At 41.8% G+C, this 104,696-nt stretch overlaps 16 protein-coding genes, 1 long non-coding RNA gene and 8 other non-coding genes across 36 annotated transcripts; 17 read left to right on the top strand and 8 right to left on the bottom strand.

Moving 5' to 3' along the window:
- The first annotated feature begins 3,045 nt into the window (after positions 1-3,045).
- LOC119552895 (proteoglycan 4) lies at positions 3,046-14,195 on the top strand. Of its 3 annotated transcripts, XR_005219741.1 has the most exons (10): positions 3,047-3,183; positions 3,642-3,782; positions 9,350-9,422; positions 9,585-9,769; positions 9,834-9,928; positions 10,596-10,710; positions 10,994-11,127; positions 11,328-12,633; positions 13,238-13,446; positions 13,507-14,195. XR_005219741.1 is itself a non-coding variant. In XM_037862814.1 (9 exons), exons 3-8 carry the CDS (start codon positions 9,383-9,385, stop codon positions 13,423-13,425), a joined length of 2,667 nt encoding a protein of 888 aa, XP_037718742.1. In that variant the 5' UTR covers positions 3,046-3,183; positions 3,642-3,779; positions 9,348-9,382; the 3' UTR covers positions 13,426-13,446; positions 13,507-14,195. The 3 variants fall into 3 exon arrangements, 2 of the variants coding, with proteins under 2 accessions (XP_037718742.1, XP_037718741.1); XM_037862814.1 differs by having other exon boundaries at positions 3,046-3,183; positions 3,642-3,779; positions 9,348-9,422; positions 11,328-13,446; XM_037862813.1 differs by having other exon boundaries at positions 3,046-3,183; positions 11,328-13,446.
- LOC119552898 lies at positions 6,738-8,617 on the bottom strand. The gene is made up of 3 exons (XR_005219742.1): positions 7,682-8,617; positions 7,165-7,305; positions 6,738-6,862 (listed from the first exon to the last, which is right to left on the bottom strand). It is a non-coding gene; the product is annotated as an uncharacterized LOC119552898 (long non-coding RNA).
- LOC119552894 (helicase POLQ-like) lies at positions 13,987-19,317 on the bottom strand. The gene is made up of 7 exons (XM_037862812.1): positions 18,331-19,317; positions 17,815-18,267; positions 17,554-17,759; positions 16,879-17,481; positions 14,570-15,448; positions 14,370-14,504; positions 13,987-14,311 (listed from the first exon to the last, which is right to left on the bottom strand). The coding sequence occupies exons 1-7, from the start codon at positions 19,127-19,129 to the stop codon at positions 14,228-14,230; spliced, it is 3,159 nt and encodes a 1,052-aa protein (XP_037718740.1). The 5' UTR covers positions 19,130-19,317; the 3' UTR covers positions 13,987-14,227.
- Positions 16,467-26,379, top strand: LOC119552893. Of its 3 annotated transcripts, XM_037862811.1 has the most exons (9): positions 16,467-16,656; positions 19,729-19,810; positions 20,403-20,613; positions 20,669-21,776; positions 21,895-23,680; positions 23,744-23,877; positions 24,251-24,352; positions 24,422-26,043; positions 26,105-26,379. In XM_037862811.1, the coding sequence occupies exons 3-9, from the start codon at positions 20,431-20,433 to the stop codon at positions 26,240-26,242; spliced, it is 5,073 nt and encodes a 1,690-aa protein (XP_037718739.1). In that variant the 5' UTR covers positions 16,467-16,656; positions 19,729-19,810; positions 20,403-20,430; the 3' UTR covers positions 26,243-26,379. The 3 variants fall into 3 exon arrangements, with proteins under 3 accessions (XP_037718739.1, XP_037718736.1, XP_037718737.1); XM_037862808.1 differs by lacking the exons at positions 16,467-16,656; positions 19,729-19,810 and adding an exon at positions 20,104-20,201; XM_037862809.1 differs by lacking the exons at positions 16,467-16,656; positions 19,729-19,810 and adding an exon at positions 20,135-20,201 and having other exon boundaries at positions 20,384-20,613.
- LOC119552897 (phosphatidate cytidylyltransferase, photoreceptor-specific) lies at positions 26,369-30,338 on the bottom strand. Its single transcript, XM_037862817.1, has 7 exons — positions 30,027-30,338; positions 29,175-29,299; positions 28,559-28,655; positions 28,317-28,493; positions 27,769-28,257; positions 27,500-27,631; positions 26,369-27,434 (listed from the first exon to the last, which is right to left on the bottom strand). Exons 1-7 carry the CDS (start codon positions 30,138-30,140, stop codon positions 27,222-27,224), a joined length of 1,347 nt encoding a protein of 448 aa, XP_037718745.1. The 5' UTR covers positions 30,141-30,338; the 3' UTR covers positions 26,369-27,221.
- Positions 30,339-30,621: 283 nt separating this feature from the next.
- On the top strand, positions 30,622-33,222 carry LOC119552896 (SUMO-activating enzyme subunit 2). The gene is made up of 4 exons (XM_037862816.1): positions 30,622-30,869; positions 30,945-31,099; positions 31,167-31,454; positions 31,587-33,222. Exons 1-4 carry the CDS (start codon positions 30,726-30,728, stop codon positions 33,115-33,117), a joined length of 2,118 nt encoding a protein of 705 aa, XP_037718744.1. The 5' UTR covers positions 30,622-30,725; the 3' UTR covers positions 33,118-33,222.
- Positions 33,223-33,376: 154 nt separating this feature from the next.
- On the top strand, positions 33,377-33,956 carry LOC119553709 (39S ribosomal protein L36, mitochondrial). Its single transcript, XM_037864289.1, has 2 exons — positions 33,377-33,438; positions 33,494-33,956. The coding sequence occupies exon 2, from the start codon at positions 33,494-33,496 to the stop codon at positions 33,878-33,880; it is 387 nt and encodes a 128-aa protein (XP_037720217.1). The 5' UTR covers positions 33,377-33,438; the 3' UTR covers positions 33,881-33,956.
- A 43-nt stretch (positions 33,957-33,999) lies between these two features.
- LOC119554853 (2-aminoethanethiol dioxygenase) lies at positions 34,000-34,918 on the top strand. Its single transcript, XM_037865933.1, has one exon. The coding sequence runs from the start codon at positions 34,081-34,083 to the stop codon at positions 34,801-34,803; it is 723 nt and encodes a 240-aa protein (XP_037721861.1). The 5' UTR covers positions 34,000-34,080; the 3' UTR covers positions 34,804-34,918.
- Positions 34,919-34,939: 21 nt separating this feature from the next.
- On the bottom strand, positions 34,940-36,683 carry LOC119554852 (lariat debranching enzyme). Its single transcript, XM_037865932.1, has 2 exons — positions 36,414-36,683; positions 34,940-36,357 (listed from the first exon to the last, which is right to left on the bottom strand). The coding sequence occupies exons 1-2, from the start codon at positions 36,608-36,610 to the stop codon at positions 34,950-34,952; spliced, it is 1,605 nt and encodes a 534-aa protein (XP_037721860.1). The 5' UTR covers positions 36,611-36,683; the 3' UTR covers positions 34,940-34,949.
- A 311-nt stretch (positions 36,684-36,994) lies between these two features.
- On the bottom strand, positions 36,995-42,575 carry LOC119553397 (importin-7). Its single transcript, XM_037863761.1, has 10 exons — positions 42,220-42,575; positions 41,214-41,449; positions 40,661-41,158; positions 40,422-40,598; positions 39,858-40,003; positions 39,004-39,801; positions 38,719-38,942; positions 38,344-38,654; positions 37,815-38,287; positions 36,995-37,746 (listed from the first exon to the last, which is right to left on the bottom strand). The coding sequence occupies exons 1-10, from the start codon at positions 42,307-42,309 to the stop codon at positions 37,550-37,552; spliced, it is 3,150 nt and encodes a 1,049-aa protein (XP_037719689.1). The 5' UTR covers positions 42,310-42,575; the 3' UTR covers positions 36,995-37,549.
- Positions 42,576-43,178: 603 nt separating this feature from the next.
- LOC119553092 (actin-related protein 3) lies at positions 43,179-45,706 on the top strand. Its single transcript, XM_037863247.1, has 6 exons — positions 43,179-43,397; positions 43,499-43,679; positions 43,742-44,056; positions 44,492-45,028; positions 45,091-45,174; positions 45,240-45,706. The coding sequence occupies exons 1-6, from the start codon at positions 43,354-43,356 to the stop codon at positions 45,333-45,335; spliced, it is 1,257 nt and encodes a 418-aa protein (XP_037719175.1). The 5' UTR covers positions 43,179-43,353; the 3' UTR covers positions 45,336-45,706.
- Positions 45,707-45,882: 176 nt separating this feature from the next.
- LOC119553090 (transcription factor 25) lies at positions 45,883-49,003 on the bottom strand. Of its 2 annotated transcripts, none has more exons than XM_037863245.1 (6): positions 48,620-48,775; positions 48,175-48,551; positions 47,252-48,118; positions 46,863-47,189; positions 46,524-46,762; positions 45,883-46,285 (listed from the first exon to the last, which is right to left on the bottom strand). In XM_037863245.1, exons 1-6 carry the CDS (start codon positions 48,773-48,775, stop codon positions 46,125-46,127), a joined length of 2,127 nt encoding a protein of 708 aa, XP_037719173.1. In that variant the 3' UTR covers positions 45,883-46,124. The 2 variants fall into 2 exon arrangements, with proteins under 2 accessions (XP_037719173.1, XP_037719174.1); XM_037863246.1 differs by lacking the exon at positions 45,883-46,285 and adding an exon at positions 46,313-46,455 and having other exon boundaries at positions 48,620-49,003.
- Positions 49,004-49,504: 501 nt separating this feature from the next.
- LOC119553093 (vesicle-associated membrane protein-associated protein B) lies at positions 49,505-50,397 on the bottom strand. The gene has a single exon (XM_037863248.1). The coding sequence runs from the start codon at positions 50,296-50,298 to the stop codon at positions 49,597-49,599; it is 702 nt and encodes a 233-aa protein (XP_037719176.1). The 5' UTR covers positions 50,299-50,397; the 3' UTR covers positions 49,505-49,596.
- A 582-nt stretch (positions 50,398-50,979) lies between these two features.
- Positions 50,980-86,710, bottom strand: LOC119553302 (NAD(+) hydrolase sarm1). 7 transcript variants are annotated; one of them, XM_037863623.1, is made up of 10 exons: positions 86,351-86,710; positions 67,380-67,661; positions 61,643-62,022; positions 60,732-61,122; positions 55,051-56,976; positions 54,810-54,989; positions 54,575-54,744; positions 54,215-54,426; positions 52,907-53,846; positions 50,980-51,167 (listed from the first exon to the last, which is right to left on the bottom strand). In XM_037863623.1, exons 1-10 carry the CDS (start codon positions 86,693-86,695, stop codon positions 51,083-51,085), a joined length of 4,911 nt encoding a protein of 1,636 aa, XP_037719551.1. In that variant the 5' UTR covers positions 86,696-86,710; the 3' UTR covers positions 50,980-51,082. The 7 variants fall into 7 exon arrangements, with proteins under 7 accessions (XP_037719551.1, XP_037719552.1, XP_037719553.1 ...); XM_037863624.1 differs by lacking the exon at positions 86,351-86,710 and adding an exon at positions 81,520-81,660; XM_037863625.1 differs by lacking the exons at positions 67,380-67,661; positions 86,351-86,710 and adding an exon at positions 63,215-63,869.
- LOC119553304 (dyslexia-associated protein KIAA0319-like protein) lies at positions 69,079-73,241 on the top strand. The gene is made up of 8 exons (XM_037863629.1): positions 69,079-69,832; positions 69,913-71,196; positions 71,252-71,383; positions 71,444-71,552; positions 71,619-71,809; positions 71,870-72,386; positions 72,446-72,613; positions 72,678-73,241. The coding sequence occupies exons 1-8, from the start codon at positions 69,230-69,232 to the stop codon at positions 72,878-72,880; spliced, it is 3,207 nt and encodes a 1,068-aa protein (XP_037719557.1). The 5' UTR covers positions 69,079-69,229; the 3' UTR covers positions 72,881-73,241.
- Positions 86,711-91,903: 5,193 nt separating the features above from the next.
- On the top strand, positions 91,904-92,626 carry LOC119553306. Its single transcript, XM_037863631.1, has 2 exons — positions 91,904-92,443; positions 92,508-92,626. Exon 1 carries the CDS (start codon positions 91,965-91,967, stop codon positions 92,391-92,393), a length of 429 nt encoding a protein of 142 aa, XP_037719559.1. The 5' UTR covers positions 91,904-91,964; the 3' UTR covers positions 92,394-92,443; positions 92,508-92,626.
- Positions 92,546-93,506, top strand: LOC119553305. The gene has a single exon (XM_037863630.1). It carries the CDS (start codon positions 92,620-92,622, stop codon positions 93,466-93,468), a length of 849 nt encoding a protein of 282 aa, XP_037719558.1. The 5' UTR covers positions 92,546-92,619; the 3' UTR covers positions 93,469-93,506.
- A 114-nt stretch (positions 93,507-93,620) lies between these two features.
- On the top strand, positions 93,621-93,703 carry Trnal-cag. Its single transcript has one exon. It is a non-coding gene; the product is annotated as a tRNA-Leu (tRNA).
- Positions 93,704-93,955: 252 nt separating this feature from the next.
- Trnal-cag lies at positions 93,956-94,038 on the top strand. The gene has a single exon. It is a non-coding gene; the product is annotated as a tRNA-Leu (tRNA).
- Positions 94,039-94,318: 280 nt separating this feature from the next.
- On the top strand, positions 94,319-94,401 carry Trnal-cag. The gene has a single exon. It is a non-coding gene; the product is annotated as a tRNA-Leu (tRNA).
- Positions 94,402-96,662: 2,261 nt separating this feature from the next.
- On the top strand, positions 96,663-96,745 carry Trnal-cag. Its single transcript has one exon. It is a non-coding gene; the product is annotated as a tRNA-Leu (tRNA).
- Positions 96,746-97,006: 261 nt separating this feature from the next.
- Positions 97,007-97,089, top strand: Trnal-cag. Its single transcript has one exon. It is a non-coding gene; the product is annotated as a tRNA-Leu (tRNA).
- A 5,702-nt stretch (positions 97,090-102,791) lies between these two features.
- Trnal-cag lies at positions 102,792-102,874 on the top strand. Its single transcript has one exon. It is a non-coding gene; the product is annotated as a tRNA-Leu (tRNA).
- Positions 102,875-103,160: 286 nt separating this feature from the next.
- Trnal-cag lies at positions 103,161-103,243 on the top strand. The gene has a single exon. It is a non-coding gene; the product is annotated as a tRNA-Leu (tRNA).
- A 270-nt stretch (positions 103,244-103,513) lies between these two features.
- Positions 103,514-103,596, top strand: Trnal-cag. The gene has a single exon. It is a non-coding gene; the product is annotated as a tRNA-Leu (tRNA).
- The last annotated feature ends 1,100 nt before the right edge of the window (positions 103,597-104,696 follow it).

Raw genomic sequence — 104,696 nt, 5'->3', positions numbered from 1 at the left:
TGAGTTGCTCCTTGAAACTAAATAACAATGAAGAGGTTTTTTTCCGCAATGGTATTCATTTTTATAAATGGTTCTTAATACAGGATACCATTCCACTCAGAATTTCAATATGTGGATTTTTATTGTTTGCTTAATTGTAATTTGCAAGCCACACAAGTTACTGGTAATGTTAAAGTTCAATAACATATTTATAAAAATTTTAAGACTTGAAATTGTTCGCTAATACATGGCATTACAATATCATTAAAATATTTACGCACACATTTTTCAAATATACTCGTATTATTTCGTTACTTATTTCCAATACTTATCCCGGACCACCCCTTTTGAACAAGTGTAATTTTACAAAATTCACTTTTTATCAGAGCTATCTAAAATACCTGGCAATAGTCGACTATGGATCTATTGATCGGTGGATGGTTGCTGCTGGTTTGTCGACCAGTTAAGTAGTAGTTACAACACGTTGTGCCAACTGTTGATATTGTTTTTGTTGTTGGCGGTGAGTGCTACCTGCAACAAATGTGGAATACCGGTTCAACAAACCGTTCGACCCACACAGCCAAATACATATAAAGAGCCGGGCGACACGGTGCTCCCATTCTCACACAGATATAGGGACATGGACACAGATACAAAGTTTTGAACGTAACTAGATGTGAGATGTGAGCCACAAGGCACACGCCGCTGGCGATAAAGCACTCGACAATTCCGCATGCTACAGATACAGATACTCTAAGCTCGGCTCTACTCCGATTTGAATACCCTGGCCAGGCAGCCCAAGTTGGGTTCAGCTCGCCTGAGTTGGGTTTAGTTTTTAAATTCAACTTTCACATACGGAACGAGCGCAGATGCAGTGCAGCATTATTGCTATTAGTGCGGCTGCTACTGCCACTGCACTCAGCAAAATTTCAGCTTTCTTCTTTGAGTTTACAATGTTTTATAACGGTTTATAGGGGGGTGTAGCTTAATAATTGTTAAAACACCTTAAAAACTGACTATATACACATTTTTAATTTACATCTGCATACATAACTGGGTCTGACCTAATTTATCACAATATTGTGGTGACAATATAGGTAAATTTAATGAAATATAATATTTAAATAATCTTACGAAAGGTTAGTATTATACTAAGTAACCTTTAAGTAAGGTGAGTAAGTCTAAGCAACATTAACTTAACTAAATGGTACTTATATTATAATTAAAATATCATCTTAAAATTTTTTCCTCTGTGTAAGTAAACACTTTATTAAATGTACAATGTAAGTTTAAAGAACAGCCACTTCTACAAACATTTTAAATACCTAAGTAAGTAAGAGATAATTTTTTCAGTGCACTCTAAGCCAAAGCTGCAGTACTTAGTGACGTAATATAGGTGGACAGGGGCGGGTGATGAGGGGATATGTGAAGCCTGCTGGATTTATACCATAAGCCGCAGTGAACGGGGCTTGATTGATTCCATTATGAAGAGAGCCGCGAAATGTTTTGCATTATTTTGCATTCGAAACCAATTTCGATCAGTGGTTTTCGGTCAATGAAAATCCAGCCCGAAGTGCAGTCTTGACCAACTACCGCGGCCAGCATTTAATTGCCAAACGAAGCGAGGCACTCAAACGATCGGACCACGCGGCGTATGCGCAATAATTCATGAGGCGTTTAAATAATTTCTGTTTACTTACCACTGTGAGTCCGAGGGCCTCTGCGATTGTGACTAATGCGTTGGCAGATGGCTTATGGGCCAGCGCGGTTCATTAATTGAACTGTAACCGTAATTTGGCCGTGTTATTGTTACCATTATGTCATCGCGGTCACCAGGTAGTTGAGCCAAAGAAAGAAGGAAAGAAAAGCATTTAGGCACTATATATAAACAATGCACACGGGCATATTAGTTGGCAAATCGATAATGGATCACGATCAATTTATTAAGTAATCTATTGTAGGGTAAAGAGAGGCGTAATTATCTGTGCGATATAAAAAGTAACGATTTATAATCGGAAGTGTAGCATTGTAAAAGGAAATGTAGCTTTGTTATGATAGATGGTAATCAGTTTATTGCAAAACTTACTGGTTTAAAGACAGCATTAACATTGGACATTTAAAAATATCGTATAAGTTGTTACGGTTTTTATTCGAATATACAATTTTTATAACCAAATGGAATAAATAATGCTACTAAATTTTATCACTTATATAAAATATATTAAGTATATCTGAAATTTATTTATTTATTTATGTATTTATTCTCAGGTTAAGAGGCAATTGAGAAATTACCTATAACCTATGCTCTTTCATGCAGCTATAGCTACTGTGGTCTTAAGCTACGTTTGTTATATTACAATTTACATTTTTACATTTAGACTATCTGAAATAAATTGTTCAAAATATTTCGTTTCTGATAAGGAGTTTAATAAGTTATTTGGCTAAAATAGATCTTTAAACCAAATATTTGATTTTTGGCTTTTAAAAGTCTAACTACAAACTAAGGAATACGATAAGGTTTGCAAATTACATTAAAAAACCTGTAACGCTTTTGCAATTTAAATATAGCCCGCCTTCTCCGCCAACTGCTCCAATAAACCCATAATAATTTCTGGTACATTTTTTCAATATTTTGCAAGAAATCGAGAAAAAAAAGGTCTGAAAAAATCTTAATCAATAAACCTGTTAAGCACGATTATCAGCCCGTCGCCAAGTGAGCAGCACGCTCAAAAAGCAGAGCAAAGTCAGCCAGGCAAAAGCAAAAGCAAAGGCAAAGCAAAGTCGCCAGGGAAATACAATTTCAAAGGCACTCCGATTGCAGAATGTTGACAGAGGAAAATGGGCAAAGTCAGAGGCGAGAAAAGCTCGGCTTAGAGAGAGCCAGCTGTACGGCTCTCCGAATCTTCAGCCCTCCGAATCTCCAGCTCTACGAATCTCCAGCTCTCCGGATTTCTTCGGGCTCTCCAACATTCGGTGACAACGTGCTGCGCATGCGCAAAGTCGGCATCGAAGCGGCAATAAACCCGTTTTCTGAGGCGCAGACGGACCAAAATTAGCGAGCGATGGAGCTTTCGACGGAAAAGCAAAGGCAAAGCCAGCCGAATTCCCATTTTTATGCCAACTCCGAGTTGGCCAATACGATCTGCAATTTCAGTCTGCAAGCGGTCAGCCAGGTGAACGGCAGCCAGCACAGCTGGTCTCTAAGTAAGTGGGCGTGACCGATCGGGTGCATATATATATATAAATTTCTTCGTATATATACGTATGAACGGGTGTCTCTGTGCGTGAGAGAGCTGGAAAAATTATATAAAAAAGTGTTTAAAACAAATGGAAAATTTTGATATATACCCAGCTAAGAAAATAGCTAAAAAGTGTTCAGATATAGTGCGAATTCCCTCTTAAATCCTTTATTCAAATCTCTTGAAAATAATTGAAATTAATCAAAGATAACCGCAAAAGCAGTTACAAAATCAGCAAAACAACAATAAAAATTTCCACAAGTGCACTAACACAAACACAGGCCCACAAAGAAAACTGCAGCATTAACACAAGTGCAAAAAAAGAAAAACATTAATGATTTTTGCCTTTGTGTGATTTTGCGTGCCTTTGTGTTTGTGTGAGTGCCAACTTTTATGGTGCTAAATTTTTATTGTTCATTTAAGAAACGTATTAAAGTAAAACAAAATCAGCTGAAAACATTTGGAAAAATCAAAACAACTTTAGCAGATAAAACCAAGGCAACAAACAATTAATAAAACTTTTCGTGGATTATACAAAACAAATATCGATAGACCGAAAAAAAGGTAAGTTTGAAAATTTGCATTTGCTTGTTAGAGGGCTCTGCAGAGCTTATCTACAATTCGAACACCTCAAGTGGACTCAACACCTATTTATGCACCCTTCCTAGTACACAGAAAAAAGTATTGTTTTAGCTTAAAATGATATTATGAATTTTCTTAGCTTTACCAATCCCAAAACTTTTACAATCTATCGTTTTTGGAAAAAGTTAAATAATAGTGATATTAGAAATGACGTTGATAAATTGTTGTAATTACTAATATTTGTATATTTTTAATGGCCTTAAAAAGATATGAAAATATAGTTCTTTGGAAGTAATATATTTAGTGGATATACAATTTCGATGATCTAAAATACTACTCATTGCTAATTTACCTGCAAAAGAGGTTGTTTATACAATTTTTTTGAAATTCTAAGCTTGGGCATTGTGTAAAAAACCGATTTTAAGATTGGGGGCTTGGGTGTTTCAGTTTCTTAAATGTGTGTTAAGTCTTTATATATATTGAACATTTTTTTTAGATTTAAAAAAATTCGGAACAGGTTGTTTATGTATAGTTTTCAAAGTTCTTCACATGAGCTATGTTTTAATGAAACCAGGTTTAGAGACAGTTTGTTTTTTAACTTTCCTAAACCCTTTTTAAATGTTTTTTTTAACACTATGCAAATTTTTTGACCGCACTGATCTTATTTTTTCGGTGCGCTAAAGTCCACAAACTCTCATGGCCAAAAAGGCGTTTTGCCAACACAAAAGTACCGAAATGATCTCAGGCGTTGCTAATTATTTCGCTGCGCCTTGTACATTGTTAGGCATCCCCCGCCCCCGCCGCCCCTTTTGGCCACAAAGCATCCCCTTTTTCGCCCCCCTGACTTTTGCAGTTACAGTTTTTATTGGTGTTTGTGTGAAGAGTTGTTCAAATGGCTTGCGCATCTTCAGCGCACAACACCAACACCATGGAAACAACGAATATGGCCAACAAAACTGAGCCAAGATTTACTTTCATCATCAACAGCAAAAGCACAGCAGCCACAAATAAAATTTTGAAATTTTACTTTCATCCATTTATTAGGCGCTTTTCACTCTCCATTTCTACGTTATTTTTTCTACCGCTTGCCTGCAGTTTTCCACAATTAAAAAACTTAACAATACTATTTGCTTAATTGTCCCAGAGCAGAGTAGAAGTTAAGTAATAATTTTTTTTTTGTGCGTCTGGGAACTGAACTCTTTGGGAGTTCAGGTCAGAGTCAAAATGTTGGCCAACCGGAATGGGCGATAAAACATATTTGCTAAAGAGCTTTAGTAAATGTAAAAAAAATGACGAAGCTAAGAAATAAAACAAACACAAATTGATTTCGATTTGTATGTGGCGAAAAAGGAAACCGTGTTTTCACCAGCTGCCAACGACTGCTTGAAGATGCTGTGTAATGCAAAAAGCCAAAGAAAAGCCGAGAAAAGCTCCTAATGGGGTCCATGTTCATCGCAGATTTAGGTTAGAGATATGCGATTTATACATCTGAAGTTTCTTTAAAAACAATGGTAAATATTAAAAAAATAGCTGGAAATATTAATGCAAATAAGTAACTTTAATACCCAGAAACTTACAAATACAAATAAATCACAATTAAATTTAGATTAGGTTTCTTTAAGACCCATGTGACATTTTTTAGAATTTCTAGACCCATTGAAAATATACTAAGTGTATATCCTAACAAATTTAGTGAGCAAATTTGTTCAGTTTAATAAATACAAATGTATTAACAAGATATAGATACTTTCTTAAAATGGAGCGTCAAATCATATAATATGGTAAATAAATTCTTAAAAAGATATATACAATATCTTTCTTAGAAGTCTATGAAATATTTATCAAGGCTTCTTAGGAAAACAACAAACATTTTAACAAACGCTTGTTGTTTCCGTTAGTCACAGTTGAAACCAATTATAATTAACACAAGTTATGCTCCGTTGAATCCTATTATCTCTTAAAGAACTGGCTTCCCCTTCCTGCGAACTAGTAACCTACGCCACTCCATTAATAATTCATAAAAACTAAACGGCGATTAAAGACAAATAGCAACTATAAAACCCAGTGGGCCGTAAAATGCCTCACACATTTTCGAAATTTCCAAAAATGATTTGGTGCCATTGGGTACCATGAGAAACGGCCTTCTTTTGAAGTCTGCACTGCACCAATAAACCACGAAAAAAAGGCGACCTTGAAAGTGCCCAAAGCCGAGCTCTCATAACATCCTATAAAGATGCTAATTTCTTATGACAACGAGCAACTTGTACTGGCCAGCTGGCGACTGGTTGAGAGAGATGATGGCAGACTGAAAAAAGCGACCATAAGAAACTTGTCACCGACTTCTGTTTCTATCGGGCAACCGGATTGGGACAACCTGGGGTTATAAATTTCGATCCGAAAAACCCGTTGCTGACGTCGAAGAAATTTATATGCAAAATATACATGAATAAAGATGTAAACGAAAACGAGAGTTTGTCCCCAGACGATCTTGCCTTTCAGCCATGATGCATCTAACAACAAGGCAATAAAATTAAATACAAAACAAACAAACTTATAAAACTTTAATTAAATTGCTCATTGTATCTGTGTGGGAGGCGAAACCTTCGGGGCTTTGATTCTAGGCGCCTTTTATTGTTTAAAAAAAAAACCCATTCAAAGTCAGAGAATCTCTGAGCAGATGGAAAAATTAGCAAAGTTTCAAGGAAAAGCCAACGACGATTTTTGCCATTATAATGAATATTTCATGCAAATGTTCTATTAAAAATCAAATAAATTTGTATGCCTTTGGACAAATTAAAAACGAATTTCCTAAACCAGATCCAGATTTTTTTTATTGTTTCCGTTTCATCTTGTTTTGGTTATTTGCTGCAGTCGAACGTGTCTAAAGATTCATCAATTAGGTAAAAAACACAGGCAGGGGCAAATATAACAACTCGCCGGTATTTGTCATCGTGCTTAGCCTTGAATTTGAACTTGGCCAAGACAATAAGACCTGCTAGGCATCGACTTTTTGAGACATCATTTATTGTCTCTTGACACTCCGATTTTGATTTCTCCGTGGGCTGTAAAAGATTAGACGGCCGAAATTAATAAGTTAATATTTCATTTGCGAACAATGTGCTGCACTAAATTCGAAATTATGTAGGCACTAAAAAGAAGAGCCATAAATTAACTTTGTTTAGCACAGGGCAATTTATCACCCATATTTGAAGACACCCGATGGCCGAGCTGGCCTTAACTTTTAGCCAAGACATGGAAATGGGCAAAATGTACACGAATGGGAAAAACTGAAGAGAAGTTGATGAATGGAAGGTCTCAGTAATACTTAGTGTGTGGGCCTCTAGGTAAACATGAGAATACTTACATTATTTTGGCCAGCTAAAGATTTTTGCAGACGTTTGATTTAGGCACAGGTTCTTAGGAATGGCCTCCAACAAAAACTAACTTAAAAAGTACGGTGTTGTCTCTGTTCTCGATCCCTTTACGTTTTAAAACTGAAACGCTACTAAAAATAAAAGTATAAAAGACATTTTAATAAATGTTAAAGTATTGGCTTTCTGTTCTCTACACTTTAAAACTTGTAAACAAATTTATTTATTTATTTAGCATAGGCTTGAAACGATTTAACGATTTATGTTATGCTCGGAAAATAAATATGTAAAACTAAGGAAAGGTTAAGATTGTTAATACATTTTTCATATGAATTGAACATAATTGAACTTCAAGGCAAGAATCTGCAAACAATGATCTAAACGCCCACAATAAAATCTGAAAGCAACCAAAATGTTTTCAATTGTTTTTTGCCATTTTCAAGAACCCTTTGGCATTTCGACCGAGGCATTCGTTTCCATAACTGTTGTTATCTCTGTCAAAACAGAAACCATTATCATATTTAGTGAGATATTTATCTCCGCACTCGGCCCACACAGACGGGCAAAATGTCAAAAAGTGCAAACCAGCCGAGAGACACAAACAGACTGGCAAACAGTCAATAAGCCAGGCCGAAAGACATCAAATCCAATCAAATCTCCACTTAAAATGCACGACACACTTTTCGTATTGGTTAGACAACAGATCACCAAAACAGGGTGTGATCGGCAAAATCTTTGAACTCAGGGCACTGAAATTGAGCAGAAAAATTGTGCCGTGCATAAACAGAAAGGCGGAGGAGGAGCTTCCTCGCCAATCCGCAATGCCCATCAAGTATACGCCCCGTGTGCGAGGAGACCAAGGAGACTTGGCCCAACAATGCGCAATAAAAATACTATTTTTGGAGGAAACAAATTGCATTTAACTTTGGCTATCGACTGCCAAATTACAATGCTCCAATGATCTTTTCCGAGCCAAAGCGGTTTGCATTTAGTTTCTCGGCGAAAAAACGCATTGGAAATGAAAGTCTTTTTTTTTCGCTTGCTTTTCAATTTGTTATAGTTATGCATTGTGTTTATTATGTGGTCGAAGCAGTTATTTATTTGTATATTTACTTGTCAGTGCGGTGGCCACCACCCTTTCAATTTCGCCCAGCCGTTCGCTCTTATTCGCACTTACGTAAGTCGAACCCACCGAAGTGACATTGAAGGCTGCAAAACCTAATTATGCAATTACCCGACACCCGAGACGGAAATCGGAAAGTGAAGCTAGCTGATCGAACTGAGCACAATAATGTTTACGCGAAATTTGCAATGATTGCATTAGTTAATTGGCCCATTTGTGAAGAACAAGAGGAACGTTTAGATGGTAAATCAAGTGGTATTCAAAATATATTCATTTAAAAAATGATTTTGCTATAAGTAGGTATAATATTAATAAAGGTTTTGACAATGATACAACAAATCCTAATCAAAAAATGTTGTTATTTGGATAATTTAAGTCGAACTCAAAACTATTTATTTTTTAACACAACTTCTTGTCTAAAAGATCAACAATATTATCACTATTTTATTGTAGTACATGCTTTAGTTTACATTCTTAAGATTTATTGTTGGAATTCAGCTTGAACTCCTAACCATTTTATTGTTTTATAATGTTTGTAAAAATAAATGTAATAAATTGTATTATAGAAATAATATATATCTTTTAGGAAACCGCTTTCAGAACACACATTCCATCCATTAATTTTTAAAAGTCGCCTTTCCCAGAGAAATTTCAATACTTTTCATTAACCATAAGTCTAGGAAAACAAAATCGAAAAGCTAACCAAATACAAAAGTTCAGCCAAGAACACTTTCTACAACCAATTTTGGATAGAATGCATTTCTGCATGAAGAAGTTTCCCTCTAATGAGCCCCCTTCCTTTCGACTCTTCCCGACTTGAATGACAAGCACAGAAAGTAACGTTAATCATGGGACGTGATAGGAATATTAAGATAATATAAAATCCAGAACTCTTCCAAACCTTCAGAGTAAGAATGTCGGAGAGGTTTCTTTTATTTATTTTCATTTGTGAAGCGTTCAACGACTTCAATAGAACATAAATCTTCGGCAAAGGTGTAGGAGGTGTGTCCGAAACTGATAAATTTACATAATATTTTGTATATTGTTCATTTCAGTTAGCAAACAACCAGAGAACTGAAGGCTTCAAGATGAGAAAAGCCAAAGGCTGGCTGATAATGACAGCAACAGGTAAGATTTCATTGAAGGACACTGGTCAACTAAACCCAAAAAAGCACTTAAATTCGATTATCGAACCGGACCATGACATAAGACCAATCCTTGCCGTATTATGTAATTTCTGGCAGCTGTGAAATTTTAATTAATTTAAACTTCGCTTCCCTTGTGATTTAGTGCTGCTGCTGAGCCTGTTGGCCTCCACAGATGCCGCCCTGCCCTTCAAGAAGGTGTCCATTGCCAAGACTCCCGCCTCCACGAGCAGCACCACCAGCACCACGACGGAATCGGCGGCCGTCGAGGAGGAGGAAGTGGAGGAGGAGCAGCCAGTGCCCAGCGGCGATGGTGGCGACAGTAGCAAGGTGAGGTGATGAGATTAATGGGGGTTTCCTAGTAATGCAAGCTCTTATGTAAACTCATTTTCAGTCGGACAACGTCACGCTGTCAAAGAACTCCAAGCTGACGGGTATCCCACAAATCGATTATATTTGGGATCCCAATCTGCCCAGGGAACTGAGAGGGTAAGATAAGTTATTTTAATACTTAAAGGGAAAAAAACGTAGGAAGCACCATCAGCAATCCCTAGAAGTTGAGATCCAAAGAGAATTTGATCAAGAGGAGTTATCTATGTACAATGTACATATATAAATTTTAGTCAATTAATTGTAATAAAGTCAACTCACCTCTAACAATAAGCATATATTCCAAACAATGAAGTTCTCAGAATTTTAAAAAGTGGTTGAAAAGAATTGGCAAATAAAAGTATTACGCACTAAAAACGAGTAGAACAAGATTGATTCTCAGAAGCAAAATAATTACATATATTTGTTTTAATGGTTATTTTAAGGCCCTTCAATGTGTACAGGTAAAGAAAGATAGAAAGAAAGGGTGGTAAGTGTTTTATGGTTTTACCTAACCATATGTACGTTTTCCTAGCCACCAAGTTAATGACACCTTTTTGAGCCTCAATAATAATAAACGGATTGTTGGCCTACCTAAACATGTTACACAAACATCTTAAGTGTCTTAAGATGGTTAAATCAGTAATTTAATATTTTTTGAAAGTGTGGATATATGTATAACCCTTAAGAAATGTTGAAAGCTTTCAGATTTCAGTCATTCTATCACTGTAAAAAAACTGGTCCTATCCTAAACTTATTTTAATATAATTTTGATCATTCCGCACAGCTACAACCTGTCGACCTACCCCTTCCTGTCCACCGTGCCGCCCATGGATGAGATCCACTTCAAGTGCGAGGGGCTGCACGACGGCTTCTATGCCTCCATCGAGTACAAGTGTCAGGTGAGCAAGCCGGCGTGACCTTGTCTGGCCAAAAGCGACGTAACATAATTGGACATCAAACCTGGTCAAACCAAACACAGCCCAACCCAACCCAGTCCCTTTGTACCTTACCTGTCCAGCAATTTCTCTTTTTTGTTTAACTGGCGACGTGACGCCAAAAACTAAAACTTGTTTGCGCCTCGATCTTGACCCCAAAACCGGGCAAAAAGAAGCGCTAAAAGAGGGCTAACAGAGAGGATTAGTTATGGCCAAATGTGATTAACCAGCGTTGGTCTCGTTGCAGATCTACCACCACTGTGTCTATGGCATAAGACACGACTTTCTGTGCGCCAACTTCACGGCCTTCGACCAGCGCACCTTCATCTGCCACTTTGCATCCGATGTGGACTGCGAGGGATCCCAGAAGTACTGGAACAGGTGAGGTCCCCTAAAAAATATGTTGAATATATGTATAAGTTAAGATATCTTAATTACTTGATATAATATCAGTACCTTAATTTAGTATAACATTAATGTATGGATCTGAATACAAAAAGCTAATCTCTTAAACTTATCTAAACACTCCTTAAAAATTTAAAAAAATATATATTGTATTAAATTACCATCTCTTTCGCTAGGAACGATGAGCTCTATATGGCCACCACAACCACGTCCACGAGTACCACAACAACGCCGGCCCCTCCCACTCAACCCTCTGCCCCCCGTCGTCGTCCTCAAAGACCACAACGTCCGCTGAGGCGTCCCTACAACCGCAGACCCATCGACGACTACTACTACGAGGATCAGGATCAGTACGAGGACGATTACTATGAGGAGCGTCCCGTGCGAAGGCCCAAGCCCAGACCACGTCAGAGGAAGCCACAAGTGGAGCTGGACTACGATGATGAGTACGAGGAGAAGCGAGCGGAGGCCAAGAAACCCATCAGGCGGAATAGGAATCGTTACCGCGATGAGGAGGAGACTCAAGATGAGGACTACGACGAGAGGCCGAGTAAGAGGTCAAGAGGTAAACCCACAGCAGGACCGGTGGGTCGAAAGGTATCTCCCAGGAAGCCAGGGCGCGTGGAGGAACGTCGCAGCTTTAACGAAGACCGTCCACTGGGAAGGAGACGGGTGGAAAAGGACAGAACAACACCATCATCCGCTTTGGACGATTTGGATGAGTATGAAAAACCTTATGGTGGTGCAGATCAGGAAGAGGCCGCCGAGGAGCAAACACCTCAGAAAGTGAAGACAACGCCAAAGCCACTCACGGAATTCATCACACCCAAGGCGGCAGCCGCTTCCGTTTATGCTCGTCCTCGGGCTCCTCCGAGGATAGCTCGACCCGTTCCCATCAATGAGAAGAAAAAGTTCTCCTATCCGGTGCAAAAGATCACGGCCACAACGCAGGCACCATCCAACAGTGCCCAGGAGGAGGAGGACTACCCCGAGGAGCAGGTGGAGGAGGACTACGAACAGCCTCCGCCCAGGAACACTCCTCGGAGACGTACACCAGCACCCCGCGTGGAGCAGAAGCCAACGAGAACCACGTTGAGGAAACCGGTGACGGACAAGAAGCCTGCCGATGAGGAGTACTACGAGCCGGCGGAGCAGGAACCTTTAAGAAAACGCAAGCGTCCCCTGGCACCCAGATCCCGTGCACCGGCAGCCGATGTGGACTTCGAGGACGAGGACTACGAGGAGAGTCCGGCGCCCGTTTCCACAACAGCTCCATTGAGAAACCAGAGACTGAGGTCCAAGACAACCACCACCCGGAAGCCAACAGTGCCACCACGTCCGCGCAAACCAATCGTGGAGGAGGAAGAGGAGCTGGAGCATCCAGTGGAGCCGGTCGAGGAGGAGGCGCCAGCCCCCAGGACGAGAGCCAATTTATTGAGCGGGCGAAACTCAGGCGCTGGCATCTCGCAGCGTCCTTCATCGGTACGTGTGGTCAAGCGACCTTTCCTGCCCTCTAGGGGCGGCAGTCCATATCTGCCCCGAGGCCTTCAGCCAGTGGGCGTGGCCTTGAAACCACTGCCCACCACCGATAGCACCCCCATCGACATGGGATCGACCATTTCGGGAGTGCGTCTGCTCGAGCATGGAGCTCCACTGTTAAGAGGAAGTCCTGATAGCGAGGAAGATGACGAGGAGGAGGCTCCTCCATCGCCCACTCCACCCAGGACGACGCTTCCGCCTCGCAGTGCCCTGCCCACCACGCCAAAGCGTGTGGAACCGCAGCGTCCCAAGCTTAATCTCGACGAGCTCTACGAGAACGACTACGATGTGACCCTGAACGACGCTCTCGATCCCACGCTAAAACCGCTCTCGCCCCAGCACATTCCACATTCGCATCAGCTTCCATATCAGCAGCAGCAACAGCAGCCGCAATTGCAGCGGCAATATGCCAGCTCCTATAATCCATTTGCCTATCAGCCAGCGTATCAATCACCAACATCCGCTTCAGCATCCGCCCCTGCATCAGCATCCGCATCGCAGTCGCAACCAGCGAACTATCATAGTGATTCCTATTTCTCGTCGACAGATATACGCCGGCGGGCTGTTGTCCCGGCGCAAGCCGCGCGTCCACATCGACTCGAATACGCTGCTGCCGGAAGAGCAGCCGGCGGATCGTCCAGCGGAGGAGCCGTCGCCGGGTCGGGAGTGAGCCGGAGCTACCAGCAGGCGGGCGGACGGGTTGCCCAGCATTTCTACGACGACTTTGCCTACTGAAAAACGTTCGCTTGTAATAAGGTGAGTCTTAGTTTTGATTACATATGTAGTTCAAGATCTTAAATAACATTGGTTTTGCAGTTTCTTCAGCTGTAAATAAGTTTCCCCCAACACGAGGAGAGTTCCCATTTTGGTGCACGGCTCCAACTTCTTAAACAAATCTGTCTCTACCTTAGACGTTTAGCCGCAAAAACCTACTTGTAATTCAAAAAGGTTTGGGACATATTAAGCAATAGCCACTAAAAAACAACATAAGCGATATTAACTTTTTAAACTTATGTTTTAGTTGAATACCTTAGAGTTGCAGTAATATTTTAAGCCCAATATCTGAGCGCTCTTTAGCTTAAATTTTATCAATTAACGTTCAATCGCTTATGCTATTTTTGCTCTATGAGCTCTATATGTCCTGAACTCCCTACTTATATATACGTTGTATAATACTCAAATGTCGTGATAGTAGCAGCTTGCGAATTTGTCTGCTAGCTCGTATCTAGTAGTTTATAAAACTTACTTCCTCCTACTCGTTTATCTCCGCCAAATCAGAAATCAAAACATAAAACATCCAGCCGAACAGCAGAATCGATGTCCTTAATGTACATTTAGAGCGAGCGAATACTTAATGTGTTAATTTAAAATTGCAATTTGCATACAAATTGTCTGTAATATTTAAGCTTGTCGGAGATCGTGTTCGTTGTGGACAGCCAAGATCCCAGACTTAAGTCGGAGTGCATAACAATCAAAACAAAAAGTGAAATAAATATAAAACCTAATTAAGCTACTTTTTTACTTGAAAAGGCGCACACTAATCTTTTTCAGATGTTTTTAGACAATTCTTGAGGTTCTCCGTTTCCTCCTCCAGATGGTCAAGTTTTTTCATTAAAATTATCTAAAATGGGTTTGATATTAGCAAGGCAAAGAATAATTTTTTTAAACACAGTTTTTACCTTGGCTGCCGAGACTATTTCCGTGGCCACTCGGAGGGGCATGTGCTCTAAGGATTGGACTAAAAGCTGGGGTCTTACTTTGGCTATATCCTCGATGGTTTTAAATCCCGCTGCGTACAGTTGCTTGGCACGATTCTAGATGAGAAACTCAATTTTAATTAATTATATTCCAGTCCTTAAATAACCAACTGATGACTCACAATCTTAACGGCTGGCAGTTCCATCAGCGGCTCCAGCTCAAAGGTGCCGCAGCGGTCCATTTTGTGTAGGATACGCTCAAACAATGGCTTATAACACCAGAACTCTTCCAGCTCCTCGCACAGGCGGACAATGGCACTGGAAGCGGCAATGGATTGACTAATGAGGTGCTGCAAAGTGCCCCGCTCCACATTGTACTTGGTGGCCACAGAGGGAAGCGGCATGAGATTCAGTATGTCCGCCAGGATGAGCACCTTGTAGAGGCGATTCAGCTGCAGAGACAAGGGACCCTGGACGGACTGCGTCTTGAATAGCCTAGCTGCATGGGCTTCTGTGAAGCCAAGTTGCTTGAATAAGGCCTGCGAGTCCGGTGGCAGCGAGGTGTAGACTCCAAAGAGAACGCTGGCGTCGGCCGGAAACAGTTCATCACCCCTTTCATTCGAATTGAAGCACACGACCAGGTACAGCAAGTGCAAGTAGTTGGTCAGGATAAGCTGCTGCTGGGCCTGCTTCAGATCCTTGTGGATGGCATTTGCCCGCTTGTAGTCGATGCCCGCCTTGAAGGCAGCTCTTCCAATGTTGGTCAACTTGAACGGGGTGGACTGGCCAATGAGCAGACGTCGCTCGCCAGCCGGTCGATTGGTTTGATTCACGTCCTGCGTGGTTATAATCTCCGATGAATTTATCTTTGACTTGGCCGGCGGTTCGGTCAGCTGCAGCACTTTATTTTTAAACATCTCACGTAGAATCCGCAGCACTATCTCCTCCACGGCCACCTCCAGGGAGCTGGCCTGCACGGCGAGAAGGGTGCTGTTCACCAGCCGGTACAAATCTCGACGACATTCTGCTAGGTTCAATCCAACCACGCTGAGGATGAGTGACTGAAATAAGAATCGAATTACATTTTTTATTTGCATCGATATCTTTTCGCTGCCCTTTCGCAGTTCAACTTTATAACTTAAGTGTCGGCCATACAAATTTTGCTTATTTAGCACACTATGCTTAAAAAGAACCAGGCGATTATATTTACCATTTTTTCGCAGCGAAATGCATATAAGCTGAGAAAAAATTATCGGTCTTTCACAACCAGCCAAATTAAATTATAATAAAGAATCGGAATCACAACAATTCAATTCAATTGACAGCAAAAAAACTTTAATTTTATAAGAAATTATACCGTTTTTGTCCTCAAGAAATTTGAAATATCTGATGACGATGCCAATTATCTACTTTGCAACCAAAATAGGAATAAAAATATTTCCACCTAATTAGCGTCCAAAACGAGATTATTTTACTCCTTCCTCAGCAGTTTCAGAATAAATAAAAAAAATAAAATACTGGGGTGTCCCAATTCATTGCTGCTAACGAAAAATGAAGAATCAGCAGACATCTGATCCAAATCCCGAAAAATATTATTCAGCAGTACTGCAAACAAATTGATGTACCACCCTCCAATAAAAAAAAATTATTTTATTGTTATTATTTTTTAGCAGACTCAGCTTAAAACCAGGCGTTCAGGCGTTGCAGTTGCTTTTCATATAACAAATGCCCAATTCGCAAGAAAGCACACCAATGACAATCGATTTCAGAAATTTTATTAAAGTAATGTGAACAGATTTGATTTGAAATATAAAGTCATGTCCTGTTACAACACATATTTTGTTAAGGTGGCAAATTGCTAGTAGCAATCCTCTACTGGTTAATTTAAATATAATTTATATACATATGTATATATGTGGATGATTTTGTTTTAGAATTTGGCCACCATACAGTATAATTTAAAAACAGAAACAAAAAATGAGTTTTTAAACGTTTTTGAACAATTTTCAAAGTAGGAGGTATAACTTGGCAGTTACTATTCGGTCACTTTGGTCTACTACCTATATAAGGCCTACGTTTATCGGGTTCCGTCTCAGTCGGTAGACACAGTTGACCAGACAAGTCAAATCGTTACGGATAACAATAATTTGTCTAAGCAGAAAAAAAACCAATAACGGGATAAAAAACCATTTGCACTTGTTTAAAAAAACAACGATCTTAATTATAAACTCAAAAAAATTGCAACATCAGAAGAAATCAGACCCTATAGGTAAGTAGATTCGGTTTTGTGTTAATAGAATAAACTCCCTTAAAAAACCTCGGGAACAATAAAAGCGTATAGTCGTTAAATAGAACATCTCAGAATCTCTCGCGCTTTACGTCAGTCTGTCGGTTAGTCGGTCAGTTCGTTCGTGATGTCTACGTAGCGCACAAGTCGGGAAATTTTGTAACGCGTTTTCCTCATTAAAAAAATATCCTTGCTAAAACTTACTTGCAATCCAACGGCCTCCTGCTGATCCATTGAACTCAGAGCCTTATCCATGGGTGAGAAAAGCATTTGGCCCACCTGCAAATTGTCTTTGCTCTGTGCTATCAGAATACTCTCGCCAGCTTCACCTAATCCGGCGCGACCAGCTCGTCCCACCATTTGCTTGTACTTGCACAAAGTCATAAATTCCTGACCCACGTAGGGAGCTCGGATTATTACACGCTTGGCTGGAAGATTCACGCCCGCAGCCAAAGTGGAGGTACAACAGATAACTGTGATTACTCCAAAGCGGTAGGCAGTCTCAATGTACTTCCTCTCATCCGTAGTCAGTCCCGAATGATGATAGGCTATGCCATAGGGTAGAGTTTTCGCTAAGACCGGGCTGAGTATGCCGCACATCTTGTCCAGGGCATCCATCAGATCCACCTTCTCGCTACGTCGGTGCTCGAAGAACTTTTGCTTGGGGACAATACGACTGAGAAGTAGAGCCACGTTCTCACAGTTTTTGCGACTGGGACAAAAAACCAGGCAGCAGTGCTCCGGAGCACATTCGCTGATCAAACCGGCCAAGTGGTCAGGATCTGCACGTTTGACAGCTTCGCTGTACTGCAAAATTTAAAGCAAAATATATTATTGAACTTTTAGTTCAAATAGTGAGTGAAAATGAGTACTCCTTACATTGTAGTCAACACTTCTACTAGGGACAAAGATCTCGTCCAGCGTTTGACCAGCCGAATTGATTTGCAGCAAATCCCGGCCACATTTAATGTACTCCTTGAGTTCCACGGGTCGAAAGCCTCTTGTGTAGACATCTGCATTAAGAAATGAGGATATTTCGCTAAGATTTCCTATCGTGGCACTCATGCCCACAATTTGAATATTGGCTGAAACCACAAATCTTATTGTTTATTCAAAAATGTACCACAAAACAATATTTACCATTCAAAAACATCACCTTGGTGAGGAATGCCTCCAAGGTGGCTCCTCGGCCCTTTTCGCCAATTAAATGCAGTTCATCCACCACCACGAGACCAATCTCATGGGGTCGCTGCACATCAATTAAGCTGTCCATCAGAACAGCTCCCTTTTCAATGGAGGCAATGAACAGACTGCGCCTCTTGCGACACGGCTGAGGCGGGCACTTGCCCTTGCCGGCCGTATACTCCTCCACAAGGAAGTCCAGATCGATTGCAAATGGAGACATGGCGCTGACCTTCTCCTGAACAATCGACACATATGGCAGGATGAACAACACGTTGCGTTCGCGACAAAGTAGTTCGCGCAGCATAAGAATTTCGGCCACAAGGGTTTTACCGCCGCTCGTGGGGAGGGCATAGATAAGATTTTTTCGCTTCCTAATGGCAGGTAGATTCAGGCACTCGTCCTGCCATTCTAGAAGATATTAGAAAACTAGGTAAAATATGTGAGGTGTTGGTTTTGGGTTAATAACCATACCGTAAAGACTTTTTATGCCCTTGTGCTCGAGTATCATCTTCTTGACCTTATCCGGCAGGCCGTAAAATTCACCCTTGCTGGGAAAGTCTTCCTTAACTTGATTGTCCTTCTCGAAGTCCGCAAAAGCCTGCGTCTCCCAATTTTCGGGATCAAGAATGGATTGGTTCCTTAGCTCTTCGCAAGTCACATATTGTGTGCCCTGCACTATGCCCTCTATCACAGACTTGGAAATAAACGACATGGACTCGTCTTTACCGGATGGCAGTATCTTCTCCGGTGTCCTGGGCACCTTAAAGGTCACCGCGTCCAAGAAGAGCTGTGTGTTTTGAAGCATGGGTTCACTGAAGTCATCTGCGCCACAGAATATGTCTTCCATTTCCCCAATGCTTAGGTCGTTCAGGTTGATTTTCTTGAACACCTCGTCGGCGCTGTCCTCATCAGCTAAATCAATTTTATGGCCACCAGTTGGAGCACTGGTTTCGCTGGGTTTGTAGGATCTCTCTAGGGAGGCCTTCTGGGTGTCTGAGAAGGATGTGTCGACAAACAGTCCCAGTCCCTCATCCGATCCACTTTTCCGCAACTTGTTGCTGCCTGTCTCCGCCGCCTGCGTCCCGAAGAGCTCCTCCTTGCGTCCATCCAGCAGATCCTCCAGATTCGCGTTGGAGAAGAAGCTGTCGTTGTCGTCGCCCTCCGGCCAAAAGAGGTTCTCGCTGCACTGGCGCTTGGCATGGCTTCCGCCGGGTGCTTCGTCGGTCAAATCCAGACTTCTCTTGTTGCACGAAATTTGCTTACTCGCCATTTGGCGCTCGATTGTGTGACCGGTGTGTAAAAATTAGTTCATCAGCAGCTCATCAGGAAAAAACAAATAGTACATATTTTCTAGTTCCAGCAAATAAAGTTCCTTCCCAATTTGATCTTCAATCGTTTTTAAACTTTACAAAATTTTACAAAAACAAACAAAACAAAACAGGAAAACAGAAGAGGCAAGATCGGAGCGACGTAAGAAAACGTAAGTGTCAGTAAAAAAGGGAGATGCAAGATGCGAACGTAACGTAAGTGTCGGCAAAACGTAAGCCACCGTAAGTGTCAGTAAAAAAGGGAGATAGCCTCAGCGTAAGTGTCGGTAAAAGAGGGAGATGCAAGATGGAAGATGGGCTCTCCCTGCTCTCCCGATTGACCGAAAACGGCCTAAAAAACACAGACCAGGGATGCAAGACATTAGTAAGGTTCCGAACCAGGATGGAGTGTTGGTGAAGTTTTTAAACTCTGTTTATACGGTATACAATTATTCTGTTTAGATGTTGGCATTAATGATTTTCTATATTTGCGGCTGTTTCCTGGTTTCAAATAATTCAAATTGTAAATCTACATATAACAACATTTGTTTCTAAATTGCAGCTCTGTAAACCATTGTGGATAATTTATAAATCGTTCTGCATCAGAAGGAAGGACAGAAAATCGGGCGAGCTTGTTAAGTAAGGTAATGAAGGGACAATACAAAAAAAAATGTTTATACTTTTAAATTCAAAAATTAGTTCATTTCGTCTATCGGAATATTTTAATTTTAAAATTAATTGATTTAATTTAAACTTTTGATTAATCTAATTTTTAGTTTAAACTTACAACAAAAATGTATACAAATTATAACTTTTAAACTTGTTACTTAAATTTAACAGATATAGATATAGACACAACCTCCTTAATAGGGCTAACCATTACCGTTAACAGCTTAACCGTTTCGACCTGTCGGTGCACCGCACTGCACTGCCACCACTTTATAACACTGTCATTTACTCATTTACCGTTTTTGGCGAAATCGTAAACAGATCGTCTTGCTACGCAGTTTTCAAACAATTTTTACGTTTTAAAAAGTAAACAGAATGTATTCAAATATGAAGAGTAATAATAGTCAAGGTTTTAAATAGCACTCACATGTTCCAAACTCAATGCATTGTTTCCCAACCACCTGCAAGAGTTATTGTTGTTTTAGGCGCAAGAAGCGTCGGTCACATTTACAGCGTCCTCTGCAATAATTTTTATTTAATGTAAACAGTTTTCTTCATTTTCTTTAGTTGAGCGAGCAAAGAAGAGTTTTGCAGGATGAGCAGCTCGTGGTATCTGCAACATGTGACCACTGGCCAGCGACACATCCTGCACAACGGGCCCAACTTGGTGGGTCGCCACTCGCGGTGCAAGATAGTCCTGTCTGGAACATATGAATTTGTGTCCCGGGAGCACGCCAACATCATCGTCAGTGATAATGAAGTGGTGGTGCAGTCAATGGTAAGATGTCGTATGGCTCCCGAATATTAAATATTCCTAATTCTCTGAACCACAGAATGCCTTGAATGGTATCTTTATCAATGACGGTAAACTAAGCGAAAAGATCAAGCGCTTGGCCGTGGCAGAGGGCTCCACCATCAGCCTGGGCGTCACGGGAATGCCACTCGAGAAAGTCAAGAGCATTCATGCCATTTTCCTGCTGAAGAAAATGCAGCCCACGGCCCATGAAATCATCCTCTCCTCCGACGATGACGATACAACGCCACTGCCTGCTGTGCGATTCCCCATTGCCGGTCAACCCACAGAATTTAATCTCAAGGAGCAAATACCAAGCATTGCCCTTAAGGACACCAGTGTGAAGGAGGAGGAAGAGGAGGAGCAGCCCCCCAGTCCTGGCTTGCACTTGCCTAAAATAACAGAGGTAAAGCAAGAGATCGTAAAGCAAACCACCGCGGAGATAGAAAACATCTTCGGGGAGCCGAACGATGCCATTCTCGACTCTGTTCTGGAATTGAATCCATATTTGTACAACCAGCTAAACAAAAAATCGGCGAGCAGTGCCGCCACCCAAACAAAAATTCTCGATGGGGACTGTATTGAACTGGAAACGAATGCGGATAAGAAGAGAACGTCGGAGGCACAGCCAAATTCCAAGGCGTTTGAGCCCGATAAGCATGCAGATGGGGAACGCGTTTCAGCACCGCAGGAAGTGGTCGACGAGGATGAGTACGACGAGCGTTATGCCTTGTCTCAGGCAGTACTCAAGGAAATAAAGGCCGAAATGGCCTTTAGCGATGGCGAAGAGGATTTCCTAGAATCGAATGGCGTGGGGAACGTAGTTCAAGGTTCTCCATCGTCTAATACCTACGATGACATCGTCTATATTAGCGACTCGGATGATGATGAACTGAATGACAAGGTGGCCGACTGGTCCAAGTTGCTTAGCCAAAAGGTTGTTCCAGATGTCATCGAAATGTCGCAGACATACCCGGTGTTGGAGGAGGATTCGGATTCAGATCTTGGCATTGGAGCAAAACATCCAACGAGGGCTTTACGTATACAGTCCTCCAGCGAGGACGAAACTTCCGATGAGTTGATTGCACCGCAGATGGAACGAGGTCGCTCCAAAAACAAGTCCCTTAACGATCGTGTTGTGCGCCAGGGTAATTACTTCAGTCTGTCTTTAAAAAACTTTCTGCCTTTTCATGTTGTATGCTTTTGCTGGTGCTAACTATCATTATAACGACTTTCACGTTCTCACTTTTTTCTGCTTCATCTCAGCTGATAGCACGACTCCCGATCCTTCTCCGATTCGAAAATGTTCGGTACGCTTGAAAAAAGAAAAAACAACCGACAATGTCAGCTCCACTGCAGATGATGAACACTCGCTTGAGGCAGAGGACAAAATCAGCCCTAAACTAAAATCTTGTTTAAAAACTCCGAGCAAGACATTGGCAGATGACAAGAACAAAAAAGCGGAGACCAAGAAGTCCTCAGTTCGGCAGCGACGCCAAACAATCGCATCCCGAGATGAATTAGCACATATAAGCCCACGACAGGATGAGACTAATAAGACACAACTTCACATCACTTCTCGGGATGACTTAGCTAAATCCAGCAAGGCAAATGAGGAAACCAAAGAAGCTCCAAAAGATATAGTTCAGACACCCAAAAAAGTACTGCGCAGTCGTTCAAAATCCTGCTACATGGATCGTCCAGAAGAATTAGGGGAACCTCTAAGCAAAAAAGAAAAGAATCCTAAGAAGAACAATGAAAATTCGATTAACAGCCTTACAGAATTGGTGGTAACTCTAGAGGCTCCGGAAAAGTTGAAGACGTCTACCAAATCAAAAAACAAAAAAGTTGAAGGAAAAAAAACCACGTCTCGCGGCAGACCCAAAAAATTAAAGAGTATAGAAGAATTCGAGTCGTTAACGACTGAAGTTAAGGAAACTGAACCGATGGCCAAATCAAAAGTTTCTCCTTCTAAACAGGGCAATGATAAAGTTCCTATTCCAGCCGAAAGCCTCCTTAAAAAGAGCCCGCGCCTACTCAACCGATCGAAATCGTGCTATACAGATCGTCCTGGGATTACGGAAGCCTATTATCCTGACAAGCTATCTCCAGCCAAATGCGATGCATCTGGGAGACTTGAGAACTCTAATGAGAAGAGGATGACACACGAGGCTCCATCCTTTGCCAAGAATCGTGGCAAGTTGCAAGGGGTGCTGGCAGCCAAAGCCAAAGATATGGTATTAGAGCGCCAGCGTCTTATCGACTACCAAGCCGACTTGAACGCCAAGTGGAAACAAAAGCCCAAGGACAAGAAAAAAGAAGACGAAAAAATAAAGCAAAATCGCCGCGAAGCTCTTAAGAAGCTGTCTGACAAACCCAAGGAAAAGGACAATAGCTCGAGAACTAGTAAGAGAAAGCATTCCACAACTGTTCCTACCGTTCTCAATACCAACCGAGGCGAATTCCTAACCAAAGAAGTGGGTGGCCCACCAACAAAAGTGGCAAAGACGGATAAAGCTAAGCCAGTGCCCAAGAAACTCACTCCTCCCCGCCACCCAACTGCTGAGACATTCTCCCAGCAGCTCAAGGCAGCTGATGAAACCTTACTTTATCCGCAGCCACATTCTTATCGCCCAGCGGAACGTAAAGGAGCAGAGCAGGCGAGGAACCAGCGCACCTGCAACAAGGTTACCTTTGCCGAGATGGAACTCTACAATAAAAAAAAAGAGGAGTTAAATAACATTCAGAGGAAGCTCAGAAAAGTGCATTTCAATGATGATGTCGTGATACACTACATCGAAAAGGTCCAGGGCGCCCGAGCCCAACTGCATGGACGCAAGGAGTGCATAAAGCTCTTCCTAAGCACGTACCACGAACGCCGCGAATGGACTCGCAAGGGTAAAAAACCGGTGAACGACATCCGTCAACACACACGAAGTATCCTGCGGTGGGCTAACCAGTGGCTAAAGCTTGGTAGTGTAGACGCAGTCGCCGACCAAGATACTATACTACCGATTTCAAATGAATTTGATTCTTTCAAGCACTATATAGAGTGAGTTTGATAATAATTATGAAGAAATAGCGCTATGTTTACCTTTTAATTCGCTTCTTAAAGGACGTTTGTACCGTTGATGAAGCTGGAGCTGCTGTCCTCCATCGAAAGGGACTACAGGATGAACACAGAGACTTTTGTTGTCAGCTTAAAAAACGTGTACATCCAGGATAATTGCTACCGTTTGGTTACCAGAGGTTTGCATTTTTATAAATTCGTAGTTATTTAGTTCGTAGAGTACAGTTGGGCGTAGTTTAGTTAATATCACTCATAATAAAAATATAAAAATACTGAGCGAAAATAAATAAATAATACAAAAAACTATCATTGCTCAGTCAAATGTGTAAAAATAGCTCACTAAGATATTTATCATTTGTGTGGGAAACAAAATAATGAAAAAAATTGAGGTAAATAAGTACCTCTCACGAATGATGAAATGATCATTGACTACTAAAATATAATTATAAAAGGATCCCTTTAAGATGGGCCGATATATCTTTGTTTGATTGCCCACAAAAATAACAAAAACCGAAATATTTTACATTTAACACTTATTTATGTTACTTCTAGTCAATAACAGGCCTATTGCAAAATTTGTACTGTATACCCTTTCGGGAGGCAGCCAAGTAACCGAGACGTTTGCCAATCTGCTAGATATTAAGTGTGTCGGAGGTAAGTCTTTACCATATGCTTATATAATCCTCGACCTCCCATACATTAAGTTGTTTTTGGTTCATTCAGGCAACGCGTTTGAGTTTCTGTTTGAGATCCTGATGCAGAATATAACCGAGGACCAGATCAACAGCGTTAAGCAGTGGACCGCCCGTCCAGTCGTCGACAGTATAAGGGTGGAGTTGGGGGCCTTGAGTGCCGTCCATCAGCTCCCCAGCTCGCCGCTCTGTCGTCGCATCCTGAAGCCCACGCAGACTATAAGTGAGATCTCACTACCAAAGCAGGCGTTCACCTTCAAGGGTTGCACGAAGATGAACGAGCATCAGGAGAATATTTGCCTACGCACCTATCAGCGAGTCATCGATGATTTGAAGCCGAGTATCACACTGATCCAGGGCCCACCCGGGACGGGCAAGTCGAAGGTTATTTCCGAACTATGTCTTCAGACTCTGTACGGAAATGCTGCCAAGACGCTGGACCGTAAGATCTTGATTTGTACTCATTCCAACACGGCCGTAGACCACATTGTTGGTCTCCTGGGTGGGGTTGTGCGCGTGATGAGCCACGACCGCTTCAACCTACTGCGTTTCGGGTTGCACGAAAAGATGAGCAATTACTCTCGACCCTTCTCGCTGGAGGCGCATTTCGATAAAGCCAAGAAGCTGAAGTTGAAGCGCCTAACTCCGGAGAACGTTGAAGTTTTAAAGAAGCAGCACATGGATCTTAAGGCTGAGATCCTTCAGCTGAAGCAAAAGGCGAATCTCACGGGCACATATCTGCAGCAGCAGTTGAAACAGAAAGAACGGCAGCTCCACTTAATCAGCGAGCAACTGAATCCACCGCTAACATCGCGTGAGGAGCTTGAAATTTCTCATACGTGTGTGGCCAAGGCCAATATCATCTGCACCACTCTCTCCTCGTGTGTGAAACTGGCCAACTATGTGGACTTCTTCGACATCTGCATCATCGACGAGGCCACCCAATGCACAGAGCCCTGGACATTGCTGCCCATGAGATTTGGTCTAACGCATCTCGTTCTGGTGGGCGACACCCAGCAACTTCCGGCAGTGGTGCTATCCAAAAAGGCCATAGACTTTGGACTGTCTAATTCCATGTTCGATCGCATTCAGCGCAGTCTACAACAGCAGCTGGATAAGCCAGGAGGCAATCAGTTTGTGCACACGAAACTATTTAAGCTGAGCATGCAGTACCGCATGCATCCAGAGATTTGTCGTTGGCCCAATAAGTATTTCTACGAGGATCAGTTGGTAAATGCCGACTCCACCGCCCGTTTTGCCTCGGCTGTCATTCCATACTGTGTGATCAATTTGAGATACACCCAGGACATCAGTGGCGCTCAAAACAAAAGTATTAGCAACGACGAGGAGGCTCGCTTTGTGGCCAAACTTCTGACTGAGATGGACAAACACTTGCCCACCAAACGCTACAGCTACGGCATAATCTCGCCGTACCAAAGCCAATGTTTTGCCTTGAGCCAAGTGATTCCCAGTCACATGAACCTCACTCCTTTGACTGTGGACGCGTATCAAGGTTTGGAGAAGGATGTGATCATAATTTCCAATGCCAGGACACGCGGTTGGGGCTTCCTCACCAACTATCAGCGCCTCAACGTGGCTCTGACCAGACCGAAGCGTTGTTTGGTCATTTGTGGGAATTTTGATGATCTGAAGGCGAGTGTCCAGAATGAATTATTTGATTTATTTTTGAACTTTTATTTTCCATCTTTTTCAGTCTGTGGACATGTGGCGTAACTTACTCGACGACGCTCGCAACCGGAAAGTTTACTTCGATTTGGAGCGCAAGCATGTCGACGACCTACAGAACTCCTTAATCAAAAAGATGCTGGTTAAACCTATAGACCTTCTTTAAGGGAAACAGCTAAAAAAAAAACCCTCCAAAAACAAATGAAGCGACTATGACACATGTTTAGCTTTAGAAATGCCTTAAGTGCCATGGAAGATAATCGCTTCCCGTTAAGTTTATGAAATAAAATTGTTTTTTTTATATTTCTTCACTTTTTTATATATTTAACATAGAGACTGTAAGATTTTAAGTTGAAATCTTTGTACACTTAGTTCATTAATACGTCGTCGTCTTGCATTTCTTTTGTAAATGCCATACAGATACTCGTATAACAGGATTTATAAGTAACCGATTATATATCATCTATTTACTTTTTGAGAAAGTGTCGCGGGTTGAGGATGATGCTGATACATTGTATAAAATAAATATTGAATTTTTAAATCAATCGTTTACGGTCTACATATTGCACTATATAGAGTTACAGCATTACAGACGCTTTTCTGGTAGTTCTGTCTCCTCGTCCCTCAGTTAATTAACTAAAATGCGCTTTAATTATGCTAATCTCCAGATTCCGGCGCTGCCTTCTTGATCATCGCTAAGTTATAGTAATAGTAAGTAAATTCACTAACAACACGCACACACACATAGTCGATATTAAATTCATAGTTATTCTGTTTGCTTTGCCTTGCGTTGGATGTAACGCCTGTCAGTTGGGCATTGGGCATTAAAATTAATGGAATCGCTTAAAAATTCGATTGCACTATGTAGAGTTCTGCCAACACAATCGGTATAACTTAATGCAAGTAAATGAAAGTACTAACTTAGGAAAGTATTTAAAATGTAGCAACAAAATCTAACTAAGGACTAAAAACATAACAAAAATTATGCCCATAATTAACTTATTTTATGTGGCTGCTCGAAAGTGCTTGCCCGTTTGCTTACAAATATACATGTATCAATGTATATATAGAAATTTCGGCATTGTATATAGATCGTACGACTAAAGCAAACATCTTGTCCGAATCTAACTGATAACCGATTAAGTTTAGGTTAGCATATCGCCCAGGTTGTCCTTGAGCGACTGATAAATTTGGTATTGTTGATCAGGTTTAAGGTTGTAAATCTGGGTCAGTAACTTCGCAGGCGACGGAGTTCTGATGAAGCTAGATATATAAACGTTGACGAAGGTGGCCATGAGGAACTGGCAGTCGAAACGATCCATGATGCCGCCATGTCCGGGAATCATGTCACCAAAGTCCTGTTTAAAGTGGAAAGTTGTGTGTTAGGAAAGAAAGCATTGTTTTGTGATTTAAAAAAACTCACCTTAATTTTGAAAGCTCTCTTAAATCCGGAGGCGAAGAAACCGCCGAAGGGTCCAATTATGGAGCTAAACAGACTTAGGGAGATCGAGTGCCAGATGTAGGGGTAGAGGCTTATAGTTTTGCCAATGCCAAACTGGAAAGGATTACAAATATATTTAGTTTATTAAAGATGATTATTAAAGAATGATTCAATACTTGTCATCTATAAACACAAAATCCACCCACCCTATAAGCTCCCTCCAGCTGTAAAAAATAACATGAATTACTTACCAACTTAAGACTGTATTCCTGCGGTGTGAACAGATAGCTGGGCACACAGGACATGGTCATGCGACCCAGTTCCTCCGAGTACTGGATGGGGCAGATGAAGTACTGGTAGTTGCACAGCACGTAGGAGAACAGAATGCCAAAGAGAACGGTGGCGAAGCCACCCCCAATGAAGCCCTCCCAGGTCTTCTTGGGGCTGAGCTTAATGAGGGGCGTGCGTCCAAAGAAGAAGCCGAATACGTACGCCATGACATCATTGCACACAATCATCGAGACAGGTACGATGAACCAAATAAGTCCTTCGAATATATTCTGGATGATGAGGTAGCTCTGGGTGACGACAATCAACAGGGAGACGTGAGTCCAGGCGAACAGGCTGAACTGCTTGATGTAGTACTTCTTCACCAGCGAGAGGACAAACCAAACGAATCCGATGATGTACAAGGCGAAGGAAAGGAAGCGATGATAGGTCACCAGGAACTTGAGGTATTCCTGTATAACACATTCCAGATAAATAGTTGTATAGTTTATTTTGCATATTATGTACTGACCACACGATTAATGACAACGCCAAAGTAGTCAACCAAATTCTCCCCGTAGAAGAAGTAGTTGGAGGTGAGGAGGAAGTACCAGGAGAGACTTCGGAACCAGGGCAAGCCGTGAATCCGATACACCTGGTACCCAATTGAGATGATCTCCTGGAAGCACTTCACCTGCACCAGCAAAGTCTGCAGAGAGAAAGTAAGAAATTAAATAATTGAAGAGTAATTTACGCGAATTCCATTTAACTCACCGTGATCATCAAGGCCAGCGGTCCGCCATAGATGATCAGTGCGAAGGCCCAGATCATGATCCAAGTGAAAATGCCACGGATGACCCAATTCTTCCATCTGTGGAATGCGCAAGAGATTATTGTTTTTGAATGTACATATTGAATTAGAATATTTGCTCGCCAACTGCAGCCAGCTGTTTATATGTAATATTTTTGGAATACACTCATACTGCCGAATTTTTATATTTCGCACTTCTATAAATCAAGAACAAATTGAACGCAGTAAACATTTTCAGTCTGAATATTACTAATTATGGCATTTCTGGCAGTAATCTTGCTTTTTAAAAACAACTAATATACAAAAAATGTCTCATCAGTTAGAAAATAGAACAAGAATAAACGGAATGACTTTTCAAAACAATCCTTATAATGATAATGCACTTGTTAGTTTGTATATCAGATAGAAGTAGTTATATTCATTTCGAATATTTCAATAATATATGTAATCTTACTGATAATAATAACTAATTTATGTACTGTGTACTTTCTAAAAACACAAATGTTTAATTTAGAAGAACACTTGAACACCAGATTTTGGGTACTACTAAACTTTTACTTTTTCATATAGTTAACTTACCGATCTGGCAGGTCCTTTAAAGCCGAGTCCAGTATCTCGGGTGTCTTGTCGGTTCCCTGCGGCAGATTCTTGGCCAAATCGTCGACGAATTTCTCCTCGGGAATCTTCTCCTCCTCGGAGTCCACCTGCAGGGGTATAAGGAATGCACATATTGATTGGATTGGCTTGGATTGGCTGGTGGTGCAAAGTAGGTTCCCTAACGAATTCGATACGAACGGAGTGCAGGGTTTAAGCACTTTCTATTGGGCGCTGAGCAAAGTCCAAGATACGTTGTATGTATGTGGCCATATACCCATAATCAGAATCACTCATTTATCCAATACACAGGCGTATAAAACTTAAGGGGGGTTGGGCTGAAGTGGGGAGTCAAATTGCGGGCTTTTTGGTGGCGTGTTTTGTTTGTTGCCAAATCGCTCGGTTGATAAGGAGACATTTGGGGGCTTATCACCTTAACAAAAAAGGAACGCCGCCGGAAAGGGAGGAGGAAGTCTGGTAATGGTAATGGCCGTAGCTCTGGGCTCTTGGCTTCCGTAATTGTCGTCGTCCACTTAATTGGATTTGCTGGTCATAGTGGCGCTATATTGCAACACAGCAGGTGGGTGGGTGTATGTGCGGATGGGTGGGGGTGGGTTTCTGTTTGTTATTGGATTTTCTCCAGGAGAGAGCTCTCTCTCTCCCTCTTTCTTGCTCTTTCTCCCACCTGCTTGTGCGTCAGAGAATAACAAAAACACACACACACAGATTTGTTGGTATACACACATTGGGTTTTCTATGCTCCAAGAATTATGCAAATTGGAATCCGGAGCAGGCTGCCTGGCCTGGCTGCTCCACATACAAGTCATTGGCACTTACATGGTCCGAGGAATCGGCGGCGGAGGAATTCCGCTTGATGGCTCCTCCGGTTCCGGAGATCGCTGTCTCCTCCAGGGGCTCCTCCTCGCCCTTTCTGCGTCGCACTTCGGCCATTGCTCTGTGTTGACCAGCACTTGTACCGATGTATTGATTCCTATTGATTCCGCTTGAGCAGTTCGTCCGTGTTCCGCTTTCCGCGCTCGCCGTGATCCGTGCTCAGAGATCCGTATGTCCACTTCGTCCGAAATAAAATGCTTTTCTCTATTTTTTTGGAGCGCAAGTGTGGTGTGACCAGGTGGCTCTAGATTTAATAGTGTTGGGTCGGCAGTGCTGGCATTGCTGTAATTTTTTGTGAGCGATGCCTGTGGAGCTTGAATTCTGGCTAAAATGGAAAGGGTAAAAAGTTAATTGTTTGGAAAGGTTTACTTAAATACACATATATTTATATTAAGCTTTAAACCGCCTTACTTTGCCGGTCTTGATTTAAATAAAAAAAATTAACGCTCTAAATTTATTATTGTTCAGTAACAGTTTCAGTCACGCTTATAATCACTCTATTTGCCATCCCTGGAAATGGCAATGTTTAACCTTCAATGTTTTCCAACACTTCTACCGGCGGCGTCACTTTTTCGGTTTTCTATCTCGCCGACTTGCAATTTTCCCTGCAAAATACGAAAAAGAAAAGCGTAAATAGAGAAAATGGCTGCAGCTATCGATGGTGTGTTCCCGGCCACATTGCAGGAGCTGGTGAAGAAGTCCAAGGTGCTGGTGGTGGGAGCCGGCGGAATTGGCTGCGAAGTGCTCAAGAACCTTGTGCTTAGCGGCTTTACAGATATAGAAATTGTAAGTGATTCGGGGGTGTGCAAGGCTTTTACTGTATAAATAATGAATTAATAATTTAATGTTGACTTTCCCCAGATCGATCTGGACACCATTGATCTGAGCAACCTGAACCGACAGTTCCTCTTCCATCGGGAGCACGTTGGGAAATCGAAGGCGCGGGTGGCGAGGGAAAGCGCCTTGAGCTTCAATCCGGATGCCAAGATTACAGCTTATCATGACAGCGTCACATCGTGAGTTGGGAAAGCCCATTGCCTGCATGCATCTTGTGTTTATAGTAAACCCATATCCCCCTTTCAGCACTGATTATGGCGTCAGCTTCTTCAAGAAGTTTGACTTGGTGCTCAGTGCCCTGGACAACAGGGCAGCCAGGAACCATGTGAATCGCATGTGTCTAAATGCGGATGTCCCGCTGATCGAGAGCGGCACCGCCGGCTACAATGGCCAGGTCGAGCTGATCAAGCGGGGCCTCACCCAGTGCTACGAGTGCACGCCGAAGGATAAACAGCGAAGCTTTCCCGGCTGCACTATTCGCAATACGCCCTCTGAACCGATTCACTGCATTGTTTGGGCCAAGCATCTATTCAAGTGAGTTTTCCACCTAAAAGAGACTTCATTTCTCATTTATCTTGGTGTCTATTTAAGTTTTGCAAAGACTTCTCTTCATTACATACTTTTAAACAATTAAATCTTATATTTGCATTAAATTGCATGCTTCAGTCAACTCTTTGGCGAGTCTCTGGAAGATGAGGATATTTCCCCCGATGCCGCTGATCCCGACGCCAAGGAGAAAGATGGCGCCGACGGAGACGCTGAGCCTAAGGCTGCTGAAAAGGAAAAAGAAAAGGACGAGGAGTCCAAGGAGGAGAAGGAGGCCAAAGAGGATACGGCCAATGGAAATATAGTGCGCATCAACACCCGCCAGTGGGCCAAGGACTGCAACTATGACCCCGGCAAACTGTTCAACAAGTTTTTCAACGAGGACATTACCTACTTGTTGCGCATGTCGAATCTCTGGAAGACGCGCAAGGCGCCCGTGCCCGTGCAGTGGGACACCCTGGTGCCCAAGGACTCCTCTGGCGACGGGAAGGATGTAGCTAAGCAGCACCATAAGATCTGGTCAATCGAGGAGTGCGCTCAAGTCTTTGCCAATGCTTTAAAAGAGTTGAGCTTGACTTTCCTTAAACTGGAAGGTGATGATACGCTGTCCTGGGACAAGGACGACCAACCAGCCATGGATTTCGTGGCCGCCTGCGCCAATGTGCGATCCCACATTTTTAACATCGAGCGCAAGTCGAGATTCGAGATCAAGTCGATGGCGGGCAACATTATTCCGGCCATTGCCACCACCAATGCAATTACGGCGGGTATTTCGGTTATGCGAGCGTTCAAAGTTCTGCAGGCCAAGTGGGAGGAATGCAAGGCTGTGTATGCTCGACTCAGGCCAAATGCACGCAATCACTTCCTCGTGCCGGACGCCATTCTCCCGGGTCCCAATCCCAACTGCTATGTATGCGCCAGCGATCCGGCCATTACTCTCAAGGTTGACACCAAACGCATCCGTATAAAGGAGCTGCGCGACGACGTCCTGGTAAAGACACTCAACATGCTGAATCCGGATGTGACTGTGGAGAGCAATGGATCCATTCTGATCTCCTCGGAGGAGGGCGAAACCGAATCTAACGAGGACAAGCTCCTATGCGATTTGAACATTGTTGATGGTGTGATCCTCAAATGCGACGACTTCTTCCAGAACTATGAGCTAAGTATCATTATTTCCCACTTCGATGCGGAGCGGGATCAGGCCTTGTTCGAAGTCGTGGCCGATGCCGAGCAGTTGAAGCCCAAAGAGGAGGAGCAAAAGAAGGATGGTGATGCAGAAAAGGGGGATGAACCGAAAACGGCTAAGAAGCGCTCTGCCAACGGGGAAGGTGACTCAAAGGACGATGGTCCATCTACCTCAAAGCGCAGCCGGCCCACCGAAGTGGTTGAGGAGGATGACGATGATTGTCTGATGATTGAGGAGGACGAGGATGAAGCGGATGTCGTTGCCGTGGCCACCGACAAACTCACCGTGCAGAGTCCACCAAAGTCGGGAGCTAAGCGCAAGCCGAGTGAAGTGATCGAAGATGAAGACATTACGGAGATCTTGGATTCCTCCGACGATGAGCCTGCTGCACCCACCAAGAGTAAGCGCTCCAGACTGGATGAGTCGCTGACCAACCCAGTTGAAGTCATCAGTATCGATTAATCAAAAAAGCATAAACTATTCGAATAAGTTTTAGGGGTGCACACTAAAATATCTCCTGGATTCCTTTTAATAAAAAGCATTTTGTTTAAATAACACATCATAAAACTTGGAGTTATAATTGTTAGTAATGGGCTTTGGTTTTTGTATATAGAATAAAGAAAAAATAATCATTTTAATTTTTATTTATTACACTAGACAACAAAAAAAAAAGGGTTAAACTTTTTGAACTTCGATATATTTTTGGAACCATCCAGTGTTGGATAGCACCAGAAGTCATTGTATTTGTTATCGGTTACTGGGTAGTGGTCCAAAACAGAGAACGTGAGCTTTCCCCTTTAGATTTCCCTGAAAATCTTAATGAAAATGGCTTTTCCAGATGTCCCTGGCCAGTAGAATCCTGCAACAAGGCTCTCGCCTGTGGAGTGGACTCAGTGCCGCACGCGGCTTTCACATTCTCATGCGACCGGCGGCTCCTACGACAGGAACCATGCAAAACACGCAACTGATGGCCGTCGCAAGTGGGATTCCACAAGGATCGGGACTCCTGATTCCCGGCTCCACACTGGTCCAACAGGTGGCAGGGTTCAAGGTCAAAGGTCGCCTGAAGCGACGCTGCAAGGACTGCTACATCGTGGTGCGTCAGGAGCGCGGTTATGTCATCTGCCCCACGCATCCGCGCCACAAGCAGATGTCGATGAAGAAGCGCGACTACAAGTCCTGGATCCTGACGCACGCCACCCAGTCCAAGGAGCGCGGCTATTAGTCCTAATTATTCATTAATTAAAGCATTTGTTTAAATCTTGTTCTTAAATAAACAACATAAAAAAGAAGAAATCCAAGTGGTCCCTGCCTCGATAAGTTTACCAACACTGGATCAGCTGATGGTTTGTTTATCTTGATTCTGGAAGAGATTTGCCGTTCCTTGCTGTAACCGGCGGAGTTGAGTACACCTGCCCGGAAAAGATGACTACTCACTTCACCAATGTGCTGCGGCAGGCCTTCAAGACGTTCGACCGTGCGAATCACGCCAGCTTCAATGCGAACCTGCAGCATTTGCGCCAGTTGACCGATGAGCTGACCTACCGGGACTTGCACCTGCGCGAGGAACTCTTCCGGAGCGTGGCCAGCCACCGGGCACCCTGCAGCTACATGCACATCTTCGAGGACGACCGCTTCTCCATGAGCCTGTTCATTGTGCGCGGAGCGAGTGTGATTCCCCTGCATGACCACCCCATGATGTTTGGCCTGCTGCGCTGCATTTGGGGCCAGTTAAGGGTGGATAGCTTCTCACAACAACTGGGGCCAGATGAGCCGCTGACCTACGACCCGCATCCCTCGGTGGTGAAAGTGAAAACCGAGGAACCCAGCTTGGTATCGCCCGCAAGTCCGTGTGCCACCCTGACGCCGCGGAAGAGGAACTACCATCAGATTGCTCAGTTTGGCAATGGCGTGGCGGCTTTCTTTGACATCCTCAGTCCGCCTTACGATGCGGACATGCCCACATATGGTCCGCGACAGTGCCGCTTCTATCGCGCCAAGGTGGATGCCGGCCAGGTGCAGCTGCACTGCATCCCCTCGCCGGATACGTACTACTGCGACGTGGTCGACACGCCCGAATCCGTGGTGCAGGCCGCTTTTCAGTGCGCCGATGAGGTCTATGCCGAAAATGCCACCGGGACACAGTGAATCCATGCAGCTAATACCCTCCTATTTATTCGCCCATCATCACCCGTTGGCTGCCCGTATCAGCCAAGTATCTTCTGTGTTATTTAAATAAAATTGCCTCCTTTTTTTTGTAGAATTCACTCCGCTTTCACGGAATTTGTTAGGTTTTAATCATCTTGTGCTTGGTATATATTCTGATTTCGTCGCTTCAGCTTCTTGATATTGGGACTAGCGGGCTCTGAAGCTTGTTCCTCTACCGTATGGGCTTCTGTTTCTGCAATTGTTTCCTCCGGTTCCACCTCCTCGGGAAGATCTATTACATTTTTATCGGTAGTATCTGCAGGTGCTGATATAGGAGCTGGCAGGGATAAGTTCAGTTTCCGTTTGGTGGGCGTGACCAAAGGTTCACCGATGTCTTCTTCCAGCGGCTCCACTTTAGTGCTATCGTTTGCCTCAACAGCGACAGTTTCAGCACATCCCACCGCAGGCAGATCTTTGCCATTCGCCAACAAAACTAGGCACAGTGGATCATCTATGCCCAAAGCAACACAAAAGCTATTACTTTGGGGATTTAGGTGCACCTTCGGTTGACCCACGACCATGTGCTTGTAGTTGGATTGCTCTGCGGGATCAAAAGCTGGCACTGTGCGCTCAAAGTTCTCCGGCACCTGGAGTTTCTGGAACTTTGTGGTCACCGCATCCAGTTCCTCTTCGGTGGGCGTGAAGTTAAATCGCTCTGTAAGCTCTCCCGCCTTTTTTCCGGGCAGATAGTAGTAGTTCTCCTTTACAGAAATCAAATGATTTGTACTATGCAGGATGGCCAGCCACTCGGCGTCGTAGTCCAGACGTGGTTTACCCTCAATGGGGTCACTCGGTATCTCCACCACTTGAAGGAATGCACGTCGCGGCAAACATTTGTCAAGAGCCAGGAATTTTGTCACGGGAACGTGTTTAGTTGGGGGAGACGTAGGTGTTGTCTTCTCCTCCTTTTCCTCGTCTTCATCCTCACTGCTGCTGCTGGAGGAGGAGGATCCATCATCAGCTCGCTTCGGGCTGTGATTATGGGGCACCAGGGCGGCAAATTTGCAGTGCAGATGAGCAGCAAACCAGTAGGTCGGCTGGATGGCTTTCAGCAGTTCCTCCAGTGGCTGACTGCCCAGCTTACCGCTCTCCATGTCCGCCTTAAAGAAGGGTTTCTTGCGCAGCAGCTGTGCCTTGTTCCCGTACTCATAGATTCCCGAGGGCCAGTCGTGGGAAAGGAAGATGTCCACCCTCCCGGACAATTGCTTCAGCCGGAAGACTTCCAACTGCCGTACATGGTAGACACTGCGACACGTGGAGTCGGTATAAGGAGGATATTCGTGGTGGCCTCGCAAAAAGTCGTGGCCCTTGAATATTCCACTTATTCCAGCGATGCGAACTCCATTTACATTGACCACGCCGGCGTAGCCGAGGTAGTAGATATTGGGAGCAACCCAACCGCCGTAGGGGAGCTCCTGTAGGTAATTGGAGGCCTCGTGGTTCCCGCCAATGAAAATGGTCAGGACGGGAGCCACCAGCTCACCGCTGTAGTATCTGTTGGAGGGAAAATATGAACTCATTTGCTAATGACTGGCAATAGCTTTACTAACTTGTAGAAGGAGCACATGTCCAGGTACTTCTTTGGCACCGCCATCGTCTGCAAATCCTCTAGATTCCGGGTGGACTGGAAATCGCCGCAGCACAGAAGCAAGTCGATCTTGGTGCCGCTGTCCTTTTCGATGCTCGCTATGGTGTCATATATACGTTCCAGTTCGCCATGGGCGCATCCCTCTACAGCTACTTTCATGGTTATCACGGATATTCACGGTTAATGAATTAAATTTCAGTTGTAAACAAATGCGGTCTGCTATCGAAGAACGATAGACCCAAACAAATTAACGATTATTGATAGGCTTCCAATCCAGTGTGGAAAACGTTTTAAAATAAATTTGACTGCTTAAAACACTACTTATCGATAATCTATTTAATACGCGCCAAAATTTAAATAGATTTTGATAAAACTAAATATTTCTGTTTGTTAAAAACATTTGTTTATAAATACAAACTTTAAAATACATGAAAAGTAAGTACGTCCGTATGCTGCTTTAAATAAAATAAATAATAAATTTGCTTTAGTTCCCAAATAACATTACCCGATTCCCGTAAAATATACCTTTGTCCAGTTCAAACGTTAAAAATGTTTTTTTGTTTATTTTTCAAAAATATCGCTTCATTTAGTACAGAATATACGTGTATGTGTGTGTAAAGAAAATGTATGTGAAATGCTCTGCGTTGAATTCTCATTTTCCTGACCTAGATGCCATCTTTTTTGGAGTTCTGCGGGGCGTGCTGGTGGGCACAATCTCATTTGATGAGACCTTCTCGTCCTCGACGTGTTTGTTTTTCGTTTCGTTTTGTTTACATACAAAGATTTACAATGGACTTTCGACTTAAGATACATAATTTAGTTGGCCGCCATGGCCAAGAAATAGGAAGTAAAATATAAATCTACAATAAATATAGCGCGGTCTTCACGCCGCCCGATTGATGGATCCGAATAATCTACCGATCGACGCAGCGTGCATGGGTACACGGAGTGTACGAAAACCAAGAGAATGCCTTTAAAGCCATCATCAGCATGCCAGATGTGTTTGTTTGATGTTTTTGTTATTTTTTGGAAAGAATATGAGAAACAATCAAGTCAGAAATCGAACCAAGTCTCTGGTGATCTGGTCAATTCAGTTAATTAGGAGCCGAACTTGAAGGACGTGGGCACGGCGGTCTGTGGGAAGGCGAAGCCGCCCTGTTTCTCGATCAGCTTCGATTCCTTGGCGGCCTTGCGCTGATCGGCGGTCACCACCACCTCTTGCAGCGCCTTGGCCTGTTCAGGTGTGAGGTTGGAGGTCAGCAGCGCATACCAGGCTTGGTCTTGTGCAGAAAGTGCTGATGGGAAAGGGGATACAATCGTTATTTGTTGTCTAAAATTCAGCAGAAAGCACAATTCCTAATACCTGTGATAACTTCCTTAAACGTCCAGTACTCATCGATGGCGCTCTCGTTCTCCTCATCGTCGATGGGCGTGGTGAAGGACTCCAGCCCAGTCTCGTTCAGATCACCCACAGACTCCTCAGCCTCGCCGTCCGAATCCGCATCCTCGTCCTTGATCTCGGCTTTTACCTCAAAGCCCGCCTCACCGCCCTTCGTTTTGGCAAATTCGGCCAACTTGTCCAAATAGTCGGGCGCCATTTCGTCCATATCATCCTCGTCACTGGACAGAGCCTCCTCACAATCGTCACAGTCCTCCTCCTCCTCTTCTTCCTCCTCCTCCTGAGCCCGCGACTCATAGGCGCGCTTTAGGCCATCGAAAAGCAGAATAAGGGCGGGCACAATCTTGCCGGCCACCTCGCTCAGCACCTGCGGCTTGGCTTCACCCAACGAGATGAGGGTGCACAGACCCAAGACGCACAGTTTGCGATCGTGGATGCTGAAAAGGATAGTTAGTAAGGGAACTAGCTCTTCAGGAGGTGCGTGGATCCTTACCCTAGGAAACAGTCCGTGTCGTGGAGCCACTGCTTGATGAAGTGCGCGCTGATGGACTCGTTGTTCTGCTGGGACATCTTGTCCAGAATGGACAGCAGCAACTGGGGATTATAGTAGAGGGCTGCGATCACCACCTGCAGGCACATGGTGCGCAGCTCCGAGGACTGAACTTCGCGAGTAAGCCTGGACAGAGCCAGCTCCACGAACATGTGTATCACTGAGTCGATCTGTCCCTTGCACTGTAGGATGATCACCTCCATCAGTTTGGCGGCATGGCACTCGGGATCTTCACCTGGACTGCCAGTAAGCATCTGAAGGGGATTTATAGAATAAATTAGAAAAGCGATGTAGAACAAGATTCAAATAATATCTCACCGTCTTGCACATGTCCAGAATGGCCAACAGTCTGTTGGGATTGGATAGGAAGGCGGGCGTGTCGACAGTCACATAGTTATGCAGCGCAGGCATAATGTCGATAAAGTAGTCGATGCCGTCCTTCTTGAACACCTGGTAGATCAGCTCCAGCATCTGCCACATCTCGGGAGAAATCGCCTTGGCCGTCAGATCGTAGACCAGCGAGAAGGTTTCCTCATAAAAGTCTAATGGGAAAACACCATATTTACAAAAGATCCAAGAGATGGAGTGCCACAACCAACTCACCGGTGATGTTGTGCTGGAAAATGTGTCCGACCACATTGATAACGATCGGGTGCAGGTTGAGCAGGACATCGGGGTGCTCCTCCATCACACTGAGCAGAGTCTCAATAGTGTTGAGCAGACTCATGGCTGTGATGGCCTTCTCGTCGGATCCCTCCTCGGACTCCAGGACCTGGCTGAAGGTGGTGGCCAGGTGCTGGCAGATCTCGGTGGCCACCGGCAGCAACTGCTCGGTGAAGGTGCACACGATCTTTTGCATAACGTTCGTCAGGTCCTCGTTCTCCGTCTCGCGGATGATGGTAAGCAGCTCCTTGGTGATCTCCTTGATCTGCCCCTCCACGTATTGCGGCGCCTCGTCCTGGGACGATAGGAACATCTGCAGACCAATGGCCGCCTCCACTTTGACGGGCAACTCCTTGTCCGTAAGCAGAGCATTTGTGGTCAGACGCATAATCTCGGCCAGCACTTGGGGATTCTTGATCTGGACGTCACAGAAGTAGTGCAGCACCCAGCAGGCACGTGCCCTCATGTGTCCAGCGGGATTTTGGAATTCTGGGAACACATAGGTGGTCAGCATAGACTCCACCTGATCGCGGTACAGAGCCTTCTTGAGCAGCACGTCCGCCAGCGTTCCAATCATGTGCAATGCACCATCCTTCTGCTTGTTGTCTGCATTCGGAGATGTAATTATCTGCATAATAGTGGCCATGGCCTTGGGCAGGACGCCCTTGCGCTTTTTGCAGATGGAATGCAGCAGGGATTGGGCAGCCGGTACAGGGGTGGCGTAATCCTCAAAGATATCTGTTTGTTATGTAACTTAGTAAAGGAACTTTAGGGTATTTAACTTTTTTACTTACCAAACTTCAAGCGAATGTACTCGTAGGGATCGCTCTCCCAGAGCTCCTGGTCGGAGTCAGTGAACGACATGATGGGAAAGATAACATCCTGGATGACGGCCACCATGTGGGGCTTGATTAGCTTCCAGGTGTAGGCGTGGCTAACCCTGAAAATGATAATATAAGTATTTTAGTGCAATGTGGACGTATCAAACGCAATTATTTGTTCTAAGAACAAACAAATTATGGGTAATAAACATAAACCAAATAAATAATTTGTATAAGCTTGCCTATATTGAGTTGGCTGATCAGGCTAAATCAAACTAGTCATAACTGATTGAAATCGACTTTTTTAACGGCAATTGTAAAGAGTGTATCTTATCAGCTATAAGCATTGTCAGACTTGCTGTCTACAAAATAGTTGTTGTACGAATGACCTACAGAGAAGTGACTTTTAAAAAGTACTAACATTGGCTTTTAAAATTACTTTACGATGGAGGAAAAGTGTAATCATAAATCTAAATTTTTTATTAAATCTAATGTTTATTAATGGTTGAAACTTGAGTATTCTTTTAAGATACTTACGCATTCTTCAGATAGTTGAGCACGTCAGTGAGGACACGCGGCGAGACGTAGACGCGGTTGCGGTACTGGTCCAGGATCTTGAGAAGCACCTCCAGGACGCCCTGGCTGAACGTGGGCAAATACCACTCGGCGAATTTTTGGTATTTCTCACTAACCACATTGCTAGGACTGCCATAACTGAAGAAATACAGGCACTATTAGTTATATAGGCAACAAGAGAAGCCATTTCCTCAACGCACCGCTCGAACATGCGAACCATGATGTGGAGGGCCCACTTCTTGGTCTTCCAGTAGGGGAACTCCGTTCGCTCGTCATCGTCCAGGTGCGAGCTGTCGGGCACGTCGCGATCGGCCACCTGGCGGCAAATCTCCATCCATTGCGAGAAAATCTCCTTGGTGATGAGGTCCAGCGGCAGGCTGTATTGCGTGAGGGCATAGTAGATCTTGAGGATCTGCTTCTGCAGCAGCACCGATTGCTCGGACTGCTCGGCCAGCAGACGCACCATCAGCTGGTAGATCATGGGCAGTAGCAGGTTCATGGCCTCGTTCAGCGGCGTTCGCTCCTCGCTGCGCTTGTACTCGTAGGTCTTGACCAGCTGGTACATGGTCACCAGAGCTCCGTTCCAGCCGTTGACATCCTGGTTCTGCAGATAGATGCTGATGTTGTCCACCACCTGTGGCCAGCGGCCGGGGAAGTCGCTCTTAATGATGTGATTCACGCAGACGGACAGCTGGACCCTGTTTACAGAGGGAAATTAGACTTCTGGAGGGGATTCCCGTTGGGTGAACCCACCTGATTAGCTCGGGAGCATGGACAATGGCGTCCACGATGGCGCCACGGATCATGGCCCGATCCTGCTCGTGAATGGAGAAGGGTATGGGCTCCCCGGGCTTGGCCTCGTGATCCGACCAGCTGCTGTTGATCAGATTCTTGAGGTAGACAGCTCCTGCCTGGCGCACCGGCTGTTCCACCGTTGTCTGCATCACGATCTGCAGTATGGTCGGCACGAATCCAATGATTTTGTGTATCTGTAGGGGTTCATAATGTATAGATATGGTATAAATTTGTTTACACCGCCGTTTGGGTGGGGTTGAGTTTGATTTGGCCCAAAGAATCGATGGCAGAAGCACTTTAAATTCCGTTCACAGAGCTCAATTAATATGGAGGAGCCAAGAGTTGCCACTGGCCATAAACGCTGATAAAGTTAATTAACATCGGAAGGGGGTGGGAGGGGCATGCAAATCGTTAGATGCTGACTCAGTCGTAATGAGCATGCCTGTACAGTGGGGCCAAAGCAATTGGACTTGTGGGGAGGGGTCTAATTAGACTGGCCGCTCTGATTGGAGGCATTTAATTCCAAGGGGATTGCGTAAGCTCCAATTAAAGGGAAACCCAGCGATATTTACACAGGCTTACTCCATTATTTATTAACAATTCATTTAAATTCCCAAGAATCACATCGAAACCACAGTGCAAGGGTGTATATATATAGCACACATATGTGTGGATTTACAGATATACATAGACTTGTTGCCTCTGGATGACAAAAAAAAAATGGGATAGCTGGGATAATGGTAAACACATAAAGGGCAAACTTTTTGACCGATATCGGCTTACATTATCCCCACACCCACACACATGCACAAAGTCCAGAAGGAGGGGGAGAGAAAGAGAGAGCGAGGGAGAGGGAGGTTAAAAGCGAACAATTAAAAAAGCACATGGTTTTTAGACGATGGCGCCACCTCGAAGACCTTTCGAATTTGGATGGGGCGGTGTTTTTTTTGGTGGGCGAACTCACCTGGGCCAGTTGATCCTCGGCCGCCTTGCGCTGCTCCGGATTCGGATCAATAGTTGCGCGCAACAGTTCCGTGAGTTTTTGTGCCTCCATTTTCGCAACTTCTGCCTGCTTCCACGTTTCGCCGGTCTTTCTGCTGCTCTCGTCGTCGTCGTCCTCTGGCGGTCACCTTGCGCCCACTGTGCACCCGCTGCTCTGCCTGGTTTTCGTGCTCGATCGATGCTCGCCGCACAAGTGGCTCCAATGTGGGGGCCCAATTGCAAATCTCTTTTCCGGAGGAAAAAACGTGGAAAAGGCTCCACACACGCACACACACACCGCCGAAATTCGCGAGACGAACGAAGCGTAGAAGAAGAGCCAGCGCTAGCGGTGTTGGAAAGCGCCGGGGTGTAGGGCGCGAATAGGGCTGCAAAAGGTCCGCCGGTGACAGTTTAGCTTTTCCCGCCAAATCTGGCTAGTGTAAATAGAAGAGGGAAGATGATTTGGAGGGTTAACTGTTTAATTACTGAAAATGCATCAGAATTGTATAGCATTCAATTTGCTACTAGTTTTAAAAGTTTTCGGAAGTAAATGGAATAATTTATTTTTAAATATTTAGACGAAATAAATATATACTTTTTAATATGATTTTAAAGAAAACAATGCATACTAATGTTACATAATTGCCATTGCTATAAGGTGAAAACGCTGGTTTTCAGCAATTTAACAACCGCCTCGAGGTTATATGGAAATATGTTGACAAAAATTAACTTAGCTATTTTAAAGCTAAATTAAAAGGCCAGCTTTTGTCAGCACTAGTGTTTCAGCTAATCAAGCTTCCCATAATTTTTATTTAATTTTCTTAATAGTGGGAACAACAAAAAACATTTAATTTAACATTTAAGCACTTTCCGATTAATCGCCAATCACATTGCACCGCCTATCGATTGCTGCAGCCCTGGCAGCTGCTCGTACGTGAACACGCGAATGTGTGTGTGACGAAGAGCAAAGTGACACATAGTTGGAGGTGTGGTTGAAAATATATAGAAATCGGGCTTTATCTGCGGCTGGAACGATCTCAAATTGGTGTCAAAGGCGAGCGAGGAACGCAACTCAAGAGCTTGAACAGGCAGCAAGGCAAAAGGACGAGCAGCGACCATGGCAGGCAGGCTACCGGCGTGCGTAATCGATGTGGGCACCGGGTGAGTTTCAGTTGCAGTTCCGATTGCCCGCGGGGGTCTCGGTATCCAATTGGACGGAAAAGAGGTCGTCTGACTAATACATTGTTTGCTTGCGTTTTTAGCTACACCAAACTAGGCTTTGCCGGAAACAAGGAGCCCCAGTTCATCATCCCCTCGGCGATTGCCATCAAGGAGTCGGCCCGAGTGGGCGACACCAACACAAGGCGCATCACAAAAGGCATTGAGGACCTGGACTTCTTCATTGGCGACGAGGCCTTCGATGCCACCGGCTACTCCATCAAGGTATGTTCCCGAACCGTCTATTATTGTGGTACAACTTCACCATTATCTTGGAATTTCCATAGTATCCGGTGCGTCATGGTCTGGTGGAGGACTGGGACTTGATGGAGCGATTCCTGGAGCAGTGCGTCTTCAAGTATCTGCGCGCCGAGCCCGAGGATCACTACTTCCTGCTGACCGAGCCGCCGCTAAATACACCCGAGAACCGGGAGTACACCGCAGAGATCATGTTTGAAACGTTCAACGTTCCTGGCCTATACATCGCTGTTCAGGCGGTGCTCGCCCTGGCCGCCAGTTGGGCCTCCCGATCCGCCGAGGAGCGCACCCTTACGGGCATCGTGGTGGACAGCGGCGATGGAGTGACGCATGTCATACCCGTGGTAAATAGCACAGCTCATATCTTATCAGCACAGTTGGGTTTGCGCTGGGTACAGTGAAAACTGTTTAGAAAGAACATTTTATCTAAAAAAAAGTGAAATTCAACTTTCAAAGTGAAAAAAGTGAACAATTCAACACAATCAAGAAACAGAATAATTATGACCAATTTGATTGTTTTAAGAAGTTTTTTTCAGTTCCAACTGATAGCTTATCATTACCAGGCCACCATTATTGGTGGAACAGTTTATACAGGAATGTATGTATATATAAAAAACATTTGAAAATGTATGGGTGTGTAATTCGATTAGAACTTTATCGCAGATTGATTGTTTTTATTCATATAGCATATTTAAATAGCAGACTTTATTTTAGTTTCCATAATTAAACAAAATAATAAAATAAATTGAATATATATTAATTTCACCTTTCTTTTCCAGGCCGAGGGCTACGTGATCGGCTCCTGCATTAAGCACATCCCAATTGCCGGCCGCAACATCACTTCGTTCATCCAGAGTCTGCTGCGCGAACGGGAGGTGGGCATTCCGCCGGAACAGAGCCTCGAGACTGCCAAAGCGATCAAGGAAAAGCACTGCTACATCTGTCCCGATATCGCCAAAGAGTTTGCCAAGTACGACACGGAGCCGGGCAAGTGGATACGCAACTTCACGGGCGTCAACACGGTGACCAAGGCGCCGTTCAACGTGGACGTGGGCTACGAGCGCTTCCTGGGGCCCGAGATCTTCTTCCATCCGGAGTTCTCCAACCCCGACTTCACCATTCCCCTGTCGGAGATAGTGGACAATGTCATCCAGAACTGCCCCATTGATGTGCGGCGTCCGCTGTACAATAATATTGTCCTGAGTGGTGGATCCACGATGTTCAAGGACTTTGGCAGGAGGTTGCAGCGAGATATCAAACGATCGGTGGACACGCGCCTACGGATCAGCGAGAATTTGTCCGAGGGACGCATTAAGGTGGGTGACACACAGCAGCTAATGAGTCATACATCAACCTAAGACCATGATTATCGTTACAGCCAAAACCAATTGATGTTCAGGTGATTACGCATCACATGCAGCGGTATGCCGTGTGGTTCGGAGGCAGCATGTTGGCCTCAACGGTGAGTTGTAGTACCCTTATATCTGGGATATCATTATAAACTAATCTATGTCTTGTATATTCCAGCCCGAGTTCTATCAGGTGTGTCACACGAAGGCTGCCTACGAAGAGTATGGCCCTAGCATTTGCCGTCACAATCCTGTCTTCGGCACCATGACATAATTGATCCGATCCAATCGGCCCGCAGCAATTATTATTGATTTATTTTTCTATTTTAAATTTGAATTTGTTCTCCAACTATATATATTGCGATTATGTATTCCACGCTAAAGTATTAGTAATGATCATTTTCTACCTATGTGTTTAGCTCTTAAATCTGTGTAAATCACTATCGTTCTCTTTAATTTCGTGTGATTCTGTTAGGCTAACTTTAAAGCAACAACTCCGATGTCTGCCAGTTGAACCCTCCTAATTAAGGTGCATTATTTCTAGAAGTCGACTTTTATACCATACTCGAACACGATCACACACAGTCACATCAAACTAAGCTCTTGCAAATCCCAGCTCTATACACAATTATATACGAAAAAGATCTACTTGTCATAGAAATATTTATAATTGCAATAACTGCAAGAAAGGTTTATAGAGGGACAAAAATGGAAACCGCAGAAAACTGAATGAAAAAACGATAAGAAATATTGATGAGAAATCTGTTTGTTACATTGATAAGCGTAATTGAAAAGGCATTAAATAAATCAATAAAACATTCTTTAAGCTCAAAACTGTCACCGCTTTTTTGATCTAAAGCTTGTACTGGAAAATTTTATTCAATGCATAAGTTTATGTTTTGTATGGTCTTCAAATTGCTCTAATATATAATATATGTTATATATTTCCATTTTGTGACGGTGTCGCTTAGCTGAGGGATTAGCAAAAGGTGGTTTCCAATAAACAAGTTCCGAGCCACAAGTCCGACAAACTTTGATACGTTTCACATAATTGACAAATTGACTAGTCAACGTAGTCACTGGAGCCCTCCTCCTCGTCGTTGCTGCTCGTGGACTGCGCCGCCGCCGTTTCCGGTGAACGCAAGTGCTCCGCAATCCGGAAGTTCTGCAGGAAGTCCCGCATTGCGTCCATCATCAGGTTTAACGACTGCTGGAGTCCAGCTTCTGCAATATTTTTGGTATCCGGATTTGAAACGGTTGGTAAACGATTAAAGCAACAACAATCGAAATAAAATTATTTGAAATGGTAGATTGTAATAATTTAAATTTAGGGAAATAACATGAATGAAATAAGCCAAAACATAAACGTATATTCATATTTTATGATTCGTTTTCTGTGACGATACAGGTCGTAGCAAAGATGCATTATCTCATGTTATTAAAAATGGGTACTCATACAAACCTTCCGCTCGGATGGCTCCAACTACTCCGGCAGCTCCTGCTTCAACGCCCGCTTCAAAGTTGGCTACAGGTGGAGCTGGAGCTGGTCCTGCCCCTGCTGCTGCTGGTGCTGCTCCAGCTTCCTGGGGCTGAGCATTTGCCGCCAGATTGTTAATGTTAAAAGAAGGCAAAAGCGACTGGAAAAACATTGATACGGAATTGTTCGTGTTCGTTGTGGGACTGCTGCTTGAAGAAGATTTTCTGCAAAAAGTTGGACATGATTATACTCGTCCTATCAGAAAAAAAGATATTGCTAAACAGTGTAGTCCCTCTATTAAAAGGGTTTTTTTCATTGACATACCGCTGATAGCAGTTGACGCTGTTCGGTGGCGGCAGTGGGTCGTAGGTCATGATGGCTTGTTTCTCCTTGGAGACGAAGACGGCCAGCGGCACCTTTTCCTTGTAATCGGAGAGTATGACATGCCGCAGGATGGGCCTCGGAGGAGTTCCACTATACCGCAGTGCTCGCTTCTCCTTGTACTCATTGACCAGCGGATCCTTAGTCTCAATGCGATCCAGTACAACATTCACGTTGGACTCCAGCCAGGGTAGCACCTCGTTCTGACGCCAAACGACTCGTGCCCGGCACACATACAGGCACACCAGCTGGTGCAGGGCGGGCGATTGACTGGTAAGCAAGATAAGGAATTAAATTCCGCTAATCATTGAAGGAGATAAGACTCCACTCACTTGCCCGACACATCCGCAAAGAAGTACGATGAGGCCAGCACCCTCTTGTCCGTTTGCACTGACATCTCGTCCAGGAGGGGACGCAGCACACCCGGGAACATGAGCAGTGCGTATTGCAGTGCCTGGTTGGAGCGCTCACAGGCGCCATGGAGCGTGTGCAGAGCCAGAGCATACGAGTAGGCCATGTTTGGCAGCTGATTGAGGTTTCTGGCGGCGTTATATTCCTCGTAGAACTCTACTAGCCAGCCAAACTGCTTGCTGCGCAGAGCATAGTAGTCGATGACCAGGATCATGGCAAGCGGATCCGTGTCCGGCTGCAGACTCAGCAGCAGTTTGGAGATCTCAAAGGCGGTGCGGCTGCAGGCGCGCTCCTCCAGGTACTGGGCGTGCTTGAACAGCACGATGTAGAAGGATCGATTTTCCTGGCGACGATAGTCCAGTCGGCAGTTGCCCGACGTCAGGCTGAAGTTAATGTGCAGCGACGATTCCAGGAGGAGTAGGGCGCGCTCCAAAAGCTCTGAAGCCAGGGCAAAATCCTCTGTCATCTTGCACACCTCGCTCAGCTGGACCAAGGAATCCACGTGGTAAGGGCATCGCTTGATCAGTGTAATCAGAAATTCCGAGTCAATGCGCTCCAGGGCGGACAGAAACATGTGCTGCACTCCCTGGTAGTATTGGCTGTGTTCGAAGGCAAACCACTGGACTTCCTGCCCGCTGTCAGTGATGGATTTGGAGGACACCGACGGCGAGTCGGGGGCGGGCAGCAGCTTCATGGTGATGGTGTTCTTGGTCAGTGCCGGCCACGATTCCTTGGCGGTCACCATGTAGGTGGACTTTAGGGTGGGCTTCTGCCGGCCACGCTTAGTTCTAAAAATAAGTTTGATTAGAAAGAGAACTAGGGCATCTTAGGGCCCGAAACTTACTCGACTTTGACCACCCGCTTGCCAAAGGTGCGTCGCATTTCGTTCTGCGGATTCAGATGTCTCAGCTCCACGGCCAGCAGTTTCTTGGTGGCGGAGCTCCCAGCAGCCGCCGATGCCACCTGCTTCGCCGACTGCCTGGGCACCGCATCGTAGACCTTGCCAAGCAGCGGATCCACCTTCTCGAAGTACTTGTCCTGGCGCTCGTTGTCCTCGCTGCTGATGTGATTGCCACTGGACTTGGCCTTCTTCTTGCGCTTCTTTTTCTTCTTCTTGGCCGCAGTGGCACTGGCATTGGGCAGAGCAGCCGAGGGGTGCTCCGTTTCGTTGTCGTCCTCCTTGAACTCACTCTCCGAGAGACTCAGACCGGGTTGATTTAGCTGGGGCAAGGGGGATTACGTGGTTGGATCAGTGATGAGCTGGCTGGCAACGGTGATTAGTAACTCACCAAATCGAATGGATTGAGGTGCGCCTTGCGGTCGCGTCGCATATCGCTGTCCTCCAGTTCATCGTTGTCGGTCAGCTCCTCGCAATCCTCGTCGTCGGGCGGCGGCGCCAACTTGTCAGCGTCGCCCTGCAGCTTCTTCAGCATCCGTGCAGACATCCTTTGGGTGTCCTTATATCCTTAAGCCGGAAATCTATTTATTTTCGTCGTAGAATACGTGTGTATTTCGCTGTTTTTTTTCTGCACTGCTGCAGGGCTGCAAACTCTCCGGGTGGCCATGCGCTTCACAACACTGGCCACGGCGGGAATTAAAAAAGCTGTTTTAAATTTTAGTAGGTAGTACCTTCAGGTACTTTGTAGGATTTTAACTTAATCAAGCTGTAGAGGCTTAATATCAGTAGTTTCGGTTAAAGTTGAAATGATTTTGACGTAAAATCCACAGAAATTTTGAATCAATAAATTTAATTTACTGGCTCAGTTTTTCTTAAAAATAACAAAATTTAACTAACACGTATTAAAATTTGTATTTATTTATAAGAAATAATCAACGTAGCCTAATATATTTGCGTTACTTGTTTTATTTTTTATGTCAATAAAATAACAAATGATGTAGGTACTTTCAATAATTATATGATTATTTTTGGTTTAGTTTCGTCTTGATTTGGTTTAGAATCTAAACGTGAGTTATACGTGAGCGAGCAGAGGATGGGCAGAACGCTTCCCTATGCCGCTGCCGACCCCTGGTTTAGATTTTTGTGACACCTAAAACTTACAGACTTGTATCGTCAGAATACCAACTAAAAATATCTACATTTTAAACCAATCCTTACAGTAAACTTAAGGAAAATTTCTGTAAAAAATCAAGTTCGATAAAAAAAGTAGGCAATCTTAAATTGTAATTTGTTTTAATTGACAACAAATTTAATACAATTTTGGTCCAGTGCGCTGGCGTGCTCCTAAAAATTGCCATGATGAATTATTTACAAATAATTCTTGCCATAGAAGGCGCCTACGAAGGCGGCCAAGATGGTGAAAATAAAGGCGGCCACGTAGAAGAAAGTGCTGCGTCCTTGGCGAGCACGTGGCATCACTTGCTGGCCAGGATCGGGACCAACCGTCTGGTCACGCAAAGTGTCGACCTCCTCCTTGAGGGCCAGACGCTCGTCCTCCAGCATGCTGACCTGCTTGAGCAACTTGGCCACCGGCTCGCTGACCTCCTGGGCATCGAAGTGGTCCTCGCCCTCCTTGTTGTCCACAGCGGATCTAGCCGAACCTCCCGCCTGGCGGAACTGGTCCTCCTTCGAAAAGACCAGCTCGCATCTGATCTTGGTGTCCCAGATGTCCTCCGGCTTCTGTTGCTTCCAGAACTCCTGCATGTCGCTCATTTCGCCAGTTGCCTCGGCCGCCAAGAGAAGGAACTTGTGGCGCTTCTGTATCGGCTCCTGGAGAATTGGCTGCATGAAGATGTCCACGTTGACCTTCTCCCCGGGCTTCAGAACACCGATGTTGGGGCGCACGAAAAAGAGCTTCGGGGTGGTGGTCTTCATCTTGAAGGCCATCCTCTGGGTCTTGCTGGGATTCCCGATGACAAGCTTTTTGTTGACGGAACGGTTGAAAGGACCCTCAAAGAGGATACCGTCACAGGGCTCCAGGGACAGTTTGGTTTCCTTCTTATCAGACATCTTGGAATATTTATTCTTTTTTTAAAATTCGAAAGCGTTGTGAACGTTTGCCCGAAATGTGGAAAAAGACTCCCAAATATGAACAGTCCTACAAGTCTCACGATTGAAGAAAAAAGGATCGACTACTTGGACCTATTACTTTTTCATAAACAAACTGCTGCTGAACAAAACGTAAGAACGTAAGTGTCGGCAAAACGTAAGACACCGTGTCAGGTGTCAGTGAAAAAGGGAGATAGCCTCAGCGTAAGTGTCAGTGAAAAAGTGAGATGCAAGATTTCAAAAGGCGAGAGTTGAGAGAAAAAAGGATCGACTATTTTGACCCATTACTTTTTCAGGGCTGAGTTGAAACTTTTAATATTCGATAACAGAATGATTTAATTCGATTTTAGCGTGGAAACACTGGTCTTTTTTAGAAGACCATTTGGCAGCACTACTTTTGTCGAATCAAATCCGCGGCTTATGGAATTTCAAATTATTACTTTTACATTGGTACTTAGCTTACTTTTTTGTTACTTGAATTAAATACAAAACTTCGCGTTTATTTGCAAATATACAGGATCGGACTCTCAATACTTAGAGGTCTGAACTTGACTGATATTACATTAATTGTTGTTTAAGCATTGAAAGGGATACTTTGGTGTTGTGGATTTTATAGCTTTCCCCAGTGACCAACATGTTTCATTTTTTTATTCGTTTATTTTATTGTGTTCTGTTTCGTATTTTTTTTATTTACAAAAATTCGATGAGTTTGTGGGGTTGAGTGTGGGTTAAGTGGGTGGTTCCACTACCAAAATATCATGCGCCCGGCATTGGGGGAGGTGGCCTTGGACAGAATGATGCCCGACAGTTCCTCGTCCTCCAGTTCGTTGCTATTTCGATTGGGAGGAGGGATGGGAAAAATTGGCATTAAATAAATGTATGACAGGACTCTTTTGATTTAAGCAATTATTTACACGTTTATTGGTATCGCTATTCGTATTGTTTAATTGTTTTTTTTTTTTGCAATAAATAACAATGAGTTGTCGAGGCAGCGGATGCTCAGTGGGCATCGATATTGATCACGGTGCGATGATGGGTTTTTTTTCGAATTCGATTCGGTTTGGAGGGTGGATGCTTTTGTGGGCGGGTGCAGTACAACAGGCACAACGATAACAACAGTTACAACGGATTGCGGTAGCCAATTTCGCTTTTATGGTCTACATATTAAGTCCAGGCGGTTAAAGAAAAATAGAAGAGAGAGGGAAGAAAAGAAAGTGATTATATATATACTGAATAAAACATATCGAATTCCATTAGCGGCACAAACAAAAATTCAAATACGGAACGAAATAAAAACATAGCACAAACGTAAAAATCGGGATGTAGACATGCGATTGATGATGTTGTATGGACTGGTAAAGCAGGGGTAAGGGCTATAAAGGGCCAATAATACACATTTCATTTTAATTAAGTCACATTTTATTTATGTTGTTGTTCTTTTTCGTTTTTCTTTTTAACTTTAGGCACTATTTAAATATTAAATATATATTGCAAAAATCAATAAAAATATGCCTTAAAAACTCCTGCGCTAAAAATAAGTTTTTGTACAGCATGTTTTGTTGTAAAAATTTTGCATAAGTAAATTTCGGGTATACGTAGTTTAAATATCACTTAAATATTTTCGTTTTAAGCCACATGGGTTAATTTCAAATTTTGCAATTTCTAATTTACGTTTTGCGGACGGTTACAAGAACAAATTGCATACGCGAGAAATGTACAAATTTTTAAACATATTAATTATAAATAGCATATTAAATATAGTGTGTTTTTGTTTTCGATTTCCAATGTATTTTTGTTTCTTCTAATGTTTAAAATTAGTTGGTTTTTGTTTTCTGTTCTATAATAAGGTTTATGCAGTCGTTAATTGTGTGTTTTCTTTCCATAAATTAGTGTTTGCAGTTTAAATTCGCTTACTCATTTTTCAATAAAAAAAATTAAATATCAAAATCAACAACTAATCACAAGGCAAATAGAGTTTGTAGAGAGAGAAAGTGGAGGGAGGGGTGTTTCAAAAGATTGTTTTTTTTTTTAATTTGGGCAACGCAGGCGAGTTAAGTGGATGCTTAGCGTAACGAGCTGAGTCAACGAGTGTCGAGTGAAAATAGCGAGGGAGTACCAACACCAGAGAAAGAGAAGTAGAGAGTCAGCTAGTGGAGGTATAAAGAGGTAGAGGGGTTGTGAGAGGTTCCCAAAAGGTCGGGGATGGATAACTGAGTGATTTGATGAGATTCTTTTTAGATGGCACTAATGTAGCGAGTGGCGAGTAACGGGTTAACAGGCACTTAGTAGGCGAGTGGCGAGTAACTAAGACCAGCTTTTCACGATCTGATTTCTTTCAAGTCCAGATCTCATAAGTTAGATACAAGAAATAATAAAATAATACAAAAAATTGGTTCCTCAAAGTATTATGAAAAAGAGAATGTAAAACATATAGAAAATAAACCCTTTAGAAATCAGTTCGTGAAAAGATGGCTAAAATTTGCATGGAGCAGATAGCGAGTGACGAGCGACGAGGGGGGACATTGAGTCCTTGCCCTCCTCGTCCCTTCGCCTTCTCGTTATGGCTTACTTTTTCATCAGCGAGCGGACCTTCTTCATCGTTCGATTGAAGATCGTCTTGTTGTTTCCCCCGGCACTGTAGTTGGAGCCCAGCGAAGAGTTGGAGGTCTTGTTGCTGGTCATACTGGCTCCGCGATGGACCGAGGCCGAAGCCCTCTGTTGATTGCCACGTCGCAGACACCCATCCGGCTGATCCTCACGCTCGCTTTCCGTCGCACTCACACCATCGGGACTCTGGCGTTCCCTAACCCTTTCACTCTCCCTCGCGGGTTGTGGTTGTCTTTCGGGTGTGGGCGATTTCGAGGAGGAGCTGGTTTCCCTTCGCTGGGGTTGCGGGGTCATTGGAATGGCCAGATTCTGCATGCTCTGCGTTCCATCTGCCGGTTCGCTACTCGGGGGCAGCAGTTCGGCAAGCGTCTGTTTGCTAAGGATGTGGTCCAGACTACGGGACTTCCTGTGCTGCTGGACATTCCCCGGTGGCGATAGGGTGTGCTTGTCCCGCCGGGTCACCGAATCACCCAAGGGAGCTTCCGCCTCCTCTTCTTCGGGTTGCAGAGTGCTTGTGGAACTGGCATTCGTTAGGGCTGTACTCCCAGCTGTCACCTTGGCCGCCGCCGCTGCTATCCTTTGGTCAGGCGTAGAGCCCGCCTGGTCGAGCAACCCGTCCACGCTGTGCGATCGATAGCCACTGCCCATGCCGGAACCAGATCCATGACCCAATCCCGCCGCCGAGCTTCGACGCGGTGGAAGATACGCCAACGGCGTCATATTTTGCATGGACGCGGAACCCGCGCCCGATTTGTGGAGCAGGGCCGCCTGCTGGGTGCGATAGGGGGTCAGGATCTGGGAGCGTTTCGAGGGCGCCCGGGAGTAACCACTCAGCTGCGAGGTGCTGCCCCTTTGGCGGGCTGGTGAGGGGGATTGGCGGTACCTATTTGCCTGGTGATTAGCTGGCGTTTCAAGCGATTTCGAGTGTGTTGCAATCAGAATTAAATCAATTATTAATTGGTAAAGAGTATAGAGTAATGGGTAGTGGGTAGTAAATGGGTGTTTCGGTGGGTGAGTGATTGAAACAGTGGTATGGGGCATATAGATAGAGAGTAAGAGGGGGAGGGTAAGTTGTACTAGAGAGTGTGACCTTGAGGATCTCTGCTTAAGCCTATAAACATATTCGAGTTGGCTAGCTCTGTAAATATTTAGCTTAACCTGGCTTCACTCTACGCCGGAGCCGCTGGTGGACTCTGGCTTGAGCTTGAGCCGGGACTTGAGTTGGAGTTGGGAGTAGAAGTAGTAGTAGTTGTAGTACTCGTTGGCCCACCTTGTCCGCTGCCATTGGCCGCCGCTATCAGGCCATCCACCACACTGCCTGCGCCACCACCTCCTCCTCCAGTTCCTGCTCCCGATCCACCGCCTGCTCCTCCGCTCTGGTAGTCGGAGTCGTTGCTGTGCATTCTTTGGTATGAGACCGAACCGGGGGTGCCGGGCACCATCGCCGCAATGCGATCGATATTCTTTTCGCCGCGCAAAAATCTGCCGCATCAGAAGAATGGGAATCGTTTAAGTGTTTAGTTTTTTTTTGGTTTTTCTGGGTTATTCGGGCTTATGGTAATCGGTAAATGGAGTTATCCATGGTCCTAGTCCCAAGCTAATCCAGATCTAAATGCGTCGCTTAATGTACCTTTCGAGCTTATCGATGCATGCATCCTGGTAGTCGTGGATCCAACTAACCCCGTTGAAGTGCGCCACACTGCGCATGTCCTCCGGCAGTCGTTCCACCTCGGGCCAATCGAAGTGCTGATCCATGATCGGTATGATGTTGCAGTTGGAGTTCAGGGCAGCCACGATTTCCTGAGGAGACCCCATTATGAGTATCTCTTGGTGGTAAGAGGGTTATCTGCATATAAGGTACTCACTCGATGCACCCAATCCTTGCAGTCCTCGTCGTTGATACAGCGATGCAGGGCATCGGGCGTTAATACTAAGACAAAGTTCTTTGCCTGCCGAATACTGTTCAATAGGCCGTTATCGAATTTTCCCGCCTCCAGACGCTCCACGTCGATGAACACGGAGAAGCCACGCAGCTGCAGGTGAACCTATAATACATGAAATCATATGAGTAAAACATATCTCTTATGAACCATCAAGTATACGCACCTTGAGCAGACTGGCCAGCTGGGAGCCATTGGATCGTCGGTAGCTAACAAAGACATCCAGTGTCTTGGCCATATTCTCCTCCGACGAGCTGGGCAGCGAGTTCTCCAGGTTCTTCACAGCATTGAGGATCCTCAGACGATGAATCGAATTGTGGATGCCACACTCCGTCATCAGCATATCCTCATTAACATGTGGCAAGGCACACTTATCGATCCCGGCATTCAGCATGGCATACGTGTAGGTGCAGTAATCAGTGCCGATCTCCGAGAGAAACTGGTGCATCTTGGCCGTGTCCTTCGATGAGTAGTCGGCCATCCGCTTGAGATTCTGCAACTCGCGTTCGAAACGCTTCAGCAGAATTCCATTACCAATGCCAATGTCAGCGCGTAGGTTATCCTGGTTGAGTTTAAGGAGCAGATCACCGTCCACCTGGGACTCGTTGAACTTGTCGATGTAGTCATTGAATCCGATCTGCTTCACCCACTCCTGCACATCCTCCACGGACCACAGGGGAACCTGTTGCGATAGCTTATGCGGCACTGTCTCTCCGATTAATCTCAAGGCCTGAGCGGCAAACTTGGAGGCAATGGCATTGGGGCAACTGGCCACCGTCTTCAAGGCTTCAATGGCATTGATCTCCCGGAAGATGTCGGTGTTGCCCTGCTCCCTCTTGATCCCCGCCTCCATGCAGAAATGGAAGGCAGCCAGATTGCGTGCTTCCTCGCGATTGGAACTCAGAACTGGGACCAATCTCTTCAGCCAATGTTTGCTCTGCCCGTGGGCATGGGCCAGATTGGATCTCGCAAAGGCCGAGGGATCGTGGGAGGTGACAAAGGGTTCCACGAGGTCCAAGCATCCGGACTTCAGCACCTCCGCTTCAATCTCCTTGTTGGCCACCAGCACGGCAATGGCCAGACAGGCGTAGTACTTGATGTTATCATCGTTGTGGAAGGCCAACGGGAACAGCCACATGGGCACCTTGCGCAGTATCATCTCCTCCTGGTTCTCGGCTCCTCCGTAGAGCGACAGATTGGCCAGGGCACTGGCGCAGTGACGCAGGGTCTCCAAATCGCTGGTGCGGCACTCAAAGAGTACGGCATCCAGACCTCCTAGCCTTATCACATCCGAGCAAGTGCCCTCCGAGTGCTTGAACAGATGTTCCAGGATGCCAGTGCCGACACGGGAGTGCTCCATATTCGAGTTCTTGGTGCAGACACAGGCCACATTAACGACCTTATCCAGACCATTGTCCACCACATGCTTGCGGTTCTCGGTGGTCAGACACTGCTCGAGCAGTTGGGCGGAGGAGAACTGAAGATCGGGCTTGACGCAGTTCTTCATGAGAAGATCAAGGCCGCCACTCTGGCGCAGGGAGTTGCACAGCGAGTAGCCCAGCTCGTGGCCATGTGTGGGCACCGCCCAGGCCCTCCGGATAACCTCGTTGATCTTCTCCAGGTACTGGGACTTCTTGGCACCCACCTCATGGGTGGCTATGGCACTACCACCTCGCTCGTCCTCCTGCAAGGAGCTCACTATCGAGGTAAGCATGTTGGAATACTTGTTGATGGTCTGCTCGATCTCCTGCTGACCACTGCCCGCTGTCAGGGACTTGAGGTCGTCCAGCTTGAGATCGTTAAGCTTCAGCATCTGGCCATTCATCGCGGACATCTGGGAGGAGCTGGTGATCATGCTGCTGCCGGTGCTGGAGACGCCTTTGTGGGACATCGAGTAGTTGGCCTGCGAGGCGGAGGACACGTGCTTCTCCTGGCTAATTATACCGTTGGAGGTCATCGTCTGCGACTGTTGCGACTGGGAGATCGCCTTCTTGTCCGCGGAGAAGTTCTCGCTCTGCACTGTAATACTGGAAGCGGCCACATTGTTGCTCGCCTGCTGGGTGATGTCGCCGGTGCGCAGGGAGAGCGCTTCCTGGATATTGACATAGAATGTATAACAGTTAGTGAGGAATAAAGTTGTCGGTTGTACAATAGTAAAGATAGGTAATATATCCGTAAAGATATCCATATAACACAATGCAAAATGAACAAAAACTTTAGATTTAAAACTGTAATACAAACATTTGTACACTGAATTTATGTGTGGCAGTTTCTTTGATTTAAGATTACAATTTGAATAGAATGACATTCCTTTTTCAAGGAATTGCTAGGTATAACACTTAAATGTAATAGATCAAAATTTTTATCCTAAGGTGTTCTTGGAACGAAAATACTCACGTATAACATTTCCGAAACTGTTATACAAACTGTTATACATTACTAAAAAGTAAGTCTTATCATCGATTAACCCCACTAGGTCACTAAGTCTAGACTAAAGCTGAACAAACACGCCCCCTTCTCTGTTATACCTTGCTCTGCTCCACCTCAATGGGGATTTCGCGTACATTTTTCATTTGATTGCAGTTGTGGTTATTATTGTGATTGGGTGTTGTAATTGCTGAGTGGTTGGTGTTGCTGATGGGCGTTGTTGGTGGTGGCAGTGGTTGTTGTTGCTGTTGTGGTGGTGGCGACAGTGGACAGTTGCTAATTGGCTGTGGGGGCGGGTTAGAACTTTTACGTACTCTGGTGTGCGAACTAGAACTGGAAGAGGATTGCGACGACGACGAAGAAGAGGAGGAGGACGAAGAAGAAGTGGAGGCAGCTGCTCCAGACATTCTGGCAGCGGACGCAGTGGACATGGTAGTGGCTGTCGTTGAGCCCGCCACCACTTGAATGGGCTGTGGCGGTGGGGAGAGCGGTGAAGTGGTTCCAAATCTACTGGGCGGCGTAGCCACCGGCGGTGGTGATAATGGCATCTCCACAATGGGACTGGGCGATCGCGTGGGCGTGAAGTCCGACTGACCGGTCGATCGGAAGATGCCCTTGCGAACGGGCCAGGGTGCCTGATTGGACATTATTGCTCCCCAGAAAGAGGCGGCAGGTATAGGTATTTCAATGCCAAAGTCGATTCGGTAGTTGCTGATTATTTCGTTCCGTATATACTCGTGTCTATAGATGAGTGGTGCTGCTGTTTCGTTCGCGTATTTTTTCTCGTCCTATATACTTTGTATTTTATTTATTTTCATTCACATAAAAATAGCGCACAAATTGGCTACGTCGACGTCGCCGTCACTTTCTCTGTGTGTGTTGTTTTCTTTTTTTTGCTTTTTGTTTCAGTGTATTTGGGTGTTGTTTCTGTATCTGTGTGTGACACTGACCGACAAATAGAACTTGTAATATTTTACAGTTAAATGGCAATTAACAAGGCACTTGACACAGCTTCACTGTACAAAAAATGATGATTCTATACACATTGCAGGGCATGAGATGACCGAATCGGGCACTTGTTGAGCCACATTAGCTTATGGAATTGGGGAAAACTCAACGAAGGCATTGGTAAAAGCTCACATAGCGTCGAAAGCGGTAGGCCATCTGTCGTCAGGTTTTCGATTTTCCGTTTTCGACAGATATTTCAGCGATTTTTCAGGCTGATTTCATCAAGGGTATGTTTAATTTCTTCAGTTTTAAAGTGTGTATTAAATGTTAACTTGGTTTTAAGATACAATTATTTTCTTTAGTTAAATTTCATCACTCTGTGTACCAAGTTTGTGAAATTCTTAGCATTTAAAGGTCGGTTTTTATATTTATCGTATATTTCGTTACACCTGCGACAACATTCTCATTCGTAAACAAAATCGCTGTACGTTTTTTTACGTTTTAATTAGGAAGTCTTTGTCACTTGCGTTTGATTTGTATTTAGTTCGAACTAGCCACAGTCACACATCAGTTTCAGTTTCTTATATATGCAAATGATTATACGGTTCGGTTCTATTGTATAGTTCAACTACATATAGTTCGATTTGCTGAAACGCTCACGACGCTCGTCTGTCTGCTACTGAAGTCCGCGTATCGCTCTGAAGCGTTTTATTCAAAATAATTTCGAAAATAAAACAAAAAGAGAGCACGGCAATTTCGTTTTTGCCATAGAACATACGAAATTTCGGAGCGTTAATTCGTGGGAAATAAATCAAAAATGGGGAGAGGATTGGGGTATGGTTTTCCTATTTCTCCGTTTACTTCTCGGAAATAATTTGGGATGGTGCGTGCCTTTCCATGAGTTTCAGGCAATTGACGCAAATGTTCTAGGACTATTTGAATTGTTCGCTAATCCATAAAATTTTAATCAAAGTATTTTCATTGGATTTTTTATTAGCAGGCACTTGTTGAGTGCACATGGAGCGTGGCTGTCTGCCTATTATTTTGGCGGGGGGCCAAGCAAAAGCATCCACTCAAATTGATGCCCTCGTGTGATATTTTTTGTGTCTTCTGGTGGATTGAGTTGGTATATATACTTAATAAGGGGCTCTGTTCTTGATAGACGTTGTGATGATGGAGGGTTTTGTGATGGATTTTTTATGAGGATCTTTAAAGCGACGACTATAACCATTTTCAAAACTGCTGTACATTACATTAAATGTATTTTCGGTACTGCATATACATTTTTACACTTCCTGGTTCTTTCTTCTCTCTCTAACATTTTTATTGTGTGTGTGTTAATACATGCAATGCTTTTTTTGATGACCCCGGGTCGAATGTACTAGAAATACCAACGTCCATCCCTGACATTTAGAATAAAGGCCCCTTCCAGGAATTTCATCATCCCATCATTAAACAATTAGGTCTAATATACGTATGCAAATCAACAATGATGTAATTTAATCGCCCCACCAGCTGATTAGATAAAATCCACTGTTGGAACTTTGTTTTTCCCCTATTTCAGCGATTCTCGGTAACCCAGGGTAACAGGTGTAATGGCGAAAACTACAAACAGTTTAACACCTTGATGGGCTTCTATTGTACCTGAACTCTTTTGAACATTCCGGTTGGCTTGTCCTTCTTGGATTTGCAGTAGTTACGAACGAATTTGGGGCTCCCGAGGAGCAGACACTTGTTAAAAAGCATTTCACATTACTTTCACGCCGAGTGTTGCCCGTTTTTCGGCGCCAGACAATCGATTTTCTTTTGTGTTATATGAGTAACCGGGTAACAGTTGAAGACTTGACGACTTTTACTTTTCGACAGATTTCTCTGTGGACTGGGATATTAACGACTTGGCGCTGGTGTCCCTTATGCGACCTTAACATCCACGCGATGAACTCCCAACTGAAAGGCACTCCTTTGGTCTAACAGTTAGCAAAAGCTTCCGAATGTGGTTTACACCCTTCGGTGGAAATAACTCCCCTTTCTGGCAAGCCAAAAAGCTCCTAGCAAAAGCTTGTGTTTTTGGGGGCACATTTCATGGGCGAGTTCAATGGCTCTCCTTGACCAAGGATTGATTATAGGGCTGAGTCCATAGATACGTTTAGGAAGTTAATCTGATTTAAAATCACCCCTCTATCAGGGTATTCATAAGTAAATACATAGATAAATATCAAATGTACGGGTGTACCACACACTTTACTATGGTTTTGAAATCACTTTTTTATGCCACTTTAGGTGCTTAAAAGTATGCAATATATTTTAAACTCAGAATTTAAGACACCTACAAGAGTTTATAACATAAGTGTTAGTTTCGCATAAGTTGTACAATATAATCTGATGTTTTTGTTTCAAATATAAGTACATTTTTGCATCGTGAATAATCACTGTATATAGCGCTGCCATTACTATTATTAATTTAAAACTCACTTTGATAACGGCTGCATTCTCCTCCGTCTTGACACCATCCATCTCCAACCGATTTCTCATCGCCGACGCGCCCTTGCTTTCCTGATAGTCTATATCTCCGGCCTGCAGCCGCTTCATCTCCGCCGAGTTGCTGGTGGCCTGTTCGGAGCTGAAGCCATCGGTGACCACCTTGGTCTTGGACTCGGTCTTCATGCTCTTCTCCTGGAACTTGATCGTGTCGATGGTCTTGTTCGACCCGCTCAGCCCACTGGCACTCAGCTGGGCGGCGGCGGGATGACTGAGGTTGAGGCCGCTGCCAAAGTGGTTGTGCGGGCAGTCGTCGTCATCCGGGTGGGTCACGATCACATTGCTGTCATCGTCGTCCACTAGGTTCTCGAACGAGGCGCGAAGTCTGTGGAATAGAAAATATTTGAGAAACGGTTAGGAAACATACAGAAATATATGGTGGTGCGTCGCAAATTAGAAAGTCCAATTAACGTCCGATTGTTAAATCTGTTCATGTACATTGTATGTTGGAATTCGCTAAGTAGGGTATCTAAAATTTTGCATTTTTTAAGAACTTTGTATATTTGTAGCATGTTACAAATGGTTTTATTTTGTATATCCTTGCTTATATTTGTCATTTAACGATATTTTTTTATTACGTTAAATATTTTAAGATAATAATTTAGATAATAATTAAGATAATAATTTTTTCCGTGTGAGGTTCAAAAAATAAAATCAGTCAAGAACATAAAGAAAATCTTCTACTTTTTTGTTATTTGACGAAACCTCAAGAATTTCCACTTGATGTGTCACTATCACCAGTGATTGACTATCTATCAGATAGTCAGAACGATGGTTTTTTCGACTAGTCATTATAAAAAGGTGAAAAATTCCGATTGCCCAGAGTCTATCGAAAGGTCACTCACTTCTTTTGCAGCTGGGTGATCTTGTCCTGGCTGCTGAGACCCCTGAGATCGTCGATCGACGGATGGGCCGACGTGAGTTTGGGCGTTAGCCTGGTCGTCGTCATCTGGGACATTGTGCTGGGCGCTGTGAGCGCCGAGGTTGAGGTGGTGCTAATGGATCCAGGTCCACCGGTGATCCGCTCCTTGGCCAGATCGTTGATTTCCGACATGGACTTCTGGATGTTTGTGAGATCTCGCTTGATTTCCGCCGCCTTCATCTCGGATGAGGTGGACAGAGCCTGGGTGGTTGAGGAGCTGGAGGATGAGGAGGTTATGTGGTGGTGCAGGCGCTGGGACTTCTTCTCCACCCGCGTCGTTGTGCTGCTGCTGCTATTGACAACCTGGTAAATAAACAACAGACGAACACAATTATAGAAAATTAAGTTATTTTCTGGCACAGACTCATAGGAGGACAAATGCGAGGAATTTGTGGCGGCGTTCAGAGACACATTTTCCCCTTTGGCTCTGTGCAAATATTATATAGATATTCGTATATATAATTGTATGAAAAATGCTTTACTGTCTGGCGCTATCTCTACTCGCATTTTATAGCCCCGGGCGCTTTACTCGGCCTTTATAAATCAAATGAGCCATTTGTTTTGGGATCGACATTTGTTTTGGGGCACTATATAATATTTGCCTTTCATGGAGCTTACCCATAGAAAATAGATGGATGGGTCTCTCTATCTAAATTCCCCAATTTTGATAACTAACCAAATGGTTTATGGCAAGGGAAAATATTCTATTTGATTTTGGATTTGCCTGGAAAGGGATTTTAGCCACCATTACTTCATTGATTCGTTTTACCAACGGTTAGATCAAGACATTGACCCTAGGTCAGTAAACTCGAAGATGCTCTCATCAAGCTTTAATGAGCCACACATCTTTTCTCTTAATTTATAATGTCTATAGATTTTATTAAAAACTCAGACACGACACTCATAACTTTCTGGGAAAAACCCAAGGAAGAGGATTTTCTATTTATGGTTTTGTTTGCTGAAGAGCCACAGCTCGAAGTGTCTTGACAAATGCTCGCCTATTACGAATCAAATCTAATTTTGGCCAGGTTTCTGGCGTCTGCCATCAAGAAATCCGATGAAGAAGAAGCCCCAAAAGTAAAACAAGTTGAACAGTTGAATGTTGGTATGTACGAATGAGTGGGTTCCGATCGGTTTTATAAGGCGTTCTTCGGGTTGGTCAATAAAACATGTGCACATAACACATAAATCGAGAGCGATTTGAATTGACGTTACGCATACGACATGTTGGCCGCAGCGAATGGCAAACATTTCGCGCCCCCTTCGCCCTCTTTCCGGCTGACATAAACTTATCGGATCGCTAAGGTAACACTTTCAAGTACCCCTGATCAATAAATATTTTCCCTTACAAGTGCGGAGGGTGAAGGAGTTCGGCTTGGACATGAAATCAAAAGATTAGATATCACTGTGTTTCTTTTTTCTTTATTTCTTCGATTTCTGCGTCATATACTAAATTATCACAATGATGTTTTGTTCGAGAAGCATTTTCACTCACCTTCCTTGATGGCTTGTTTTTGATCAAAGTTTGCGACTTCTTCGAAATCTAAGTTGACTTCAATTGAATTTCATATTACGTATACGCCTCCGTTTTGATAAAGCACTTAACTCGGGCATATATATGTATAAAAAACGTATGCGAGCGTTTATAGAGCTAAATTATCAGCTTGGGATGAGAGGGGCTTATCGGACACAGACAAACACGGCTGTACAAAATATATACTTATATATTTTCATATAGATTTTACTTTCTGGCCCCCACAATTTTCTAATTGCAGGACTTTTACTTTTTTTCACTCAATGACTTTCTCACTTTTCGTTGGTATTCTCTTTACTACTTTCGTTGTTCGTTGTGTGGTTGGTTTATATTTATTTGTGCAATACTGATAACAAAGAGAGTTCGTTTAATTGTTCGTTAATGGGCAAAAAAAACCCACGATTCTTTGCTCATTGATTTCGTTTCGGTACTCGTTTGGGAGAAAATTATTATAAAGGTGTTTTGTATTATTTCTTCTTTTTTTGGACGGCACACACGCTAGCAAAAAAGAACTACAGCAAAATTGTTTCCGCCTCGTATGAGTGATTTTGCTATAGTATTTCTTGAATTTCTTAGCGCGCCGCTGGTTCGTTCGTTTCGTTAACTAAAATAAAAATGAGCGCCGAGCACGAAATTTCTAGCTCGGCAGGCAGCGTGGGAGCTTGGCTGCTCGGAGCTTTTTCAGCGCTGTCGCTTCGCTGCCGGCGTTACTTTAAAGTGCGATCGACAAGCTACACTTAAAAAGAAAAAGTTACCTAAAAAAATTGAATTGGCAAACTATCTATTGTCAAAATAACATTTTTACTGGACTTTTTCATACTAGGAAAAAGGTTCATTTTATGCCATCGAACTATCTATCGTCAATGTGGGATGCGAACTCGACCTTTTCGCACTAGGAAGAAGAGAGTTCCTTTTATGCCATCAAACTACCCCTCGCCAGATTTTTTTAAACCATATCCCAGCCGAATTTGATGATCATCGGGATAAACGGTATTCAGTTTGGTCAACATTGGAAAATAGGATTCGATTTTAAATTCTCAACAAAAAAATATTTTCCTAAAAAGTTTAATTTACATTCATTATGGATTTACAATTTTGGGATACATTTTTTAGAACCTGCTGGGATTTTAACTCGTATCTATCCCACCCACTAAGAATTGAATTCAGTTTTTGTGGGCTAGCATAAGGTACTTTTCAATTATGTATATATGATACATTAGGCAAGTGTCTTTTCGTTTGGTTATAAAATAAATACATTTTTTAAATACTATGTATCTTATTTAAAATTCCTCATTTATTCCCGTGTAAGCACACAGATAGTGAGCGAAAAAAAGAGACATAACCGGGCAACTAAATGGCAACACATGGTGATAGCTTTTTAGCGTATGGGTTTGCTGGCAGAGAATTCTAGGAAATCAAATTGTAAATACAAGTCTGGGCGGCTCTCCCTCAGCTTTTATGAGGTGCTCATGTGTGTTTATTTTCGCCGTGTTTCCCTTCGCTTAATCTTTAATTTATGCCGTGAATAATTTGCATTTCCATAATTCAGCTGCTAAGTCGGGTTCTGTTCACGTTTCTGTCTATGCCTTTCAACCCAAAGCTTCTCTAATTAACGAGTTCTCGGCTTGCGGTCGATTTGTAGTTCGTTTTTTTCTCATTTTCTGATTCAAGCTGCTAGAAGATTGTATCTCGTTCTGCTCATTTCAATTTGCGATGTTTACTTTTCTGATTACCACAAGACTTTTTACTGAGAGAGTGAGCCAAAGAGCTTTGTTTTGTTTTCATTTAGTATTTGAATAATTGGGTGTTAATCTATGCATAATTATTCAGCAAATTTGCTTGGCCTTTATAATATTTTAATTATAATTGGGGCCGTTAGGTTTGTCTAATAGAAATAAATGGGTTCCAATTGAGTTTAAACATCATTAGGAGACTAGTTTTGTTACATTTTCTGTGGAAAGTATCTTTCTTGGCAGTATTTGTTATATTACTACTTGTTACGTTACTAAGTATAGATTTTTGTGTTAAATTAAAACACCCTATTTAAGATTAGGATCCTACACCGCGTCAAAATATTCTATTCGTTCCGTTTACCTCAACAATTTCCGCGAATGGCAAATCATATCGCACAATTGGCTTGCTAACCACCTAAAATAAAGCTTTTTTCATTGGAAAACTGAAATTGTCATGGCTCGCGAAAGAACCATTTCGCCGAAGCAAAGGGTAATTTGTGTCTTATTCTATTGAATCTGAATGAATTCGGCACGGTCCAATCTGGTTCTATATCTATCAGAAACTCTTGATGGGAGGAAACACATAACAATCACATCGCGATGATGATGCTTGTTGAACTTGGACCACAAACACACCATCTCTCAGTCTCAACCAGGATGTACTCAGATAACGCGTGTATCACACATTCAAAGTAAGTCGGAGAGCTCAAAACGATTCACGACCAGCGAATTGAAATCCGGACGGAATCGGAGGCAATCTGCTCTGCTGACGTAGAATTCGATGGCGACAAAGTGTGCCGGTTGCCGGCAAGTGACTCAGCCTCCATTTAAAGCGAGTCAATAAGAGACACAAAGAAGAAGACTGTGGAAATGGTGATTTTATTTAAATACCCTGTATTCGACAGGGGAATATTAATATAAGGGGTTGATCTTAAGAAGCAGCACACTCCTTTAAACAAGAAAGGATTCGATTTATTATTTACGTCCCTTCCTACTTTCAGTACATGTTATCCCATTTTAGACTCGTATATAGTATAGTATACCTCTGGGAGTTGCCCCACAAACAATATAAGAAAAAAAGTAATATATTATCCCAAAAACATGTTGTTTTATTTGGTATTAACTTATATATTTTTTAAATACAGGGTATTTCTTTATTAAAAGCGCCGGCGTCAACCATCTTTCTCATTTGCTTGTGTAAGGGAGATGTTCAAACATTTGCGTCAGTCATTGCAGCGCTTAACTAGCCGGCAAAATGTGTCATAAGGTTTTTACAGAACAAATTACTTTTCTGTCTACCTTGTTTATAAACTGTCAAGTTCTAATTTAGTAAATTAAATAAAGTGAGAATAAAGCTCGATCAGGTCAGGGGCTATTTTTGAATAATGAATGGTTAACAGTAGCGGAACGACCAACGTAATTGATTTCGAATGGGTAAAAACTATTTTTACGTCCAGTTAGATAACAAATAGATCAGATAGTAATGGCGCTAGATAAAAGTTGTAAAATATTGATGGACAGTCCGTATCAAAATTAAATTCAAATGGCTCAGTGTCTATTTTTAGCGGATAAAAACTGTCAGCGTTTGATGAACTAAGTGATAGGCAACATCCTTATCAAAATAAAAGCAGGAACAATTCGTAGATAAAAACGTGTGCTGGCTATGCAAATTCTAGTGAAAACCCAATTCGTATCTTATCTATTTGAATCATAAAAAAGCATAAGCAACTCGTTAACAGGTCATTAAAAACGTTAAACAATTGAGCGGCACGTTTTGCCCAGCCTTTGTCTTCTCTCCTTTTCGAAATTGTTCAATAATTATTCGAGTGTTTATTTATGTAGCTACAACTCAATCAAGCCGGGAAAATAATAATACGTGATTAATAAAACCAATTTTGCTTGTACAGCAGCCGCATAGTCGCCAATGGGGCTGTGAAATGCCAAAGGGTAGGTAATCTTATCGGAACGGAGGGGTCCCAATAGGAGGGCATCATCGGTGAATTGTGCCTGCGTATGGGATCGGTTATCAAGTGTTAACCTCTAGACTTATCGGTGGAGCAGAACCACCGAAAGGTTCCGAAGATTAGGGGGTTCCATAAGTAATGCGTTAAAAATAGCGGTATTATGCCAGCTCTGCTTGATTCCATATGGTTCAGTTCAGATATCTCAATGATGACCACTGCTGCGTCAGATTCTATTTTGTCTAATCGAATACTTGAGTGTATGGAATTCTTGGTATACTTAAACCATATTATCAGTAAATTAAAAAGATTTTATTAGGTACATTTATAATATTTATAATGGATCGTTTATAAAAACAATATACTTAAAACCAAACCAGTGTTTCTGTCATTTCTTGGCCATGAGATTATTGAACTATTATCAATTCTTACCTGTTGTGATGTGGATGTGGACTGGTGTGAGGTTTCCTTAAGACTACTGCATGAACTGGAACTGGTGTTAATTTGCCTGCCATTCGTGGAGCTGGCCACCACACCACCCACCCCATTGCCCACTCCCACTGCAGATCCATTCAAGGACGAGGGGATTACTGTGGTTACTGTGCTACTGCTGCCCAGTGGTTGGGGTGAGCTGTTCTTCTTGTGGAAATTCTCGATCAGGGAGGAGGCGGGACTCAAAACCCCACTGGGCGAACTATCCGAGAAGTCTGTCATCTGTAGGGTAAACAAAAAATGGATGAAACATGAGTGAGACATGTGAGGAGTCAGTTTGCAATGCAAGCTTATCAGTTGAAGCAATGGCGGAATGCTTTCCTTGTATGACAATGACTAAGTTATAACTACAAAGATACACAAGCTCAAAAACCTCACAGCTTTCAGTGAAACGTCTTGGTGTGGATACAGAAGTTGTGGATTCCCCATGGGGTAATAAAATATTCAAACAATTGGTGGGCCATTATAACACTCGTTCATATGCTTGACGCGTGCCATTGAATAAGATTTATGTGTCGTATTTATTCATTAGATATATGGGAATTCTTCAAGTAGCAGGGATTATTATGTCAAGTGATCACCTTATAATCGAAATTATAATCGGCGTAATTCAAGGAAACAAGCTCATTAATAGATGATAATTTCATTTATAAAATAATCAAAAGCCATGCAATCTACCCTTGAATGTATATATTAGCTGATCTGAAACATTATTTCCCTGATAGTACCTCAAAAATCTCTGCTTACATCTAATAATATTTCATGGTTTTTCTTTATTTTTTGGCTAGTTAATGCAGCAGCTTTAGATAAATGTAGCAGCTGGCCATAAAAACCTCAAAATGGCCTGAAAATATACACCGAGATAAATGGGCTTTCAATGGATTTTAGGGAGCCCAACAACAAACGGAACTAGCCGACATAAGTTCTGGTTTGATTTGGTGAATTCAGGTTGATTTATATTCCTTACTTTGCATTTGCGTGTTTAGCAATTAAAAATTTGCATAAATACAATAGAGTGATTTATCTGAATTTGCGTGAGGCGTAATTAATTTCTTTGCAATGCGATTTGTGAAATTCGATTAGCGAGTGGGCCGCGTATATTACTATTTAAATCATACAAGATGGGTGTGTGTTGTAGCCTTTTAGTGTGTGGGCAGCACGAGACCATGTTTAGTAAATACAGCAGCGGGAAAAATAATAGAGGAGATACAAAAATGTCATCCTAAACTTATATTATATTCATATTAGGTGAGTCATGATACCCATTGTCGCCATAAATTATAGAAGTTATTATAAGCTGCTAAAAAAATAATTCAAGTTTTGTCTTTATCATCAATCTGTCTATCTAAGGTATATAATAAGAAGTGGTTTCGATGCTTCGAAGATGGTTCCATTAGTCTGTTTTGTAATTCTGATCAATAATTTCGCAATTTAGTAAGGTGAAAATGAACAAAACAAAAAACCGTTACCAAGCAACCCAGAGAGAAAGCTTTCCCCGAGCTTTTTGTCGTTGTTTCTCAGCGGTAACTTCCGTATCTAACGCTCTATTCCGCCCGAGAGACCTTTAACACTCATTCCACTCTCTTCGAAACTCGATTCCGAACCACTTACAACACTGATTACTGCGCAGGGCTGGCATAATAAATCAGCTGTCAGCTGGAGTAAGTGGTTATTTTTTTTGTTGTGCGCTGGCCGAAAGAAAAAATCGCATTGCCAGTGTTTTGTTGGTGATTTTAGACCAGAAACTCTAGCAAATAGGCGAGTATTGTGCAGAGGAACCCACATTCAAGATGGTTCCGTTGGGCAGATGGAGTTTCAACCTGCTTTTGCTGGCCTTTTCGATGGCGTCAGCATATGCCGACGTCACAACGCAAAACGCTCTGCTGGGTGGAAATAAAAAACACAAAGAAGTCCCGGATACTTCGGTTGGCGGCGCTATATCGCCGAATTTGGTGTGCCACAAGATGTTGAGGCACGTTTTCGAAAACGCCACGCCGCGGGATGAACAGCAGGCGGGTGTTTTCGAGGAGTACAAACCCCCACCGGACTCGGTGGAACCCCTGGAGGAGGAGGCCTATCTCTGGAACTGTCTACAGGCGTGCTGCGAGAAGCCCCGGAATGCGACCAGCGCCTGCAATGTGGTCCTCGTCTTTAAGGGCAAGTGTTACCACATCCGTTGTCAGAGCAACGAGGCCTGTTTGCCCAAGCTAAGGGTTCGGATGCCCAACGAGAAGGTCCAGATGGTACTGGTGAATCCCCTGGGCGATGCCACCTGGCCACAGCTCCTCAAGGCGGAGGCCGCCAAACAGAATGCCGAGATCCTGCCCTACGACGAGGCAGCCCTCAATTTCTGGAAGCAGCCCAGGAGATTGGGCTACCTGTCCCGCAATCAGGTGAGATATTATCGATCTTCTATTACAAAAGTTTAAGTACTATTAGATCATTTAATAACCAAAACCTTTTCCCCTCTCAGGAAACCCCCGTTTACGAGGACGAAGATTTCCCATTGGCAGACAAACGGATGAATCAGATGATCTTCCAGCCGGATGAAACCGATGTGTTGGCCAACGAAGAGCTCGGCTACTACGATTCGAATGCCAAGTTCACGGCCTGCGATGTGGAGACACCTTGTCCACCTCCTCAACAATGTGTGCCCCTCCAGCCGAATGCAGTGAGAGGCGTCTGCAGCTGTCCCGAGGGATTCGTGTGGAATAAGCAAAGGAAGTGCGTGATGGCAGCGGTGCCATATAGCTCCTATCTGACCAGCAATGAGGCAGGGCAGCAGGAAGCGGCGGCGAGTGAGAATTCACCAGAGGTATCTGCTCCTCCACTGAAAACCGAGCAGAGCAAGGATATTGTGGTCTCCGTGATGTCCAAGGAAGTTCGGTTGCCGGAACAGGAAGTAACCCTAGCAGCATTTACGGTTCCCGATGAGCAAACCAGCGATACCAAGTACAAATATCTATGGACTCTTATTTCCCAGCCCAAGGGTCCCATGAACGGCACCATTTCGGACCAGAGCAAGTCCAAGGTGAAGCTATCCAATCTCTCCGAGGGACTGTACACCTTCAAAGTCACTGTGATTGGGGACAATGGAACTTTTGGCGAGGCAACAGCAAATGTAACCGTGCTTCCCGAGAACCGTATCAATCAGCCACCCCAGGTGATCATCTCGCCCAGGGAGCAGATCATCCGACAGCCCACCACCAATGCCATACTCGATGGCAGCACCAGCACGGATGACGATAAGATCACCAACTGGCACTGGGAGGTGATCTCAGGACCTATTGGTTATCAACCAGTATTGCCAGAGGTTAATACCCTCCAGCTGGATCTCACCTCTCCGGGAAACTACACCTTCAAGTTGACCGTAACCGATTCGAATAACGTGACCAACTCCACCACTGCCACCATAGCCGTTCTCAAGGAAACCGACTATGCTCCTGTGGCCAATGCCGGCGATGCCGTGATCTTATATTTGCCAAACAATAATGTCACCCTGAATGGAACAGCTAGTTCGGATGACCACGAGATCGTGGCCTGGGAGTGGACCAAGGATGCCAGCGATGAGGCCAAGGCTGTGGATATGCAGAATACGAGAACTCCCTATGTGCAGTTGTCCAATCTGGAGGAGGGCATGTACACCTTTGTACTCAAAGTCACCGACGGCAGTGGGCAATCCAGTACGGCCAAGGTCCATGTCTTTGTGAAGCCCCCAACGAATTCCCCGCCAGTTGCTGAGGCAGGAACTAATACGGTATGTTTTGGTTAGGGATCATCATTCATCCAGTCTAAAAATAACTACTTTACAGACCACCAGCTTACCCATTAACTGGGTGCTTCTGAATGGATCCGAATCCAAAGATGATATTGGCATCAAGAATTATTTATGGAAGCAACTTAGTGGACCCAATAATGCAGTCATTTTAAAGTCCAACTCATCGGTGAGTGGCTATCAACTTGTAATCCTGGATTCTATTTAACTAACTATTCCAATTCCACAGATTGCTAATGCAACTTCCTTAACACTGGGTCTCTATGAGTTTGAGTTGAGTGTGGCAGATGAAAACAATAACACGGCTACGGACACCACCTGGGTGAAGATTGTTCAGGGTAAATAGCTAATCCTTGTTCTTCAGTTTTAAAAAATGTCCTAATTATATGATCTTCCCGATCCAGAACGCAATGCTGCCCCAATAGCCAACGCTGGAGGAGATCACACCATCACCCTGCCAGCCACAGCCATCTATTTCAATGGTTCCAAGTCTTGGGATGACCTGGCCGTGGTCAAGTACGTTTGGACCCGCGATGAGCACAGCCTGGCAGCTGGTGTGATTGTGGCGGATACCGACAAAGAACCAGTTATGATTGTGAGTAAGGGATGGACCTCTAGATCAACTTAGACTAATATTATGTATACCATTTTCCAGTTGACCAATCTAGTCCAAGGCCGATATGTTTTCACCCTGACTGTGAGCGATGATCAGGGGTTGACTAGTTCAGATACTGTCAGCGTGAACGTCCGTCGCGATCCCAAGCTGTTGAATCTCGTTCAAATGACCCTGCCCATGGGCATCTCCGTTCTGGCACAATCCGAACTGGATTCTGTGGTGCAGAAACTGCAGCTTCTGCTGGGAGATGAGAACAAGATACAGGTCAGGGAGCTTAAATACGATCTGCATACGGATGCCACTGTGCTGGTCTTTTATGTGAACGATGGTCAGGGAAAGGCACTAGATGGCTTGCAGGTGGAACGGCAGCTAAGGACCCAGCTTCAGAAAGATGCATCCATACTAGGCGCATTCGCTGTCGACATTCGCACCACCGTTTGTCAAAATGATTGCTCCGGTCATGGTACCTGTAATCCCATTACCAGAGCCTGCATATGCGAGGCATTCTGGATGCCCTCAGCGGGCTACTTCTTCAACAATCAGGAGGCCAATTGTGGTAAGTACTAGAAGTTCTTAGTTAGATCACTGATAATACCTTTTAATTATATTTTACAGATTGGTCTATTTTATATGTGTTCGTTGGAGTGATTGTGGGCTGTCTTTTGCTATCTGGAGTGTTTTGGGGTATAGCCTGTGCCTGCAGACAATCGAAAAAGCCGCGACTTCGCCAGAAAGTGCAAAAATATTCATTGATTGGCAATAAGGATGAAGAAGCGGCCAATTGTGAGTATACAATAATTCTTTATCTTGTAGAAACATATGTATTTATTAACGTTTTACTCCCCAGACTCTCGCAACACATCGCTGACCGAATCAGAGACGGACTCCGATGTCCTTTTCGAGACCCGCACCAAGTCCAATGGCCTGGGCAAGCACAAGTCGCACAATTCGCACAGTCATGGCCATGGAAGTAGTGGAGGCAGCCTATCTTCCGGTCGAGAGGGTCACAAGTATGGAACACAAAAGTTGGGCCGCAAAATTAAGGCATAAAAGTATAGACCTTGGGGCTTAGGAGATCTATATGTGTGTGTTAGTCGATCTACTATACTGTGTGTGTGATATCTATTTTGTATTTCTATAATGTACTCGGATCTTTTGTACTTTCCGCAAAACTCGTCTGAAGTGAAGTTGTCTATAAGTTCCTTTATGTGCAATTATGTTTAAGTTAAGACCTATTGTTTATATTATTTTAAGCTGCTGCTGTGCAACAAATTTTATTATTTATTTTTACTGCATTTTTACTGCGATACTTTTTATGTGTGTATATATATAGGCATAGCTGTTCACAATCAATGTAACAAACGACATGTAACTGCTTAAAAGTGCATTATTACCCACATTAAACAAAACCAATAGATGAAATATGGTTTTTTGTTTCAGATGGGAAGGTGGGGAAGTCAAATATCAATGGTTTCACTTGACTATCGATCATTCATCACATTATTTGGGTAATTTGTATGCAAAAGACGACATATCAACCAAACGAGTGCTGCATGCATTCAAAATAATTTTTTCTTTGGCGGCTACAGTTCGGCATTCCCCCTGACGATATCTACACGACTTGTTGACTTATCACTGCTGCTATTCTGGCAGCTTCTTTACTTTGATCAGATTTTTATTCAAACATTGACGCATTTCATGCCCACACACAAAAAGACAGCACCAAACTAGGTTCGCATGCGGATTTCTTGCCAATTCATACACGGCAAAAAAATATAACAACATCTTTTACACATTCTTTAAAAAAAGATAACTTTTTCTTAATTCTATCTTATCATATCTACTCAACTAAAATGGGTTTAAAAGGTGTTATAATATAGATATGATAAATAGATGAAAAATATTGTTTTGATGAGTTTAAAAACTCAAGTTGATAGAATGGGCGCTTGACTTGTCTTAGATAAAAAACTGTCAAGGGAATTAGTCAGTTTGGTAATTTTTTTAAGGGAAATGAATCAAGATATTATAAAATTTTTTATTTTGAAAAAATAAAAAGAAATTGATCATTTTTCTTGAAGTGAGCATGTCTTTTACGCTTTTTAGCCAAATAACTTTAAGAGCTCAGATTCGCTGATTCAGTTTGAGCAGGAGCTTAAGTATTTGCGTGTTTGTTATTGATTTTAGCCGGATTTGGCCGGCTCCGTTTGGACCTGACCCCCGTGCCGCCCCCTCTGACACCCACATTCTGCTGACTGTCACGCGCGACCCATTTTTCACAGCTGGGAGCGGCCAAAACACGCGATTTACCCATATCCAAGTGGCGCCCGTCGCCTGTCGACCGTCGACTGCCACATGTCATGACCATTGTGCGATGTCCTTTGGCTCTAATTAGCCCAGGCTCAGGCGAATCCTAACCGACCTTCGAGGGTTTTTGCATGCCCCACTGAAGGTGAGGTTCTTGAACTCTTCGCCCAACATCACCCCAGTCACCCCACCCACCCATTACGATTTTCTCGGTATTTAAAGTTCGCTTAATTGTTTGTTTTCCCCTCATAAGTCTCAATTAAACGCCTCTCGTATTCGAAGAATGCCATTGAATTCTTTTCCACGAACTCTTCCCAAATTATGAATTTTTAATTTCTTAATATGTGATGGCAAACTAATTTGCATGATCTGCGATCTCAGATATCGCAGATTCCGCTGACAGTTTACAGCTGTTGGAGTGGTTCACATTGGCACTGGACAATAATAACAACGTCTATTGTATAATCCCCCCCCCCATCCCTATAGCAGGTGGCTACTGGTATTATCATTATTTTTGTCATTTGTCAAATCAGCCAAAGCTAAAAAAAGAAAACGATTTTTTGCTGTTTGTTTTGTTTTAAAGGTGAATTCCTCTGTCGCTTTGAGTTTGGCCATTTTGCATAAATTAGGCGATTATTTTGTTTTAAAAATTATAAAACGAAGAAAAAACGCTTATACTCAAATCCGACATTATTTCATAATGGATTTTTGACAGTGGATGATTTATGTGGAACAAAGGAAGATAAATTTAGACTTGAGATGAATTTTCAATTAAATAATTAAAATGTTATCTTAATTAATTTCAGTTTCAGCTGATCGGGGCACTAATGAAATGCAAAGATTTATCCATTCATAACGGTATGGTTCAAATGTGTAAAATATTTAAAAGCTTTAATGGCATTTTCGGTGGTTTATTAGCCCATAAATTATAGTTCTTCGACAATTATGATATGAAAATAGAAACCCATTAAATTATTTTAATGTTTTTTTGTGAATATTAACCAATAACTTGACAACATTTTATGGCCTACCTGTAATCTTATGTTTGATGATGAATATCTCACAAATTGATTAAACTAGTATTGCTTTTATAAATCATCAGTTGTTTTTAAAGTGTATAACGTTTAAAAAATTAGACACCTTGGCGCCCTGAGATACATTTTATCTTCAATTTTAAACTGGATGATTAGAGGTTTCAATGACTTATCAAAGCATTAGTTTTGAAGACTTCTAACAAATTCCGAAACTAAAAGCATTCGAAGGTGAGGATTTTGTTTTCATTGTGGATTTACGGTTCGCTTTACTTCAGTTTCGTTTGGCTGTTTCATTAAAAAGTTATAAGACTTTATCAATTAACATACGAAAAAGCGCAGACAAAAATAGAACCCATACTAGAACATCGAGATATAAAACTGGCTTTTATATGGGTTTTTTGTTTGATTTTTATGTGATTTAAATGAACACCACATTTAAAATGGGCAGAGGTGGGGAAGAAGGGGTCGGAATTTATCAAAATGGTGGAAAAGGGTTGGCGGGGAAATGGAAACAAAAGAAATTGGCACACGAGACAACGGTTGAGTGATTTTTAATGTATTCGTGACAATAATTTTGGGTGGTGCCGATATGGGGAATGGGTTTCAGGGGTTAAGGAGGTTTTTTTTGTGGGGCTGTGAGTGGTGGTAAAGGGGTGGCAAAGACACCATAAAATGTTTTGTATTGTCGTTTTATTTGCGTTTTATTATTGTTTAATTAGAGCCTGGCATTCAACTATGAATGCCAAACTTTGTTTGTTTGCTCCGAACAGTAGTACCAACCCCACCCCATAGTTTTTAGCACCCCCTTTACCCGTTTCACAACCCAACTCTCCTTTAAATCCCACCCACACAGCGAGAATTTCGTTCATAAAGCAAGTTTATTGTTCTAGGGCGGCAAAATTCAAATGCGAAACGGGCAAAAGAAAACAGGGGAAAAAATTGCGAAAAAAAGAGAAAATATGAAGTGAAGATCTAGTGTGGGCTGTGACATTTGAAGAAAAAAAATGGTACAACAACTGAGACTGTTTCCAATGGGTCGTAGGTTGAGGCCGTCGTGTGGGCAAAGGCGATAAACAAACTGGATGTGCAAACAGTGACTGCAAAGAGTTGATGAATGGCCTATCCCCAGTGCAAGCAAATGGAAAAGTAAACAAGCCATATAGAAGTGTACATAAATTTGTTAAAAATTATATATTTTAACTACGAAAGATAAAGGGGTCATAAAAAGCATGCTTTAAAACAATTTGTAAGGCAAGTCAGGTGATAAAAAGCTTCACAGCAATTTAAGGTCATTGGCTCTTAGAAACACTAATATGACCTTATATCGAAAGAGAACATCAATAAATCAACTTCGAAATGCGTGCAATGTGTCTAATGTTCCCACTCACTGTCTTCGGCGACTGTCACCTTCAAGTGCACTTATTTTAGCCAACTTTCAATAATTCAATTTTTGCACTTTCGTCTCCGTTCTCGGCTTTCAGTTCTCCCACTTCTCGAGCTGATGCACCTGCCACTGCACCTGCCAAGTGAATGACGCGCTTTGCAATTTGAGCACTCAAAGGTAGCAAATTGAGTGAAAAAAAAAATAAAATGTAAAGCGGCAAAATATTTACGATGACATGGCAGGCAAAGGTATTTCCGATTTGCTCCACCACCACTTCCACCTCCACATCCACATCCAAATCAATTTTCTATTCAAATTGCCCCGTTGCAACAGATAATACAATCGGCTGAGCTAAGGAAAATCGGTAAGAAGGCAAGGCAAACGGGAAAATCGCACAAGTTCAAGGTCAATGCCATTGGCATTGTCGTGCTCTGTGATTATATTTTTGTATCTGCATCCACGTTATGTATCTGCACCTTGTGTACGGCAACAACTGCATCTGAAACAGCTGCTATTGCGACTGCCATTGCCAATTAGATCTGTCTGAAATTTGTCTCATTAGCCAGAGATTAATCTAATGCATTCGAATTTGACGTTACATTTAGCCCACTGAGTGGGTGGATGGCTCACCTGAGAACCATGCCAAAAGTAAATCGAAGGATCGGTGAAAAGCAAGGGGGTTAAGTCGGAATTCGCGTATTTCTGGGAATCAGTTGTTTTAGATTTCACCAGAAAACAAAGGAAAACGTTACACATCTTAAAAGTAGTTTATTTTATTTATACATATATAGTTTATTTTATCACTTAGAAAAAATCCCACATTATTTTAATGCATATATTTTCTTGTGGTTATTTATCTCAGTTTGAAAATGGGAATTACACATGACCATTGATCATGTTTTAGAGATAATCTCCAACAATTTCGAAACCCCTTTAAAATGAGTCAAGATAAGCTGTTAATCACAAGACGTAAAGTGTAATTTCACCAGTGTATGAAAACAAATGAATTAAAATTCCCTCTGTGAGTTTTAACTAGTAATATAAAAAACGCAGTTTTAAATTCTTTAAGTCTTCTGAGATAAGCCTGAATTTGAATGAAATGCCTTCGAATCTGTGTGAGAGTTACATTTCTAGACTTGCTATAAATAAAACTGCGTCCTACTCTACAAAGTTAGGGTTGTTTTCAATGTAACACCATTGCCTACCCCACTTTTCTCCTATATCCTCTTTTTCAGACAAAATGACGCACTTAGGAATTGAATTCGTCGCAATCCCTACACTTTTTTTGTCGGGAATGGGGTTCTCATATTTTTGGGGGTCGGGTCAGATTGCAATCCCTGCAATGCCAAAGAGGGTGTGTTTGCTTCGGCTACCCCTTTGATTGCCCGATTGCGTGGGCAGGGACAATGTATTTTTGAACAAGTCTGTCGCGCCCGCGATTCGATAACAATTGTACTGGCTGTAGATAAGCCATAAAAAGGCACATTTCACCGAAAATTTCAAGTCATATATGTGTAAGACACTGTGTTTACCTGTACGCCGCAAACCGGTTCGCAGATTCTTTTCACCTGGGCAAACTGCCAATCTGGGAGACGAGGTAAAAGTGCCAAATTGTATATCGTTTTAATGGGTTCTCTATGTGTGTAGTGCAATCAGAAAGCATAATCGAGGCAATCGACCATGAAACTGAGCAACAACTACGCGAACTATCTGTAAGATATATTTCCCATCGTACAGCCAATTGTGGGCAGAAAGGGGTGGGGTGGCTTATTATACCCCTAGTATAAACAATAACAAGTTTTTTATGTCTTTTCAGCGGAAAAGTTTATACAGAATTTCCTGTTGCTAAAATATACAACAAATCGTTTTCAACATTGGATTACAAATGAAATATTGGCAAGTTTTTGTTGGGTATGAAAGTTAGAGACATAAAACTGACAGTTTCAATCATGTGAAATACTTTATTCCACATTTCTGTGTAAAAAATGAATAATTTTAATAAATAAAAACCGAGTCCTTTAAACATTTCCCATTTAACATTCATTTGAATTAACCCAGTAAAGATTATTACCTTAAAATAAATTATTTTAATTTTGATATCTTTAGATCAAACAGCGATTCGGAAATTTGTAACTCTTAGTTTTCACTTCATTTCACAATATCAATTTTTCTATTTAAAATTTTTAAATGGTTTTCATTTTGTAAGATCCATATTTTAACTCTTTACTATAACTAATATCCATATTAGTTCACTTATTTAGATATTATTAGCAATATTATAAAAAATCTCAGTTTTTTGTGATTTATTATTGCGCTTTGATTTATTATTTTAACACTGGTATTTTGATTTCAGCTTTTGAAACGCGCGACCGCGACGAACACAACTGAGTTATGAAAACTGAATGAAAAGCACAAAAGCAGAGCAAAGTAAACTTGTTTGCCGCCCGCCCACCCCAAACCAAACAAAAGGGGAGGGAAAGAGAGAGCAAAATAGAGAGAGGGAAACAACCAATGGCTCTTTGAGGGTTTTTATTTAACAACACTGGCAGTGAGAACAGGGCATTACCATCTGGTAAAAAAGCTTTTTGAAACTTGTTGCTCTTGTTATTGTTTACGGAGGACTCTTTCATTGTTTTCTCTCTCTAAAAAACATAAATTAATGACTCTTAAGAGATACAAAAAGTATCTAGAGAATACGTCATTAAAGAAGAGTGTAATTGGTGATTTTAATTGCTTGAACTTCGGTTTCACTTCTCGTAGAGATCACCCTTTTTATCTTATGGTTTTACCACCCCTCTCTTTCACTCCTCTACTATAATATCTCTTTCTCGCACACCCAGCCGTTGCAAATTTGAATTAAGGCTTCACCCTGTCTTATTTTGTATCTCTTAATTGAGTTGAGCTGCACTTCAAGTGGACCGTGTGAGATCGACGAGAGGCGGGGCTCTGGGGATTTTCCCGCGTCTCGAAGAAAAATCATCTTAATTGAATTCATTCATAAATCACAGCTTTGAACTGGTCCAACAAGTCGTTATCTGGAAAACATCTATGAAATTGCTTCATAAGTCAGCAAATTAAATTAAAGGCTATTCGGAAAATGGTTTTTATTAATGGCACTTGGCTCACGGATAGGAATGCGATCACTGGGGAATCGTTTTTAAATGGATGTAAATAAAAGATTAATCCACAGATTTATATATTGTAGTGAATTTTCAATAATTGCTTATTTTTTTGTAGGTTTTGCCATTAAAATTCCAAGTGAACCAACTACATATAAAGACATGTTCCAATTGTAATGACAGATTCTTGCTTTTAATCAAGTAAAAGAATTAAAATTTAGTTACTGCGACCCCAGAGATCGCTAGACCTATAAACAGATCGAAGGGCCGCCAAAAGATATCTTATGTAGCAGACCCCAAGAAGTGGAGCAGTCGGAGGAAAGTAAATCCCCAGCAGGGTCGTCCGTTTGTCCGCTCATCTGTCCGTCAGTCCGTTCCCCCAATTGACGTCAACGGCGCCGCCGACGATCAGTGAGGCAGGCCGAACGAGGCACGTACTGGAAATCAAATTATGTAGTTTCTAGATTATATAGACAAAGGCGACGTCGGCGATGGAAAACAGAATACAGAGTACAGAAATAAAACATTCGGTTCCACTTTAGAACGAGACCAAAAACAACACAGAAAAAGAAATCCCAGCAAATGCGCGCACAGCAAAGATCCAGATCTTGGCTATATAAGCGGATACCATTATATTTATAGAGGAGATACGAAATCGTTAACCAATCTTAGAGAACAGGGCTCCAGACACTTTCTTGGCCCAGGTCGAGAGTGCAAATTAGCAGATGTTTCTCTATACTTCTGGATACTTTTTATTTATAAGGATTTGTATCTGGAGCTGGAACCACTTATCATTGGCAAATTGGATAGTTGGCCGGGCCAACTGCAGTTGACGCATTTCTAGCCGACGCATTTGGATCTCAATAAACAAAAGCCGCATGAAATTAATTATAAACAAATCGCTCCATTGCGTTCGATTTATGTGCCGGCAATTTTAATGGTTTGTGTTGTTTTGTTCTCTGAATTTGCCATCGCTGTGCCACGAAAAAAGAAAACGTGTTTGAAAAGTGGGAAATTAATGTTTATTTTCAATAGCTTGGCGGTATTAAATGTGTGGCATTAGGCACCGAAATGCGTTTTAACTTTCGGTTTAAGTGCGTTTTATGTCCGCTCGTTAAACGTTTAAAATGGCATTTACAACCCGAGTTGGCCTCCAGAAAAAATGCTTTTGCAGCAGTGTCAATTTTCCGAAAGTTAACGAAAAACTAATAAGCTAATAAAATATCCAAAACACAATTAAAATTATCATGCAAATATTTTATTATATTTATAAAAAATTTGGCAAGGCACACATTAAAAAAATCAAAAAAATTGTTTTTAAAATTTTCACTTCCTGTTCTTATAAACGAGTTGTCAAAAGTGTTTTTTTTCATTTCTTATCAGAGGAAACGTGATTTTTTTCAGAAACTATATATTTTGGACTTTGTAACCTTGGGCCGGATGTTTAGTATTTATTTTGTATATTTTGTAGACACATTATGGCACTGCAGTTTCTCAGAATTTTACCTATAGTGCATTCAAAGTCATTAACAAATTTAGACGTGCCGTTTTCGTTCTCCTTCTGTCACACACAGAACAGGTCGCAATGCCATTGCGTCAGAAAAGCAATCATAAAATCATGTTTTTATATAGGTACCCCTAGAACGGTCGTTCTTCGTCATTCGGGCCTTTCACTGATCATTAGAAGAACGATAGCCGCCGCCTGTTTGGTCATTTTAAAAAACGAAGACGGCGCCACGGGGTTAATGTACCCTGTGACCTGAACACTAAATAACACAAAACCCTTGACTCTGCGTCACAATTGGGTCTCTATTGAGAATGTTTTGGATGGAATTGATTGACAATTACCTGATAATGCTGCCGGGGAAATATGAGTCGCGATCGCAGGGCAGCTGAAGTGTGGCTGCCACCGGATGGGGCATTTGCCGGTTGGGTTTGCGCCAGAAGCGGACTTCTTGTCGATGTGACAACCATTGTTTATGATTATTATTATTTTTCACTTGGATTAACAGCACTTTGATTTTTAATATATTAAAATTCAATCACTCGAGGAACACACTGTTTAATTTGAGGGGTTTTCCCTCTGCACTCGCTGTTTGTTTACCTTTTATTTATGGGGGTTCGTTGGCATTTTTCCTACGAATTCTTAGCAACAGAAACAAAAGAGGCAAAACGAAAACATTTTTCATTTATATAATTATTAACAAGACCGACGATTAGCATTCCTTGGGGTTAACAGCAGAAAACCGAGTAATTTATCCGCATAATCGCATTCAGAAAGTGTTTTTCGGCCCAAAAGTATTTTACCGTTCTCTGTATTGTTGCGCATAAACAATTATCAAGCATCTGGTTTTGTGCTCGGTGCTTTATTGTGATTATTTTCATTTTTGTATTTTGTCTGCTTTTGGCAACCGTTAACTGAAAGATACGATGCGAAAGCCACAAAAGATCGCACTCAGAAAGGCTTACACAAGAAATGCCACAGAACTGGTTTTTGTGCCTGGCCGTGCCTGTGACAAATGTATTTGCAAGATACACAACAAGCGTGGCTGATTATGCGTTCCTTCTATGGATAGTTTGTGCTCGGACTTCTGAGTATTGCCCAGATACAATGGACAATAGTGGACCTAAAATGATTCGCCTTTGAATTTAATTTTGAAAATGATCTACACTTTTTTATCTTAACTTCCAATAGTCTTATTTCCTTGAAATATAAAAATTAAACGAAACCAAACAAAACAAAAAATCACACAATTTATTATAGAGCGAAAAACCCTTTCTTATCTTTGCTTTATGATCTTTTTAATGCTCTATAAAAATACCAAAGAAACCTTTTCGGAAAATCCCCCAATCAATTTTAGAGAAATTTCAAACCCTTCCTTTCGCTTGAACTTTACATACAAGAGATGCAAATAAGATACGTTTGACATTTACAGCTTCTTTCGGATCTGATCAGACCTTGACTTGATTCGACTTTGGTCTGGTTTTTCACACTTCTGGGCGTGGAACAAGTTCAAAGCCCACATGGAAACCCGATTGAAACACCTGAAAGGCCCACGTGCTGGGGGTGTTCCCCACTTCCGTTTGCCAGCGTTTTCTTTGTGTCTTCATGTAACTGGCTAATGAGTTTCCGCTTGGCTAATGCAGCTTATGCCAACAGTCGACTGGGCCAAAAGCGACAAAAGGCGTTAACCGCTTTTTCCTGTTGCACTCTTGGCCTGCTGCTTTTTTTCTCTTATTTTTTTATTTACTGTGGGCGGTTGTCTGATTGATTTTAAGTCAGCCAAAGCGACGAAAAGCCTACGCAACAGTTTGAGTTTTTCCAAGCACATTTGTTTTGGGACCGGTTTTCTGCTGTTAACTCGTTTTATTAGCCCACTTAATTTTTGTTTTAACAATTTATGTAAATATATTCTTGAATTTTCTATGAGCCGTGCACACATTTTCAGACGTAAATTCTATATATTATATTTATGCAGTTTTATGTAAATTATAGCTTCTACAAATTGGGGTTCATTCAGTTTTATTTGGGTTATTTGAAATTGAGACCCGCAAGTTAAATAAATTAATTCATGGAATTGCTATTTGTTGATACTTGTATATTTTTTTATTTTAATAAATAATTTGTTCTTGTATTTCGTGCCAATATTTATAAATTTTTTCTAAGAAGTCAAAAAACTTGTTGAAATTTCTTTGAATGCTAAGTAAACTTTTGTTGGTGTGGTAATTGCACACAAAGTACTTTTAGTTTCCAGACATTTTGCACATGCTTTTCTGTATCTCAAACGTCACACATGTGAATTTTTTATTTTTAATCACACATTTGTGTAATTTATTTTTAGCTTTTATTTTAATTTATGGTCACAGTTCGATGGAAATATTTTTCTTTACGCTTTACACACTTTTCACTTGGCTTTATTGCGATCCTTAGGCATTTTTGCTATTTCACAATAATACGTTTGTAGAATTAATTTATTGTATTATTTTTAAGCAGCTTTTTTTTCTTGGATTTTTTTTTATATTTGTCGTTGTTTTCGATTCCGCTCTACGAACTCGACGTTTGAGTGCTCGACACAAGACTGAGGCCTGAAATTTTATTTTGTGACTTGACTGGCTGGCTGCCTCGAAAAGAGAAAAATTCAAGAGAAAGAGACAGGGACAGAGCGGTCGAGCGAGAAAGCAAAAAGTGGGTGATCATCCGCCGAATAAGTTTTGATTTTTTTTTTTTGGGTGCAAATTATGTCTGTTATTTTTTAATTTTATTTTTTTTTTACATATTTTTTTCGCATTTTGGCAATAAAATGCGGAATTTCTCGGAAATCTTTGTAAAATTTGCCCAGCTAACATTGAACTACTCGAGTAGTCGCACCATTGTTTATATTTACTATTTATTTATTTGTACATTCGTCTATTTTGTTTTATTTACTTTGTCTAAGCAAACAGAAATCATCTTAGATTGATTTGAAATCGACACGTGCTTCTAAATGGGAAAAATCTTTTAACATGTTTTTTAGGCATTATTTTTTTTTCTTTCTTTCTTTCAATCTAATTGATTTGGGTATTTGTTTATCAGATGGTTCTTTTTTTTTTGGTTCGCTTTCGCATGTGCAGGAAATGCCAAAGTGGAGCAAAAATAATCAAAATCTGGCAGAAATCAGAATGGTATAGAAAACGCCTTGAACCGATGTAAAGAGTTCGCGTATTTGTATCTTTACTTATAGGATACCCTGAACAAGTTCCTCAAAGGAAGGTCGTTTCTTTTTTACTGGTTATGTAATTTATCTGAGCTAATTCATCATCTTTTCCTCGCATCTCTCACATTAATCTGTCGTTTACTTTTGGCTTCTTTCGCTATTCAGGCCAGCAAATTACTCACTAAAAGTGTGCCAGTTTCTTTTGATCATATTGAAAGAAATGCTTATATTAATCACAACTTTGTCAAGTGTCGAGTCCTTCATGTGAGTCATGTCCATTCAGCAAAAGCAAACCAAAAGCGTCTGAGGTATTTATTTTTTCGCAATTACAGTGAGAGCCTTAGGAAGTGACACCGTGTTATTCAAACTTTTGAAAAAATAAATATTTATGTTGACAGGAAGCTAAACGAGTTGGATTATAAGCAAATGGCAATTTTATTCTGGCACTTGAAGAAAAAGTAATTGATGCATATAGGTTTGGATTAATATAGTAAAGACATTTTATTAAAGATGTTCCCAAGGGATCAATGTAAAACATAAAACTAATACGACAAAATGTATATCATCTATCAAGCATTTTGTTCGAACAGAACATTTGGGTTTACTGTAAAGAGCTCTTACTGTACACGTATTTTCTTCACGCCATGTATCTGTATCTACTCGTGTATCTACGTATGAATGAATGGGCTTTCGCCTAAAACATCTCTGAGTCATCAGAAAGCCGTGATTGAGTCTCCAATAACAACTTGCACCGATCGAGTTGCGACGAAGAAGTCTTTAGCTCTGACTCATCACCGTGGGAGCTTGAGATACATTTGGTTACATCCGCATCTAAGAAGTAACTTCCAAGACTGCAGTTATAATTTTTCCGAGGCAGTTACCACGCCTTTTTTCCGGCTTCAGGGTAAAGCCACGCATGCTCCTGGGTTTATCGTTGATTTTCACTCAATTGGAATTTTCATGCGTAATTGATTTTGATGCATTTCCCTTTGCAGTCCCCGAAGATTGTTTATTTATTTATATGCAAAGCGTACTTAACACGTTTTTCTTCGTCTCCCCTATCTTCTCTCGAGTTTTAAGATTTATTATTGACTTGGAATTGGGTCACTTGAGAGTCGAAAAGGGGCAACAGCTTAAAGCAACACATAATCGAATGCACGGAGGGAATTGATTTCTGGTTTTCGGGCTGAGGTAATTTATGTTTCAGACGGGAATTTCATTGATTAAAAGGAGACTCTTGAGACAGATTACATTTTTTTAAAGCAGTTCACGTTAATACGTTTTAAATTGTTGGCGAACATCCATGAAGCTCTTCATAAAATGTTAAGAAGCTTGTAAATAATTTAAGCGTTTTTAATTTCGATTAGCGATTTTAAACATGCATTACATATGAATATTATAGATGTCTTTTTTATATATTGAAAATATTTTTTACTTCTTTTCCTAGAAACAATGTTTTGACTAATATAACAGCTCATAAAGATAACTTAGGTGGTAATGAGCTATTTAAAGGTATTATTTAACATTGTTTGCTTGAATAGTGACTACAGTCAACAGATAGAATCAATTTGCCAATGGCCTTGCGTCATTATCCACTTGTTATCAAACAAGTTCCAAAGACCCTTGGCCAAGACAATTCCCTTCCCTAATGCTCTCATCAGTCCCATATCTCACATTATTGTTTACAATTTCAATTAGATGCTGGTCATAAATTATGGGGGCTAATCCCGATCGCGACACATTACAAGCATCCGCAATTCCCACACCTGAAATGCTAATGACACACCATCCAAAACCCAAACCGATACCGAAACCACTCCGACAATTTGTTTTGATTTTGGCCATGAACTGAGTAGCATATCGGAATAATTCAAGTTTGTCTTTTGTTTTTAACTCGGCAAGCATATCTATTTCTATTGCTATTCAAATCCGCGAGATACAAACAAAAACAAATGACATAATTGAGGTATGTGAGGGTAACTAACCTTGACAGTGGGCATTAGTTGTGCATTAACTTTCATGTTGGGATCGAGATCAGCTGGCTTGGTTAGCTCCTGAAAGGTTTGTTCTATGGTGGAGATGTTAGGTTTGTCCAAAGGGGTTTTAATTGATTTTCTGGGGTTATCTCTCAAAGATAAACGGCGCACGCTTCCAAGACGAAAGGTTCCCCTACCATCACTCGAACCACTCGACTTGGTTCGATTTCGATTTGATTTATTGGAGTTACGAGGGCCCTTATCGTTCCGAGTTTCCCGGGGGTTCGGCTGCTCTTCGTGGGTAATACTCAATGTTGTTTTCTTGCACCACAAGCCGCTCAAACGATTGCCCATGCTATACGGTTTTCATACAACTTTCCGCGGGTGTTCAGCACGATCTAACGTTCGAGCAATTAATCTCGCCTATTTACAAGATTGCCGGGTTCTTGGGAGAACTGAGATACAGACAGAGAATGAGAATCGGAGACGAACCGGTGCGCATCTCAATTCGACAAATACTGAAAATGGAATTCTTGCCGAAAACCACAAAATGCCAGACCCAAAACACAGTTGTCCGTCCGTTTATAAGTAGCTTTCGTACCCCTCTCTTGCTTTTACCGCCTGTGTTTTCTGCTTTTTGGGAGCTTTATAATGTGAACAAACCGCGAGTTGACTTTGTTTGTATTTCGACTGGCACTATACAAATGTGCCCCTCGGTCCCCAAAACGTCGGGCTTCCCTTTGGGCCTCGCTACCAATCGATTTTTTACTCTCAACACACTCGCTGGGGCTCTCTCTCCGGGAAGATTCCCCGACAAGCCCCAACTAATTAATATGCTCGGGAGCTGTCATACGCCCAACTTCATATAATATTAACAACAGTCTTCTGCGACTCACGTTCTTTGTGTGTTTGCCCTGAAGAGTTTGTCAAATAGTTAAGAACGGTGGGGAGAAAGAAATTAATTGATCAACAGTTGGGAAATGGCCATGGGAATACCCTAAAAGATCAAAAGGGCAATGAAATAATGGAAAAATAATTGTGGAGTTGTACAAATATTTGAGGGATAATAAAAATTGTAATGGTCTCAATAAGAAATTAATTGAAACATTTTACAAAGTCTTTCTCAAACAAATAAAGTTCAGATTTATTAAAATGTTTCCATCGAAAAATCTTATGATGGTAATTTAATAAAATTAATCATACTCCTAAGAAACTATCACATTTTCATTTATACAGCTAAAATAAAATTGATTCAGATAAATAAAAATAAAATGAATTAAATAATAAACGTTAGGTACCTATTATAAAAAGATATAAGTCAGCTGGTCATGTTATCAGTATAAGGCCTTCCAATATATGGGTCATCGGTTATTTTTTTAATTAAAAGGTTGTTGCTCATCTTATCAATCTATCAGTGAACACAAATAGTTCTTTGTTTCCCGTTGATTACAACTACGATTACTCGAATTAATCAGTTCTTCACCTCAAAGGAGATAGCACCAAAATATATATGGGAGCAAATTTAATGAGAAGTTCAATATACCCATGAAGGGGTATTCGCAAACGAGAAATTTGCTTAACGACGCACGGGCCATGCTAAAAATCAACGCCAAAATGCCGATTATTCATACCCGGTATATGCATCCAATAGTTTGGATCTAGCGCTATATACTGTGCGGACTCGTTTGCCTCTTTCCTTAGTCCGACCACCTTTCTACGCCAGCTTTGAAAACGTGCTAAATGTTATTTATTAATTAAGTTGACGCTATTTTCTACCTATTTACGTAAAGAATAGAGAGAGGGAGAGAGTTATTTCAGCGCGGAGCCGGTTTTAGGAAAGTCGCCGAGTCAGGGAGTGGTTCGGACCCCAATCCCCACGGGAGACCCAATCCAGAAAAAGTCGCGTGTGAGGTGTGAGATATGTATTTGCTTAAATATGGCAGAGCAAAGCTCAGTGTGGCTTGCGTTCGGGCTGAAGAGTGCACTCTAAAAAACAATTTTTTTTATTTAACCATCGATCAGGATCATAAAATCATGTCCTGGAATTTATTATTTAATTTAATAACTTAAATTTAATAAATTTGCGATGAGTTCTAATTGTTATATTTAAAATATAACATATCATTATCACTAAAAATATAACATAATATATTAATGACACTGCTCCAAAGACAGTCTGATTTTTTAAGGTGTATGCAAAACTATAATCAAAATGAGCCTAAAAAGAGGCGCTGAGGTTGTAAAAGGTAACGAATGAGGCACAACAAAAGCTTGAGTGAGAGTTTATGGACACCATAAAACCAGAGAAGAGCCCCAAGTGAGTCATGACCTTTGCTCGCTCTGCTTATTTATAAATAGCCATCGGCAATTATTATGAGTGAGAATTTATAAAGTCAAAAGGACCGAATAAAGTATTCGTGGTGGGGACCTGGTAATACCCTTTGATAATTATTTGTTTTCTGTCTTACCCCCTATCTATTCTATTTAAATATCAATGATATTATAGAAAACTTTTAGAAATCTACTTACATTTCCATAACTTCTGATGCTCGAAGGACTCAGGCTGAACAATCTGCCCAGCTGGTGGTGATGTGTTGGTGATCCATTGCTGTTGGCCGATGATAACTCCGTAAACATGGGCGAGTGGGAGTGATCTATTGGGAACACAAAAAATATTATAACTATTTTGAAAGTAAATTAAGTAAATCAACCAAAATGATTAAATGATGAAATAAAAATATCTTAAAAATGGTTTATAAAATAAGAACAAAAATGTAGTCAATCCCTAAATTTTGTAATAAAGGAAAAAATACTTTCTTTCAAAATATATTATAAAACGAGCATCATAAATTTCTAGTCGAAGATTTTCTATAACTCACCACTCATAACAGGCGACATGTCCTTGGGGAAGGCGAACAGATCGTTGTTGTTCCGGATGTCCGAAGAGTTCAGGGTCAAGCTGGGTTTACGCACAGCCAGAAAATTGGAAGTTGATGAGGCGCTGGAGCAACCACTTCCACTAGCGTAGCCCAATCGGGTGTGGGCGGTGGTGGGCGTGACATTGGGCAGCTGGTGAGATTCCAGTGGCGAGGCGGACTTCGGTATTCCAGTGCTGCAGCTGCTGACCGCTGGCACGCGCTTCAAAATCGGTGCAGGTGGCAGTTGCGAGGGGGAGGGTCGGAAGAGCCCCACACTCGGTGGGTGGTTGAGTGGGTCACCTTGTGACTTTGGTATCGCCAATCGAAGAGTTTGCCGCGCAGCTAGTCTTCTTCCAGGCGCGTACTTATTTCCCGGCTGCGTCGCCGCCTGCGCCGACTGCGACTGAGGCAGCGGCTGTGGCATCGGCAGCGGCGTTTGGCCGCTCTCAGCGTGGTGAGCATGCGCAGTTTTATTCATTATGCGCTGTTACTCTCCCTGTTGTGGTGAGCTGTTATTGCCCCTGTTATTGATCCTCCCACTATCACTGTTAAGGTAACAGCTGCTGTTACTTTCACTGTTGTTTTAGTTATTTTAATTTTTCCACTTTTGTTTTTATTTGTAGTTTATTTTTGTTGAATTTGTAGGTATTTATTAATACTTTTATAAATTGAAAAATTTAAGATGAATTTTCTGTTAAGAACTATTTTTTTTTTGTTTAAAATTATTGCTGAGACTTAGTGGCTTAATAAAAAGAATCGTTGTTAAATTAGGTGGTTTACATTAAATATACCAAGATTTTTGGTATACACTTCCGTTGTTATTAAAATAGTTTTATGGAATTTTGTTTGTAAAAATGATAACCGAAAATAATTATATTTTATTGTAATTGTTTTTCCTGTTTTGACTTAAAATTTTTTGATAAAAGGGTTAAAATGTTTATTGTTTATATTGATTCGTTTAGGTTTTTTTCAACGTTTTATTTGTTACTGAAGTCTGTAACTTTTTATTTTTGTTTATTTGCTGTTGACTTTCCGGCTCTTCTTCTTTTGTTTATACGTATTTACTCCTCTCGAGGCACTCGTTAATTTATAGCCCTTGTTGTCAACGCTTTTTATCAATGAATTGCCCGCGCTGATATTGTTGTTGTGGTTGTGCACTCAGGGGAACTGCAGCGATTGCATAATTACATATGCACAACGTGAGCAAACAAAGTGAAAATGCTAAGCAGTATTATAAATTAAGTTACAATTGTTGTAATTGTTGATATTGCAATTTCTTGGAACGTGCCAATGTTGGTTTTACTCGTCTCTTTTTCTTTTGACCCAGTGGCAGCCAATAGCGTAAATCAAGTTGATCAGAATTGTTGCTTGGTGACTACACAAAATCCTCAGCGAGGACTTGATTAAAGCGAAAATTGTTATCTTTCTAGTGCCTGTGTATTCACACACTCTTTTTTCGAAGATTTTACAAATCGGTTAAACAAAGCATTTTTCATTTTCCACTGCTGAACTTGAGAATTGCTACGTGGTCGCCGGCAAATTGTGAAATCTCCGACAATGAGAAATCTCCGTCCAATTTTCGTGACTTTGCGTGGGACCAGCGACCATAAAAGCCACACTCCATTTAATTCTCGGGTTAATCTGTAATAAATATATACACACATATGGGCATCAGTATATAGATATAGCGAAATTCGTTTTAGTTAAATTACTTGGAAACGTGAATGAATCTTAGACTTTATTTGTCTAGAGTGGGTTGAAAGATCGTCTGAATTGAGATTGCCCTTGAACTCGGGTAAAGAGAACATGAGAACAACTTGGGGAATAATAGATTAAGCCACATAGATGTTGTAGATTACATTATGATCTATAATGGTCATAAATCATCATTAATTTCAGTAATTACCAATTAAAATATAATTATCATTATCAAGCAATCATTTAATTTCTTACTTACACAACTCACAGTATGTCATTGTTAATTATTAACTTTAATAGGTCACATAGAGGCGTACTTTAAACCGATAAATTGGATCATTCATCCCTGCAATTTGTAGGCAATTTGAGAATTACTGAATAGGTAACCCATATGGTTACCTGACAACTAATTAGCAACAATGTCAGATGGAGTGCACAGACTGATTGATTGCCAAACGATTGTTCTCGGGTTGCCAGCAATTAGTGGTCTTTAAAGATTGAAACTCCAAAGTCAGAGTCGCAGAGTGATTTGCATATGACAGGGAGATACTGGAAAACCAACAGACATTCGGTTTGAACAAATCCAAAATTCAAATCGTGAAAAGCCGTTGGCCTCTGGTTTGCCTTAAAGAGCTGCTGCAAATTTCTTGCATATTTGCACACGGATTTACAATAAATTGCAATTATGCAAATTGAGCGAGTCGAATGTTTTGGGGCCGTAACTCTCCGAACGGCCAAAAGATGCCAGACATTAATCATGGCCAGCAATTAGCAATTATTTATATTGACGGGGCGTGTCAATATCTGGGCAATGATAAATGATTTCGGTATTTTTTTTCGTTACTAAACAGTTTTACTAAACGCAGCCCTGGCAAAAAAAATACTCGTACTTGTTATCGATTAAATTCGATGCCATTAGTCGCAGGTCAAGTTCAGTTTAGTTGGCCTTGCGTTTTTTTTTTATTGTCAAGAGAAAAACATTGAATTACTTCATTATATAGACAAGCATGGGGGCTAAGGGCAAGACTTTAAAGAAGGACTCTTCGGGTTTGCAGCGCGGAAGGAAGCGCAAGTCGTTGAACATCGCACCTTTACTGAAATCCGTGGCCCTCAGCATCTACTCGGGATTTGGATTCAAATGGTATTTGATCAACGTGAACCGCTGTCGTTTTCGGACGAAGCGATACTTCATCAACCTGACCAACTTCCCCGACCAACTGCCCAGGGTCCTTTCGAGCACCTTGATGCTGCTCAAATACCCGAACTGGACCACCATCTTCACTTTGACCACACCGCGGAGCTTTCTCACCTATCAAGCCTTTTTTCCAATGACCTCCATCGTAAGATTGGTTACCAAAGACGAAACGGCAATCAGAACTGAACCGAGCTGGAAGAAGTTGAAAGCTCGGCTCTTGACAAAACGCAAGAAACGATAAACCTACTGTTTTATTGGAACTTTAAAAATCTAAACAAATCAAGGAATAAGGTAAGTAATGACTCATCAGAAATTAGTTTTAGCATACATCATTACATATACGATTTTCTTTTAGGAATTGCTCGGGCTCCAGCTGACTGAAAAATGATTTAGACCTAAAGAAAGTAAAAATAAAACGAGTAGGCTTTTATTTTTCAGTACACACCAAGTCGTTAAATTATTTCAAAATGCAAGATAATCTTATTATTTATACACTAAAATCCTTCAACGAATTAACCGAAGAGGATAAGAAAACATGCAAGGAGATCTTCGACAGACCTCTATCACCCAAACAAGAAGATAATAAGTACATCAAGTTAACAAAGGAAATCCTTCAAAAGTTCTCAAGCGAAACTCGGATAAAGCCATGCTTTTTAACATTCCGTATGATATCTTTGCATATCAGCTATAGTGCTCTAATTTTTAGTCTGTGTGGTATATTCGAAAGTTTCCATTTGGTCATTTATTTCGGAGTTTTTGAAGATGCAAAGGTGGACGATAAAGAGACATTTATCAGTGATATTTTAAACAATTTAATTAGAAATGAGATACCCAAACTAAAGTGTTTTAGTATGAAATTTGTGCTACTTCAAAACAATTTAATCAATCAAAGTGTGGTGAAGATATTTTCGGATACGGAGCACAGAATCCACAATGATTTGTTATTCATTGCTGATTCGAAATATTGGCGTTACTCGATGGTGCTTAATCCATATGCTCAAAATGCCTGCTTTGAAATATTAAATACCTCGATTTCTGCAGAAAATATAGAAGAAATCTTCAAGAAATACAAAGGAATAGCCAACATAAAGAATCTTGACTATATGGAACAGTTTGTAAATGATTACTATAAGCTATCCCGAGTACTATTGGCTGGCGAATCCTCCTCCATCATTTTACACCTTTGCACCTTGGAACGTTTGGATAATTTTGAGATTATAATCCGCAGACACATGAAGGCATATAAGGAGCAGAAGGTTACTCGGAAATTGATCTTTCAACTTTTGAGGGCATTGATCATCATCTATGACCGCTAAATCTGCCGAGCCATCGATCTAAAAAGTAGATTTATTCGACAGTCTAGTATAAACATGATTTTATTTACTTATCTATATTATTTGTTTATTTTATTTTGCTTTCTTTGTGATGCCCTCGCTTTCACAGATATTTTGACAGCTTGTTATTTTAAGTCAGGATGGCCGAGTGGTCTAAGGCGCTGCGTTCAGGTCGCAGTCTACTCTGTAGGCGTGGGTTCGAATCCCACTTCTGACAAGACTTTTTTGTTTCCTTATTTATTGCAAATAACTAAATGTTTCTAATAATTGGTAAAATTAGGAATATTAATGCCCTGGCCATTATATAGTTATCAAATATGATTTTTATATCTATACCTTGCGCAGTTTTATTCTTTTTCTCATATTTTTCCTCATTGTTCTTAGAAAGTTAATTACTTTCTAATTAAGTACTAATTTCTATAAAATACAAATTATCTCTCAATATTTTCTGGCTCTCGTTACTTTTATAGTCAGGATGGCCGAGTGGTCTAAGGCGCTGCGTTCAGGTCGCAGTCTACTCTGTAGGCGTGGGTTCGAATCCCACTTCTGACAAGACTATTTTGTTTTCCTTTTTTTAACGCAAATAATTAGTTATGTCTTAAATACCTTCTAATTGGTATAATTAAAAAATATATATATATATACTTATATATTATACCTTGTTATCTGTATTTCTATATATTAATTCTGACTCTGCTCGGTATGGTTCTTTTTCATATATTCTGATCTCATCTTTGATGAGTATAATGTAAATTAATTTCTAATTAATATAATTATATAGATCTAGAAATGTTTTTTGCCTCAAGAATTTCTGGTTCTCGCTACTTTTATAGTCAGGATGGCCGAGTGGTCTAAGGCGCTGCGTTCAGGTCGCAGTCTACTCTGTAGGCGTGGGTTCGAATCCCACTTCTGACAAGATTTATTTTTATTTTCCAATCATTTATTTAGTTTATTACTTATAACACAATTTGAATTTGAAGAATTCGAAATTCCCGTAAATAAAACATTGGTATTCTAAAGATTCCGGTTCGAATTCGTCAAGCATTGATTTGTTTACATTTCTTCAGTTAAATCAAGTACAAATTTTTGTCTGTTCGTTATTGCTAGCTTTTATTGTGTTTTGTCTGAAGGTGGGGTGAAAAAGCCCCTTAAATCACACACAAGTAATTTCTCACGCCCTGCTGACAATTGGTCCTCAATAAAAAGTTCAAACCTCTATTTTACAGTGGTTATTGTGCTTCATTCACATGATATTGGGTAATCGAGGAGAGCATTAAAGTGCATTAAGCGTACCGCAAAACGGCTTATCACGGCCTGAACATGACTGCGCTGCAGAGTCATTCATCAAACGTTTGACCATGGGGAATGGGTTTGTTTGGTCATTAATGGAACACAGGGGTTTATGGCCAGAGGAATCCCCTCCCAGTGCCGATAGGCACTCGAAAACGCGCTGATAACTTACCCGTCCAGACCTTGTAACACAAATGGTTGCGATTCCCGTCTCAAATTTGTTGACGCAGTGGGTTTCGCGAAACTCCATGCATTCGCTTGCAGTGAATATATATTGGTAACCGCAGAACTGACCCAGCCAAATGGCATTGAGCCCCTGCCCTGGAAATCAGAATCGGAATCAGAATCCAATCCAACTGTGTCAGCTTCAACTTGCTTTGTTTACAAACAAATAAGGCGAAGAGAAATGCAAACTTAACTTCACTTTGCTTATTAAATGGTGTCAGTTTTATATTACTTCCATCCAATTCGAGTTACCCCCACCTTTCTTCATTGCTGTCATATATTTCTGTCTATAAGTGTATAATTTTTCCGCACTTTAATGGTTTTTTGATGCATTCTAAATGAATAAAAATTGCGTGCGCAATTGTTGCTCGACTTGAGGCTGTGCCGCTGACCCATTTCGATGATTATAAATGAGAGAGTATAACTTATCAAGCGCTACTTGCCTTGGAACTAAACTGGGTTTAGCTGTCTGATAGCCCCCCTTTTGCCCCTTACAGCACTTCGACTGCACTATAATTTGTTTATTTTAACTATATCGGGAAGGGAAAGGCAACAAGTTCAATGGCAAAAATAATTTCCGCGCCGCTTGTCAAAACATTTTTCGAATTCATTTTCAATTTTTCACATCAATTTGGTTATTTTCCTGCGATAAACAAATAATTAGCGGAAAAATGCGCAAATGCAAATTACGTCCATTCGCAAACTCAGACAGATGTCTATGGGCATATCTATCTTTACAATATGCGTATGAAGATGTCGGCTTCGAGTCAAAGGAAAGGCATAAACAATGCCGTCTACTCTTCGGCTGCAAATGTATCTTTCCGAACAGTGTCAAAATCTAATTTGTATTCTTTCCACTACGGAAAAACTGTCGTCGAGTGCGCGGCTGGCCAAACTCATTAAAATATCCATTTCCCCAACGAAAAAGCGGACTCTCGCAGCGAGCAGCAGTCGTAATAAATAATACAAGGTATTAATAGACAACAAAAGGCGACCGACGCTTAATGAGTAGGGTTCGGTTTGTTTTTTATGTTTTAGCGGTTCCGTTCCCAAGGCGTGGCCACGCCCCCTTGAACCGGATTACTATTAGCCAGTTCGCTTTTTTTGGCTCGAATATCGAGGAATGCCACGGGTCTTGACCTCTTTTCCAGTTACGCTTTTTGGGAAATCCGCAGAGATATAGATATTATTCTGAAAGGCCTTGTTTTCTTTTGTTCGCTGGCAGCGATTGTCTGCGATTTTTACGCCAGCCCAACCCCGAAACCCAGAGATAAGATACTTATCTGTATGAAAACGACTTTGTAAACAGTTTGTCGGCATTTGAACAAAGTGCAGCGGCAAAGCAGCTGATCGAATCGATTTAATTTGCAATTATTCCGTCACAAAATTGCACAGTTCTTGTTATTTAACTCACAATTAGTTTTGTAATGCCAGCAAATTAACGACCACAACTATCAGCCACGAATACAAGCAAGTAATTAATACATTTCATGTCCCACGGTTTAATTTATCGTAAGAAAGTTGCCTTATTTACATAAAAACTCGGACAGACTGGCTGAGTTTATGGCAGATTTCTATAAAAACTTTTTATAGCAGAACGAAAGAACAAACAAACGAGCGAACGAGGTGGAAAACGCGCATTTGGTATGCTCATCCCATGTGTCAGGATGGCCGAGTGGTCTAAGGCGCTGCGTTCAGGTCGCAGTCTACTCTGTAGGCGTGGGTTCGAATCCCACTTCTGACAAGATTTTTTTCCTTTTTTAAAACATAAAACTAAATTCTTTAAATTATATTCTAATTTGTACATTATTTAATTTATTTAGAGTTTTTAATTTTAACCAACTTCAAAGCGATGCAGATGTAACGTAACTATCTCATGACGCTTTAGTTCACTTTTCATTTCATTTTTCACATTTAATTTAACCTAGATAAGTACTTTTAATTTATATAATTAAGGAAAACGCTTGCAATAATGAGAATTTCGTCAGTTCTCGTTACTTTCATAGTCAGGATGGCCGAGTGGTCTAAGGCGCTGCGTTCAGGTCGCAGTCTACTCTGTAGGCGTGGGTTCGAATCCCACTTCTGACAATACTTTTTTCCAGTTTTTATTTTTATCTGCCTAATCAAATTGTTTATTTATTCTAGTTATTTTGGTCAGTTTTTAGTTCGCCCCGCCAAGAATAACAATTCTATTGTGTGAATGTAAATAAATATGCGCGTGTGTCGGCGTTTTGCTTAAGGCGTAAACAAAACCATGTGCAAAAGGCCAAAACTTCAATCAAGTGAAATGGAAATTGAAAATGTATAACGGAAAAAAATGTGGGAATGGGTATACGAATACGCAAATCAAATTGTTTGGCCAAGAGAGAAAGAACGCAGGCGGCAGGTCATGCGGATGGAACATATGTATGCTTCCCCGAATTGCCAAAATTCCGCACTTGCGGCTCCATTGGGGCTCGTTGTTTTCAGATTATGTGGGTGTCGTCTGTTTAGTTTTTAGGGAAAACTAATTCGATTTTAATAAACTTTTTGCTTGGATTAATGGCAGCCTTTCTTCCGCCTGGAAGGTGATAATTCATGGCGCCTTCGCTGTCTGTGTTTAACGCTTAAATTACCTGCTGTTGTACTCTTTTGTGGGTAATTTATTCGTCTGCCCTTTCATTGATTGACTTGACTTTTATGTGGATTTTATAGGCGTTGCATTGACGTGTGTATGGGCAGCCGAAAAGTCGAAAAAAATCCCCAAAAACGTACATATACAGTTTCGGAGTTTATGACTCTGCAGAAATACGCCTTAATGTTCACTCTCTCACACACAAACACACTAATTATAAGTGCACAGAAACTTTAAGAAGAACGTTTTAATAATATTTCTTGAAAAATTAAGACTTCAATCCATTTTATTTCAAATTTATATTTGTACACATAATGTTCTTGTTTTTTTTTTTGTACAATTTAGGCACTGATTTTAAAGTAAACAGTTGAAAAAATGTCGCATGAGGTCATGTTTTATATGTATGTATTGAATAGGTCAGGAAGTTGTAAGCGAGAATGACTAATTTATAGATTTCTAGTTTTTTTTGGCTCGCAAACGTGGGATATTCCATTTTAAAAAAATTGGGCAACCAAAAATAATACATAAATCAAATATGCTAAGGCGTTCTGACACGCAAGGGCGTACTTTGAACTTAGTTGAAATGTTTCTATGGATTTTTAAGGGCATTTGTTTTAAGAATCATAGACCATAGTCCAACACTACGGGTTAAAAATTTCAATTGATAAATTAGTTTGTGACCATGTTCTCACATAATCTCTCCAAACGAATTCCAACCAAGATTTATAGTAAAATTCGACTTAGCCAATACAATTTTTCCCAGTGCATTTTCAAAATGGAATATGCAACTTACAGTGAATTCGGTTTTTGGGCGATTTAACTGCTCTCCGCTGGCAATTCTTCGGCATTTCCTGATAAACAACGGAAGCTGCAGATTCTGGATTCGCAATAGTCGTTGGGATGATAATTTCGTGTTCTCAAAAGATGCTGAGATTTTCGTTTTCTCAAAATTCCTGCAAGTCAATCAACCCGTCATTTTGGGCTGTTGATATTTCATTTTTAGCTTTTCGCTTCTTCGGATTTTTGCCTTTTGTTGCCGTTATTGCTGTTATTGTTGTTGTTATGGCTTTTATTTATAGACGCACACATGGAAACGCAGCCAAAATAAAAGCGCACGCATCACAAACACACACACACATATGTCACAGACGATATTTCGTAATTGCACGTTGCCGGTGGGTTTTTAAATTCTTAAAAATCTTTCCTACATTACTAAACACATTTTATAGCACAATCTCCGGTTTATTATTATAATCCGCAGCGAGAAATATGAAAAACACAGAGTTACAAACTGCGATCTTTTGCCGCCCTTAAAAACGCGCGATGTTTACTGCGCCGCTGCCGCCAGCTGAATGCAATAGGTTTGGGGATTGGAGCGAGCTTAAAGCAGCGCTGCCCACGATCGTTGGAGCAGCGAGGAAAAGCTCTCTGAGAAACATCGAGAAAGAGAGGGGAGCCAGACAAAAAAAGAGAAAAATATTGTTTTTCGCCTTTTAGTTTCTTAATCTTATATGCGTGGGCGAGCCTCTGTCTCTCTACACACACATTGACTTTTTTTAAAACTCTGCACGTGCAATTATCAATCCCAAAAATAAAATACTAAAAAGTTTTAAAAAATCAATAAAAAAGGGTCAGTTTTGTACTTAATAAAAAAGCATTTCTTAAATTGAAAATTAATAAAAAGCTAAGAAATTTGTAACTAAAATTGGTAAATACATATTTAAAATCTTTTATTTTTAATTTTTTTAAGTTTTACCTATCTGTCTCTTTTACACACACATTGACTTTTTTTTTAACTTTGTACGTGCAATGCTCAATCACAAAAATAAAATAATAAGAAATCTACAAAGAATTTTTTAAAATTGAAAATAGATAAAAAGCTGATATATTTGTAACAACAATTTGTAAAAATGTATATATTTATCTAAAATCTTTTATTTTTAATTTCCCCAATTATTAACCCAAAGAAAGTCCAAAGTTCTTGAAAAGATAGGTATTACTATTAACATTCATTAATTTTGATTAACATTCATATGCAAAAGCAAAGGTCTTAGAAGTCTGTTTTCATATACAGTGGATCCCATTAATATTCGCGTTTTTTATCAACTTCAAACGCGTATAAAGTGTTCAAATCAAATACTAACAAACAATCTAAAAAATAAAAAATAAAGCTTTCTTATTACCAATTCATAGAGGTACAAGTCTTATGGTTATATTAAAAAAACTCAACATATTGCGATACTTTAAGCTACAAAAACCTTTTTTTTTAGATAATACCTAATTTATTATTTTGTATGATAGGCATTATTTTTTAAGGTATCAGTCAATCGTTTTGGCATATTTGCAATAATTTTTTTTGGTGTATTCCGACCCAATTTTTCCCTTATCACCAACAACAAAAAATAAACCTAAATACAATTAAAAGTAAGGCAATATATTTGGTCTTTTAATGATCTTAAGTGTTTAAGGCGTATTTAACAACATAGCATTTATTTTTTACGCGAACTTTTGTAAGTAGCGGTTACTTAAAACAAGTTAATAAATTAAAGTTTCAACTTTTCCTAATTGTTGCTTAACATTTACAGAAACATTTTCTTAAGAACGTGACAGGTTTTGCGTAAGAGGTGGAAACATAAAAAGTGTTATTTTTAATTGCAGTGTGTGGCATCCCCTTAAATGTTTCAGAGCCACAAATTGCATCTTTAATTAAGTGTGTTTAAGACCGGCATTCGGAACCGGCTTTTTTGTGCAGCTTGTTTTCAGGTGCTTTCTTTGCACTCCCCCCCTCCCCTGCCCATCCCAATTCTATATGCAAATATATCTCCCCTTCCATAAGGTATACGCCCCCACAATTATTTGTTTTATTGCGGTCGTAAAAAAACTAAGCAGCAGAATGCGAAAATACTAAAATATGTTTTGTTTGAGCCGCCAAAAGCCGAGACAATGAAACCTGTTAATAAACTTTGTACAAATTTGGCAGAAAAGTGTCGCAACAAAATAGCCAGGGAGAAAAAGAAGAGTAAGCCCCAATTGATCGATGCTCCGCAGAGTCTTAAGTCTAGACCCCGCCTTCATTTTATATATTTTTGAGTCTTCTGTCTGTTTTGACTTTGAACTTGAAAAGGAGCATTGACTTGGCCCGTCGGAGTTGGATCAATCGAACACTAATTGAAATATTATGGGGAGTTTTTGTTGGGGAATCGGATATTAATTGAAGTGGAATAAAAGTGGGATGGGCGATCATCACGTTTGATAACCATATTTCATTTTAAATGATTCTGTTTAGATCCATGTTGTATTTTAGTCATTAAATTCAGTTTTTTAAAGATCATTTAACAGCGTTCGTTATAGGAATATGTTTCACAGCTTTTGAAAGCCTTAACCTTTACCATTTTCTAATTCTAAAAATATTAATTGAAGTTCAATAAAAAGTGGGATGGGCGATACAGGTGAATATCATCACGTTTGATAATAATGCTCCACTTTAAAAGATGCTATATTTTATTCATAAAAATTCAGATTTTTATAAATCATTAGAATATGTTCGTTATTCGTCTATTATCAGAATATTTTCCATAGTTCTTGAAAGCATTAACCTTTACCATTTTTTTTTTTCTTAAAAGTTAAATGCAAATGTGATCAGATAAATGTGTTTTAAAATTGAAAGACCCCATTTAAATATGAATGCACTCACAGTAAATAACCCAATAAATCACAGCTACCATAAACGTGTGTCGTTTGGCTGTCCTCTGCTGCGGAACAGCCATTTATCACTTGGTATCAGAGGTAAATGAGTTATAAAGATTTCCCCGCCCACAAGACTTTACAAGTGATCAAGTGACTTGCTCTATGGAACCCATATAAAGACGGGCCCAAGGTAATCGGGGTGTTAGCTTAATCCAAACTCCATTTGCATCGACTCGAAGTGGGAAACTCACTCAATGCCTCATTTTAACCTTTGTGGGGCCGTGCTAACAACTCTGCTGACATATCATGGGGTTTCGGCCTGGCCGGGAGGGGATTTTCCATTGTTGACCCACATAGCTGGCCAGAATTCAGAATTGTTATGGTAATTTACAACCTCCAGTTAAATATTTCAGCTGCACCCAACTGTTGCAGCCCGCTGGGCTGCGCTTATTTATATTTGTATTGTGATCGAGTTGACAGTAGCACAAATTTTGATTGATGACGCTTGATTGACATTCGGGCAATTTGCTAATTCTATTTCGAGTGGCCACCAGAAAATGTGTCGCCATTTGTGGGTCACTGTGGTTTCTTCAAACAATTCTTGTACCCGGGCGATCATTAATCATAATGAGTCGGGTGCAATTGAGGTGGTCTTAGAAGTGCCTGCGCGCTGCTAACAAGTAAATTAATGGGAATTATTTAACATATATGTATTTCGAGTGTGTTGGGTGGCTGTGGGGAGCGAAAACTTTAATTAACTTGGGCTGTCAGGTCGAGTCGGCCGATTAACATACGCTGGGGCCTATCAAGTGTCTGCCATCAGTCTGTAAAAATGGAAAATATCCAGTGCGGGCACTCAAAGTCAAAGTGGAGCGGCTGTGCGACTGCAACTAATTGAAATGCATTGAAAGTGCGTGCGACCAGTAACTGCTGCTGCTGTAAAAAATAAAATAAAATAAGAAACAAAACAGCAACTGCAGCTGCGTGTGAAATGTCAAGCGGTCCGCACTTTGGGCTAGTTGACATTTTGCCAGTTTTGCCAGCTAACCGAAAAACTACAACTTAATTACTCCCGTTTTGATCGCCAGAACCCCTCGGCAAACCTTTTCGACGACTGCCGTTGGCTGGCCAACAAATCGAATCATATAAAAAAAGTGACACTTGCCAATCTGCACGGTGTGATGTATGACGTTGACCCGATTTCGCCTGCTTTTTATTATATGTTATCACCTCCATCGACTGCATGTTGATTTCGTGTCTTGTCTGTCCGTACACACCTTTCCATGACGCGAGGAGCGGCAATTTGTCTTCGCCTCTGGGCCGACGATTACAATAATTCATCGAAAGTGCAGTCGAGTGTGGGCAGCAGGTTCAAAGTGTTAAGTCCGATTTTCAAGCATGTGTAATACACGGCGTATGCTTGATGCCGCCGCAGCACAATGCAAACGCCGGCGAGTCGGAATGGTCTTTTGACACCCAATCAGCAGCTGTCAGGATGGCCGAGTGGTCTAAGGCGCTGCGTTCAGGTCGCAGTCTACTCTGTAGGCGTGGGTTCGAATCCCACTTCTGACAAGACTTTTTTTGCTTTTTTATTTCTTAATTAATAATTTAATTAACCATTTAATTTTACTTGTAATTTACATAGTCTATGAAAAGTTGTATATTAATATGGGTTCTAAAATATCCATATTTTAGTTTGTGTGTTGTTAGTCCCATATATTGATGCTTAAAATCACGTTTTATTTTTATCCATTTGTTTTTACATTTTTGTTGATTACTTAATTTATAAAATTAGAAACCTACTTAAGAATAGACTCGCCCTCGATCAAACTGGGAACTGGCACTCGCTGGTTTAACAGTCAGGATGGCCGAGTGGTCTAAGGCGCTGCGTTCAGGTCGCAGTCTACTCTGTAGGCGTGGGTTCGAATCCCACTTCTGACAAGATTTTTTTCTGTTATTTTTAAGGATCCATTCTTATCATAAAGTTTTGTGAGTGTATAAAAAACGCAATGCCCACACTATGTAGTTAACAATGATTATTTGGAGCTTTTTATGAGTCAACAAATACTAAATCTGACCATTTTTTAAAAATTGATTGATTTATTTATATTCTTTTAAATCTTTATCTGTATAAATTCGCTGTATCGAGGCTGTACTGTAACCAAATTTGTTCCCCAACCAAAATGAATTTTGGACATGTGCCCCTCAAGAGTCAGGATGGCCGAGTGGTCTAAGGCGCTGCGTTCAGGTCGCAGTCTACTCTGTAGGCGTGGGTTCGAATCCCACTTCTGACAAATATTTTTTTGTTTTGCTTACCTCATCCAAAACGATTTATAATTGTTTTAGACCCCCCTACAATGATCCCTTTCTCGTTCGGAGCATCCATTAGCAAGGTTTAACTAGCGAATTCTCCCCTCAGGGGCGCCATAAAAATTACAAGTAAATCAATTTGTAACCGCCTAATTGTCAATATTCCAATCACATAATCGGCTGCCAGTTAGCGATTGCCCCCGGCTGTCGGGCAGACAGATATAGAGAGACCACACAGGCGATGGTTGGAGCCTGGCCCCATGGGAATTATCGCCGTCTGGCATCGCCGGCACACACTTCTACTTCGCCAGCTCGACTCATTCAGCTCAATCAGACAGAAATTAAAATGCTGACTGAGCGCGTTCTCGAATGCGGCCCACACTGAGTTCGTGTTTTCACAATTGTTCTTGGGAAAACAGATCAGAATTGGCCCATCTGTAATTATGCTGCTGTCGCTCGTAAAACGCAATCAACTGGCCACGACAAATGACAATTTGGCTGGCTAAAATAAAAGAGCGCTGTAAAACTAGCCGTTAAAATTTAATTCGCCTTAGCACTTGGAAAATTGAGGCTGGCCTGGCCATAACAGGCGAATGGGTCAATTGGCATGTGACAAGTGGCAAGTTGCAAGTTGCAAGCGGCAGGCTGCAATTTCCACAGACAATGCAAATTGACGTCTCTCGGAAATATGAGTGATGTGACAAGTGGATGCTTATCTGCTGCCCGACGCCCCTGTTTTTTAAGAGGGGCTCTTTTCCTCCGACTGATGAGCGCCCATTGAAATTTATGACTTCGTCGAACCGCCAATTGATTGGCTTTTAAATATCCAAATGAAGGCTGCCAGTCGCAAATTGTAAAGCCGTAATTAATGTACGAAAATCGTTTGAACGCACGCCCCGGTCCAACACCTGCAGCTCTTGGTATCTTTATTTATGGAAAAGCTTTTAACACTTTTAATTAATTATGGGATGGAAATCTTGGCGGCCCAGCAATGCCTCAAATTTATGGCACTCAATGTTGATAAGCGCAAATGCTATCTAAATGCTAATTTTTTGGAGAACGTTCTAAGCCAAGCCAAGTTAAA

The sequence above is a fragment of the Drosophila subpulchrella genome, chromosome 3L, assembly GCF_014743375.2.
Source record: "Drosophila subpulchrella strain 33 F10 #4 breed RU33 chromosome 3L, RU_Dsub_v1.1 Primary Assembly, whole genome shotgun sequence".
NCBI lineage: Eukaryota > Metazoa > Arthropoda > Insecta > Diptera > Drosophilidae > Drosophila > Drosophila subpulchrella.
This window is presented reverse-complemented; position numbering and strand designations above follow the sequence as displayed.

What these genes read in the sequence shown, in the direction of transcription:
- LOC119552895 (XM_037862814.1), top strand. Translation starts at nt 9,383, where the DNA reads ATGAGAAAAGCCAAAGGCTGGCTGATAATGACAGCAACAG. An exon ending in GCTGATAATGACAGCAACAG is followed by an intron (nt 9,423 to 9,584) that starts GTAAGATTTCAT and finishes CTTGTGATTTAG; the next exon opens with TGCTGCTGCTGAGCCTGTTG. An exon ending in CCATCGAGTACAAGTGTCAG is followed by an intron (nt 10,711 to 10,993) that starts GTGAGCAAGCCG and finishes GTCTCGTTGCAG; the next exon opens with ATCTACCACCACTGTGTCTA.
- LOC119552894 (XM_037862812.1), bottom strand. Translation starts at nt 19,129, where the DNA reads ATGGCGAGTAAGCAAATTTCGTGCAACAAGAGAAGTCTGGATTTGACC. An exon ending in GTAGAAGTGTTGACTACAAT is followed by an intron (nt 17,482 to 17,553) that starts GTAAGGAGTACT and finishes TAAATTTTGCAG; the next exon opens with TACAGCGAAGCTGTCAAACG. An exon ending in AGGAGGCCGTTGGATTGCAA is followed by an intron (nt 15,449 to 16,878) that starts GTAAGTTTTAGC and finishes TTCTTATTTCAG; the next exon opens with TCACTCATCCTCAGCGTGGT.
- LOC119552893 (XM_037862811.1), top strand. Translation starts at nt 20,431, where the DNA reads ATGAGCAGCTCGTGGTATCTGCAACATGTGACCACTGGCCAGCGACAC. An exon ending in AGATATTAAGTGTGTCGGAG is followed by an intron (nt 24,353 to 24,421) that starts GTAAGTCTTTAC and finishes TGGTTCATTCAG; the next exon opens with GCAACGCGTTTGAGTTTCTG. An exon ending in GGAATTTTGATGATCTGAAG is followed by an intron (nt 26,044 to 26,104) that starts GCGAGTGTCCAG and finishes CATCTTTTTCAG; the next exon opens with TCTGTGGACATGTGGCGTAA.
- LOC119552897 (XM_037862817.1), bottom strand. Translation starts at nt 30,140, where the DNA reads ATGGCCGAAGTGCGACGCAGAAAGGGCGAGGAGGAGCCCCTGGAGGAG. An exon ending in CCGCCGATTCCTCGGACCAT is followed by an intron (nt 29,300 to 30,026) that starts GTAAGTGCCAAT and finishes ATACCCCTGCAG; the next exon opens with GTGGACTCCGAGGAGGAGAA. An exon ending in AGGAATACAGTCTTAAGTTG is followed by an intron (nt 27,632 to 27,768) that starts GTAAGTAATTCA and finishes AATCCTTTCCAG; the next exon opens with TTTGGCATTGGCAAAACTAT.
- LOC119552896 (XM_037862816.1), top strand. Translation starts at nt 30,726, where the DNA reads ATGGCTGCAGCTATCGATGGTGTGTTCCCGGCCACATTGCAGGAGCTG. An exon ending in GCTTTACAGATATAGAAATT is followed by an intron (nt 30,870 to 30,944) that starts GTAAGTGATTCG and finishes GACTTTCCCCAG; the next exon opens with ATCGATCTGGACACCATTGA. An exon ending in TATCATGACAGCGTCACATC is followed by an intron (nt 31,100 to 31,166) that starts GTGAGTTGGGAA and finishes TCCCCCTTTCAG; the next exon opens with CACTGATTATGGCGTCAGCT.
- LOC119553709 (XM_037864289.1), top strand. Translation starts at nt 33,494, where the DNA reads ATGTCCCTGGCCAGTAGAATCCTGCAACAAGGCTCTCGCCTGTGGAGT.
- LOC119554853 (XM_037865933.1), top strand. Translation starts at nt 34,081, where the DNA reads ATGACTACTCACTTCACCAATGTGCTGCGGCAGGCCTTCAAGACGTTC.
- LOC119554852 (XM_037865932.1), bottom strand. Translation starts at nt 36,610, where the DNA reads ATGAAAGTAGCTGTAGAGGGATGCGCCCATGGCGAACTGGAACGTATA. An exon ending in GACATGTGCTCCTTCTACAA is followed by an intron (nt 36,358 to 36,413) that starts GTTAGTAAAGCT and finishes TCCCTCCAACAG; the next exon opens with ATACTACAGCGGTGAGCTGG.
- LOC119553397 (XM_037863761.1), bottom strand. Translation starts at nt 42,309, where the DNA reads ATGGAGGCACAAAAACTCACGGAACTGTTGCGCGCAACTATTGATCCG. An exon ending in CCGAGGATCAACTGGCCCAG is followed by an intron (nt 41,450 to 42,219) that starts GTGAGTTCGCCC and finishes GAACCCCTACAG; the next exon opens with ATACACAAAATCATTGGATT. An exon ending in GTACATTCGCTTGAAGTTTG is followed by an intron (nt 39,802 to 39,857) that starts GTAAGTAAAAAA and finishes CATAACAAACAG; the next exon opens with ATATCTTTGAGGATTACGCC.
- LOC119553092 (XM_037863247.1), top strand. Translation starts at nt 43,354, where the DNA reads ATGGCAGGCAGGCTACCGGCGTGCGTAATCGATGTGGGCACCGG. An exon ending in TGACGCATGTCATACCCGTG is followed by an intron (nt 44,057 to 44,491) that starts GTAAATAGCACA and finishes TTTCTTTTCCAG; the next exon opens with GCCGAGGGCTACGTGATCGG. An exon ending in TGTCCGAGGGACGCATTAAG is followed by an intron (nt 45,029 to 45,090) that starts GTGGGTGACACA and finishes TTATCGTTACAG; the next exon opens with CCAAAACCAATTGATGTTCA.
- LOC119553090 (XM_037863245.1), bottom strand. Translation starts at nt 48,775, where the DNA reads ATGTCTGCACGGATGCTGAAGAAGCTGCAGGGCGACGCTGACAAGTTG. An exon ending in ACCTCAATCCATTCGATTTG is followed by an intron (nt 48,552 to 48,619) that starts GTGAGTTACTAA and finishes CCCTTGCCCCAG; the next exon opens with CTAAATCAACCCGGTCTGAG. An exon ending in AAGCGGGTGGTCAAAGTCGA is followed by an intron (nt 48,119 to 48,174) that starts GTAAGTTTCGGG and finishes ACTTATTTTTAG; the next exon opens with AACTAAGCGTGGCCGGCAGA.
- LOC119553093 (XM_037863248.1), bottom strand. Translation starts at nt 50,298, where the DNA reads ATGTCTGATAAGAAGGAAACCAAACTGTCCCTGGAGCCCTGTGACGGT.
- LOC119553304 (XM_037863629.1), top strand. Translation starts at nt 69,230, where the DNA reads ATGGTTCCGTTGGGCAGATGGAGTTTCAACCTGCTTTTGCTGGCCTTT. An exon ending in GCTACCTGTCCCGCAATCAG is followed by an intron (nt 69,833 to 69,912) that starts GTGAGATATTAT and finishes TTCCCCTCTCAG; the next exon opens with GAAACCCCCGTTTACGAGGA. An exon ending in CTGAGGCAGGAACTAATACG is followed by an intron (nt 71,197 to 71,251) that starts GTATGTTTTGGT and finishes ACTACTTTACAG; the next exon opens with ACCACCAGCTTACCCATTAA.
- LOC119553302 (XM_037863623.1), bottom strand. Translation starts at nt 86,695, where the DNA reads ATGGGCAATCGTTTGAGCGGCTTGTGGTGCAAGAAAACAACATTGAGT. An exon ending in ATCACCCAGCTGCAAAAGAA is followed by an intron (nt 61,123 to 61,642) that starts GTGAGTGACCTT and finishes TCTATTCCACAG; the next exon opens with ACTTCGCGCCTCGTTCGAGA. An exon ending in TGCATCGATAAGCTCGAAAG is followed by an intron (nt 54,427 to 54,574) that starts GTACATTAAGCG and finishes CTGATGCGGCAG; the next exon opens with ATTTTTGCGCGGCGAAAAGA.
- LOC119553306 (XM_037863631.1), top strand. Translation starts at nt 91,965, where the DNA reads ATGGGGGCTAAGGGCAAGACTTTAAAGAAGGACTCTTCGGGTTTGCAG.
- LOC119553305 (XM_037863630.1), top strand. Translation starts at nt 92,620, where the DNA reads ATGCAAGATAATCTTATTATTTATACACTAAAATCCTTCAACGAATTA.